Source organism: Pholis gunnellus (genome assembly GCF_910591455.1).
Source record: "Pholis gunnellus genome assembly, chromosome: 16".
NCBI classification, from domain to species: domain Eukaryota; kingdom Metazoa; phylum Chordata; class Actinopteri; order Perciformes; family Pholidae; genus Pholis; species Pholis gunnellus.
This window is the reverse complement of record NC_136543.1, coordinates 18251666-18388525: the sequence shown is the minus strand read 5'-3', so window position 1 is coordinate 18388525 and position 136860 is coordinate 18251666. Positions and strand designations below refer to the sequence as shown.

Genomic DNA, 136860 nt, shown 5'->3' with positions numbered 1-136860 from the left:
TTAAGAATGATTTACAATACAAGCTGTTTCTTTTGCCAAAGTCCAGCAGTTCTCAAAGGGATACACTTTATTCACTTAACTCATTTTTCATTCAAACAATCTGTACAATAATGTTTGTTCTCAGGTTTGAATGAATCACCTTTTTGCTTTTTATTTGCTCCTATGACAAACACAATCCCAGAAGTGCAAGCGCAATGGCCAACTACAATGTACATATCAAATCCTCATTTCCAAATAGTAGGGATGTTCTTAGAAATGTGACTGAGATGCATCATCTCACTGAGGCCTGTTCTGCGTCTGATGCAGATGTGTACACCAGGAGTCAGTTTGCATAAAAGATATACTTTGTGACAGGGCTGGAAAATATTTGGGCAATTCTTGATATTTCTTTTGATTATAGGTCTTTTTTTGAAGCCTAATGCTCATTTCCTGTCACAAATTATGCAAACTGTCAAAGACAAAAGTCCAGCGCAGGATTAAAGCGCTACACATGATTTCTAAAGGCCTTTTAAGCTGTAACTGTATATTTAAATATAAATGATTTGTTAAGACTGGAGTAAAGAGGAGTTTTTTTAAGTTACACAGGGCTGGGAGCTATTCCCTCGGGAAGTTCTATCCTTCAAAATCAATATTTCTGGAAACATACCAACCAACACCAAAACACCAAATTTCTGGACCTTGACTCTCAAGAAGCGTTGCCATCAGTATTCTTTGCTGCCTAGTGTTTAACAGGCTTATATTCATTTTCTGGGTAGCTGAGCATGCCTCTCAAGGTGAATGTCACTCTGTTTGGGTAAATGGTGAAACGCCATGGATCCTATTCAGTCGTGACAAACATAACCAGGCGTGAAGTCCGAGATAAGCCCTAAAAGCATTGTTTCATTATTGTAACTATACCGGCTTATCTGAATATCCTGTACAATATGTTTATAACAACCTTTGGAATAGAAACGCCTTTTCATGGCTGAGATGCATATGTATTTTTACACATTAGCATACGTGCCTTGAAGAAACAGTAGTCAGTGTTTCTGTTGAAGTGGGCACATTTAAATGTGGTGGATCTGTTTGTGCTTTAGCAAACCTAATGGAAGGTTATGGAGGTCTGAAGCGCGGATGTGGTTAATGTATCGACAGATCTAAGTTCTGACAAACAAGTTAATTATATGGAGATGAAAATCAACTTGTAATCTTAACAACTCATCCTCGCTCCCAACATGTCAACTGCCAGTTAGTGGTACGCGTGTAATTACCAACGTTAACCACGTGTTGAAGTCTGTCGGACTAGCCTGCACATTGAAAAATGCCATTAAATGGGTACCCAGTGCGTTAAAAAGGGACACCAAGGGGGTCCTGCCCAAGAATCCATATGTGACGAGTTGGGAGTGAGAACTTGTTAGATCTTACCTTCTATAACCACGTACACACCCAGCGCCAAATCAGGCTGAAACTCTTTACTTTTGAAAGACATAATCATCCTTTAGCAGCTTAAAAGATAATTCCAGTATATCGCAAATTGTTGTTGTTGTTTCCATAGTTTTGGCGGACACTCCTATCAGTAATAGTAATATTATACTGACAGTGATGGCTGAGATTTGGGAATGCCACAACATTGCTAAAAAGAAGCCAGATGGCGCAAGAGACACAAGCGGGCAGATGATTAGACAGGTTTAAAGTTAATGCGAGCAATATTCCCTCAAAAAATACCAATAAAATTCCAAAACTAAGAGTAAGTTGATCCTACAAACAGATATTGTCTGTTTGACCGAAACAATTTAAAACACAAGCCACAATTTTGCTGCTGTGAAAACTTGCTGGAACACCACATTACACACCTGATTGAAAATAAATCAAACAAATGTTCTTTTTTCTCCCGTTTGAGTAACATTTGCTAAACACTTTAGCAATTTTAGGGAATATCTTTGCCTATCTACCTGCCTATTCACCAGCTAGTCGCTAACTTTATCTGCCTGCTACAGCAGTGAGGGGTGGCATACAGTGAGATTATCTGTTTATCTTTACCTCAATAAACGTGGTTTAGAAATTCTGGCTAAACTATACTCTTGTTAACACCTGGTTGACGGGGTGGCTGTTCATTTCTTGCCTCACTGGACTTTGTTGTAGTTGTTCCCAGATCTCAGCTATTACTTTGTTGAATATAATGTTGTCATAACCGTTACGAATAATGGAAAATGTGCAAAAATAACTACCAAATTGTAATAAACTGGAATTAACCTTTAAACGAATCCAATATTGGTCGTGTTGAGCAAATATCTACCTATAAGAAGTGTCACTGACGGTTTTCAGTGTCGTCTACCTTCCATTCAGTTCACAGCCAAACTTTTCCATGCAGCATTTTGGGGAATGTATCAGCCATAATGGATCTTATTTTTTTTCTGAAAGGAAGCAGCAAACAAATGAACTCATTTGCTTTTCATGAGCTGCAAGTCAGATCGTTTTTCATACCCCTCCCAAACGCGCTCATATTACTCAGATTTGTCTGCCATCATGCCACATGTCATGTTGATGGTCCTCGACTGAATGTTACTCTATAACACAGATGGCACGGAGAAAACAGCCACACGCAACATCTCTCTCAAGTGCAACGTTTTGCTTTCTCGAGCGTTTTCCCTGCCTCGTGGCATCAAAACAACACAAAGGTGAATTGACTTAGTTTGATTCAGTTATTTGGTTGTTTCGTACGTAGCTTTGCTTGGCTTCCAGGCGTCATTTACTGCATGTGGCAGTATGTGCGGGCCATCGCTCTGTCAACAGTGCCATGTTTTTCCGACAGGGACAAAGAGACACAAATTGCACTACTACCTGTGTAATACAATATAATAGAAAGGCTGTGTTCCATAACTTCTATTTGTGAAATATCCTTTGCAATAGGTTCTTCTGTAGGTCTGATGAACAAATAATACCATGTACCATATTCCTTACAGGAGATTATATCCCATCCATGTGGTTTTGCGGTCATGTTGAACCGGCCGACGTCTTCTGTCACAATTTTGAAACTGATGTCTGTACAGTACACTCCAGTATGGGTCCCCCTCTCTTTTCGACACACTGAGAAGAGATTGTTGAGAATTGTGTAGAGTGAAATGAACATTTTACATAACATTTTACATTTGTATGTTTTCCTTTTTCTTTTCTTTTTTGGTGCGTGTGTGCATGATTTGGTGTGGATGACTTACTCGGTTACACAGCCTGAGTGAAGCCATAACACACTTGAATAAAAATGATGAGCCTCCTTCTGAAACCCTCTGTCTTGTTCTAACTGCCTAACATCTCCAACTGCTCGACTGAGAAGTTTAATTCGCACATGGCGTTTTACATTATTAGAAAAAAGCTACGGCATTATATATTTATTAAATCAACAGTTTCAATGATTTGTAAATGTGCCGTGGGCCAGTTTCTCTCAGTTTAAACTGATTCAAGATCAACTTTCAACTCACTCATACTCTACGAATTGATCTAAAGTACCTCTTGGGTTTATTTCATTCAAAAAGCAAAAACTAATATTATTCTCAAGATCACACCTCTTTGAAGTCATGGACTAGAGAAGTGTGGCCTTCTAGCATTTCAAGTGAGAGAAGCCTGGCCTCCAAGAGTGTCTGCTGATAAATACAATGAAACACTGTGAGCTAAACTGAATAGTCTGAATCTAAAATATTCAGACTTTCAGTCAATGATCTGATGAGAGAACACAAATATGAGCTGCAGGAGGAAAAAATAGATAATCCTTGATTAATCCTATAAACCCAATCACAATGCCTCTGTTTTTATTTTTTCACTTTTACTTTCTTTTCACAAGTCTCAAAGTAAAAGGAATCATTTGACATTTTGGGAAATATGCTTATTTACTTGAGACCACACAGGTCTGAACGGGAAACAACTCCCAGTAATCGGTTAGCCTAGCTTAGCATAAAGACTGCAACCAGGGGGAAACAGCTAGCATGGCTGTGTCCAAAGTTAACAACATCCGCTTACAAAAAACCTTTAAGGTTCACTTAATAACACATTTGTTAAACCTGTACAAAAATCGAAGTATAAAACAATGAAGGTAATAAAAACCTGTTATTTAGTTTTAGATGTGACCTTGCGTCGGACAGTGCCAGGCTAGCTGTTTCCCCTCGTTTTTAACTTGCAGCTAATTTGCAGTATGCTAAGCTAACTTGCTGCTTTATACTGAACAGACATATCAACACATTCTCACTCCCAACTTGGTCCGTGGCCATCCCGTTCTCATTACGTTAAACAAACAAACAACACTTTTAACCAGGAGGCTGGCGTTTGAACCCGGCATCTGATCCCAAAGAGTTATTGCGAAGTATTGTGTCTTCAGTACTTCAGTACTTCATGCTACGTTGTTTACGTTTTACTTCGTTTATGTACTTGTTTATTACCCAGTTTTTAGGTTTTCCTTGGCAACAAAACTATTTGGTATGGTTCAAGAAAAGATCTTGGTTTGGGTTGAATTAGGTATGTACATTAAATAGGTATGCTGTTACGTAGCCGCTGTTAGTTTAGTACGGACGTTATGCAACACAACTCATAAAATAAGTCAACATTGATCCTAGCTGAAAGTCTTGTCGTTTCTCACTCTTTATACCACGTCGGTTGCTCTGACTGTCTAATAACGACGCGGACAGGTTTGAATCAGAGTCAGTTGAAAGCCTGGACTAAACCCCACGTCAGAGCAACATTATGGCACAAAAATACTTTGTATCATGAATTCTGGCCAAATTTGACTGATAAAGGATTTCTGCTGTCCAGTCGCCGCCTTCTTCTAACCAAGTGGCTCATGCAGTGCAGCTGGATGTTCAGTAGGTGGGAGAATGAGCAGGCAACATCCCTTTTTATCTCTTCCCACACCGCAGTAATTATATGTCAGCCGTGGACGTCAGGCAACACAGAGTGCGACACAATAAGAACATGGCAGAGGGGCGTAAGGGCCATCTCTTGGCGTCAAGCCTGTAATTTTGCATCTTAAATGATCATGTAAGCATAGCCAAGTTGTTCTGCAGCGGGACCCTCTCCACCATACCAATGATATGATGTAGCTTTGCAATAAGCAGGTGCTGAAATGCTGCCTTTTCCGTTTTTTTCCGGGCCCGAGGCGAGAGAATGAGACAACGGAGAGCAGGAGATTTTCAACGATGATTGAGTCTGTCTGCCTGATGAAAAATAGGTCTACTGTAGGAGGCACAACTGCCCGCTAATACGAGTCTCATCCATCGCATGAAAGCTCTGCGACAGTCTTGCCTCTGAATATAAAAATGAGGCTGACGTAGAAGCGATGAAGCCAAATTTTAAAATAAGCTGCTGTCTTGAAGTGATTAAGATCTGCAGATATTCCTGCAGGCAGTACACACCACCTCATTGTCTTATCTAGCCTGTCTGAAGATGTTTATGCTGAAAACTATCACCAGAGCCAGGGCTTGGAAGAGAATTCGATCAAAGTTTAACTCCAGTGAATGCTGACAATATTACGGACATCTCTCTGATATTGAGTTTCAGCCCCTTTATCCACTATATTCAGTCTCTCCAAAGGTTACAAATCCATCTGTAACACTTGTACTTCTCTTTATATCTCATTCATGTGGCTGGTTTTGATGTAATAGGGGAGGGCAGTAAGATATAAATGTTTTTAAATCTGTGATTGTCACAACAGGTGATTTGCTGCTAAGAGAAAATTCCAGGCATGTATAGCATCAATCAGTGGTACCGAACATTTTTGTCTCGTAATGTTTTCTTGTGACCCCTCACAACAGCTCATGGCTTTTGTGTGTAGACATGAATTGTGGGCAGTTCAGCCAAAGGGATTTGTATAGGCCTGAAGAAGTGGATGTAATCAGTATTTTGCTTGTAAAAAAAAGAAAGAATTAGGGGAACTCATCAAGGAATAACATCATTATGTGATGCCCACAAAAAAAGTTCTGCTGATGTCCACCAGATCCATGACAGCTGGCTTTGTTCTACACATGATGATGATGATGATGAGGCCACCAAACTCCACCGTTGACGCCGACATGTAAAGGAGGTCTGTGGCACCATCTAGTGGTGCGTGAAATGCAAAAATATCTGCTACAATTTACTTCTTCATAATCAACTGAGCTGCAACTTGTCATTATTTCATGTCATTATAAAATTGCTCTGTGGACGATGAAAACAAACCGGCCTTGCCACGAGTGTGCACGCGGGCTGCCACTAAGCTGTGGATAATTAGAGATCACTGTGCTGCACTGTGACCCTAATCTGTTTAATTACATTAAGGCAGCTAAGACCTTTTCCAACCGCAGTGTCACTGCCTTTCGCTCATTTGGCACAAACCAAACAAACACACGGACAACAACAAGATTGTTCACCTCTGCTGAAAGATTCAACTCCTAAAAGAATTCAAGCGGGAGATGTCTGCCGAACCTGTGAGTATACTGTCGCACCTCATCAATACATGGTGATCTGGTTTGAAATGGTTTGTCGCTGCCTATGTTAGTTTGAGTGACATGTAGTGAAAGTGAGGGAACGTGCTTGTTATACGGTGTGCATACAGCAACCTCATCAACTGTATTATTAGACAATACAAACACAATATGCCTTGTGCTTGGTCCTGGTATTTCATTTCTGTATTTATCTAGTGGTAAATAGGAGTCATGGTATTTAAGGTACTGCTGGTCACTTTATACAATTGGAGTATTATGGAATCTTTAGTTGGGCATTAAATTAAATCAATGTACATGTGTAAATGTAATTGCCATCTTGCAGTATTTTCTGCCTGAAGAAATGTTTTGTTATCACTTCTGACCATGTTTACTTTATAAAGGGTTTATTAGTTGTAACTAATGGCTTTAGTAATGTTTAACGAATCATTTATAACTGCTTTTTAAAATAGTGATAAACGACTTGCAAGAGCAACTGGTTCTCTTTAGCTTGTGTCTGGCATACCTTGTTTTGCCTTTTTCGCTAGCTTATCACAAGCAGCACTCCAATAGACTGTTTAACCAGTTGTGTACCGTAGAACATTGGTCCCCAAACTATTAAGCTATTAAAAACAAAGCAGCTCTACGGATTTTTCAGTAGCTGGCACTGTTACAATTCATACAGTATGTCCTTTCAGGAGGTGGTACGCAAATTATTTATCCTGTGATGCACTTGTTACATTAGATAAGTACCATTATGCTTTCCAACCATGTGGTAAACAAAGACTTATAGGTAGAAACGGAGGCCACATTATGGTTTCATTGATATTGATATGATATGATCTCTTTTGTTCAGGGGGCTCCCCAGCGGGAAGAAATGTTGACCATCCAAGTTAAAAATACCATGTTGCATCTGAATGGTCAAAACCTCAGACTGGCAGCTAAAAATGGCCGCAATTCGAAAACACCTGGCATCCATATGTCAGCAACACATGGGAAGGACACAGTGGGTCAGCTTACGGCCTGCTCGCCGACCCAGGAGGGCACGGCACAGTTGGACTTGTTGCCGCTCAAGTCCCCCAGGCCTGAGTCGGGGAGGGAGGCCGAGAGCCAGCCACTCAGACGCCCTCCCAAGCTCGCCCCACTGGAGCTACCAGAGGAGGTGAGGGAGGCTCAGAGGCAAAAACTTAATTCCATCCAGCAAGAGGCCAAACCTGCTTCCTGTAAGCTGGATGAGATCCACACACGGAAGGTAAAATCCTGCGTGAGACAGAAACTGGTAAAAGCTGCAGGTTGCCCTATTGCTTCCACTGAGCCGCTCAAAGTCCAACAGCAACACACATCTTCAAGGCCCCAGCTGACACGCTTCATCCCCATAGAGCACGATGGAGACAAGCATCTGGAGGATGTGGTGTGTCGAGGTACCCCAGCTCCTCTGCGCTGCAAGCCTGCCCCTCCTTTGCTTTCCCAGCGAGTTAAAGCTCAAGCCGCACGTGGCCACGCAGAGGTGGCACGCGAAAACCCCTGCGCCCCCCAGCAGGAAGAGGGGAGGCGGCGGCTGAGGCTGAGGAGAGCACAATGCCTAGAAGAGGATCAGTGCAATTCAAACACGTCAACAGGGGGATTATCAGCGGATAAAGGCAAGCTGGCCGAAGGTGTCCAAGGCAAAGGGCAGAGAGGGGAGAGGGCTCCGAGAGTCCAGCTGCATGCTGGAAAAGGCATCAAAGAGCCTCCTGCAGTCCCCTGGGAGCATGGGAGCATCAGGAAAAGCCATCAAGAGGATTGCAGTCGGCAACCTGCAAGATGCACTCTGAATCGACAGACGGCCGAAACTGGAAGCGGTGAACACCCGCTTGATGGTGTGAAGCCAAGTGCCTGGAGATTAAAGAGGAAAAAACCCTTGATAACAAAGCACAACAGTGCAGTCCCTCTGGAACTTCTCCAAATGTAATTAAATTGGATCTTTCACTTTTGCAGCTCAGGACTTTATGAAATGATGTCATGCTTAGAGATGACCCACCAGAAACAGGCTTATATCCCAGTTTGGAAGCTGATTTATAGTCTACTGATTTACTCGGCAGATGGAAACATGTAGGAATCAGAAAGTGCTGTATTAAGCTGTGCCAATATAAACTGCTGTGCACACAACATCAGCAAAAAACGCAGATCTTTCAACAGTTTAGTCTGTAATCTTGAGATGAATTATTTGCACTAGATTGTACTTTCGACAATTGTCCATATATATACAAAGCCAGATCGATTTGAAGTTCGTTAATGGTCCGGCTGACTTTTCCCTTGTGTTCCCAAACATGTCATGACATTTTATGAAAGTCTATGCAAGGCAGCTCTAAGTTATAGATTTTCCCATTTCCAAAAGCTATTCCCCAGATCAGAGTATGCAACGATTCAATCAGGTGGAGCAAGCACAAAGCAAGGCTCCTGGCACATCACAGAGAGTTCAGTCATTATATAGAAAACAAGTTATGATGAGTTAAATAACAGTAGTCAATGACCATCTTTACTTTTATCAGTTGTAAATATGTATATATGTACATTTAGTTTATGTTACCATTCACTTCTTTTGAGGAATCTATATGTAGTGTTTCTCATTGTCATGTTCAAAATATGATATGCAACATCAGTGGTTGCTGAATATCTTGCTTTTAAAAGAACAGGAGCAGCCATGTTTTGTTGTTGTTTGATGTTCCTTCTCTCCCACAATGCTCTGCACTTAGGAAGATTTGACTAATACGCAAAGTCTCCCTTGACCGAGGCTTGATCTGACCTTTTGGTCATTAGCCAGGTAATGTTAACAACATAACTCAGCCTTAAGTAGGTGACCCTGGTTTTGTCATTAAACACTGCCTGGTTCATTCACCACTTATCTTTCTCTAATGTTTGCTCCAAACAAGTTTGAGAACTTTTATGGACCACTTTTCTTTTAGTCTTGTTGCTCAGAGTAAATTTTCTTCTTTGGTTTTCCCTCTACACTACCAGACTTCACTGAGGAAGATGAGCAAGTTCAAAGTGAGTTTCTCCTTTGTCTTTCACTCCGAGGCATTAGACCAGAACACCAGCGTTCCACGTGTGAGGTGCTCCAGAGACAAAGCTGGCAAGATGCGTGCAGCCTTAATTCCACCAGGCTTTGTTTCGCAGCTTACTGTTTCTTCATTGATTCTTCTTCTTCAATTACACAGGCTGCTAAAACGTGCTCTGTCTGATCAGGGCCTTAGCATTCATTTGGAGTCATGTTTCTGTTATTAATGTGGTCCCGACCAAATCCTGAGGGAACTATGTGTATCTTTAGATGCTAATTGTTCTACTATGTTCACCAGGTAGTTGCTAGCTCTTCTGTCTGCTGTTTAATGCTAAGCAGGTAGCTGATAGCGAATTTATCACTTTAATATTTTTAAAAATGAAGACAGCTACCTAACAATATATATTATAATAATATTAAATTATACAAATTGTCAATATTTGTGTTTTTGAACTATGGAATGTACCCAGTAATATGTGTAAAATATGATATCTACGCAATATATATGCTTTTCCTGCTCATCCTCTGCACGTCTCAGCAGCGCTGGGGCCATCGAGGATTGGCCCAAAAGAGGCGGGTCTATGAAGCAGTTTAACCAATTGCTGATTAAAGATATAAATGAGTGACATACAATTTAGCCAATCAGCGTCCTCAAATAGATTCAGCTTGGGGCCAAAGAGCTGATCCCAGATCAGCCTGACCTCACAATCAGACAGCAGAATAGCGGGAAAGGGAAGCAGAACATGCAAAGCTTCTCTACTAGCTTTTACCAGACAGGTTTGGCTAGCTGGATGCAGTCATGCTAATAACGTATTTAACTTTTTAAAACAACGGGGACAGATCCAGCACGGACAGTTACGGGAGTGAGGGACGAGGAGGTAAGGAAACATGAGAACACCAGGTAGGGAGTGAGGGATGAGGAGGTAAGGAAACATGAGAACACCGGGGTACACATGAGTCTGTTAAACCAGCCATATTAGGCAAAGTGAACATCTTTTCTTTTACATTGTCCTCAGTCTCATCTGCTTAACTTGGTCATGGAAGCATCAACGTTTAATTGAGATGGTAAATTAACAGTGAAAACTCATCATAGCTTATATCTATATATATATCTATATATGTATGTGTGTTTTATATTATACTGAATATTATTATATGATATATATTATACTGTATATATATATATATTATACTGAATTCCCTGTCAGGGTGACTAAAATAAGATGTCCTGACGTGTTATTTACTGCTTTTTTTTGTGTTGGTATTAATGTTAAATATTTAACTGCAAAGTAGTAATGCGTGTTTGATACCTTAATGTTTTTTACATTAAATCATTCTGGGATGTTTGCTGAAATTGATTGGATGGCCCTACCTAGAACATGTTCCACCAGCCGCCACCGCCAGCAAGTTGAAGGTTGCCAATCGAAAGGCAACTTGGCACTTTTTTTGAATCTGTCATCAAAACTCCGGTACTGGAAGAACAGCGCCCTCTTGCTGTCCGTATTGTAAAGCAGTGCCGCAGATTCCCCACCGAGTTGAGTGGGAGGCATTCCAAGGCTCAACGCGGCATCTCCAGCATAATTTCGCTTTTAATTATTGTGGTTGTTACTGTTGCATGGTGAAAGTGCTAATTTAAAATGCTGATGTAATTCACACACGGAATGTTTTAACATATTTTTTCTGACGTGGGAGGTAGAAAAGCTGGCTGTCAATCAGACGACAGATGGCTTTCTCCACGACGACATGGTGCTCACAGCTTCTCGTTCAGCCTACATGCGGGCCACTTCTTCAGCCCGCTCACATAAGGCGACAGACGGTTGCTTAGACTGACACCGTCGCTCATGACGTGCATCTGCCCCGAATCGTCAGCACACTTCCCATCCACTTCAGCCTGAGCCTATACATAGCCTGCCCTGCGCTCACTTTCCTTGGCTACAAAGGCACTGTAAATAGGCCTGGATGTGATGGCTAACTTGTTTTGTTGTCCATGACTTTCAAATATTGACACTGTTTCAGAGAGTTGTGGTGCCTCACCAGCTCCACTGCAATTTGGATGCGTTTTCTAACACAGCAAAAGCATGAAGTGACAGCTGTAAGAGCACTTTAAAGAGGATAGTTCAAACTGCCGACACGAGACTTGTGATGCAGAGGACTTTAGAGAAGCACAGAATGTCTGCTGTGTTTCACTGCAGCTTCCTCTCCCGCCAGCGAGCATGACCGCACAGGATAAGGACATTAGTGTACACTGAAATGTGAATTACAGTCATCCTCTAAATGCTCATATATCGAATCAAAGCGTAGATTTGCAGGTTGGCAAACAGTACTGACTTTTCTATCAAGGGGAATAAGTTAGATATGTGACTATTCATCATTTTTTTGCTGTAAATAAATGATCAGTTCTACAAAGTGGATACTAATATTAGAATAAAAATGTCAGCGTCTTTGAGGAAATTGGGATATTGCAAAAGAAAACAAATTACAAAGTAAGATAAGTGCAAGAAAACTACTGAGGCAAATAAAGAAAGTAAATTAGAATATATATATTTCATGTTTTATGCATGAAAACATATGAGAAAACAAGAAAGATCTGTGGTCTTGACGCGATTGTAAACTCGTCAGAACAACACGACGTGAGTGATATAGATCACAGAGCTTTAAGTCAGAGCGAGGACAGACGTTTAACACAAAGCTGCAAGCACAAGTGTTCTATAATCATTTCCCCCAACTTAAATACAGCCCTGGTCCATAAGTGTGTGGCTGGTTGAAGCCAACGCGGCCCGGCCCACCACCAGGCCCCAGGGCGGCTCCGCTGTGGCTATCGCAGTGGCAAAGGCCGGACAGTTGACGCGGTTGCCTTTTCTTTGAGGGCAACACTTCAGATGGGCGCAGCCATAAAGGAGAGAAAATAAAGGATATAAATATCCAGAAAGTTGCGTCTATAATTGGCTGCGCCTCTCTGCCTTTTTTTTTATGTGAGCACAGCCCAGTCAAGAACAGTGGAAGCCACTTCATCCCCCAGTGAAACCCTACACTTCTCCCCTTTCACAGTTCCCTCCCACTCTGTCCACCCATCCACAAGGTTTCTGAAGCTCACCTCACTTTTTAACAACACAGTACCCTGGACTGTCACCCTGGATTAAATGGTGATTTCATTTTGATTTCTGGCGGAGTGGAGATATATCTCGGATTGTTGTCACTTGATAATGATGCCGCCTCGGTGCTGATTCAGGGTGTGACTGCTGGAGGCAGAGTGAGAGACACGCCTCAGAGTTGCTGACGAACAAGTGACAGGCCAGGTAAGAAAACCACAAAAACTGCATCATAAAATGACCCATCTGTCACTGCTATCTTCCTCTAAAAACTCACTGTAAAACACTTGTTTTTTATTCTTTATCAGTGTTGAATCCACATGCTGTTCAGGTGCACTGTCAGTCAACAGATTCCATTCTTCTTGGGTTCCACATGGAAAAAACCCACTGTTTCTGTTTTTGACATCTTGGGAATAACAAACGTGGTGCTTCTGTTATAGACATCTACATTGCAGTCCCAGGTCTACCATTGAGAGAGGAAGTGGAAACAGATCTGATGATACAGATACAGTTTGTAAGAAATCTGGCCTCGGGTTCAGATGTTGACAGAGTTGTTGGTTCAGCTTGTTTTTAGCTTTACCTCGGATACTCTATCTGCTAGTATTACTGCAGATTGATGCAGCACAGCACTGAGAGAGACATACAGTGCATTTAAATGTGATCAGAGATGAAAGGGAGACAAATTAGAAAATGTTAGACTTGTGCAAAGTTGGGTAAAGAGGATTAGGAGCATGAATCTAAATGATATTCATCAGTAATAAGTCTGTTGGTCTCGCTGGGCTGAATTTCTTCAATTTGAAATGCTCACTAATTGGGGCAATTAGAGTGTTTCAACTATAGCGTTCCTATTCTACTCATTAATAGCATCAGTAAAGTAGCAGAAATAGCCCAATTGAGAATCAGATAAGGAAACTTATATCTGGAGGCCAAAGCACTTTGCTTTGCCCACAGTGAACACAGCACAGTCTATTGGGTATATAGGCCACAGTCAACAGGCGGCTGTTTGAAAATTGACAATTTCCTGAATAATTATCTGCTCTTACTGCTCCAACATACTACTTCTACTTCATTTTAGGCCACTGTCCACTGACCTAAAAAGTCTAAAATACAACAACAGAGTTCTTAGCTGAGAAAAATTCGATGAGAAGATTGGTACCTGTTATTGGTTAAATATAAAACTTCAGAATGAAGACGGTTAGCTTAGTGTAGACTTGAAGCAAGGGGAAACATCTAGCCTTGCTCTCAAATTTTCTTTACTTAAACACACCTGAGCTCAATCATCGACCCCTTGTTATAAATTGAATTATAATTATTAGCATTATTATTATCTTCGCCAGGAAGATCATGCGATAGGTCGCGTGGTGTGCGTGCTTGTGTGCATCCATGACTAAGTGTGCGACTCCGTGTCTGTCCATCTCACATTCTGCTGCCTGCAAAAAGCACAACATTTTGAGTGGCCAGTTATTGCTTAAAATAGACAATGTGTAAAAATGAGAACATGCAATTTCATGGGAGATGTTGTGTTTAAGGTCTTTTCATGGTCGCAACTAGAGTCACTTAGGAGTGTATTAAGAAAAAAAATGGATACCTGATACAAAGATGGCGCCTCATTCATTCCTAGGGAAGTTGCTCACTCGGCGCATACAATGCTTTTATCTAATCTAATCGTACGGCTCCTCTAGACTTTCCAAATAAGTAGTCACCTTTTTATTATTGTGCATATCTCAGACTTTCCTCAACCTCCCCCAGTGACCCCACGCAATGAAACACTCTCCCAGTCAGGATGACTCCATGTTATGGCTACGGTCAGTCACACATCGGCCCCAAAAGCAGGCATCGCAACCACTGGTGTACAATAAGGGCAAGAATAGTTTGGTGTTTATATGACAGTTTTTTTTCAGTGCCACCCAGGCACAACAGCCTCATAAATGAATCCAACACAGACTGACTAATCGCTCCTTTGCAACATGCTAGTTGTTCAAAGCTGCACAAATTTCACTCTACCAGCTCCAAATGACAACTAGAGATACCTGTGCGAATTTCAAATTTTAAAACATATGTGTGGTGAAATAATCCAGTACATCAGCTCCCTCCTAACTTTGTTCTTATACTGTTTTGTGAGTGGAGATAGTAAAAAAAAAAAGTTCCAACAATCTTTGACAAGTCCAGTTTTCTCTGGCTGGAGTGTTCTCTTGCTGCTGTAGAGGGATGTGTGTTTCAGTCTAAGGTTTCAATCATCACGTCTTGAGAGTGGAGAACATCTCCTGTAAGCTTCTCTGCCATAAAGAAATTGAAACAAGGGACAATAGAAATACTGGACAATCGGGGGGATGAGATGAGATTTCTTCTTGTTGGAGCCCCAGATTTATACACATAAAGTGAAAAAAGCAATTTCAAATCAGCTTTCCACAAGTCCCTACTCAATATAGAGATGTGGCAGCAGCCATTGTAGGAGGCCTCTTTTTTTTCTTTTTTTTTTACAGCAATCTCCCTGCACTACAGGAAGTACATCACCCACTTTGGTTTCACTGTTGGAGAGAAATGATCACAAATCCTGTTTGCCAAGCTGTCCCTTGGCAAACAGAATTTAGATATTCAAATATCTGAAAGGTCTGTTGTATATATTCAAAATAACTGACTGCAGTATCTTTTAGAAGAATAGTGAATTGTTGATGTTTCCATAGACTGAACAGCTTGATGGTGGTAATAAGCTAAACAAAACAGAACCAAACCAAGGCCGAGATGGAATTACGACTGGGATCTAGGATCACCTTGGTCTCGGTCATCCTGGCTTTGACTCTTTCCGGCGAGAGAGTGGAAGCTCAGAGGGCAGGTAAAACAATTAGATTGGACATTCCATTATAAAGAGCTCATGTTGACTGTATGTGACTAAATCCTCCTGTATTTTCTCATGGCAGGATGTAAAAATGTCCACTATGACTTGGCGTTTATCCTGGATACTTCTTCCAGTGTTGGAAAGGAGAATTTTGAGAAAATCAGGCAATGGGTGGTCAACATTGTCGAGTCTTTCGACGTGGCACCAGAAAAGACAAGAATAGCCGTGGTTCGCTACAGTGACAGACCCACCACCGAGTTCACCCTGGGTAAACACAGGACCCTGGAGGATGTGAAACGAGCTGCCCGCAACATACGCTACCTGGGAGGAAATACAATGACCGGGGATGCTATCAGCTACACCACCACCAACATCTTCACGGAGCAAAACGGAGCCAGGCCGACAGCCAGAGGCATTCAGAGGGTGGCCATCCTTCTCACAGACGGCCGAAGCCAGGATTATGTTCTGGAGCCCTCCAAGGCGGCTGCCAAAGCTGGCATCAGGATGTTTGCTGTGGGCATCGGGGAGGCGCTGAAGGTGGAGCTGGAAGAGATCGCGGCCGAGCCAAAGAATGCCCACGTCTTCCATGTGACAGACTTCAATGCCATTGACAAGATCAGAGGCAGGCTGAGGAGGAGGCTGTGCGAGAGTAAGTCAGCCATCGGGCTCAGAGCCAACACATCACTCACACTGCATGCCACATGGCTTCCGTTTGAAGCCTCACTTTGAAGAACCTGCCTCACCCTGAACGTGCACTTGATCAAATTATTCTTATTTTAACCTATAAGCGCTATATGGAGGAAAGACCCTAACCACATAACCCCACCCCAAACCACAAAGAGCTGCGGCACATGCATACAGTGTTATCATAGTTTCTCTCTAACTGAATATGAAGCATGTGAGGGGGCTGTTGCAAACATTGGCTTGTAGATTACAGTTTTCTAACCAAGACATTTCTGGGGGTTAGCTTTCTATTTGACTGCTGCTTTTGTGCAGAGGTGTTTAGCACTGGAAAGCCTGTCTTAAGCTAACCTCATTGTTTTTTTTCCTCCTAGTTTGCCGAGACAATCTTTCAACACATGCACACAGGCTTAGAAAGTATCTTACATAGCCAAATGAATTGGCTAAAATAAGCTCATAAATAGAGCTTTATGTTGTCCGGTAGCTGTGAGGAGAAGTGGAGAAATGTCTGTGCATGAATGTTTTCACTGAGAAGATGGATGCTTTGCACTCCAACACTTAAATTCCTGCCTAAAGTTAGCCAGACAGGAAAGAAAAGGATGCCATAAGTCATACCCACAAACTAAATACAAAAGAACGGAAAGACATGATTACATGGTTTAGTGCACAGATGAGCAAAGACAAACTCACAAATCTGACTTTTAATCTGGCTCTAAATTGTCATGTTTGGCAAGTCAAACATGAGATTCTTCTAAAGGAAGTTTTGATTCAGACTCTGAAACTTCTTTATTCTTTTTTAAGGATGTATCATCCTCATTTTGAAGCCAATGGCCTTTGACTTTGCTCAATATTGAATCTGTCAACTAATAATGTAGGTTATATATTATAAAACATGCTGTGCAATGCACCTTTTTAGAGCTCTGTAGAACTAACCAAGGTCTAAATTTACACAGACAGAAAGTTCCAATGTTTTCTTTCTGTAATCTCTAAAATCACCACAAGTGAGTCTCTAAGTATGTCAGTGGTCAGCACAACTGGCTCAGCGAGCAATGCAAGTTATTTTCACCCCGAAAATTATAGCTCTAATGTTCCATGTGGGTCCAGTGCAGCCTCTCCGATGTCCATGTTGAATGTTTTCACCTTTTAATCCGTAGGTTTAAAAATGGACTCTACTTATTATGTTCAGCACTGATTCATTAGAGCGTGTGTGGCCTCGCTTACCAACGCATTCGCTCACACACTTGACCCCAGTGACAGAGAACTCTATTATCAAAGCTCCTGTCCAACACCTGCAGTGTGTTTTAAAATATACAGCAGCCGTTATGATGACAGGTAGCATGGGTAATGGTAAGAATACAACATGTATCAGATCCTGCCTGCAAAAGAAAGTGGTGGTTGTTAAGTGTGGAATGCTCCAGCTTTTGCTTATGAATCTGTCTGAGACATCCATTTCCAAAGGCAGGTTTTACATTGCTTCCATACTCACAGACAGATTCCTAAATTATAGCTCCAGGGCCACGAGTGCAGGGAGTCGCTCAGCTTTAGCATGCTACGTCGCACGGCTGTGCAACAACACCGTCTTAAAAAAAGAGTGACGCACTTCCATTCATTCACAGAACGGTCATTCTTGGTAGACTTGCTGGCTTTATGAACAATAAAGACCAAGTATCTTTTCTGAGATCTTCAATTATCACTTTAAAAAGACTTAAAGACAGAAGAAAGAAAAAAAGGCTCCTTTATTAATGTCACTGATAGCAAACTGAAGACAGACACAAACTCTACGGCTGGAATTAGAGATGAATGTGAAACGGAGATAACCCCACTTGTAGAATTAGAGTATGCAAGTGCTGACAGTTGACATTAGCTGCTTGGATTTTCCTTTTAGGCATGGTCTGGGATTTGCATGGAACAGAAAAACAAGACATGTCAACAGCTGTGCTCATAAAGAACACCGCAAAGGTTAAAAGCCACTCCGATAGGGTGATTTTTATAGCTGTGATTAAGAAAATTGCAGGGTTTGATAGTAGAAGTTTGACAGATACTCGATCTTTTAGGGAAGTTGGAGTGTCTCACTGTGATATTTTCGGCCTCAGATAATATTTAGGGCTGACAGTGATGACACAGACAAATTGTTGGGCTGACATTAGGTCTAATTAGAAGTTTCTCTGAACAGATTGATTGCAAGCTAATGACAGGATACTGCTGTCATGCCTAATCAACAATGTGAAAATGTATCTTCCTGTGTGGGGATGGGTGAGGAGGTTCTATTCAAGTTCACCTTGTCAGTTGTAAAATGAATGCAGGGGACCAGATCAAAGTTATTTTAAACCAGACTGATGAGATTTGTCTTTCATTTGTGCAAATTCACCAATTAATTAGTGGGGATCGGACATTTCTTTCTGTCTCAGTCCTTAATTTAGATTGATAAATGGGATGTATTCTCAGATAAAAGCCTTACATGATCGAGGCGTAAAGGGTAAAGCTGCAGATAGTTTCGGGTTTTTTTTACCCAGATTTCTCACGACACTCAAATGAAATGTAGTCAATAGAAATTGTGTTCATCGTTCTCCAATTGTGCTCAAAATGAAGAATTGCATTCAAACATGACTTAGGGTCAGTGATCATGCTAGAAGCTCTTTAGGTTGATGCTAAAAACATGCACGCTAACTTGCTCTCGATGACGATGCTAAGATGCTCATGTGGCCGGTATAATGTTTACCATGTTCACCTTCTAAATGTAGCATAATAGCATGCTAGCAGTTGGTTAGTAGCACTAAACATAAGGTACAGCTGAGGCAGATGGAATGCCATTTGTTTTGCAGGTGTTTGGTCATAAAACAAAGAATAGGACAGTTAAATGTGAAACTGATTATCGTGCTAGATGAAAACTGATAGTTGTTGAAATGTATCCCGGGGGAGAATATGGTTGTCTGTACCAAATTTCATGACAATCCCTGCAATAGTTTCTATCTGGACCATAGTGGTGAACCCACCAATTGACACTGCCACCCAGCCATGCTGCTAACGCGTCTAAGATTTCGGCAGCAACCTCGACTCACCACCTCCGAGTTTGTTGTTTTTGTGTAATTTAGGTGAACCGACCCTATTAAAATGTCAATCTCTCCAATGTTTACATCCAATAAACTGAACAGGATCCACATATGCGCTCTTGAGCAGGGAAGCTGGCATCTTGACACAGATAGAAAATACCCCTCCTGCCAATAAAAACGTAAACTGAGTGTATTGCCTTCCTCAATGTCATCACCATGACTGAAATATGTGTGTGTGTGGCAATATAAAACTGTTACTGCTCCCTGAGCCTATGGAGGTGCCTCATGCTCATGTAGAACCACACACTCTGCAGACTTCAAACAGGAGAGATTAAGGACAGTCTGTCTGCACTGGTGCTCCAAAGATCACATATCAGTCCAGAGACTGTGTTCCAATGAGATCACCATTTCCTAAAACAATCCAACAATCCACACCTTTTTCATCTGACGCCTCCATAAAGTATCAGAATGACTGCTTCCTGTCACGTGGTTAGATTTCGAAAAAAAGGATGGCTACCAATAAAAGTCACTTGCCTAACCTCCCAGAAGATCATTGTATCCTGATTCACAGCATGTCTAACTGAACTGTTGTCCTCTCTCCTCAGATGTCTTGTGTCCAAACATGAAGGTTCAACCTGATCGGTTTAAGCCCAACAGCACCAGTTATGGTCTTGAAGAGGTTCCAGGTATGTGCAAACTGCTGCTTTTTATAACGGCGACATGCAGCGCTGGCAATACTTGTCCACCACAAAGTCAGTTTCTCAAAGCATTTGGCAGACTTGAATTTACACACATTTTCCCCACTAGTCACAGCTTATCATTTTGCAAACTAATGCTGCTGTGTTTCAGATGTATTTTGTCTAAAGTATACAGCAGCCATTTCCATGATATGAAAATCATTCTGTTGGCCCTACAAACTTGCTTGAACTGTTTAATCAATCGCACCAACAAGTTGGTCCCAAAGTCCCATTTTGGGAAATAGGCCTTTCCGCTTTCTTGCTGAGAAAAGCTCACTCATTAACAGAGAAATATCTTGTTTTTTAAAGTTTCAAAAGTTTCGAAACATCGAGCTACTTAGCTCTGCTTCACATTTATTATGCAGACATGATCCTGTCAGCAAGGAAGCTAATAAGCCTATTTCCCAAAATGTCAAACTATTCCTTTTAGGTGGGAAAACTTGCAAAACACACCATGTTCCTTTAAATGCAGCTGTGATTTTCATGTTCAGCTGGTGAACTAGTCGTCTATCAAGTAAAGCGCATTACTAGTCCCCCACCATTTGATGTTTTGATTTCATAAATTCCAAACCGTTGTGGTAAAGGTTTCTGAGAACTCTTGCATAGTGTTTAACCAGAAAGGTCGGATGTTGTTATAAGAGTGTCTTTTGGGGGATCTGAGTTCCTGTCTGCGTCTCCCACCCACATCCATCACACTAAGAGAGAAAACAGATGCACTGGCATGACTGTTTGGACTCCTGCTATGTTGAACTTCATGCAAAGAGATGTCAGAGTAGTGTAAGCTGTGTTTTAGAAAGTTTGACTCAATTTGTCTGGCATTTACCTGATAATCTGTGAGAACTGATACGGCGTCTTTCATAGCAAATTGCCGACATTTTGTTGATGGACTCTTTTTGTGCCAGTATTCAGTTATTTTTTGTGTTTAAGAAACGTAGTGTTGTCTGGCTATAAAGGTCCCTATAAAACATTTAAACGGTCCGAAACCCGGACCGATGAAATTCTTGAAGCATCATTATATTATGATGGAAGTGGACATTCCTGTAACAAATACAATATAATATAATAAGGAATAATGAACATGTATCCACAAATCGAACAATCCATCCATTTGGTTTACCCACCCATCATTTTCAGTGTTGTTGGGGTTGGATCCTATCCCAGCATGCACTGGATGAGAGGCAGGGTACAGCCCGGACAAGTCACCTGCCCAAAACAAGCACATTCATTGCTGGTATTTCTAATGTATCTAACATGAACGTTTTCATTTTGAGGGAGGAAACAAGAGCACTTGGAGGAAATCCATTTAGACATAATATGCAAACTCCACACAGACGCGAGTTTGCTATAAGCCTGCTGTACCAACCACTGAGCCAAAACAAGCAAAACAAAACAAAAGATAATTTGGCAAGATAATGAATCGTCTTCTTATTGTATTGTGTCAATCTATTGCATAGCTATACATCTATACTGTATCAATGGAAGTTTAAAACAGAAGCAGTTTGGAGTAAAAGAAAAGAAAAAGCAGTCGTCCTAAAGTGTGGTAGAATGGTATGAAGTATCACGGAGCATATGATAGAAATACTCAAGTATATTACAAGTATATCACTGTCAGTGTTGCACCCGCTGGTAGAAAGCTTCAAGTCTGATGTCATAACCTGACACATTCAAAGCTAAATGTTGCTTCTTGTTAAAGTAGCTTGTTGGTCAAAGTTAAAGAACAGCTAATCCTGTGTGTTTTGGAAGAGACATTTTATCAGATGATTGCCATTGGGCAAGTGCTAATTATGCTAATTATGGCTGTTCCTCTAAACTGCACAGGAATTAGTACAAACTTTAGATAAATCACTAAAAAACCACTGTTTCCTGACACCGATGTACCACTTTGTCGCATGTGCTGTAAGCACTCTAATTGGAATAAATCATTCGGGCTGTATTTTGTTTGTCGTTCGGATCCAAGTCTTGTTCCACTGGGAAATTAGATGAGCAAATATTTTCTCATAACCAAAAGCTAACATAAATATAATGTACACTACACCGATTTATATTTATTTTACATTTATCTACCAGCACGACAAATGCACTGGTGCTGCCTAAGAGCTAATATAATCATTTAAAATCCTTAGCTACTGTCACGGTGTAACTTTAGACGTGGATTTCTATATTATAATGGTTCTCACAGAGAACCACCAAGAGAACATGAAGAGGCCACAGCAGGTCCCAGCAGCTAAAATATATATTTTCAGTTTACTATTGACAGTTGTGTCGTAGTCACATCTCAGAGCCTGAACCTGCATTGGGCCTTCACTCTGAGGCCTGAAGCTCCCTGACATGACAAAGATGTCCGGGGTTTTCCCAAAATGCTACAAGTCTGTAACTGTGGCCTCACTTAAAGACATACATTGTCAAACTTATTTGAGTAAAGTGCTCTTCTTTCAAATTGTGGGGAAGCACATAGAGAACCTGTCTACATACAGAGAAGTACAAGACAGTGTTTTTCTTTACAACAAGCTGAAAGCTCCCACTTATAATTACCCAACAATTGTCCTACTGTGGTGCAGAGAGTATAACTCTCCGTGAGGAATATCAAGACAATTTTGCCGCTGATTACGATTTGACAGCCAAGAGACCTGCGGTTTGAGTCAGACTTGTGTTTATCATGGGCTGTCTTGTCTGACCCCTCAGGGTACTGAGCGCACACAGGAGGCTGCACAGCGTCTTTGCGGCTCATGTGCTCACGATCTACTGCACAACCGCTGCCATCTGCTCTGATCAAAAGAATGCTGTGTGTATGCGTTTGCCTTTTCCCAGTCAGTGAACTCATCTGGCTTCTCCCGCAGAACACCCCCATTGGTCGTTTTTTTGGCCGTCCAAAATAACTTTTTGGGGGTTGATTATATGCTATCCACTGCCAGTCCAAATTACAGCCCTGTGCTGAGATGGCCCCGTGACAGCCACAGAAACGACGCGGTGAGCGACTGTGCACGACGCAAGCGTGGTGACAAAGAGAGTCGAGGCTCACAGCTGCACGGCTTCCTCGGAGCAAACCCTTCAGCGAGCACCGACGAGCAGCAAAACATCCCTTAGTATAGCATCACCAAGGCTCAAGTCGCTTGACCTGTTCGCTTCCCAAATTATTACCACCGGTCATTGTAGAAATGCTAGAATCCTGCTCTGTTTAAAAAAATAAGCCAATCCCTTTCAAACCAGGTTTCGTTTTAGCTGCATGTGTTTAGCCTGAGATGTGTTTTTACAAGTATAAGTGTGTCAATTGGTTTTTAACATAGTAAAACCTAAAGATCACACAGGTACCATAAGAGAACATAGCTACGATAATAGGTCTGACACACTCAGATCATGCTAGTTCTCCTTCGTGAGTTCATAGATTTAGTCTTCAAACAGGTGATAATGCTATACAAACAATGCTGCCGATAACATAAAAGAACATGAAATAAAAATAAAAGTAACTGCACTTTTATTTAATAAGGGACAAGATCCTAAAAGACAAAATTCACATTTATTCTTTAATCTTCAACGGGTTGTCGTGCATTTGAGACAAAGCAGAGACGGCACCATCTACTGACCAGATGTGGAAGCTGTCAAAGATGCAAGTGTATTAAATGGCATCTAAAATAAATGGAGGTGTATGAAAAATGTCCCCCAAAACAGGTTTTGTTCATGTACGAAAGTCTCCCTCCTGTGGTGAGTGCGTAATAATCTGTTATCTCTGACAGTTCATCTCAGACACTGCACTGACAAACTGTAGCTGAGACAGATGACTGACCCATTCAGTTATTCGGTCTGTTATGATGGCTCTTGTTTTTAAGGTTATTTTTTACTCTGTTGCTAATGACACACGGGCAGCCTGTGTGTCTTACCACCTGTTTCAGGGCTATTTCTAATGACTCCCGCTAAGCTTTTGCCAGACTCTCACATTACCACCTTAATGTTTCCGTTTCCTCTTCGGAAGATTAGCGCACTGGTGCTAATATTCCCAACGGAAACCTGACTTCTCATAGATTTCCTTTCATTACTGAGGCCATGCAGGAATATGTTGAGGCTGTTGTCCTCATCCTGTCTGCTCACTAATGGCACAGTCTGCTCGTCGCACACCAACATTTCAGCTTTCAGTGAGATCTGCTGGACAAACTGGCTGCATTAGTGCTGTACAAGCTATCGTCCTGCTGGCATTGCCATAGCTACAGCGCTTTGTTTGTTGTACAAGGGAGTGTCCTTTCCAAACCACCTAAATATGACCTGTGGTTACACCACTTCAAATCACACGCTGCAGGGCAACACACACACACACTCGAGAGACTCGTACGCAGACCTTAACAGAGAGCTTTTTCCTCTGGCAACAAATCAAACAAATGTTGAATTGCCAACAAATGGCTCTATTTTCCAGTTATTCAGTGATTTTGATCTTCCTCCAAAATAGTCACAAACACAGTGGCTGCAGGGTGTGGTGGGACTGACCCAATTAAACCCCAGCACCCAAGAAATCTGACAAAGTCCTAACTCAACCTCCAGACTTAAGAGCCCCATGTGTGCTTGTTTATTTGTGTCTTGAGTCCAACTGGGCTATTTTACTGTGTTGCTGCAGGGTTCAACCTCATGGAGCACTTCAACGTGAGAGATATTCTGGGAACCACAGATGACGAAGGTCAAAGTTCTTACGTTCGCCTTGGCACCATGCCCATTGTACAGCAAACAGAGTAAGTGACCACTCTGTTGTATTGCAAACAATAAGCTGTACATTGTCTTCTAAATATTTTCAAAGATGTGATTTAAAGTGATGGACTGAAAAACCTGTCAGGGAACACGAAACTGTATAGAAATATTTAGTTCTTTATAAGAACAAAGCCATGTCACTCTGCTTAGGAGAGACGGAACAGTATATATAGACACAAAGGTTACTAGGTGAAACATAGACACTATGTTTCATTATGAGTTTGTACATTAAAGTCTAAACTGTAACTCTGTGTCTAAGTAAAATAAAGCACCGTTTATACAAGCTATAACAATGTGCTTTTATTCTGCAGGGACGTGTTTCCTCAAGGGTTGCCAGATGAATATGCCTTTGTGACGACATTCAAATTCAGGAAAACCTCAAGACGTGAAGATTGGTACCTCTGGCAGGTCTTTGACAAATATGGAATCCCACAGGTGGGTCGGCCGAATGTAAATAGTAATAAATGTGACTATAACTGCCTGTGTGGCTGCATTTAACCAATTACAATGTCAACTCAGAATAGGCTGAGCTCACCGACTATCCAGATCCTTCTTAAAACATTGACCTTAAAACATGAACACATCGTATTAACTTCTGTCAAGACGGATTCACGGATTATTTACTTTCATAGTTGACTCCACAGACAACAAGTTTTCTTTCTGTCCTACATTCAAAATGATAAATATCAGTAATAGTACTCATTATGCAGATATATTATAATTATTGATGAATGAAGGGATACATTTTAATATTGCATCTGTTAACGGTGGGGCTAATTTTAATCACTTTATATGCTGCTGGGTAGCTTGTGAATTTCCCCATGGGGATCACTAAATACTTATCTTAAGCTATAATAATACATATAATCATCATAATGTATCGGTTTGGATTAAATGGAAATATTTAAATAAAGTACAAGTTCCTCAAAATGTCTTTAGTGGGTACCCTCCATCCCTGAACCTGTCTGCCTGTATCGTTCAGCTCCTGTCGTTAACATTGTCCTGCCTCTGTCCTGTCAGGTGTCCATCCGCCTGGACGGTGAGAACAAGGCGGTGGAGTACAATGCTGTCGGCCTGACAAAAGACGCTGTCAGAGCTGTGTTCAAGAACCCTGAAGTTGACAACCTGTTTGACCGCAACTGGCACAAGATTGCCCTCAGCGTGGAGGCCAAGTCTGTGTCTCTGTACCTGGACTGCAAACACATCCAGACTCTGCCCATTGAAGACAGGGAGGACATCGACATCCAGGGGAAGACAGTGATTGGGAAGAGGCTGTATGACAGTGTGCCAATTGATGTGAGTCTTTGCCCCCATATGTGTGCTTGTTTACGACACTCCTATAGTGAAATGAAGCTTTGTGAGAGGTTGTAATAGATTTTTAATTTCCCAATGACCTCCACGTTGATAATTTCATCAATTGTCTGTCTGTTTCTGGTGCAGTTTGACCTCCAGAGGATGATGATTTACTGTGATTCCAAGCATGCAGAGCTGGAAACCTGCTGTGATATACCCAATGGACCTGTGAGTATTTTCGTCAGTGTCTAAAAGTAGATGTAACTACAGGTTTAACAGAGGAAGCTGCCTTGTCTTTAGGTCAAGCTAGTTTCTAATTTAAAGCAGTTAGATTTTTAGCTGGAAAACAATTAGATAGGTTAACATGAACTTACTGTTTCTGGCTTTGTTACTTTCTATAGCTGACATACAACCAGGCTCATTCTGTACAGCAACGAAATACTACTATTGTATTTCACTACTTTAAGTCTTTATGCTAAGCTAAGCTAATGGCTACAGTAAAATAAGCTTAATGCTAATCCAAGCCCCTAAGAGGAGCACCGGGCTTTGTATTTACAACTTCCGGGTCCATCATGTGATGCCTAAAAAGACTTTCCCCATAGACTCACACTGGGAAAGAAATGATGGCCTTTCGGTCAAGCACGAGATCGAGGCTTGACCGAAGGCCGGGGTTAAAAGAAACGCTTGTGCGCTTGCTCTATAGGCCCATGGATGCCAGAAGATCTGAGAACTTTCAATGAACGCTGGCCCCATATCAAACTGCTTTAACTTTAAAAAAGCAATCAGCAACTTTAGTGACATCACCTGAAAGCCTATTGTTGTTATTGTTTAATGCTCATCACACAGTCCTGACACCACTTAATGCTATTTTTTGGTTTGACCATAACTTTTGCCATACGTTTAATAATTTCAGTGCCCGAAGAAAGTTGTTACGGAGGCCCCCCCGATTGAAATCCCGGCTCCAACACCGACTACTGGGGAGCAACAGAGAGGCCCTCAACTGAACTGTTCCACGTGCCCTGCAGGAGAAACGGTAAAGCCCCCTGATTCCACCAGACTTTATCCCTGTCTATTATGTTCACAGATGAGTGGGAATCCTTTCTTAAATGGCTTTCGAAAGACTTCTGTATTTTCATTTCTCACAGGGAGCGATCGGTGCGCCCGGCGTGGCAGGTCCTAAGGGTGGAAAGGTCATCTACAATTTAAGCTTTTAAGTTCTAGTTTGTGTGCAACAAAAGCTTCCAGTTTTCATTGCAGAGTGGTTTGTTTATTTTGTGAACTTACGTTTTTAGGGTGACACTGGCCTTAAGGGCGCCATCGGAGCTCAAGGAATCAGAGGAGAAAAAGGAGAAACTGTATGAAAAATTAAAGTGTGCACATTTACAAGCGTGATTTTCCATTTAATGGAGAGATGATAGCTAATTGATTTTCAGCACATCATGTTGTAATGACTTTCTGTAGATATACTATGATACACATTTCATTTATTTCAGATTGCATGCCTTCCAGCTATTATCTCTGCTTTTCTTCCCGCCTCGAGAATAATTAATCCTTATCGATTAATTATTTGCAGGGCAAAGTAGTCTCTGTCAGAGGTGACAGAGGTGAGAAGGTAAGTACACCTGCTCTTCCTGATGCTGCATGTTTGTCTCCGTGCATATTTTATATGCATGTACATCTTGGACACAATTTTGTAATTTCTCCCTCTATTTTCTATTTTACATCTTTCTTTTATCCTCTCTTTCACTTTATGTTTTTCTTCCATTTGGTAGTTTATATATATTTGTATTACTTTGACTCTTTTTTTTGTCAGGGAGCGTGTAGGAAAATGCTCAAACAGCTGTGATTGTCAGAATTAGAGGACAGGTTACCACAGAGGATATGTAGAAGAGAGGGCAGGCCTACGCAGATGCCCACCAAGTCTGTTAAAATCACAGCCTCTGTGCTGCCTGGCACTGCCAGCTGGAAGTCTCACCGTATAATTTATTCCTTGAGACAAAATCCTCAGTATGCATCATTCAAGCTGTCCAGAGAGGGACACTTAAAATGGCCCCAAGAGGTCTGGAAGCTGAGACGTGGTCTTCTCACTTGTGTTATCTACTTTGGTTGTGATAGTTGTAAAAATCTGTAATTATTTTGGATAATACAGGTTTATGTAAAGTGTTTTAAAAAGCCAGTGGGGAGCTGTTAAGCGTTATTTTAATGTCAGTAAAGCAGTCAGACAGACAGCAGTACTCATTTCGTGATAAATAGATTTTCATCTTGTTGTTCTTGCTGCTGGAAACCCTGCTGGTTTGATAAAACTGCATTAAATCAACCGTTTAATGCAGCATATCTCTGTTGCTTTTCCTATGTCTTACTTTCTGCATGAGCATCTGTCTTCCTTTCCTCCCGGAGAAGGCTGCAATTTGTTGTCGCAAAACTTTTCTAAAGCTGATGCGAAAACATGACGTAAGGCGACTCCGAGCAGCGGTTGAAAGCGGCTGCGTCGGTCATCGAGTCGCATCGGGTGAAAGTGAATTCATGCGGCTTTGATTGCTTCCAATTGCATCTTTAGCCGACAATAACGGGCAATTCCCCGCGTAGCGGTGTTGTTGTAGATAATCTTCTTCGTTATATGGGGCAGCGGAGCGGGGACCTTTCTCCTCGTCTCTGCGATGCATGAAATGACGTACGTTAAAATGATAAAAGCTCCTAAAATAATTAAAGGGCGACCTTCTGCGACTTGTAAAGTGGTTTATGAAGCAGAGGGAAGTCTTGCGGCGGGCAAGACCTCGTGCTTGCTGTGTAATTGAACTGCTATTACTTTTCACTCAGTCCAGCCTTCGAATTCCAAGGGAGCCCTTGACATAGCTTATGACATCAGTGTTCAAACCAAAAGTGCAACACTGTGAAGCCAATGGAAAGAGTCTTTGGTTGGACGTGTGACCAGACCATAGTGGGTCTTGGTGGAGGTGATGACAGCTGTTAGCACATTCCGGCTCCCAAACATTTACTCTAAAGTTTCTGTGTGTATCTTGTCGTGTGTAACTCTTTGTGTTCTGTGTGGTATTAACGCCCGTCTTTTGTCCAAATGTATGTATCACTGTTCAAATAATGAAATCCATTAATTCCTCTCGAACGTTTGTTCCACATTAACCCTCCGGCCATCATGCACTAAACCACGTTCTGCGATGCTACCAGGTTGATGTTCTGACAGCACGCCATCGTCTCCTGTGTTTACCGGCCATCCTGCATGCTTACGTTTGACAGAGCAGTCAAAGTAAATACTTGCCTTCTGTTCACAGGGTGATACAGGCAGGATAGGGTTGACAGGTGCTCCTGGACAAAAAGGAGAGAAGGTGTGGCACTTGTGAACCCGGACATGTGGCGGATTTCTTTAATATCTTCGAATCTAAAAAAGTTCACACACTCTTCTGGTATTCATTTTGTGTTTCCCATCGTCTGACAGGGACTTGGTGGTGTGCCAGGCATCGATGGCTTATCTGGAGACAAAGGAGACAAAGTAAGTCATAAATGTTTTGATATTTCAGTCAGGGTTTGCACAACTTGTGCTAATATGTGTGTTTTAATTTTCTCTCTCTGTATATAGGGTGTAGCAGGACTGGCTGGTGGTACAGGGCTGCCAGGTCAAGCTGGACAAAAGGTGTGTGAATGTGGTCTTCCCAGTTGATGCAGAGGGGAAAAAAAGGTTATGTTTAGTCATTCTGTTATTGGCACTGATCTCAGAGACACACTTGTTCTGTTTAATGGGCGTACTTTCATTTTTCTGGACAATTACCTCTCAGCCCGTTATGGATTTCCTGTGAAAGAGGGGGCAGTTTGGTTCACTGGGTTGACTAGGTTCCGAGTTCATCAGTTGCATTTCTTACATTGATTCACCTCTGACTCAGCAGTCTAAAGTATGTCACTGCAACACTGTTGGAAAGAGTGCCAAGTCTAAAAAAACTCCCGCTAACAGAATGTCGCTCAATTTATTTTAGGGAATTCAAGGGGATGAAGGAGCTTCTGGCACCCCAGGTCCAAAAGGTGTCTCTGTGAGTATGATCTGAACGCACCTCACCGAGTGAAGATCTGATATTGATAGATTATCAAATATATATTCTTTTATGAATGAATTATATTATAATGTTGCTGCATTTTGCTGTAGGGTGAATCGGGTGTAAAAGGAGAAAAGGGAACTTCGGGAACCCGGGTAAGTACTACTGCACTACGTTCTTTGATATAAATAAATCAAAAGTGACCGATCACACATACTGCAGCTGATAGGGCTTCAGCGTCTTGCTCAAAAGCACTTGAAAAAAAATAGTAGTTGCTGGATTACACATTTATTTGTACTGTCCATGTTTTACCAGCATGTCCCAGGATTTGAACCATGTATGTTAGCTTGAACCTGTACAGAATAAAAACCCTGACCACAGGGTTAACTTCTGAGAGAGACGATTCTTCTCAAGAGGAGCAGAGAACTGAGGGGAGTAATCGTGCAAACAGATGTGGCTTCCTTGATTCACTCTCCACACTTCCTGTCTGGGATCCTGTGGGGGCGTTTGGCTATAATGCAGCTCATTCAGGCCCACTGAAGCTTTGTTGATGTCTGAAGTTTCCTCCGAGCTGCTAACACCTCCCTTCTTTAGCCATCGCGATGACGTTAGAATGCGAGTCAGACTTCTAATACATCCGTGAAAGGGTTCTTTCCCAGCATCTCAATGATCTCCCGACGGAAGCTTTCAAGATGTTTTTGTGATCAATATTTCAGTGATACTAGGCTACAAGCAACGCATTGAGTATAAGGACATGAGAAACAGTTGAATTACTTTTGTGTCATGCTGAGATGCCAACTTTAACAAGGGGCCTGTATAACGCAGTAAACATGGACTAATTCCTTTGCCATATGGCACATGAGGATGTGCAGCAAGTTCTACGCATACTGAAGCTCCGTTCAAACATGCTGATGCCAGGTTTAGAGCCGTCTGTCAGCCAGCCAGCCAGTCAGTCAGTCAGTAAGCAATATCCTGTAGTTGACAACTGGAAAAGTACTTGTCTCAGTAAAGCGATTAAGGGAATAGGTGGCTGAGAGGAGGCACCTGGGGTTGAAGTCATGGCAATGTTTGATGACTGAAAACACAACTATCTTCCGGATGGTTATGCTGCTGGCCCGTCGCTCCACCACTTAGGACCAGACGGAAATATCTTAACTGAACGGATTACCGTGGAATTCCGTACGGATGTAATGGAGCCCCTTTGTGGTGGTGACTTTGGTGATCTGCTGACGTGCAACACCAGGAGGTCAAGGTTTTCACGTATCCGTTGGAACTGATATATATACTCAGGCAGCAACCCCCCATGTCTGAAAAGTGAGGCCAATGCGAAAGTATACTTAAACTTGCATTGTGTCTTCTGGCCAATAAGGGGGCGGCTCCTCTGGTTGCAAAAATAAGTCATATTGCATAGAAGTCTATGAGAAAATGACTCTACCTCTCACTTGATTTATTACCTCAGTAAACATTGTGAACATGAGTTTATGGTCTCAGTCTCCAGTCTTCTTCAACACAGCATGATGTTCATTTAGTAAATTATGGTCTCATTCACAAACTTCTTTGCAGGCATTGGGTGTTTGGATTAGCAAATATCAAAGTTGTAATTGCTGTGATTATAGATACTTAAAGACACTTGTTTAATATCAGAGGAGAATATAACTGGCATGTACCTATATAACCAGAATTAACTCTTATATCATCTTCAACAGTTAGCAGCACGTTATTAATGCTTTTCCTCTACTCTTTCATTTAAGGGTGAGCCAGGTCTCGATGGATTTCCCGGCAAACCTGGTGTTTCTGGGAAAGATGTAAGTCCTTATCCTCTATTTAAGATCCTGCAGTTACGAGCAGACCACAGATATTAATCTGCGACATATTTGGTGAGTCACCTTTGTATTAATGAAGCTTTTGTCTGAAATTGATAAGGGTCTGAGAGGACTGGTTGGTATACCCGGGCCCAGCGGAAATAATGGCATCAAGGTATGTTCGCCCTCCTTTGCTATATGCAAAAAAAAACACCAGCTTTTCAAGCTACTGTCTGTTCTCTCCAGACATTCCTCCGTCTCCTCTGTGCCCACTCGTTTGTCTGAGAAAATGCAATGCGTTGAGTTCATTTGTCTGTCTGTAATTACGGGCTTTGATGAATCTTCCAGCGGAGCACACGTGCTTACACCACACCCATGTGCGTGCACACGGACGCACGCATACACGTATATGCACAGCAAGTTTCCCATGGCTCCTTACCCACAAGTTTCACTTTCCTTTAGGCCTACAATAAGTACACACGTGTCATCTCATAAATTATGGTTGTTGCCGTATCATTACCATATTGCCGTAGGTGCCTTATCCTGAAAGTCTCTTGATTCTAATAACGGGGTTTTCATCTTTCTTGTGTGAACTACGTCACAGGGGGAGAGAGGCCTTCGCGGATTACCTGGGGATGTGGTAAGTACCAGAAATAGACCAAAAGGATAAAGAATTACAGGCTTGTTTAGAGATGAAGAACATAATGGAGGGATGGAGTTAGAAAGACACACGGCACATGATTATTACTGAAGTCTAACCAGGTGATCATGGGCGAGATGGACCTGCTGACCTTGTTCTTTAAGCACATCTAGAGGGAGCACTGACAGACAGAACAATTAGTTTAACTGATAAGTTGATTGACAGGCAGGTATTTTGATATTGGATCAGTCATTTATGTCATTATCAAGCAATTATGACAGAAATGTTCTGGTTGAAATGAGCTCCTTAAGGATGCTTTTCTTGGATGAATGATTGTAAACATAATTACTCGGATAAAACAACCAATTTGAATACTTCTTCTGTAAAGCGATGGGCTGTTTCTTCTTTTTTTTTTTTACTATTTTCTGATATTGTAAAGATAAAAACAATTCATCAAAAAATAGTGAGCAGATTATTTGATAATGAAATAAAATCATCAGTTGCAGCCCTATGAAGCACAGAGAAACCCGTCGCTCCAATATGTGCGTTTTCTTTAAAAGGGAAAATACTTTGACAGAAGAAGCAATTATCTTTTCTCCATGAAGCCACAGAGGATTTGTTTGTACAAATACCGTTAGTGGGAGATGAGGGTTGCCAGTTATACTCTCTATGGCCTCAACGCTTCAATCTGTCAATGATTTGATTCAAAAACTATTATTTGTTTATCTTATCTTTTAATTTCAGTTTCAAAAAGAAGGTCTACTGGGTGATAAGGTGAGTAATCGTTCAGTAATCAAATGATTTATCATGTTCTTTAACAGGAATGTAAAGATTCAAAGATAACTAAATACACCACTATGAACACAAATGAACACGCTACCATTGTGTACCATGCTGTGAAGGATTTGTCATCTGAAAACGTTCAACCATATAAACTGTAACTTTAATCTCAAATAGCAATAGAAGTGATATCATGTAACATGTGTATTGTGTTTGACCTGTTTCAGGGAGATTCTGGACCTTCTGGGCCTCCAGGGCCCGAGGGCCCCCAGGGGCCTCAAGTAAGGATCATGATTTATTACTTCCTCTTTCCTGCAGTTTGGTGCTTTGTTGCGGTGGAAAAGCCACCTGTTCAGTTGTAGTGCCGAGCAGTTCATGAAAATGCCAGTCGTGCTGTATGAGTTGTATCTGATCATCTCGTTCCTCAGGGGCCTCCGGGTCTACAGGGACTTCCTGGGGAACCTGGAGAGTTCGGCCAGAGGGTAAGAATCTCATTTTTTATGGAAGACTATCATTTCTTCTCCTCATTTCTTCATCATTTCGGTACTTAGTACGTGAAGATGCTCAACAAAGTACATCATGTTTAAATACCTACACATGTGTTTCTGGCTTCAGAGGACTGAGTTCATCTCTTTATTTCTCAGACGCAAAACTGCTCTGGAGGAAGAATGAATCTTATTGGTTGAGTTATATCACAGGGCAAAAGGAGTGCGAGTGGCAATCCATCCTCCTTCCTTTTTATTTATGCACCGTGCATTTACGATTTAAGCAAATTACGGCAAATCTGAACTTTGACGAAACCATTAACTTGAACCATGAACTTTGCAAGACTCCTTTTTAGGGACTTTTCGTGATGTGACTCAGTCTGCATGCAAATCACGCCCCGTTTCTAGGATGACAGACCTTCACACCAACCATGGCTCAGCCCCACATACTTGTGAAGCAGACAGAATCTGTCTGAAAACCTGACAGGAGGCTCAATTCCTTGCAAGAAAGTTCCCTACCCTACATTTAAAGTAGCTTCCTCCTCTTTTATCTCCTGCCTTTTTCTACATTTCCCCATGATTATGATGTAAAATGACACATTTATTTCATTATTTTATGATCACTGAATTAAACCTTTTCTCCTAAAATTACATTTATGTAAGACTGAATTATTACATTCCAAGACAACATTTAAAGAAGCATGTTTACCAACATAATAAATAAACGTTATTAATAAATGTCTTGAATATACAGACATTCAGTTGGATAAAGATATTTGTGTGGCTTAATAAAACTTAAAAACAAGACGTATCCCCGATCTGTCAGTAACCTTAAAGGTGTGTAGGATTTGGCGGCCTCTAGTGGTGAGAACTAAGGTGGACCACACGGAAATGTGGAACCGTGAATGGCCCTATTTTAGAGCGTTCTGGGATACTGTAGAAACATTGGGGGGTGCCTCCGTGAAGAGGACCCGCTACGTAGTTTTAAACATTCATTCTCAACACAACAATTCTTATTTCCAGGGTGATTATACACTAAAGAAAACATACTTATGTATAGTTTATTCCCTTTCAATACAACCTAAATGCTACACACTGTTCTTTAACCAAAAGGCCTTTGTTGTCTAAACTGAACCACAACCAGGACTCAGGATGCAATAATGTTTCCCATCAAAATATAACTAAACAAGCACAGTATACACACGCAATTTAATGGAGACGGGTTGGCATCAAAAGTGAATTTCTTTGTAATCTTGAGAAAATGTTAACTTTTTCTTGCAATACAATGACTATTTTTGTGATCACAAGAAACTAAACCTTATGATGTTTAACAAAACAATAAAGCTGTGATAAGGAGATAAACCAAAATGATCGAAATGTTGTCATGCATTGCATCTTATTAAGATCACGAGTTTGGACTAAAATGAGATGACTTTGCCTCCAGAGAAGCTCTTGTTACTCTAATCTACAGTAATTGGAAGTTTACACTGTGCTCCCATGACTGTATTTATCATATTATATTGTAATATTATTGGAAGTCCCGCTGAAGCATTTTCTCAGCCTCGTGGATGCTTTCCAAGTGAACCCTAAAGTAAAGAATACAGATAGTGATGAGCTTGACCTATTTTCTTCAGGTTTATGGTTGTTGCACCTCATCTGAAGCTGCACCGGTAGAGAGTGTGAGTGGGGGGGGTGGGGAGGCTGAGAGCGGTGATAATAGGGTGGTCTCCACTCCTGCCAGCACTGATAGAGTTGGCTGTATGGTTGAGTTGCTATAGATTGAGCCACTTTCACCTCCACTCTAGCAAAGCTCTCATCAGTCGTGTGTGTGTCACCGCTGCTGAGGCCTTTTTATATTCACCTCTATCCTGATACGACAGCTGAGGGCAGCCGGAGTCGGACTGTGAATGTGAAGGACGGCACCAAGGAACATTATACAGAAACACATACTAAACAGCAACTTCTGTGGACATTCATGTGGAAATGTGACAGGAATGCAAGTGAACAACTTCCACAGACAGAATTTGTTCATTTAGCTTTGTTGTCCACTTCAACTACATTGTTAAAAGAAAATAACCAATAACTATATATTTCTGATTAATATCCAGGGGACACTAAAAAGTGATGCACACGTCTAATTACATCGATTTGAATTTCCAGCTAAAAAACTAAAGGCTAACGATAGATCAACAGCAGATATTTACAAGAATCAAGAATCATGACGTCACGATGTTAAAATAAAGCAAAACAAAGTAACTAACGTGTGTCACGTTTTAGTGTCCCCTGGAAACGAGCGTTTCTGTATTTGTTTGTGTAACGCTATCTGTATTTGCAGCGTGTGAGCATGTGTTGTCATATTGGTGAAGATGTTTAGACGTGCTTGTGTTTTGTCAGTTAGTTTGCGTTTTCTTAATTTGCAGTGCATTGAGTGCTACCGTGTTAACCGTTAGCTTCATCAGGCGACTCTTTCTCCATTATGACTGAATTAACCTGCGACCACACTTATGAGGAATAACTTCATCAATATGAATATATATTTGTTTGTGTTTTTATCAACAGCTAGGGGGAAAAAAATCTGTTTTGTATGTCATGACATTTTTTATATATTAAAATGAATCCAGATATGTCAATCTAGTGTTAATTCATATTGACCATAGTTATTGTGTTTTGACTTTGCTGACAGCGTTAACTACACTTCAAACTAAATAACCATCTTATCATTTGTCTCTTAACATTCATGTATGTTCTGTGTACCAGCCTCGAGGTCTAAATGCTGCTTCAAAGCTCGCTCCTTCCTGCCAAACTGTTGGAGAAAGCCGGAATCTTAGTGGAGTAATGTTGGGTTTTAAAAATACAGCAATTGGCCAAAACACAATGAAACTATGGGAGTTTTATTTTTAAAACCCTTTTGTTGCTAAACCTCCCAACATGGAACAAAACAAACACATTGGTCATGACCCCAGCATCCACAGTCTTATTGGCCTTGGAAACAGATAATGTTTTGCATTGAATGTCTTTTTAATTTAGTTTTTAATATAATTTAAATGTTGTCTTTCAGGGAAAGAAAGGTGAAAGTGGATTGCCTGGAGTGGACGGCCTTCCTGGATCCCCTGTAAGGACAATTTCAGTTTCATGACCAGCACAATGTACATATGTGTAAGACTTTAATGACAATTGAGGAGATTTAATTTGGCATTTTAATTGTGTCGGCTGCTCAATGTTTTATGTGATTCACAATTTGCTCTCTCAAAGGTGTCCTCACTGTTTGTTTTGACAGCTGAAAGAAAAACAAGTTAGATCTAAACCAACATTTTACGTCGATTACTTTGCCAAACTTCTCCCTGGAGCGAAATAGAAACACAGTACACCTGTCTTCAAGTGCTGTTCAAGGTTGAATGAGCTGTAAACAGTGCTGTAATACCCCCCTCTAGTGGCTGCTCACTGGTACTGATGCACACTGGCTCTTGAAAGTACATATGAGTAGAATTCATGGGGGAAATGTTTGTTTTCAACTTACATGGCAAGAAAACAATCAAAATATATTGCTTGAAAAAAGTATAGATACCTTCAAAAGCCCACATTATTCTAGTATATGTATGAGATGATCATCAAGTGATATACATTTTCACTGATATCTTTCATTTTGCAGGGTCCTCTGGGTCCATCTGGACCACCAGGAAGCCAAGGACACACTGGACCTCCTGTAAGTCACCAGACGCACAAATCCGGACACAATAATTCTTAAAAATTATCATTTGTTTTGGCAAGAAATGAATGAATAGCCTGTTATTTCTTTATGAAGGGTCTACCTGGTGAAATTGGATTTTCAGGCAAACATGGAGAATCTGGAAAGGCTGTGAGTCGGCCTTTTATTCTCAAATAAACCCACACATGTTGTTAGTGGTATTTTCAGTCATAGGTGTTCAAAATCTGTTGTCGTTTCTCTGTTCACGTCACTAAATGTCAACCTTTCGTCACTTGATCTTCAAAGGGTCTTCCTGGTAAAGACGGTCTGGACGGTCTTCCTGGAAATGACGGCGCTTTGGTCAGTATATTTAGAATCGTCTTTCTTTTCTTTCTTTCTTTCTGTTTTAATTTTTTCAGTGACAAAACTTACCGTGACACTTTAATTAAAGCTGTGCCAAACAAAACTCTTATGTGAACAATGGCTCACATGCTATTTGTAATGTGAAAGGAGTCAAAACCACAGAGAATTATCTCCCAAATCTGCAGCTCTGTATGCTCTGTTGTGCTCTGTAGCGTCTTTTAGCTCATTGGTTTGGTTTACTCGTTGAAATGTTGTTTCCAGCTGCAGCAGGCAGACATTTTTAGTGAAAAAGATCTGAACTGTATGCTGTTAAATAGCAGACAAAGTTAGTAACTAGCAGCTTAAGTGAACACAAAAACAAAGCCGAAAGTAAATATTGGTCTTTCGTCCATCAGATGGCCAGAGACACAACTTCAAATATATATATATATATTTATATATATCTCTTAGATATATAAATAGGCAACTGTTTGCTAACATGTTAGCCATGTCAACTTTGCAAGGCCAGCATATGTAAAATGTGTGTCGTTCAGCTCACAAGGAAACAAAAAAATATGAAAACTGCTTTATGTTCAGTCACTGTGAGCACTGCACGGCTGTTGACTTTGAGGCTTATGACTTCCAAGTCTCTAAGCTACAAGTCGTAAGATGCAAATATGGCAAATAGCTGCATTACTTATACAATTTGTGAGGTATTTGAGTGGCACGTATACTTAGACATAGAGTGCAGAATGTTGAAGAAACTAAATTTGTAAGCAAAGAGAATTTTCCTGTGAAATTCCACGAAAAATGAGGAACTAAGTGTGTTTCCAGACCTCTGATTCACTGCAAACATCTGTTTTTTCAGAGATTCATGTACGAATCGAGTGAGACAAAATGTCTGATTATCAGGCTACAACAACTAACAGTACAAGCAAACAATGAAAACCCAGCTTGTGGAATATTTAATTGACACAATGACATTGATACAGTGTCTAAACTAAGTTGTGGTGGCTTTACCTTTACTACACACGGTACGCTTTTAGCAAACACAGGTTTTTAAACAGCAACATTTGGACATCTAAATGTAAATCTTGTGTCTCTGAAGGGGCCCAGGGGAGAGCGCGGAGCAGATGGTTTTGCGGGCAAGCCCGGACCTAAGGTACTACTGTGACTTCATTATAAACCCAGAAACACAACGGACATATGCAGCGTATGCTGTAGCATGCGTGTTTTCCATATGCAAATCTGACATTTTAACGGCCGCGTGTCTCCTCCCCAGGGTGACGATGGGCCTCCCGGACCAAGAGGACCTCCGGGGGATAGAGTGAGCTCACAGCTGTTGACCTTTGTGGGTTTGATATTTTGTAATGATGCATAGTTCATCATGTCACATGTATATCTGTTTTTTTACAGGGAGCACCTGGTTCCCCAGGTCAAGCAGGTGGTGATGGAGTTAGAGGAGACAGGGGTGTTCCGGTAGGTGTGGCTTTGCTTTTTATCTTGCAACACAATGTTCATTCACACACTGGTTCACAAGATCTCCCCGTCTTGTTGGTTTAGGGTTGAATTGTGTAATATCTACAAATTGCTTTGGGACCTCTGAAGGACACTTATTTTATTGTGCAACAGAAATAATTTCTGGTCAAATAAACTCTCGTGAAATGAACTGTGCCTAATTTAGCCGGTAACCGTCAGGTTGGGCTTGGTGTCCCCAAATAACACTTTCAGACTCACTGCTCTTGAGTTCCTACTTCCAATTAGTAAAGTTCCCATATTCCTGCATTAAAGTGTAAATAGGTTCTGTGATCTGTAGAAATGTATCATCAATAATCTTGATTTTCGGCCTCTCTTCCATAGGGAGAACGAGGACAGGATGGACCACTTGGACCAAAAGGTGAAAAGGGAGACAAGGTAAATAAGGAACCAGTGTCGCATGATGTACAAGGTCAAACAAACCAAAAAGACTTCTCGCTGTGTATCCCACCGTTTTACAGCAGGTACCCTGTAGTATTAGCTCTGATGAGGTCATTAGTATGCACACAATGTGACCGTGTTGTCTCTTGCCTCAGGGTGACGTGGGAGCCAAGGGAACACCCGGCATTCCAGGAAATGTAAGTACAATTTTAGCTTTTGCTACTTTGCACTTTAGCACACTGTAAAATCACAAGCCTGCTATAAATAGGATTGAAGACGTGGAGTAACTGATACTGCTTCAGAAAGTTTCTATCTAGTGTCTGATTTTTCTTCACAGGTGGCAAATGTCATCCCTGAGCCTGGTGAACCTGTGAGTCGACTTATTTTATCACACACACACCGAATCCTCTTGTGAGATTATTGCAGTTTTAGTCGATGCTTCAAAATTCTATTTTCGTTCCGTTTATGAGGCACCTAAAAGTTTACGAGTCAAAATATCTGTTCTTCCTCGTGTCTTCCTTCACATTAACGTTGTTCCTGCCTCTAGGGGGAACCTGGAGTGAAGGGAGAGAAGGGGGAGCAAGGGAACCCAGGAGCGATTGTGAGTTTTTCTCTCCAGCTTTTTATCTTTTGCTGTCTTGTCTTCTTTCTCTCTAAATGAACAAAACTACTTTTTTTGCAATGTGCAAAAGTGTCCACTAGATGTCAGCAGAGATCAGGTATCGGTATTAGGTATATGCATTAAATCAAACTATAAGAGACGGTAATGCACTGGCCTGATTCTCTATCCTCTGCAGTTTATAGATGGACAGAATATTAGGTGGACCAGAATAGCATAATATGTTGGTATGTTTACGTTGAAGTATCCCAGGATGCAACAATTAACACACACACTTGCAAATGCTCGTATATATCTCCATTATCTCTGACTATTCAGGTGATGACGTTTTGTCACAGAATATTGTAGTAACTCTTCATACATAGATGTTATTATCTACAATCTTCACTCCACAACCCCTCATTCATTTCATATCGTCATCTCATGAGAAACGTGACGTAATCATTTTGACAAGAATATGTGGCGGTGAAATATTATTGGCACCTATTCTTACACCACGACTGTGTAAATTTATGTGCCTTCTCCTGAAGGGTCAACGAGGGTTACCTGGTGAACAAGGCTTCAAGGGACCAGCTGGACTAGCGGTAAGACGCTAGGAATCTTGTACCTCCTAGTCAGTGTTTATTATTGTCTATTTTAAGTATGTCTAATTTGGCATTTTTATTCCAGGGTCCAAAAGGTGAAACCGGACTAACGGGAGAGACGGGACGTGTCGGAGACTCTGTACGTTGTCTGTTTTAATGCCTTACACCTTTTCTCACCAAATGGGAAGATGTACTGTAGTGTAACGGCTGATGTGTTTCTCCCAGGGTCCACCTGGCATTGTTGGTCCTCCAGGTGCTCGTGGATTACCAGGGAATGTGGTAAGTCCATTCTAAACTTCTTGAGAGGACTTTAACGTGAACGTCAGTGATGCCTGCTTGTGTTTTCTGTGACTATACAATGAAATGTGATCAGTAGCCACGAATCACTTCAGCATGGAACTACCTGTTGTCTTTCTTCTAGGGCATACCGGGGATCATCGGGCCTCCCGGTCCAGGCGGACAGAGAGGAGACAAGGTCAGCCTCCTATTTTTAAAAAGCTATCGGTATATTTGTGGAAGAGGTTCTTTTGAAAGTATTCAGACTATGTTCAGAGTGAAAATAAGTCTGCAGAGAGGAGAGTGTGACCCTGTATGTCCTCCGTTACTGTTTCAGCGGAGAAGCCTTTGAATTCATTTTTTATCTTGAAGCAGCAGCAGCAGCTACACGTAGCTGTGGAGTTTCAGAACACTCCCTGCTGTCCCTCGTGGCCCGTTCACTTTCTTTGTTCGCTCTCTTTGTTTCATTTCTTTGACTTATTCCACAAGTTACTGATTTAAAAAAAAGAACAAAAGTGTGATTTGTTTCTGTTCCCATCATGTCATTGCTGTGCAGTTCACCGTTAGGGTGACTAGTGGCGGATATTTCACCCATTCCTATACCAGTGATACATTTTTCTGTACAGTGCTGTGATTATAAATAACACAACTTCAATCACAATGTATCACACAGAGAATAACATAGAAACTAGCAGAACACAATAAAGGTTTCAGGAGTATATAAGCCACCTACAGGTGGAGCTGCTGTAGCCTTGAGAGACCATTAAGTTCTGTGTAACATTTATTTTTAGGGTGAACCAGGTAAACCAGGACAATCAGGTCCCACAGGCCCACCCGGAGATGGCGGTTTGACTGGACCCCCCGGACCTCCAGGAAAGGGGAAAGATGGACAAAGTGTAAGAACATATTATTTCTGTCACGTTGTATTTATAACTTCAGTTTATACTTCAAACATTCCAGAATAATGTTTGGACTACTTTGTCTACTACTGTCTACTACTACTAAGTCAAGTGGTGTCAGGGGCATTTAAAGGGAAAGAGCCAACAAATAGATTTATGAAAAATGTTTTTTTGATGGAAATGCATGATTGTCAGTTCACTTTCAACAGGAACCTCATTAATGTGCCTGTGAACAGTCTCTTGTATTCCACATGTGTTCTGCTTGTAGCTCCCTGCCTGTAACTGACACGATACGAGCGGCTGTAAGGCAGGAAAACGAGCCTGAGTAGCACATTCTACACGCTTCTTCATCATTTTTCACCCCAGACATGTGGCCGTCCTGCTGACGAGGCAGGAGCACACAGGGGGAAAAAACATTGTTAAGACATATCGCATTAAAGCAACACAGGAGCACAGCAGATCTGGCTCACAGCAGCTCTGCTTGTTTTTTTGTTTTTACAGCTGCCAGGTGTGGCCCCGAGGCCTCGCTACACTTATGTGCATGAAGAACAGCAACTCGTGCACACTTTCACCTCTGAATTACTTATTCAGAAGATAATAATTCCTGTCTTTGAGTGGCGAGCAATTTGATTGATGTCATTTGTGGTATTACAGGGGGATCCGGGACCAAAAGGAATTCAAGGACCCCCGGGGCTAAAGGTAACTCTAAAGTTAGCATGAAACGTATGTACGTGTGTGAGAGCTTTGCAGGTTGCCTGAGTTTTTTTTTTTAATGTGTTTTTCTGGCACGGATGAGGAGAACAATTCATTTTTGTTGAAAGCAGCAAAAGCAATTTCTATGTCCACTGCACTGTGACCATTGGCGTGATAATGACCGGCTCTTTGCCTTGAAGAGCTAGATGTCAGGGCCACAGACCGGGAGAGGCTGGACAGCGGCATTTGCTGGATTTATGGTGTCAAGTCGCTCACCCTCATCACCGACGCTGTTTTGTCTTCTGAGCACCAAAATGTCAGCTGCTGATTGTATTTTTCTTATTTTTTTTTTGATCACAGATTGAAAACAGGTGGTATTTCTGGGATCAGAGGGCATCGCCGAATGTGACACTTTCTTGGCTAAGAGAGGCTCTCAGCCAAACATTACCGCTGAGCTGACATTATCTAAAGGGGTGAAGTCAATTCATTTCATTGTTTTTCTCAGGGCCAAACCGGGTCGCGAGGAGAACCAGGGTCACCCGGGGACAGGGGTTCTGCAGGAGAAGGCAAAGTGGGACAACCGGTACGAGCGTCGATGCTAACCAGTGTCACATCATTTCCTCCATTGCATTTATTTACATATTTGGAAATGTGCCACGTTTCTTTTCTTTTTTTTTTGTAGGGGCCTCCGGGAAATAATGGGGACCTTGGAGCTGCGGTAAATAATTTTCTAAAGATTGATATTGAATCTGTTTGTATAAAAGGTGTTTCTCTAATATCTGTTTATCCGGGTTCCAGGGCATCAGGGGTCTGCCAGGAGTCGCCGGTCCTCAGGGCCCAGCAGGACATAATGTGAGTCCATCAATAAATAAATGAACGAATGAATAAATGGATAAATGGATACATCATTTTATACAGTTGCATTACTATGAGATCCATGCTTCCATAGCTATGGAGACCCAAAGTGACTGTTTGCTTACTCAGACTAAAACAGCCACACACATCACATGACTGGGTCTGATCTGCCGGCCTTGATAGTCAGAATATTTTTTTTCTGTCTGTATTTTATCATAATATGATTTTTTATTTCTCATTTATGTATTTGCATATGGAGCACTTTAGGGTTCTAAAATCGTCAGAGAATGTAATTTGTTTTGCCTTTGCACCAAACGCAGGGTTTACCAGGAAGGCCGGGAGACAAGGGATCACCAGGAGATCCTGTAAGTACAGAAATTGGCAGCGAACAATCAGTATTGTCTGAGATACTGGTTTGTAATGAATGTTCTTTAGGCTGCTGAAAATGACTGGCCTGGTTTTAACATCTGGCCCAATTGATTCAGTAATTGAAGCGCTCTGGATTAACTCTTTTATTCCCCGTCTCTCAGGGGAAGGCAGCAGACCTCTCTGACCTAGATCTGAAGGTAAGGAGCATTTCCGTCCCTCTTCAGTGAGAAAAAGTCTTTTATGCTTTGATCCTGAGAGGGATCACTTCATCACAAACATGTCTCTGCCATCTTATAGGATGTTTGCTCAGACTGCCCCGCAGGTCCAGCTGGACCACCCGGTCTCCCAGGAGTCCCAGGGGACAAAGGACAACTTGGACCTCCGGGGAAAAACGGTCAAGATGGTTACCAAGTAGGACAACAGTCATTAATATCCAAACATAACCTCACCTCTGCTGTACTGTAAAGACTATGGCTCATCTTTAAACGAGTATTATAAAGTGTGTGTCTCCACCATATTAGTCCTAAGTGAGGCACGAGGTCCGTGCTCCACGTTTATCATCATCAGCCACAGTTGGCGTGACGGATGGAGAGGCTCTGTCCGCATCATTAGCTGGGCGTTCTCTGGGGGCAGCAGTGAACGATTAGAACCTGGTGCCGGCGCTCGGCCCGGTCTGCCCGGACAGAGACTGATGCTCTGCTGTGTCGTTACAGGGCCCGCCGGGAACAGCCGGAGCTCAAGGGCCCTCTGGAACCGACGGAGGAAAGGCAAGTTAGCGCACTAACTGCGCCCTTATTGCTCCCAAAGGGCCAAATGCTAATTAGTTGCCTTTGTCAACATTTTTCTTTAACCTCACAAGGTTTAGGTTAGCGCCACTAAAACAAGGTATTGAATTGTGTTTCTGAAACAACATAGCTATTGCTACATTCTCCTCCTTTGTAATAATTTAAATATCTTTGACAAATAGTTTTTCAGATGGATGCTTTCCTCTTGAAATGTGACATTTCTTAAAGTCTTTCTTTCTTTCTTTCTCACCACAGGGTATTAAAGGTGATCGAGGACCCCCAGGAGGCCCCGGAGAAAAAGGAGACAAGGTATCTATGTCGTTATGACTCATGAGTCTCACTAATTTCCTCCACTCTCTCCTTGTTTAATAAAATGTTCAGCGAAATATTGTCTGCTGTGAATCAAATTATTATTTTCTGCATTTACAGGGTCACCCAGGACCCCCCGGTCATCCAGGTACCGCTGGCTTGATGGGCACACCTGTAAGTTATTTCTTTCCACTACATGCACTCGAAATGGTCTAAATACTTTAAGCGTTTTGTAAACAGGCCCATTCGTATTGGATTTTGTCCCACACTCATTCTTTCTATTTCGGTTGACCTCCACTGACTCTGCCTCTTTCCTCTTCAGGGTAACGATGGACAGCCCGGCCCCGTCGGCCCCCCGGGGTCCCCTGGAGAAAAGGTCAGGCTGCACTCTATGTACTTTTCCCCTAAGAAACTTATTACCCATGTGTCATTACTGTACAAACCTCCTCCCTCCACCATGTAGGTCAGCCAGCCCGTGTGGTAATAGTGGCCATTCATCATTTCTTTTTCCTCCGTGACATTGACCTGTTTGTGTTTGTTTGTTTTCTAGGGCAAAGAGGGCCTCAAAGGAATCCAGGGACCACCGGGTCTTCCCGGCTTGATCGTAAGAAAAATGATTGGATGTACAGCATCATGAATATGCACACAGTTCCTGTACTGTGGTGTAAATAGTCTTGAGTTGTAAATGCAATGGTAGGTCTTAACGGTTGCAGAAAGTAAATTAAAGATTTCATTGATCTGCAGGGTCAGCTTGGGAAAATGGGAAAAGACGGCAGACCAGGTGAACCAGGAGAGTCTGTAAGTAGATGAAGATGTTCGTCAGTGATCCAAAGAGTACATGGAGCGTGAGCCACAACACATCTTGTGATAGTAAAACATGGCCAGACAATGATGCTGTAACAATTTTTGTTTTCATCTCAGGGCAAGCAAGGTGAGCCTGGACCACAAGGAAACTCGGGGCTCAGGGGACTCCCGGTAAGTCACCAGCAGTAAACGGATCTGATGAAGCCGGCTGGCAGAGCAAATTGCTGTGACTGATTCACTGCGGTCTCTTTTCCTATGCAGGGCTTTAAGGGCCACAGAGGAGAACCTGGAGGTCCAGGACCTAAGGTTAGTGCTTTTCGTGCATTTGAACAGGTCAATTTGCAAAAACCACAATGTTTTCTTTCTGAAAAAAAGACTTATTCATCTTTGGCACTATTTTCCTGCCTAATGAGCATCACCACATGTAGATGTAGCATATATTAAATAGTAGCTTTTTTTCGGTGTGGTGTTGGACTGTTTATAAGACTTGGAACTTACTCTCTTTACCTCGTCAAAGTAAATTTCACATATTGGTGAAATTTGAATCAAATGTTTGCAATGCCATGATTAATAAAAAAACACAATACTTAGGATTTCAAGAGCAAAAAGCAGTAATTTCTATTTACTTTTCCTTTGACAAGACCAAGCAGTGAAAGCTTCTACTTTTTGTGACGGCAGTGTTCAATTTAAACATTTCACCCTGAGAATGTGAGTCTGTATGGAAGAGCAGAAAACCTTCCCCTGGTGCAGTTTAGTATATGATAGGCGACAGTGTTTTTGCTCTATTTTGATGACCAGACAACAAGTCAATGGTGCTGCATGCTGGGACAGTTATTGGGATCTGATTGAGTTCTAGACTCTCTACAGGTCTAATGCAGTCAGATGTCCTCCATGAAGGTTTGACAAATAAATTTTATCACACAATGTACCACACAATTGGAATTATGTCAATTATTTTCATCAAATGACACACAAAAATGGCACATAAAAAAACACAAGACAAGGAGACACCCATGTGATCAATTTGGCAGAACATTCTCTGCTCGTATCAGTATTCTTGGATTCGAAAACTGGCACCTTCACAAAAGAACAGAGGAACATAAAATTTTGGGAAGTATAGTATAAATTATGCATTTAGAAAGATAACTGCCTTTGCTCAAGAGCCATAACTGGAACTATTAACTGCAGTTGGAATAGCTCACAGTCAGCGTTTGGCATGCCGCACTGCGATTTCAAGATGCGTCTGACACTTTTGTCTTTTTTTTGTTGAAAACACCTTCTCCGAGAGAACCGCTGCACCTGCTGCTTTGTCTCTCGCTCGGCACACACCCACAGGAAAGGTTCTGCCACAGCACCGTGACCAATAGCACGGCTCATTACAGACGACGCTGACTGAGCCGCGGCGTGGCGGGCAGCCTCTCAGCTCTGCAGCCCGCGCTGCCACACGGACATTAGACGACTTATTAGAGGAGCCGTAAAGTGTTTCCATAGACGCACCGAAAATTGCCCTTCACTGCTCATAATTACCGTCACTAAATGTCAGTCATACGGAAATGATGGTCACTATTATTCAGGAAATTGAAAGTTGACACACTGTACACAATTAGAGGTACAGATTTAGCACTGCACCTCAGTACAATGTAGAGGTGTCATAGATTCTCATGACTAACTCTGTAGATCTAAAGTCTGCCCTAAATCTGTTATTTATTGTCCTATATGAAGCAATTACTACAATTAAAGAAGCACTTGTTGGCGAAGAAAATCTTCAATCTGCAGGCTCCCTCCAACGATCCTTGTAAAATAAAATAAAAATCACACAGTGACAAAAATAGTAATCTAAGACATAAAATAGTGCAAAGTTAAAATACAGGGATAAACATACATGCATGTAAGCATCCATACAGAGACTACTGTAAGTAGAATAAGTAGTAAAAAAAGACCAACTTATGGAGCGCTAAACTGAAAAAAAGCAGTATAGGGAAATATTTAGCTGAATAATTAAAATGGATCTCAAAAGGAAACATAAGCTTTTAATGCTTATATGATAATGAGACTGGACATTGTCCAGGAAATGTAGAGGACTGTGTGGCTGGCTGGCTTACATGGAACCATCGTAAGCCGAACATTGTCAGCAAGCTTACTTTAATGAAACTCCACCTGTAACATTACATATTCTGCAGGTAATGTTAACCATGCATGTGCTGCTGAAGTGACACTGTATAAGCTCTTGTAACAGCAGCTAATCAGCCGTCAGGTTTCTCTTATTTAGTGAACTTGTTTTTCTTCTGTGCCAAACAGGGAGAAGACGGAAAGCCTGGATCATCTGGGCGCGATGGCAAACCTGGGAAAGATGTAAGTTCAACATTACACACGTGTTAATTATTGGTTAGTGTTAGTGTGTAAGTATCTAATGAACAAGTGAAATTAATTCATGTGCACTCCATAATAACGGAATAATTAAATATATCTTATTATTATTAACATTCCTATTGTAACTCTACTTTAAATGTTTTTTGTTTCCTTCATACATACCTGATACTTTCTGAGAGCGCTGTGCGCCATACTCGTCAAAATTATGAATTCCTGAAGGAAAAATGCAATTTAGTATTTTCAATCTGCAGTTCCCTCAATATTTATCTCCTTTACACACACACACACACACACACACACACACACACACACACACACACACACACACACACACACACAGAAACAAATAGGTGCAATAAAGTGACTGCATTCAGTATACTACAATACAGAGAACTAACTTTAAAAACGCCTCTAGCTTTCACTCATGCATTTTCATTATAACAGTAATACACATGCCCCCACAGAAGATGTTTGTCTTCCCTATTAAAATCCGATCTGCCGTTCCTTTCTGTGCAGCGTCCCTTCCTGGCTGCGTCACAATGAGAATAATCTTTGTTGCTGCCTGGAACCAATCCTCCATTGATTGAGAGAATGCAGACAAAACTCCTGAGATTAAAAAAACGGTTTTGGACAGAACGCGAAGTTTCCAGCAGAATATTTAATCACGTCTCTATAATACGAGAGCTTCATTAGCAGCAGAGTACGTTTATGAGCCGCAGCAGCTTTTGATCCTTTGACACAATTTTATGCAATTCATCTTCACCAAATGACAAACTGAAATCCATTTCATGCACACAGTTAAAGGCTGCAGCTATTTTATTCCCCCATTTGTCTAGACGCAGGATGTAACACTTCACACACACACACACACACACACACACACACACTCACGCTTTTGAACTCATCCTCTAGCTGTGGGGCTTGGAGATGGATTATTCTCACAGTAGATCTTCTAAAGTAAGAATATTTTCCTCACCTACATACTCCTTCCACACAAAAAAGGAAGGACTTCAGATTTAGCTCGCTGCTACAGCAGAGGCTGTTTTCCAATAAGATGAAAGTGATCAAGCCTGCGGTTTCTTCTCAGCATGCCGTGGAGATGATACAGGGTTCTTTCTGTTCCCTCTTTTTCAGCATGTGAAAGCCATAATATAACGGGTCTATTTTGTTGTTATGGCAGGGCTCTATGGGACCTCCAGGCAGAGAAGGGCTTAGTGGACCAAGAGGAGAGGCGGTGAGTCATTTTCAATCACTCGCAGGGCCGTCTGACACAAACAGAAGAACGAAGCAGCCCGGTGTCAAGCAGACAGATAGATATGGACATGAAGAGGCACTCAAGTCGTTCCTCTCGCTGTCCTTCAACATCAATTTTCTCATCCTGTGTCCCCCCCCCCCCCCCCCCCCCCCTTTGCATCCCAGGGCAAGCCAGGTGAACCAGGGCCATCAGGAAAATCAGGTCTCCCTGGAACTCCGGTGAGTTATCTATTTAGTACATTATCTTTAAAACAACAATTGGATGACTAACGGTGCAAACAAACAATAGTGAAACAGCGAAACACTTCACCACAACACTCGGTACAAACAACGTTCTTTGTTACACAGAGTGAACACATTTAAAGGAGAAGGGCAGTGAATAGCATAGATAAGAGGAATTAGGAAAAAAGTAGCATTTTCATTGCTAAGTGTGCAAGCAGGGATGTAAATGAAGGCGAGAGGAGGGTGTTGAAGTATTTCTAGAAGAGATGATCTGTCAGATTGTGAAGGAAGATTTGAGTAAATGTTGCGCTGACCAGGGTGGGAACATCTCTTTCCCCTTGATGAGTTTAAGGGAGTTGACATATCAGAGCACAGATTGCAATTACGTTGATGGAAAAATGAACCAATTCCAAGGGTAAATATTTTCAAATATCAATAAATAAAATAAAGAGTTGCCATTGAACAGCAGATTTAGCACATTTTCTCCCAGTGTTGGTATAACATAAGAGCAAGGCAATCTGTATTTTGCTTGAGAAAATAGACATCTACTTTCCATATTCATAACAGAGTTTCCTTTTATTGATAAATGTAAATTTGAGCTTAATTATCATCCCAACTCTGTATACGTGACATCGGTTGTTAAAGGGGAACTCTACTACTACAGTATTCAAAGCCTTTTGTGTTTGGTTTTGACGAGGAATTGAAAAAGACGACATTTCTGCTGCATTGATTTAGGTCTGCGATGCTGAATCTGTAGAGTAGTTTTAGACAGAGGAGGAGTCGGTCCCTGTCTAACTCGCAGTGTTGTAGACATGTGTTAAAGCCCAAATTAAACTCTGTAACAAGCGAGGCCCATCACTTGCAATGGGTACGGATACAGTCTGAGGTAGAGATGGACCGATCGAAACCAGCCCGGAGCCTTTAACAGGAGAAATGGAAGAAACCTCAGGAAGAGCAATTAAAGACGGGATCCCTCTCCCAGGACGGACAGAATACACCAACAAAATAAAATCACAGTATAGACAATCCATATGACAAAATGAAATGTTCAAATGAACATATACCAAACAAAACTACAGTTTATATTTCTGAATCATATGAATTGTGTGTAAAAGGATAACATATAGAATTTGTACACTGACTTCAAGATGGTTGAAATTACTTTTTGGGACACTGGTAAAAAAAAAGTTATTCTGGAGCCTTGCTGCCAATTTTAGGTCTCGCAATCGGTGCATTTCTAGTCCTAGGTAAGAACCCAAAAGCAGACACAAGGAGTTGGCAGGTAGGATGGGTTTACCTTGGTTAAGATGAGGCTTAAAGTCAGCATCGATCAGGTGACTGGGTTCGGGAGCGAACCACAGATTCCCAGCCTACACGTACCGTGTGGTCCAGGTACGTCTGCGATGGTTCAGGACGGCTCTACTTTGAAACGAGCGAGTGTTTGAGTCCCCGTAGTTCATATTAAGCTAATGTTAGAATATTTTTATGCGACTCGTAAAAAATATGAAGCTTTGCACTTAACTGCCACGGTAAAATGTCATTTTAAAGAGCTGTCCCAGTCCTTATAAAGCTTTTGGAGCCCGTGTACTAATTTGGCTGAGCGCGAAGATGAGGCTAATTAAAGTCAGCGAGGGTTCGGTGATTACAGGGTTTATAGGCTAACACTGGCACTTGGGCCTGGAGATGAGGAGGCAGAGGTCACTATAACAGATATGTCACAGATATAAAATGTAGACGGAGATAGTGAGACCTGTGAGTGAGGAGAATTCTTAATTTGATGTCTTGCTATCATTCGCAAACAAAATGTGTTCTGGACAGAAATAGACGGAGCTGCACACTGGTCCGTGGGCTGGAGGACGGTTTCTTGGGAGAAGGAGTAACCGTTGCTAACTCGAGGGCAGACGATATGCAGCCGGCTATCAGAGAGGAGTGCATGATATCAGTCAGCAGGGGGAGCAGATTACCAGAAATAGCCTGGAGGAGGTGAGGAGGGCAGGAGCCAGATGCAGAAAGGGTCGGGAGAGGAGGAAGAGAGTGGTTTCAGTGCAGGGTGAAGCTGTGTAGAGGCAGGATCTGATATTTCCAAAAGTGTTATCAGACGGACAAATTTGCCACACAGAGAGAGGATGATGCAGTGAGTGGAAAAAGGCAGAAGAGATAGAGTGTGTGTGTGTGTGTGTGTGTGTGTGTTCAACAATAATAAGAAAAGTGGAGATAAAAAAAGAGAAAGTGAAACATTCTGCAAGCATTAATAAACTCCTTCCAACCAATGTAAGTCAAGTTTATATGTAAAGCAGCCCAAGATCACAAATTTGCCTTCGGGGGCTTTACAATCTGTACAGCTTACGTCACCATATGTCCTTTATGACGCCCCCCCCCCCCCTTCGGATAAGGAAACACTCTCTAAACAAACCCTCTAACAGGGAAAAATGGAAGAAACCTCAGGATTAGCAACTGAAGAGGGATCCCTCTCCCACGAGGGACAGACGCGCAACAGATGTCATGTACAAAAATAGACCAACATAATAATAAAATCACAGTATAGGCAATCCGTATGACAGGACGATACGTAGAATGTGAACAGATACAACAGATGAATCTCAGCTTTCAGGGGTCGCTCGTAGAGCAAGAGCCTGAGGCACAAGAGCTCCTCTCAACCATGAAACCTGGACAGAAGACAGGTTTTACAAACACACAAGAAGCTCAAAAAGAAGCATATTTATATTGTTCTTGTAGCTTTATGTTATACATTGAAACTGAGAACAACCCTGTGAGTCTGGGGAGCAATAGGAGCCCTCTATTTTGAGAGCAGAGCTTCCTGATTGGAGTATAAGGTTAAAGGAGACGAGACAGACAGGAAGTGGCGTGTTCATTTACAATATTCACAATCAATCACCTTAAAGTCTGATCTGACATGGACCGGTGACGTGAAGGGAAGCTGAAACTGTTGTAATATTGCCAAACTTTCTAGTTTTATTAGGCTAACTCTGCTTTAGTTCAAATCACTCTGTGGTTGCCATCACCTGCTGTTCTTCAGGCCTCCATGTGCCCTGTAAATATGGATATTAAACTGTTCAAGCTGGCATGTCTCACCGCAAGATTGCTTTATGAGATTTTTATCCGGGGCACTGCTGCATGTTGATAAGAAGCAAAATATTAATCCTGACTGAATCCACAGTAATGAGCGAGGCTTTTAGAGTACAAGTTCAGTATGCCATGTGTGTGCCGTGTGACGAGCGGCCATGTCTCTGCTGTCCCACAGGGTCTTAGAGGAGACAAGGGAGAGGCCGGCAACCCAGGATTACCAGGCTTTAGTGGGCCTAAAGGCCCCGCGGTGAGTGGTAGATTTGTAACATTTTTATTCCAAGATTATTTGCAGCTTACAAATATGACCGGCTGTGGGTAATGTTGACTTTTATCTGGATTTCCAGGGTCCACCTGGTCCGATCGGTCCAGAAGGTAAACAGGTAAGGACCTCATCGAACCAATGCTGACATACTATAATATAATACATACAGATTTCTTGCTCACATCCACTGTTTTTGGTGTTTTTTTAGGGGATGCCAGGCAGAGTTGGTGATCGTGGCCTCAAAGGAGAGAAGGCGAGTTCTAGAGAAGCAAAATGATAATGTGCTCCTAATAGATACAAACCTGTCACCGGATTGACACAACTGAGCAAATGATTCATAACACACAGACATCATAACTCACACTGCTACAAGTTGTGGAGTTCAAATCTCTGATCCATTCAGAAAAAATGTCCCTGATGGATGTTTGGAGAACAAAAAAAGTGCCTTTAGAATTTCACAATCATAATTATCAGATTCTGACTTTTTAAGAGAAGATGCTTAATGTATACAAATATATATATATGAGGAGTTTAAATGGCAGAAATTGTCTACATTGCTTCATTCTGTGATAAATGGTTAATTAACAGTAATTATTATAATTATAATCCAGTTATTTTGGAGGTTCTTCAAGTCTGAAAATGTACAATTGCTGTCATCTGATCCAGGGAGATTCAGGTGTGAAGGGAGATAAAGGACAATCAGGAGATCCAGGCATGCCTGGAAACCCTGGACCCCCCGGCAGAAAGGGCCACACGGGGATGATGGGCATGTCTGGACCACCAGGAGAATTAGGAGGTCCGGGGCCACAAGGAACTTCAGGAAATCCCGGCCTTCCAGGCCAAAGAGTGAGTCATAGCCCTGAAAGCTTTGTTGTTGATGCCACAAAAATATTCACAGATTATTTATATTCAGGCATCAATAATTGAGTTAATGATTTACCATATCTCATGTCTCAGGGAGAGTCGGTATCACTGGAGCAGATGAGACGACTCATCCAGGAGGAGCTGGCGAAACAATTAGATGGTGAGGAGGCGATTTCTCTTTGTCTGTCACCTTTCCATGTCGACCTCAAGATAACCTTAACAGAGTAGTTTGAAATTTAAGTAATAATAATAATAATTTGTGTAGCACATTGCATGCAAAGATGCAGCCAAAAGGGTTTCGCAAAACGGGTAAACAAAACAAAAACAATACATGAAAACCACCCACTGCATAGTTTTGAAAAATGCACAACAAAAAGTGGGCCTGAGCAGGGGTGAGGGGGGGGGTGAGGGGATGGGGAGTGCTGGATGTGTGAGGCAGGAGTTCCTCAGTGGGTGTCTTTCATGACATGGATAAATCCCGACCGTTTGAGTCTAAGTCAGCATTGTTCTGCAAAGTACAGCGTTGATCTGTAACAGTAGATGGCGCGTTGAGCCATTTTCAAACCCATGAAATACAGATTTTAATACATTTGTAAAAAAAATGTCAATATTAAGACCAGCGTTGATCATGTTATATTCAGTTTACAGCTCAAAAGGATGGTTTACGTGTGCCTCTTTATCATTAAAGTTAACCCACATTAAAAGCCAAATCAAAGAGAATAAGTCTAAGATCTAAAGGGAGAGAGTTCCACAGTTTTATTGTTGGAACATAAAATGAGATGCAGTCTCTGTTTTGTTTTTTTGTATCGATCATAATGATTCTGGTTGCGGTCTGAATTAATTGTGACCTTACGAGATGATTTTTGGTTTTCTGCTAATTTCTTAAAAAAGTGTATTCCTCAAAAGAGCTGTTGTGTTGAACAGAGATACACACTTGTGTGTCGTTAGCATAATAGTGATGTCTGACATTATGGTGACTAATGATGTTGCCCAGAGGGAAAAAAAGAATAGGACCAAAACGCTTCCTTGAGGAACTCCATATTCAACATCAAATGTCTGTGAGATTAAGTTACCTAAACTAACGAAACAAGTATGAGGGAAACCTGTCAAACTCTGTGCCAGAGCTACCCATTCCATGATCAACGGTATCAAATGCAGTGCTCAAATCGAGTACAAAGACTAGTTTGAATCACTCAATATTCCTAAATCATTTACTTCCTTTAATAACACCGTTCCAGCGCTATCGCTGCTCCCATAGTTAGCTGGAGTTTATCTGATATATTACTATTATTCAGATGATCATGTAGTTGCTGATATACAATCTTCTCTGTGTCTTCTAAAAAAAATGACTGTTTGAGATGTCTAGAAGGCTTCTTAAGCGGTTTAAGAGGTTTCACCAAAGCTGTTTTTAAAGCAGAGATATTGATTATTCCTGTGAGAGAGGAACAGGAAGCTGGACTGGAACAGTTTGGTAGGAATACTAAAGGATAGCATATGTAGAGCTTCACCCAACGGATAGGGCCTAAATAGTTGGTGAGACTATATTTCTGAAAGTAGATATAATGGTGTCATTTATGTTCCTAAAATGTATCTAAATTCATGAAAGTGTGAGCAAATAACTTTTGCTTTTGTGTCCAGCCAAAATGGCTTACCTCATGGCTCAGTTCCAGCCAGCCCATGTGAAGAGCACAGCTGGCCGTCCAGGAGCTCCAGGCCCTTCAGGTAAGGACGGCAGTTCTGGACGACCTGGCCCCCCCGGAGAGCCTGGTATGCCCGGACAAAATGGCGGAGAAGGATCCAGGGGACCCATGGGCCCTAAAGGTAGGACAGAGACTTTTGGCAGTATTATTACGTCCTGTGCATGTCCTTTTTGAATGTGTTTTTGTTCCTTTACTATTTCCACAGTGTTTACTACTTTCCAATTCTCAGATTGGTCCAACTTGATGCCTCCAAGACAGTTTTGTCAAAGAAATCACTTTCTGTATTGGCAGTGAAAAATACCATTTACTTCATATAAGGCCGTCTAACAAAGATCCAGAGATCAGAGAGGACATAAAGAACATTTGTATCTGACGGATGTAGTTTTACATTTTGGGAAAAACTAATTTGTCCAGAGAGTTAGATGTCTGTACACTGAATGCGCCAAGACTTTGTCTTGGCCTGCCACAGTGATTTATTTAAATCCTGTTGTGACTGTGAGGTTGCCAGACACCCAGCAGAGACTCCAGGAAGTGGCTGTGCCTGGCAAAGAAATGGTCCGGGACATAATCCCCGTAAAACTACAACATATTTCTATTACACTGCAGTTTTTGTACAGATTAGCCCAACAAGCCCTGTTTGTATTGCATCAATTCCATGTAAAATGCTATGGAGTCAAGCTTATTGAACTCAACTGGTGTCATTCAAGTCATTTTCACAGACTTGATAAGAACATGCCTGATATTCCAGTCCATTCATGTGTCATGAATGTCAACATACAGTAATGCTCAAGGCTGTTAAAATTGGTTGACTAATGAATATAACGGCTAATGTGGCTCCTGTTTTCTGAATTTCCAGGTGACAAAGGAACAAGAGGAGAAAAGGGAGAACCTGGTGTCGGCGAAAGAGGAGAGCAAGGACCCTCTGGCGCGATAGGTGACAACCAGTCCTCTTACTTACTGTATTCATTCTTCTCAGGTTGGTTTCACCAGATTTGGAGCCTCAAATTGTTCTTCTTCCTGCTTTAGGTCCAGCCGGTCTGCCCGGTTATGGTAAAGACGGAGGCCCAGGCCAAGCCGGAGCCCAGGGAGAGCCAGGAAACCCCGGCCCCCACGGTCAAAACGGACCTCCGGGTCCCACCGGCCAGTGTGACCCCACCCAGTGTGCCTACTACGCCAGCCTGGCACAAAGACCCCACACCAAGAATGTCAAGGGGACTTAAGAGAGAAGGGACACAACGAGCTTGAAGTCCAGCTGTATTTATGAACTTGGTCTGAATCAAGAACTTTTCTTTTTTTAAGATGACCTCAGTATGGAGGGCTGAAGCAACACGTGCTGCCGGTCAGATTCTTTGTTTTTTTGTTTATTTTTGGTAAGAAGCTTGGGAAGGATGGGGATTTTCACATTAAATACGGGGTAGAGAGGGCAGCTAAACAGTTTTTTTTCTCACTTGCATGCTTCCTGTAAAATATATAGGGAGATAACAAGGACGATGCAATTCCCTCCTCTTGAACCTCCCGTCGGTGGGGAAGATTTGGGAGTCTGATATTGTATCTTTTCATCAGTAATTATCTCAAAAGTTCAGCTAGGCGTTTTCTTGCAGGAATGTGTCTGCACCACAGGCTTTTATTTGTATTTGTTATGCCTCGCACCATTTTGCATCAGTTACCATTCACGGCCCACACTGTTCTATGTCGAGCAATAGATGTCAGTTACTGCTCACTCACTTCTTCTCTTGCTCAGGATCCTCTGCGAGGTAATGACTCAGTCAGGGGAATTATCTGTGTGATGGGAATTGGGGCGGACAGACGGTGTGAGGGACAATCTCAATTCTGTGCAGGAGGAGTGTTAATGAGTGAGTGTGTGGAGAGCGATGGATGACCACTGTCCTGCTCTTACTGCCTCTAAGCTGGTAGCAGTGTTCTCACGTAGCCTTGTTTCAGATCTTATTGGCACCCCAAAACAGGCGTCAAAATCAAATTCCCCCCTTAAACAAATCAATTTCTAAACCCGTCTGATTTATTTAGACATAAACGAAACAAGATTTTATTCTGGGAACAAAGCAGAGGCAGAAGATATTACCTCTCTGTCACAACTCGTACATTAGAGCCGGCCTCGGCAATGCTGTTTCAAGCTTTTGGAGCGATTTGCAGACTTTCATTCCAAAACATCTGTCCTAAACAGTAATAACATGACGTGTACGCGTAGTTCCTATATGCCATGATTTGTGCCAAGCTAACCCTCGGGATGATTATTAAACCTGAGTTTTAAAGGTGGAAGTTCGAGACAGGAAGAAATGTCATTGATAGATTTGTACTTTTGTGTTTGATGAAGTGGCTCTGCTCATTATCAAAGACTTGAGCAGTAAACGGCTTTGAGGAGGTGCTTTAATTGCAGCCTTTGTTTACCTTTCTTGAAAAGCTGCCTGTTTCGCACCGCTTTCTCTTAACGTGTCACTTCCCTTCTGTTCGGTGAGGCCTATTAAAGCGTCCGGGCAGCTCGGCCCCGCTCTGAAAAGACATCGCTTTTCTTATTCGTCCCCCTAGAAACTCAAATTGGAGAGTTGCTTCCTTGCATCCTGATGACCAGACCGTCGTGGTAACCTTTTGAAAGATGTGTTGCCTTTACGCCCCTCATGGACCAATCACACCTCTCCCAAAACCTCAGAGGTGCTGGTCATCTTGAACTTATTTAATAACCTCCACTAAAGGTATCACATTTGTCTTCCTTTCACAAACATGAAGAAACGCATCAATACACACTAAAAAGGGATGTGGGGGAGCAATCTTCAAGAAGAGAATATAGAAATGTTATGAGAGCTTGCCAGGACAAACACATTCATCACTATATGGATCAGTCATACTCCTCATCTTTTGCTCAGGTTACCTAATGGAAGTTCTTAGTATTGAAGATGTCGGTAAAGCTGAATGGAGTTTTTTTTTGTCTGATCGATGTTTCTTGGCTGCTGTGGAGGCAGGAGGCGTTTCATTTGTAGAGTTAAAGCAACACTATGTAATATGTTAAAAGAAGAAAAAGGACATTCTTCAAATGAAAAGTTGAATTCAGAAGCAATAAAATGCACCCTTGCTAAATTGATGTAACGACTATCTTCCATGTAAAGATATAGTGGAGAGTAATGTTTACCGGAGCAGAGAATGAAGTCGTAGTCCCTCCGTGTGTTGACATGGCCGGCGGTGCATGCGTTCAGTGCATAGGTCCCACAGGCTAGCTCAAGGCCACCGCTGCGCTGCACTCGTACAGCAGTTATAGCCGACGGTGTCGTAGCAGAGGCGTAGCACCCGCCCCCGGGTTGCCCCTCAGGGAAACGCTGATCACGGCACTTGCTGTTGTTTTCACCGATAGCGCTCTTAGCACCGTTAGCTGCGAGCTACCGGCTCAGCCGCCCCCCATGTTGATAGCCATCGAGAGGCAATAGACATGCTGCCAATCTCGTATATGGCACATCTAACAATCAACATTATCCTGCAACTTTCACTTTTTGCCGCTTGTGGACAGTGGCCTGTTAACATGGGCTGTACTCAAACTATAGTAATTGAATGTTGTTTTTTAATAAAGTTGGCTTTGTAGTGGTATATGCCAAAGGCAATGTGTCGTCTCAAAGTAAAAACCAAATAAATGGAAATGACTGAGGTTAAGGATTCAGCAGATTGGAGTTACTAGCTTGCACTATACCTAAAAATGGTTTAAAATAACTTGGCAAGCTAGGCTAACAAGCTGGTTTTCCAAAAACCAAACTACACAGTTGCAGTACGTCTGAGATTTAACTCAACCAATTACATGTTTCTTGCCTTCAAACCAGCTCTGCCTTTGAGAAATCATCATCATACTTTCGCAAATATTTGTAGCTGCATCACATTATGTCTCCTTTCATCAAATTGGTAAAGAGGAGCATGAAATGCAATGGTCAAATTTACAGTAAGTTTCAGAATAAAGTGTGGAATAAATGACCTGTTCTTTCAATGGTATCATACCATGTGAGATGTCTGTTTGCTGCTCCATTGTCAAAGGTTTATTATTGAACAATTGAACCATATCAGTAATGCCCTTAATGTTAATGTTTGCTACAGTCACCAATAAACGTTGTTATCGTGTGTGATAAGTTGCTGCGCACAGATCAAAAGTGTTGTAATGCATACAAGCAAACATACTGCTTATTATGTTTAGTTATACTGCTAAATTATTCATGATTTGAACCATTACAAATGCGTTTTAACCCATTAACTAAAATGTATTATTCTGTTTTCCCCCCTTTTTTATTTCTTCATGAATTGGTGCTAAGATATTTTAAAATAGTAGCATATTGTAAGTATTGCAAAGACACATGTACTGTACTGTATAATAAAGACGGGAAAGGATTCATTTTATAATACACATTTTGATTTGTTTTTTTAATAGTTAATGTCTCCTATCTGTAAGCTAAATATGTAAACCGATCGCCTGGCTTTTGCTGAATCGAATTGTACGACCCTTGCGTTCCCCTTTCACTTGTGCACACAACTTAAAATCCGCTGGCTCTACGCCGTGATGCGATCTGTTGAATCAAAGGGACGTCCTTGAGATGGCCGCTGTGCCAACTCCTCCCAGCAGCTTAGTAAAGGTCATATTTGATCTGTGACTGTATTTGTGCTGTGCAGACAGAGGTAGGGAGGATGTTGACTGTTCTTTGTAACCAGACAACAGTGATTTGCCCTCCTGAGTACAGATTATATCCATCACAACCCACGGACCTTTGTTTTAGAGGGGCTGTCATTCAACCTACCGATCGAGCTAATTGTTCTGTGTAATGTGACTTTTTGTCACTTACATATCTTTGAATCGTTAAGACTAATAGCTGCAGCGGCTCCAAGATGGATATTATGCTCCAATTAAATGTGAAACGTAATACAGTAATGTGCAACACTTCCAAAACACATCACTTTATTCCATTGTTTGAAAAAGAACAAATCAATATGACAAAATCAGACAAAACAAATGTGCGATCCGAGATGATAACGGCTCCACATTGTTGGAGATGTCACCTCGTGTCCGCACTTGTAGTGAATTGTAGACGTGATTAATATTTTTTTTAAAGTTTTGTCTTGGCAGCAAAGCCTCAAAACATAATTCATCTTTACCAAATTCGGTTTCTAACTGGCTCATGACTGCAGAGGAGAATCGGTGGTTCAAAATGGCACATCGTACGCTGTGGGCTTTACATGTGACTATAAAAGAGAAGAAGCAATGTTTTCAGGGAGCTTATTCAAAGAATGAAAAAGTACATGCATAAGAGAAATCAGAGAGATGTACGTTTTAAATTACTTTACAACCTGCTCATATTGGTTTTTCTGACGATAAGGGTTCAGCGGTTGTAGATTTGTACGGGACAAGTCGTAGGCATGCGCGCCTGTCGTCGGCTGGAAGAAGTGGCTTTGGCATCAGTAGCAGCTATCTTTGAACGTTAGATAAGCTCTCACTAAAATCGCATACAAGTTCAAATGTCTTTACAGTATTCTACAATTGTGCCTCGTCTCTGTTTCCCTTTGCGTCTCGTAGATCCGTGGTTCAGATGGAGACATTTGAGGACTCCCGCAGATCACGTCGTCCGGACTTCTGAGAAGCTCTGAAACCTGGTCACTGCACGATGCGATCTGGAGTGTGTTAATGAGCGCTGGTGTGTCATTCGTTTTTGTAGCTGGCAGACTTCTTTCCACTGACCATATAGAGAGGCGGAAGTCTGCCTATACAAGTCGATGGATCACAGAGGCCGGTCTGCCCTATAGGTCCCCGTGGACCAGCTGCTCCGGGGACACCGGGGCTTCCTGCCTCACCACGTTGTCCATCTTTGCCATCCTTTCCAATGCCAGCAGCACCTGGTGCACCTGAGATGGAGGTACAAAACATGCGTTTTACTTTTTTGTTAACATAATATACTACGGCTTTCTTTGACACACAATACGATGACTTTTTGTTAAACTATTTTTGACATGCTATACGATGACTTTTCTTTTTCTTTTTTCAATATACATACTATGACTTTTTTATACTTTTTATTCGACATGCTACACTATGAATTTTTTCACTTTTTTGACACTATCAAATGTTATTTTTTATGTTTGTGTTACTATAATATGACACTTTTCCAATTTTTTCATAATTCCATACTATCACGTTTTTTACATTTTTTTCGACCTGCTATATTATGAAGTTTTTACACTTTTTTGACATATGATTTTTTTTCGACAGCCTATAATATTACTTCTTTCACACTTATTTCACACATATTTTACAATGACTGTTTTCGACATACTACAGTATGTTATTTACTCATATTATGACTTTTTTACACTTTTTTTTAGATGCTATACCATGACTTTTACACTTCTTTCGACATGCTATTTCATGTTTTTTTCACATTTTTGACATACTATACCATTCATTTTTTCAATCTTCTTTTCGAAATGTTACACCATTACATACTATATTATGACTTTTTTTTAACTTTTTTCATAAAACATTTTTTTACGGGATACTATACTATGACGTCATTTTTTACATTTTCATGGCATACTATACTGTCTTATTTTGATGACATTTGAAAACCATACTACATGTGGATTCCACAATATGTCCAAAAACAGTGTTTCCTCCTGTCAGCAGTACCATAAAAGATTATATTTCCTTACACAAACAGTAAGGATAATTCAAATTTCTGTTACAACTGTTCACAAAGAGGAACGTTCTTAGCAGTGCTGTTATCATAATAGAATTGTTGGCTTACCTGGTGCACCTGGAGCTCCTGGGCTTCCTTTGATTCCTAAACCGTCCTCTCCCTTGTCTCCCTTATCTCCCTTTTCCCCAGCGTCACCTGCAGAACAGAAGAGTGCGTAAAGGACACACAAGTTAACGCTGAGATCAAATGGAGAGGCATGCTGTTTTCACAGTTACGGGGAATGTAATTAGGAAACTAAATGACCCAACTCTAATTCAGCCTTGTTTAGGGAATCGTTGAATGTATAATGTCATGCGTAACTTCTTTCAGTGTGCTGTGGCAGTGTGCAGACAAAGCTCACTGACCTTTTTTGCCTGGTCCGCCTGGAAGTCCATAAAAGCCCGGATGGCCTTTGACACCGTTCAGGCCTGGAGCCCCTGCTGCTCCTGCAACTCCTGCTGGTCCAGGGGGACCAGCAACTCCTGCCGGTCCAGGAATACCGGGGGAACCAATGGCTGCCGGCTTCTTCAGAAACTCTTTGATAAACTCTGCTAATTGTTCTACAAAAGGACAAAGAACAGATCAGCTTGAAACAGGAAGTAGCCATGACTAGTTGTATCATGGGTTAATTATAAGTGCAGATATGGATGTGACGATGTCAAATTAAAGTGAACAAACTGCACCTTCAACAACGGCTGAGCACATTTCCCGAAGCTTCTCGTCATTCACTTTTGGGCCCTGTGAATGAATGAATTACCATTAACACTGCAAAGTGACTGCTGGTTGCTGCATTGGCGGAACATAAATGTGAATGAAATCTTTAAATGAACAAGTCACACAGGGGCCCAATTTTGGAACTTGTATTTTTCATTTCGCTATCTTTAAGCAGGTATAATGTTTACCATGCTCACCATCTTTAGTTTAGCTTTTTATGGTAAATGGACTTACATTTGTAAAGCGCCTTTCTAGTCTTCGGACCACTAACTCAACAGTACATGTCATCAGTCACCGATACACACACACATTCATACACTGAGTTAAGTGTCTTAGAAAACATTGACATGGACTAGAGGAGCCTGGGATTGAACCCCTCTTTTCCTCTGAGCCCCACCATTTTAGCATGCTAACATTTGCTAGTTAGCACAAATTACATCTGAAGCTGAAGGAATTATCATTAGTTTTGATGGGATTTGCTCTTAAACCAACAACATACATACAGTACATTGGCGATGGTAGAACACTTACAGGTAGACCTCTGGGGCCTGTTGCTCCAGAATGGCCCGGTTCACCGTCCAGCCCTCGAGTTCCCATTGGACCGGCCAAACCCCCGTGGCCTGTTTGGCCTGGTCTGCCCTCATCTCCTGTAGCTCCTCGTATGCCCTTCTCACCACGCTTGAAACAAAAAAAGAAAAGTCAATACCATCCCATTCTGACAAGACTACAAACCGGTATGTCCCTTCATTTTTGAACTGCTACTTTTTAATTCCTTGTGTATTTTACATGTGTGGCAGTTAGAGTGAGTAGAACCAGTAATAGCAGGTGTCACAGCAGAGTGGTGGAACTATCAATTTCTATGTGATCTTAAGGCAGTACTTAAGTTTGTTTAAGTTTGGGAACAGAGGTGTTGTTTGAGAGCTGCAGTACAGACTTTAATACCTCTCCTTTGATTCCAGTAACACCAGGCGGGCCCTGAAAACACACCAGGATTAGTTGACTTCTTTCAAATCTACTCAAGACAGGTTATAGCATTTTCAACAGACATGAGTTATCAAAAAAAACATTTAGCTTTACATACCTGGTCTCCCTTGACCCCTGAATCTCCTGCTATACCTGTGTCCCCCTGTACGCAAAAGTAACAAGGCAAGTATGTTACTGTCTGACCAGTGAACTGGCTGCGAAAGTGTCAATACCAGAAACATTTGAAACAAATACTGAGATTAGAATAGTTCTTACCAGACTTCCTTTTGGTCCCATTGGTCCCATAGGGCCCTGAACAACACATGGGGAAGTTTAATTTGAGGATCTAAAGATTGTTATCATTAACGGTGGTGAAATGAGGTTTGTCTAACCTGATCCCCTTTGTACCCAGGATGACCCTTCAGTCCTTTGGCACCAGTATAACCTTTATCTCCTTTGTCACCCTGGAAGTAAAACATTTTATATACATGTATTCCATTTCGTATTTTGTAATTTTCTTTTTATAAATTCTCGTCATCATTCGCATGAACTGCTTTGTAAAGTAGGTTGGCTATTACGTGTGCTCTTTTAATGTGGTTTCTTATGGTTTAATCATCAAAGTACGAGTTTACAGAACTTTCTATCAATAATCAGTGAGTCTCACGTGGACGCCTGGAGGACCAGCAGCCCCCACTGGCCCCTGTTTCCCCGTTGCACCCTGGAAAGTGATTACAGATAGAGTTAACACAACATATGATGACATTACATATCAATTTAGTAATATTAATGTACCTGAAACCTTTAAGAAAAAGTCAAACTAAAATCCATTTAACACCCAAAAATCTGTAGATGTGTAACCTTAAAATGGCCCAAACACAACTAGAAAGCAAATATATACTCACGGTTCCTCCTTTATCTCCTTGTTCCCCATCTTCTCCATCTTTTCCAGGCTCACCCTGTATGCAAACAGATATTGGGTTTGATAATTTGAGGCACATGCATCAAACTAACAGATATACTGATATAGGAGGCTTTATGGGAGAATCTCACAGTCTTTCCGGGAAGTCCAACAGGCCCGACGGGTCCCTCACCACCAGTACCGCCCTAAATCCAAAACAGGGATTGTGTGAGTCTTCAAATTTAGATTTCTATTAGTTCAGCCTGGTTAAGTAGGTTCTGTTGGGGTATAATAGTGCATCCACATGTTATTGCAGCACCATTTGGACATGCCTCATTAAATCGGAAATAATTCCAATTACCTCTGGACCAGTGGGTCCAACTAGTCCCTGCTTCCCTGGCAGCCCCTGGGAACAGAAGATAATTTGTTATTAAAGAACTTGGAATGTATTCAGAAAAAAGGGTCAATGAAGTACAGCATTAAAAATATAGAACATGTTTTAAATTACTTTGAAACAAGACAACATGTCTACAGCCATATTAGTGGCTCTGAGTCTTTACTGATGTTGAGTTGATGCCAAATCAGAGTCATCGTACCCACACATGAACGCCAGCAAGTCCCATGTGAGTCTTTTCCATTTCTACAACCCATCCCGTATGACGTTAACGTGGCAGTATGAACTGCACTGCTTTGAGCTAAATATTCACAGCGTGCTAACACGCTGATATAAAGCAGGTGTAATGTTTTCCTTGTTAAGATTCCTGATAAGATAACGGTTAATATTCTTATACTTTCAAAGATATAATGGCAGCACGAAGAGACAAATATGTATTACTCACACATTTACAAATAACCTCCTTTTAAAATGGCGTTAGTGGAGGCTCTGAAACAATGCATTATTTTAAGGTGGCTTATAAATGATTTACTACAAAAAGGACCCCAGTGTGAAGTTCAAGATAATCCGTCTCCTCACACATTCACAGGTAAAGGTAGACGATCTCTTCCCGCTGGTTGTTTGACTTTAATGTTTGATTGATCTTGACTTAAAAAAAACGATTCAACTTAAAAATTACCAATATGAGAAATAACTGACTATAAAACCCCCAAAAGTTGTACTATAGTTTGTTAAAAAAATCCATAAAAAAGTGATAGTACTATATGTCCAAAGAAGTCATAGTATAGTATATAAAAAAGCGATAAAAAGTCATACCATAGTATGTATAACAAAATGTCATTGTATTGTATGTTGAAAGAAACATTGAAAGTCACAATACTATGTGCTGAAAGCATAAAATATTCAATAAAAATACATAAAAAGGTCATAGTATAGCAGGTCGGAAATATTTCGCACTATAGTAAGTAATAGTAAATAAGAAATTAATGAAAATGAAGATGGACTTACTGGAATACCCACAATCCCCCTGACACCAGCAGCTCCAGCAGTACCAGACTCTCCCTGTTGAATAGAAGATTATGCAAACAAATATTATAATGAATCAAGTTGTATCACAAGCTTTACATCTAAAAAAGAGAATGGAACTTGGGGGGAAAAACTCAATATGTCGATATTTTTGATAAAAAAAACAACAAGTAGAGACATTGAACAATATTTGCTTTTAAAAAAGAGAAGTCACCTTAGCTCCATCAGATCCAGGGAGTCCATCTAAGCCATCTTTACCAGCGTCTCCCTGTAATGTCACCAACACAGTTATAACCCAGTCACAGTAAAAAACGCTGTGCTAAAGAATAAAAATGTCCTCCAATCCCTTCCGCGTACTCACAGCGTCTCCTTTTTCCCCTGAAGAACCTTGCTCTCCTTGAGGTCCCACAGCTCCCTAATTTAAACAAAACAGTCTTTTCGATAATGCTTCTGCAAAATAATCCAGAAGTTGAATTGTGGAACTCACCTCTTCACCCTTCGGCCCCTCCAAACCTTGACGTCCACGGATTCCCTCCACACCCTGAGAGAAGATATCCGACGTACATCTGAGAGTTAGTTTACAGCTACACGCCGTCCTAGCGCTCATAGAGCAAACGTTAAAGACCAGAGGACACAAAGCTCATCAAACTAAGAGGGCTTACAGGAGCTCCAGGTGGGCCGGTCGGTCCAGGGACACCATTGAAACCAGGAGGACCCTGGGAACAGAGAGGAGGAAACAAATGTTTGTATCAGCATCACAGTAAACGTCACCTTTCTTTGTTGTAAGCATGCCTTGGAAGCAAAAAGTGTGATGAAACTTTGCTGTAACTTACTTTGTCTCCCTTTTCTCCCAGGGTTCCAGGGAATCCAATGGGCCCTCTTTGCCCCTGAAATGACAAAACAGCACATTCAATTATATATATATATATATATATATGTATATCACTTCCTCTCATTGAATCACATACACTTCTATCATAACAAACTATGTCTGATGAATAAGTTCCCTCACATCATCTCCCATGCGTCCTGGTGGCCCCTGAGCACCTTGCTCTCCAACGTCTCCCTGTGGTAAACAAGAACAAACTAATCAATTAGCGAGAACATAGATAATCACATTAAGCGGTCTACAGGCTGCAATCAAATCATGTATGTGCAATTTGTTCTCCATTTCTTTCCACACATATAACCTGTTACTGGAAATGGGAATTCACTCAGTAGTTTGTTAGTGCAGAGGAACCTTGTCAAGTGTCATAAATAAGGTATATTAAGAAAAGGAATGTCATTGTTGAACAGATATTTTGCGGTTTTCTCTCACATACAGTACCTTATCTCCTGCCACTCCATCTTTTCCAGGTTCACCAGCCAAACCTGCATGTCCCTGAAGGCAACACAACAATTTTATTCAACTTTATAAACACATTTCTTAGATTTAATCTTCTCACTGCCATAGCTTAAGCATATTCATGTATTTAAAGGTCTAATTGTGTCCCAGAGTTTCCTCTCCTAGTGAAGTGCATGCATAGCCTAAATTATGAAAATACATTTTTTTTTCACAAAGTTATTACAATGTATCTGCAGGGAACCATGAATGTGAGCACACGCTTTGATGACAATCCATTTATTGAAATATTTCAAGGCGAAAAATATTGTAAATTTTGAATTTTCAAAATTTGCATCATGCAATGGAATACAGAATCAGAAACGACTTTGTTGTTAAATTCACATGATCTTTTTTCGCATGATGTCCATGTTTGCTTAGTTATTTTTGTCTACACATTTTCCTGTTACTTTGAATTTAATGCTGTAAATCATCTGATCTGACTCTTGTGAGTCCCGCAGAGGGAACAGAAAAATGGTCTCACTCGCCACTGAATCTCTGACTAACTCAAGACTAAATAATACCAAATCTAAAGGGTAACAGTCCAAAAAAAGTTTTTTATTGACATTTCTTACCTTCATCCCTGGTAGCCCAGACATTCCCTGTCGGCCAGCGGGGCAGGCAGCAGGACACTACGAACGAGAGACGGGACAGACAAAACAGACTCAAACATCATAGCTGCTGCAGAGCCTCTTAACTTTTAATGACTCCATTTGATTAGAAATTCACCGCCACCAATCCAAATGCCATGCATCCAGGAAACTAACGTCGGAGTGTGAAAGACAGAAAAACACTCACAGGTTCCACACTTCCCTCATTGCTGGCACCAGACGGCCCCTAAAACACAGCAGAGTGAGATCTAAAACAGCGGCGGAGGGTTTAGACGTCCACCAGCAGAAAATCCCAAGAGAGGAAATGTCAAAAGAGACTGCAGCGTGCAATGACACGATGCACTCATGATTTCACATAGAATCTGAGCTTGAGGAGAAATGTACGAGTGTCCAAATAGAGATGACTAATTAGTATTTGGTTACACCTGTTCAGCAGTTGGTCAACTTACAGTATGTAGCTGAGATTGAGCTCAAATGAATATAGGCATGCAGATAATTCAGACAAACACATTGTAATATGTGTATTGGATAAAATGTATGGAAAATACACTTGTTGGTGTTAATAGAAACGGGTTAGTTCTGGTCCTTACCGCAGGCCCTGGTGGACCAGGAGGACCAGGAAGTCCTGAGGTGCCGGATGCCCCTCTAGGTCCAGGTTGACCCTGCAGCAGGAAATATTTTCATAACATTTGATATCAAACATTTAAAAGCAATAATTCATATATAACCATAACTTCAACATACTGTTGTATAGCGCTATAAAACTCGTCTACAGCTTGTCTACAGCTATTTTATGTGTTGGAAGAAGTACTCAGGTCCTTCAGTGAAACAATACAACAACGTAAAAATACTCCATTATAAGTAAGTGGTATCACTGAAAGTACTTAAGTATTATCAGTCAAATTTACATAAAGTATCCACAGAAAAAACATTTCCCATGTGACAGACTAATATAACATAATGACATCAGATTGTTGCTACTGAAGAGTGGAAGCAGCATCTTCCTGATGTTAGTGGCTGCAGTTAGTTTGAATTACAGTTCGGTATTTTAGTGTTTCCCAACCAAGTAGAGTGGGAACTGCCAATTTAATCTTTAATGATGTATCATATTTTATTAGCATATCTTTTTTTGTAAATGTAAAATCTTAACGGAAGTAGAAACTATAGCTTTAAATTATATATATTGGAGGAAAGAAGAACATTTCCCTCTGAAATGTAGTGAAGTATGAGTATAAAGTGTAGCATCAAATGGAAATACTTCAGTAAAGTACAATACCTTTACACAAGTACCTGAGTTTACTTTCCACCACTGACGATTTTCACATTGTTTTCACATCAAAACGTTTTCAAACTTAGAATATGTGTATTCTGACCTCAGGCCCGATGTTTCCTTCGTCTCCTGGGATTCCTGGTTTCCCTGGTGATCCCTGCAGGAGACAGTGAATACAGCAGCAGATCAGCTGGTACGTCATGTACGCGCATTTCAGCAAAGTGTCACAATTAAACAGAAGATGTTGCAAACACATACAGGGGGTCCTTCGCTTTCTGGGCCCTGTGAAACAATAGACAGAAGCTGTGTATTAGTATCACAGTGTGTTACAGTCATTTCCATGCATGTTGCTGTAATGAGAGACGGTTCCACTCACAGGAGGACCCGGGGGTCCAGGGAAGCCAGGAAGTCCCTGCAGTCAGGAGGAAAACACAACTTTATTATTTTACTATATGACACACTATAATAGGACTTATGACTTTTGACGTGGTGCTACACTATGACTTGTTATGACAAGGTATTCTATGACATTGTAATGACGTACTTTATGTATATTTTATTCAATACATACTGTGAATTTGTATGACATATCATTACTTTTATAATGACGTACTTTACTCTACTACTTTCATTTTAATGCCATTTATATAACATTAAATACATTTATACATATAATCTTCCTTTTTTCTGCCATTTTATGTCATTTTAGTGACAGAATATATAACGACTTTACTATTACTTTATTATGACATACTAGTATATGACTTTTAATGATATTTACGATTTATTTATGGCATACTATACTATTACTTTTAAAGATATATGTTATGACACAGTATATTGTGACTTTTGATGGCATTTTACCACATACTATACGATGGCATTCTTGACTTTATCATTGTGATTTCTACAGGTGTTTTTATAGCTATGTCTGTAAATAATTACAATTTGTTTAATTGAATGATTTTGGAATTACATAAACGGTTACTCACTCTCTCCCCTACGGACCCTCTGGGACCCATTGGACCAGAAGAACCCTGCAGACAGTAAATAAACCATTACACACAGACAGTACTGGCTGATATTAGTACGATTGTGTGTCAGTGCATGAGGTGATTTTTTCCTACACCAGATCCTTGAAGGCCGGGCAGGCCTCTCTGTCCAGGAAGACCGATCTCACCCTGCTCTCCTTTGGTGCCCTGGGAAACAGACACAACTAGAATAAAACAGCTTTATCTTCTTCCTGCATCGCTCTGCAATGTGAGACAACCAGAGGCAGTGACAATTCAACGCTTATTCAACAACAGGTAGACCGCTCTTGTTGTTCAACGACAACTCGAGCTTCTGTAAGGCAATGCAGATAAGTGGGTTGGAAGGGAAAAGGGCAACTATAAATGCCAGAGACACCAGCAAATATGTTGCCTGCACTGAACACTTAGTCCACTCACTAACACTTAGGTCCAATCACTAACACTTGTTAAAATGTGTCAGGTTTCTTATGTATCAGTGCAAATGCATTTTGTGGTGTTATGTTGTGTTATCTGTAAGTCGACTGACTTTCAAGAAAACTAAAGGGATAAAATTCATAATGTTTCCCAAAAACACAGAGAAAAATCAACCTTCAATTAGTTTTGCAGCTTAAAATGTTCATATTGATATTGTAGTGTTGCACAATAGCATCAATACTCAGTTTTGAATTATATTGTCAACAGAATCATGAAGTGTAATTTATGTAGCATTTTGAAATGCTAAATTGTAATGTGTATATTCCATTAGCGGAAAAAAATATTTTCGGATAACAGCAGATTTTTTGCACAAGACTCCTACGAACCACTCGTTAAATTATGTTCGTACCGAAGAGAAAATTCAAAATACAAAAACAATTGGGAGAATGCGGCAAGTTCTCTTAAAATCACGACTACAAGCAACATAAGAATGAATCTGTTTGTACGTATAAAATGTTAAACTTAGCTTTGTGTCAAGACGGGACGCATGATCTAACAATATGAACATTCACGCACACCTGTGTGGCTCAAAGGTGTGCTGCACGTATACATGTTTAACAAAAAAATAGAAATTAAATATTCTAAATGTATTTGGCAACCCAAATAAAATGTCATGCACTGAAAGACTGTACAATGATTGCCACGTTGCCATTGTACATTTTAAACACTTTAAACACTAAAACACTAAAAACTTTATTGTGGCTACAAAGTTCTGTAGCTTGCCTAAATAAAGTTAGAGAGTAGCTGACTTGTTTGCAATCATGGTCAAAATAAGCAGCCCTACTATGGCTTTCTCTGATCATTTCCATGGCTTTGTGTCACGACAGGGATATAATATATGAAAGAGGAATTCCAGAGACCAGAAACTACGATGATCTTCCTCTCCACAGACATGTTTCCACAGGAATCAAGAACTAACTTTGTGGCCCACCACTGCAACACTGTGGTGGGTCCAAGGGGTGCGGAGCAGCAGTCGCACCGGCCGATAGTGGAAATAATGGACAGCAATGAAATAAAATGAAGTGAAAAAAGGTTGCATCTACCTTCATTAACGCACCACCCGGCATTCACACTAAGTGACCCAAATCCAACACACCAACAATGTTTGTGATCTGTATGTAACTTAATATTATTGTTGCTCCCACCATGGAGTCCATAGCTACTTTATTCATTGTTAGTCATTTTTGTTTAATTGTCTGACTTTTGTCCTCTCGTCTGGTTAATTCTAGGGAGGCTACACTATGGAAAGCGGCCTTGAGGACGGTGGTTGTACATTTATAATTGATCTTGTGTCAAAAAGTGACATGTAGACAAATGAAATTTGGTTTGGACATAGCTTTATGTTGACCTTTGATGTAATTGAGTATGCAGTCTACAGACCCTGATTTAACTACAGCATCAATAGTATAGCAACATCCCTTTTCCCTTTTAAAAAGTCAAAGCAGTAACATTTACTCTAACTGACCTGCTTAAGACTTTTATAAATAAGAACTTCACTTTATGATTAGGAAATGTCCCTCCTTTGTCTGCCTAACCCTGGGCCTGTGTGTGTGTGTGTGTGTGTGTAATGTGTTCCTAATACAATGCCCAGAGGGAAGAAGGAAGAACATTCATTATTGGATGAGGTAAAGCAAATGAAAGGGCTTTGGTTATCTTTTTAGTTTTTCCTAAGAAAACAAAAAACGTTGGAATTTTCAAGTAAAAGTGTCTTGGTGCCATCTCTACAATTCATGATAGTATGTGATGCCAAGTCATCGGACAAATCTGTTTTAAGAGTCTTTAAATGCTTGATAACAGAAGTAAAGTGAAGCATATCCCTGAGGTGTCACACAAAAAGAGTGAGACTGGATCCACAGCCTGCAAAGTATTTTGTCAGAACAAACATTTCATACTCACAGGAGAGCCTGGACTGCCAGTAGAACCTGGAAGACCCTGGAGAGATGAATAAAACAACATAGTTAAAGAAAGCAGGGTTATACAAAGAAAATACTTGCGTATGTGTTAGTAGAAATGTTTCAGACAGTAAAAGGACTCCAGGAGAAAACACTCACATCTCTTCCATCCCTGCCGTTTTCTCCTGGGGGCCCTCTGGGGCCCTCGGGGCCAGGGACTCCTGGGGGGCCTTGGATTGATTTGTCAGGCTGAGAGTAAAGACAAACAGTCAGCAAATGACAGTGAAATGACTAAAATAAAAACTCTAAATATAGCTTTTAATGATACTCATGAATAAAATTATGAAACGTACACCTTCAGGGACTGGACTCATCAAATCATTCATCCGCAATAGTAAGATAAATTACATTACACCAAATGCTTATTATATATTCTGCTTTTAAATCAATACAACAGAAACATTTAACAAATGCTCGCTCTGAGCGGGTCCATTTAATTTGGTATCTTTATGTTTGTTTAATACTTTGTTAAAGTGCATGTGTCTTTTTACAGCCTGCAGGCCTGTTTCTAATTTGGTATATTTCAGATACAATTTATTTATATATATATATATATATATATATCTGTTCCCTAAAACAGAAACCAAGCAAAACAACCACCATCAATTAGGCTTAGAACAAAGGAATGAGGCAATTAGGCAACCGAAGCACTGAAGTAGATTATTGGCTTAAAAATGACAAAGCAAAAAGGAAGTAGAGTAGGTGGATAAATAAATACCTCAGCATTGGCATACATCTGAAGAAGCAAGAGAAATCAGATAAAGGGAGAGTTAGTGAAAGTAGTCACACCACCATCACCAAACATGTCAGCAGAAGCCTGTTCATGTTCTTAGTAGTGAGTATATCATGCTGTCATTTGAATACACAGCCCATAGTACCAACACTCCCCACGTACAGAACCACCTCACAGCTTGATGCAGGAATGTTAGCCTGAAATGTAATAGAGTGCACCAGGCCAGGAAATATGTCTGTCTACAGAGGAAAGGTAGATTTGCATTTTGATGCGCCGTATAAAAACGCTCCAGCTTATTTGCATTCACTTTCATTTTCATTATAGGCTAAAAAAGTATTTCTCTCAGGCCTTAATCTCATTAATTGTGCTGAAGCCACATGGAAATACGACGCGTTGGAATGTAGAACTATATCAAGTACGTTTGGGTGTCATAACTTGTTACGTTGAATATGGGATTTTTGTGTCAAGTTGACTGTCATAAAAACTTTACTTTCCCTGTCAGTTGACATGAAAGACATCGACAAGACAGAAACTGGTTAAACAAATTACATTAATGCAGAAGAATCAGGTTTTATAACGAAATGACAGAGGCTAGTTTTTATAGTTTTCAGACGGAAGGTGGCAGCGGTGCGATTGTGTACAATAGGCCCAGGGTTGTGCAAAGTCTTTACAATGTTTCAACCGGGCAACTGCATTTGAGCTAACGTCTACAATTGGTGTATTAGCTGTTGCATACAAACCTTTCAGAGGTCAAACTCACGAGAATAAGGCCAAAAGTTGCTTTGCTTTCCGTTTGAACTTACCTTGAGAATATCATGCCCGACTTTTAACTTTAATGTTGAAGCTAAATAACAGAAACCCTGAGGAAAAATGCTAAAACAAAAGATAAAACTAACTTATGAAGCCTGTTTGTCATCTTACTACCTTAAAAGGTGCATGCTAAGGTAAGCTATCTGCGTTAGCTACTTAAGCTGGCTGACTCTAAGGTGAGGGTAGTAATAACGGTGGTAGACCTACTGACCCTCCATCATAGCAAAAAAGAATGAAATTCAGCAGACGTTTTTTCTTAGAGTTCACTCTGTTTGGTGTTGCCAGGTTGCTCCACCCTTGTTTCTTGGCAACATGGGTGGAGAGAATCACTTTTAATGGTCTCAAACAGCAGGCGGCAGGTGTTATATTGCATTCCTGTCAGCTGATAATCAAGCAGCAGCAGGTAGTGTGCCTGTATTTGGAAAGTTATTTCAGGCAGGGCAACATGTGTAACCTGTTAAAGCATTTTCTATTATAGGCCGACGACATTTTATGTACCCATCACAACAATTTTATTTCATCTTGTCCCACTTTTCGTGAAAGCAAAGTCAGTAGTAATTGGAAACTTTTTCAGCCAACTATCGTTAACACAAGTGGCACATGTTGTAGTCTTTGCTGACCACAATAATCTTGCACTATGCACACTATGCAGGTTGGGTTTCTGATCTCACATTTCTTTTTATTTGATCAAACTTCCTCTTTGTTATTAAAGTTAGCTAAGGAGCCCAGCATTTGTGGTTTGGCTCCATGCATTGCGGTTTAACACAGCCAAGGAGATCATGTCAGCCTTTCCCCTGAACAGCTCTGCCTCCGAGAAATGTGTGTAGAGCGATAACTCCAATCTGCTGTTGTCCAACTTGCACATTTGTTTTGGATAAACTGCAAACTGTGGATGTACGAAAGGAAACTGCTTGTCAGTACGTTTGACACTTCTGCAACTTCCATCTCAGCATTTCTGCCCTTGTTTTCTGTCAGCATGCTGGAATCCCTATCAACCTGAATAAAACCACAAACCACAGCAGATGCTGCGCAGCTCCAAGTCCTTGTTACTGTACCTCGGTGGCAGGCAGCTCGTTGCAGCTCTCTCTCTGGGCCCTCTTTGGGTCACAGTGAATCAACATCCACTGGAGTTCAAACTGAAAAGAGATGTCAATGTTAGCGCAAATACAATACTCTGCATTCATTTTCAGACACTGTACAAAAATAATGTTGAACTGCTTCTTCATGGCGCAATTGTTTCTTTGTAGTTTTGAATCAGCTCCCTCCATTGGGTTGTTGAGCTGGATGTTCCATCAATGCTACTTTGTGCAGGGATTAAGTTTTTCTGTTTTTTTCCCACTGGAACCCAGCTGAGCAGCTTTGCTGTGACAGCAGCACTTAAGAATTATAGCAGAGCTCAGCACACATATAAACCTGAATGTGTTTGTTCACAGAGAGCACCATTTCACTGATAGAGCCTGTGAGTGGAAGTCAGTGAACATTATTAAATGCAGCGGGCAATTCTCCATCCTCGCTTACCACCACGGAGGCGTCGGGATCAGCATCCAGCCTGCCAATAAGTGTGTCTCCCTCCGTGTTGATGGGGCCTTTGCCCTTGATGGGTCTCTGATCCACCGGTTGGCAGTCCACGTACAGGGTGACCTGGTCGCGCTCCACGCCGATCATCACTTTGTGCCATTTGGTGTTGAAGAGCACTGAAAGGCCGGGGAAGGTGACGGTCTGCAGGTTGCCATCGGCGCCCATCAGGAAGTACTCCAGAGCCTGCTGGTCCCCGTTGAGCCTCAGTCCGGCTTGCTTGTAGCCGTCTTCGTCCACTATTTGCCAAACGTTCCACACCTTGTTCACTGTGTTTTTGATCATGCGGAAGGTCACCATGACGGAGTACTCGTCAGGGAAGCCGCGAGGAAAGTTCAGCCTCAAAGAGAAATTGAGCACAGGGGGTTCAAATTAGCCGAGGTATCATGGCAGAACTTGGCTTTTATTGAATGACACTCAAAGGAAAAACTCAATTGCATCCATCACCCAGCTTGGTTATGATGCTCAAAATATCTTGTATGTTCAAGTTAAACTCATGATCACAAAATAAACACCACTCAGCAAAACTATCATCGAATCAAGCACAAGATGTGGATAGAATTAACTTGAAAGCCTCACCATCACTGTCTTTGAGAGTCAGATAGAAATATATATAAATGACATACTGTGGAAGAGGCTGCCTGAGTACATAAATCACTGTTGGTTAGCATCCACAGTCTGATGCTTTCTGTGTTTTAACAAGCCAGATTCTCAGTAGGTGGTGCCTTCATAGATGGGCGCTGCAACCGGACTTTTACCATCTTGTAAACGATCAAGGTGAGGTAATAAAAAAAGAGTTTCCTGTTAGCCAATAAAACAAATGAAGACCACTCTCTAGCTTTGCCTGGGGTGAGAAAGTCTAAGTCCTGCAGAAAAAAGGGGAGGGGGTGAAGCATGAAGCCTGCTGGCAGGGACAGACTTCAAAGCACAGTCTGTGCCACGGGACTTGTGGGGGGGAAATAAACATGTATTTATATTCAGTGTGCGACAGGCCAGAGTGGCGTAGGTGCAGGGTGCCAGCAAGTTACATAACAGCTTAAGGAAAGCTGGCCTGCAGGAAAAGATTAGCCAAAGCAGACTGCAGCAGGCACACTGGGAAGCAGGAGACATCTCTATGTACAGGGGTAAAGCCATTAACCTGCACACTCGAAAACAGGTTTTGTAAAATAATGTCTTGAACACCATGCCCTTCACTTGCCAAATTATGTGCAAAAAAGCTCTCTATTTAGAAACTGCAGTTGCAACACAGTGCTGCATTATAGATAGGGCAAAGTGGGGAGCTGCCCCAGAACTAAGGACCTAAAAACAAACCCCCCAGTTCACTATTTGTCTTTAGGACGGGGGTTACTGGATTCATTGAATAGTAGCGGAACTCTACCAATTTTACACAGAATTACTCCCTTTGTCTCTCTGGGAAGCTTTCCAACGTTTGAATGAAATAACCCCGGTGATGTCATCTCAACAAATTTTCGTTTTTGACAGTCTGTCTTACAAACCAGTGGTGTAAAATTAAAAGAAACAAACTTGTGCATTTACCTGGCACTGAGGGTCTAATGAAAGACACTATGGGAAATGTAGGGTCCAACATTTTAAGAGCTTGACTTACACTAAAAGTTGCTGCTTCGATTTTTTGACCAAATATATCTTTTACAATAAAGTTCCCGAACTGTATCAATAGGGGCCCACATCAGACTTCTGCCTCAGGGTCCCCAAGCGGGTTAATCCGGCCATGTTGTTTCAACTAACCTTCAATTAAAAGCTAGCAAAAATCTTAACAGGAAGCCAGTGCTGTCTTTGTTCAGTCCAAACATTTGAATGAGTATGTACAGCAGAAGACAAATCATGGTGATATACTTTACTGTACATCTCCTGTACATACAAAGGCCTTCAAGTAGGGTTCAAAACATGCTTTTCCAATCTGTCACTCACTCACACACATAAACCAAAATGCCTCTCCTCTGCCTTTTTGTCTGCCAAATAGGTTCAGACATGTTTGTCTCTACCAATTATATGCTGCTCGCGATTCAGTAACATCTGTGGAGGACCTGTAATAATGCAACACCTGCATCAGGAGGACCACTGCTGCTTCTCAACACGTGTGTTTTTTTATCTGTTTTCCTTTAAACCCTCTTTACTGTACTTACATGGTTGGAATTTGGAAGTTGGCCTCCTTGTCAAGGCGGTAGGCCACCTGAAGGGTAGTGGAGCCGTCCACCTTCCTCACACCTTTCAGAGGGATCACATCCAGCTGGAACTGTGTGATCAGATCAAAACCTACGAAGGATAATGTGAGAAATAAAGTGTGTCGTTTGACTTCCTTCTGTTCCTATTACAGTCAGTAGCAGTAATGGCAGTAGCATCACTATTGTTAGGTGTAGAAGCAATAATATTAGTATGACTAGCATTGTACACAGCACTATTAGCATTTTGACTTCATGAGTGCCGGCATTACTGTAGATAAAACAAGATGATCATGAATCACATGTGAAATAAAGAACTTTTCTACACAGCAACACGTTACTTGTTCAAACCACAGAGCAGCATGAGTGCAGATGTGTTTGAAACGGGGCAGTGGTGAGCAATTACAATCTTGCTGAGTTCGGATTGTTCCAACGCAAATTCTGTAAAGCTCAAGTGGAACATTTTATTTGCCTCGTTTAAAATCCAGCGGTGTTTTGAGGCATTAGGCGGCCCACCCTGTTTAACTAATTAAAACTCACCACCGTCTTTGGATAGTCTATTTTCTTTCTCATGGATTTTCGAGGCGTAAGGGCTCGTGGTTTCGGCCGCTGCATTCACTTTTGTTTACCTGGAAGGTCATCTTGTCCATTTCTCATTGGTGGGCAGACGTTATCGCCATCCAATCGGTTGAGGTCAAGTTCTGATAGGACACAAAACAACAACAACAACAATCATCTTGTTATCCGGTGCTAAGCTGAATTTAATAAATGAAATGTATTACCGTTCAGTTTAATTCAGTTGGCTTTGCCAGGAGACAAATACAAGGGAAAAGTCTTTGACGTCAGAGGGGATTAACATCATAATGCACTGTGATGCATTTTTAATAAGAGTTTCTCTTACAACTACATTCACAGTATTTCACACATTCACACAGATCAACATAGTGTTTGGGATTTATAATGCAGAAAACCTTTGTGATCCAAATATGTCCCCAGAGATGGAAAACATAATCTTGATGAATATGGCAGCTGGTGATGCATGACTATGGCCAAAGCCATGTGTCATCAGAAACATCTGAGAAGGTCAATATGGCCGATCAGCCACTTTTCTTTTAGTTAATGTGTATGATTTATCAAGATGGAAGTCTCGTTTGGTGGAAACTGAAACCTGCAATCCATCAAACTGCCATTACATTTGAGCTTTTATCATGAAATCTAAACTTTCAGTTTTTCTTTTTGTTAATCTACAAAGTAAAATACCGGCCTAGTTTTTCAATGTGAATAATAAACTGTTAGAACATCTTTTTAATTGTTTGGCCCACATTCGGCAGATCCAAAGACACGTTTTTTAAAATGATTGGAAAATCAATTCCTTGGATGTGTCAGAAGAGGGGGCCATCCCTGAGTCACTACACTGCAGTTAGGAGGGGGGGGGGGGAGTCTCTAAAAGAACTCCATGAAACGAGAGGATGGTGACAGCCGGAGGGCCTCCACCTGAGTCAGCTCATTTACAGAGAGCAGAGTGAACACAGCACATCTGGAAGCCGTTCCCAGATCCCACATAACTGCTGAGATATGAGATAAAGTGGTGAGACGGTATTTATAATCCCATATTTACTACCGCTGAACACTTATCTGACTGCATCTGGGCCTCAAGTTGTTAAAGTTACTGCCTGCCGCAGCATTACGCTCAGAAAGCAAGTCATTAGTGCAATGAGCGGGAGACGAACCACAATTAAGATGTCACACGCAGTTGCGTGTGCGTGCACCGTAGTAATGAGGGCGAGTTTCAAACAGCAGTACACCTACTGTATCTGGCACTCACTGTGCGTCAACGTTAGATTTACTGTGTCCCCAAACAACTGCAGAGAATGGACTTGTTATGATTATCAGAGGGGACATTTAATCTGATTTAATCCTGCAACACAGACCAGCACAGTGTGCCTGCTATTTCTGGCCTCTGCTTTGTGAATTCTGATAAAGAGAATGACCTGGCAACAGTCAACATGCCGCCGATAACGTTAACCTGAGTCCTCTTTGTCTGTGTTTACCGGACAAACTGTTTCGCAGTATTATTGGCGTGCACGCAATATACGGTACGTGGATTTTGTGATGTGTGTAAATGATTGTGCAAGGAATTGTGGGCGACTTACGTCCAAACGCTGGAGCGAGGAGGAGGGACAGCAGAGCCACACAGACAGGTGAGCAGGCCGACATCGACGGATGCCGCGATTGCTTTCTGTTCAGGAATGATGGAGAAAATCAGTATTCAGTCGGGCATCTAATTCCCTTTGACAGTTTATTTGTGTCTGAATCAATACAACACTTCACATGAAGCACTTTGCTGGTGTCCTCTGTGCTCTTCCCGAGCACATAAATAGAAAATAGAAAGTTGACACAGCTTCAGCAAATTGTGTTTTGCTTTCCAGGGAAGATAAAACTATAATGGGACGAGACAGTAAATACATTTTGGAGAAATTCAAGCTGTTTATTGGAATTCTTATATCAGTTAGCTAAACTGGTCATCTTAAAGTATTAAAGCTGCTCAAAAATGTGATAATTTCACTATTAAATACTGGAGAAGGTGGATGATAGACGACAGGGAAAGTCCTGCAGGGGATTTTACACAGAAGTCTTTAAGCGGTGCAGAATTATCTCCACACTTTCACTCGCATTAGCACACTCTCCCTAAAGCGATCACAACACACACATAAATGTGTGTCTGGAGTTGTGACAGCTTTCCATAGCAATCCTGAATCCATCATCAACATGACTGACGGTGACACGAGGACTCTTTTCCCCGAAAGCAAAGGTTGAAACTCATCAATCTGAGAAAACAAACGAGGTAGGGTGGTGTTACCGAGGGCGTAACCCATCTCCGGTGTGTGAACTCTCTCGCAAATGTGTGTGTTTGCTTGAGGAGTTTGTGTGTGTGTGTGTGTGTGTGTGTATGTGTGAGAGTGCACTGTCAGAGAAATGACTAATGGCCAAGCAACCAAGGTCTGGGCTGGTCTAGCATTCTGCCCTTCACGTTAAAGGAGCATCTTCAGAGCCCCAGTGGGATTGGCTGTCTGCCTTCCACGCACATCCATCTACAGTCTAGACAGGTGCAACTACACGTCACTGATGAAATGTGACAAGAGGGAAGCTTTCAATGTTTCACCCTTCAAATGTATTAACTCAGAGTTATTTAGGAATAGTTTGACATTTTTGGGGGAAATACACTTGTTTGCTTTGAGAAGATTGATGGGCCTCAACAGTTAAATATAAAGAAGCAGCCAGGAGACAGTTAGCTTAGCTTAGCAGAAGTTAAACCACCTGTAAAGCCACAATTTTCTTTTTTTCTCTTAAGCTTTTCTACGTATTAAACCAATAAGATTTAAACGTGCTATTTAGTGAGTTTCAAAGGCACTGATTGGTATGTTTTTTCCTCAGCATTTAGCTAGCTTTTCGCTTTACACTAAGCTAAGCAAACCATTTCCTGGGGCCAGTTCCAGATATTCTAGCCTGCTCTGTAGCTCAAGGTCAACCTTAATTATGCTCTTGGATTAGCACATTTGAAGTTAGCCACACTACCCTATAATCAAAGTAACGATGAGTGATGACCAGTGGAAGAGGAAAACATGGCTCATCAGTTTTGGTTTGCTAACTTGTGCAGCAAGTGTTGGGAAAGGAAAAAGTTACAGACAGTGCATAAACCTTTAGGAAATATGCTGAAGTCAGGACGTCGTTAATCAATTTAAATTGGAGGCTTTCCTGAGCCTGTCTGAGGAGTTAGCAGTGCTTTAGGAAGCTACAGCCTCTCAGCTCTGCACTGTGTTGAGATTGTATGTTAAATGAAGAACTTTTGTTTTGTTACACTCTGCACTGAATTGTGAAATTACCTCATAATTCTTCCAGAAGGCAAACGCTTTCTGGACCTGAGTGGTTTGAAGCAGTTCCAGACATGTTTTTTTAGTTTGAAAAAGTTCTAATTTACCCAGAATTCATGGCAAATTATTCCTTATTTATCATAGCCAAAGTCACCGTTTACCAAAGTGAAAGCACTTTCCCTAAAGGATCTCGTCAAATAATCGTACAATAAGCTTCACACTTCTCATAATATTAAGTCACACTTGTAGTTCTGTGTAACAACTGGAAAGGAAAGAATGGAAATAAAAAATGTAATCAAAATCCACAGAAGCATTGCTTGTTCCTTTGATACACACTTTAAGGCTAATACAGCGACAAGCTTGCAAAAACAATTGCTGCTTGAAATTTGTTGCTTAGCAGGCGAAGCGATCGTCAGGGGGAAGTTTTCACTGTAAGTAATGACATGAAAGCCTTTTGAGGATTGAAGGATTTAGAGATTTGACAGCTGTCTTAATGTAGGCTTTAAGCTTTAAGCACGGCCTCTTACATCTTTACTATGCCACCACACTAACACGAAATGCTGTCAAACATGCACCTATATGACATTTGCTGTAATTGTAAATGTGTCTAATCTGCATCCTGCAAGATCAAAGGTTGTGTTTAACAATTTTGGTTTCACACAGTTGTGGTTTTATGTGCTGCCAGAGTTCAAAAGTGAAGAAAATCCCCAAAATATATTCCAGTAAATATCAGTCAAAGTCAATTAGGTAATGACATGTCATCTTCTTCAATACCGCACATTCATCAACATTTGATGGGACTTTCCCTACGCTGCCACCCATGCTGCGTTGTTCCTCAGGTGCTCCCAGAATCCTGAGAGTAAGCCGGCTCTCCTGGCATGATTTCTGCGCTCTCATTTGTCTTAATTACCCCCCAAAATGGATTGCTGTTGAGAATAAAGCAATCGGCTGTTGCAGGAAATGTGCAGACTAAGACTTTTGAGCACTATATGTGTGAAAGATGTCTTCCCTGGTGTTGATGTTGTAGGCGTTAATGAAATGTAAATTCAGTCATTCAAGTGAATTGAAACACTGAAGAGCTAAAGACCCTTTTACTGGGATGAAATGTTACACAGAGGAGGTTTATGTGCTGCATGTGTTCGTGTGTGGGTCAGATTAAAATGCAAATTTCCAATGTTTTTCAATCAATGCTAAACCACACATCTTTTCCAGTTGTCAGAGGGAAAATGTGGATGCATCCTCATTCTAACTTAAGGTTAGAAACAGATAATTAGTGAACACCCAGTCTGAAATGGGTCTTCCTTATCATGTAAATTACACAAAGAGCTCAAAGACATGATATTCAACATGTGATATTTACCTCTTCAAACCAGAGCTGGGGAAGGCCATGTTTCAGTCCCCTCCTTGATGGGAAGACAGTCAGGCTCAGCAACGAGGAAACAGTGGTGAGATGCAGGAGCAGAAGGAGCCACGGACATGAAATCCCAGAAGTCTGTTCTACCTGCGCATGTTAAAAGGACTGACGGAGAGAATTGGTGGAGGGGAAGCTCAAGCATATTCTGAGGACACATAAAAGTTAGTTCAATGGGTTCCCATTGGCCAGGAGTTCTTCAGGAGGTGGTGGCTACATTTTATTACCAACACTTAAAAAAGATGGAGAAGCCCACGGGCCTCTATGTGTAACCCCCCCCCCCCCCCCCCTCCCTGCTTCTTTTCTTTATGGTGCCTCCTAATGACACGTATGCCTGTATGCAATCCTCTTAATAATTATCGTCACGATAGGGAAGAAGCAGCCAGCGTGTGATGAAATGTGGATTTCATAATCTTGTGTATACTCATCATCAGTTCAGGTGAAGAATGCATGTTAGCCTGCAGTGTTGACATGAGGAAAGCCTTGTTATTAACAGAAGGGCCTCAGGCAGACATGCTGGTTGTATCCTGCGTGTTATGTAATTGATTCTATGGTGTTTGATCTGTGATTTTCGCTGCACTTTAGAAGATCTGAGAGCCCAAAAGGGACCCGGGACGGGCTGATTTCTTGCGAGAATATCACATAAACCCAAATAGGAAAACAGACTGTGGCATTCTTCATTTGCTACGACTTTATTTAACTTTGACATTTCTTACAGGTATGACTGTCTCATCCCAAAAAGATTCCTCAGCTCTGATAGTACACAACGTTTTTGATCTGACAGGAACCAATTTGCCTGTGGGTACGGAACTCTCTGAAGCAAATGTAATTTGTGCTTTAAAAGCATGAATGCGCTACAGATTTTTGCAACACCTGCTTTAAAGGAGAGGCAATTGTAATCTGAAAAAAAAGTGATAACCACTGCTGTCCAAGAGCATAAAGACCACTTTGACTTTGACTAACTTTTATGAGGGTGCATGCCACAGCGTAAAATGTAAGTATTTCTCCAATTTCTTCATTCCAAAAACTGTTTTCCTGTGTGTATATCTTGAATCATCGCTTTATTGATCCTGGCAGTTTGGATCAATAACCTCACAGTCATCTGATACTCTGCAATTTACGACAACCAATAATATAAAAAGGTTAAACATTTGTTACAGTATCATATTGCATTAATTGATTGTTTTCGTAGCTCCACCACGATGGTCGTCTGAGAGAGCTGTGAGGGAAACACGATACAGTGACTGGGCCTCCTCAGAGATCTGGCAGAGAGATCATGTGTCCGGTCCAAATAATTGAGAGCTCATGCTCTCCGTGAGAGAGCAAGGCACAGACAGCGCGGGCAGAGGGAAAGAGATGCAATTATCCTTCCACGCGGCAGGCCCCATGACTATCACACTGCTGACCTGGAGTCGCACAACGCTAAAGGCCCTCCAGTCAGAAGACAGGCTTGAATCTGCTGTGGAAATGTATAAACAAGAGTGTTGTGGTTACAAAGCCACAATATCAAGCTGTGGTCCACTTTTAGGCGATGTGGATGTGACACCTTTGCACCTGGTAAAAGCTTTGCAGTGTCCAGTATGGTGGGTGTAGATTTATTTTAGAGGTTATAAATAAAAGTTTGTAAGTGTCCTTAGCTCTTTCTGCTAGCTTTTTAAAGATCAGTTCAAGTGACCTGTAGAAACAGCTCGCTGACATTCTAGTTAGCTAGCCTGCAAGACATTAAGGTAATATAGCAACGCATGCAGTCCATGTAAATGCTAATACATTACTAACTAGTTACTGGAGTTTGAAAATACAAATTTTAAGTTGGAGCCCATTGTTGAATTATGGATTATGGCAGACTACTGAGCGTGTGCCAACACATTTTCAAACATACTTCTCTTTAAATTTTGCTTGCTGAACAGTGGCCACGGGTAACATTACTGGACAATGTCCATTGGAAAACGTATAGTTTTCTACAACAGGTAGAGAACAGTCACAACGTTGGCAAACTGACTCTTGCTTACAAAGCTATCTAGATTGCTTAGTTTAGGCAATCATAAGCTAAACCAGACCATACCAGAGTATGTATTGCATCAAGAGGTGATATATTAATATCAAAAGTGAACTTTTCTTTGTAAGAGGACTGTGCTTTTTTTGTCTTTTGAAAGTTATCCTCACTTTAAGTATAACATGGAGTCACAGTGTGTTTAGCTTAGCATCAAAACAGGAGGCAGAAGCATGGATTTATTATAAGATCTGGATTACCAAACCCCAAGATGCCACCGATTCAGTCCAATTTCTACTGCTGATATTGCCGCTTTAGGTGTTTTGATGATGGTGGTGGTGGATATCACTGTCGAACATGTCGCTCAAAAAATATTTTATAGGTGTTGAATTGGGTTGACAGTGACTGAGGATAGTGTTGATGATTCACTCGGATATTACATTACATTACAGTCATTTAGCAGGAAGGAGCTGTTCCTTTCACTGCCCTGTAGGCTAGCACCAGAGTCTTAAACTGGATGCGAGCTCTTACAGGGAGCCAGCGTAGAGAACGGAGAAGGGAAGTTGTGTGGGAGAACTTGGGGCGATTGAACACCAGACGAGCTGCAGCTTTCTGGACAAGCTCCAGAGGTCTGATGGCCGACGCCGGGGCTCCGGCAAGTAGAGAGTTGCAGTAGTCCAGGCCGAGATGACAAGAGCCTGGATTAGCACCTGCGCCGTCTCGCCAGTGAGGACGGGGCGAATCCTCGTGATGTTGTACAGCAGGAATCTCCAGGAGCGTGTAACCGATGCAATGTTTGCTGAGAACGACAGTTGGTCGTCCAGGGTCACACCCAGATTCCTCGCAGTCCGAGTTGGCGTCACCACGGTTCCATCAATGGTGATGGACAGGTCTCGGTGCGGGCAACCCTTCCCCCGGGAGGAACAGTAGCTCGGTTTTGTCCAGGTTCAGCTGCAGGTGGTGTGTCGCCATCCACTTCGAGAAGAGAAGGGGGCCCAGAACTAAACCTTGTGGAACCCCCGTAGTCAGCTTGCGTGGTTCTCACACGGCCCCCCCTCCATGTCACCTGGTAAGATCGACCTGTCAGGTAGGATGCAAACAAGGAGAGTGCAGAGCCTGAGACGCCCATCGCCTCTGAGGGTGGAGAGGAGGATCTCGTGGTTCACCGTGTCAAACGCCGCAGAGGAGAGAGAGTTCGCTATCAAACCATTCAGTGCCCTGCACCGAAGCAACTGCATTCATTTCCTCAGGTTTTTATGGTATTTGTCACCCGTCTGTACATTACTTTTTCACAGTTGACTAAATGAACAGAGTTAAGGATGAGGTTGGTGTGCTTGATCATCCACTCTTTACATTACATCACCGAAAGGCACTTTTCTGCCAGATCAAATTAAAAGCAAAATTCCACTATAATCGAGTACTACCGCAGCAATCACTGTTATCCTCTGTGGTCTTCCTTTAGTAAACCAGAAATAATCATATATTGGACTGTGTACAAATGAGAGTCCTTGATGTGTAACCTTTCTGAAATTCCCAGACTATGGTAATCTGGGCTCTGGCAACGGTCGGAAAAATAAAAAAAATCGATAGAGCTTCTGTCTTAATCAAGAGTGCTTTGAGCTTATGGCAGAACGCCATGAGAGAAAAGCAGCAATTGACTTTGGGTTGTTGTTTTTTTTAAAGAGGAAGGTGAAGCTGGGAATGGAAGAGGGAAACAGCCATGCGGCACGGCTTCACTTTGGGCATAAGAGACACAAAACACCCAAAGAAAACAATAGAGAAAAGTCATTTCCTATTGTTGACAACTGTCAAACACACAGTCACCAACAGCTTATGCGCAATGGACATTTTTATTAATTTGCAGTTACATAATCCTCCCCTCCCCCTTATCTTAAAGTTGTTTAACCAGGACAGATAGCATTTTAATTGCAGTACCTGATTGTCCGGAACAAACGAGAAAGCACTGGTTAGTGGTCGTCTATATCCTTTGTAACTTTGCTCACATGCGGTTTTCTCCAAGAATAATATAATGAGATACCAGTTTAACTCCTTAGATCCTTGAAATGGGGGAAACAAAAATGGATTCTTTAAATTAAAGATTTGATTTTTACAGTTTCCACTAGCTCCTGACTTACACACTCTGTACAGTGTTTATAATACTCTGTAACTGTTCAGTTGGCATGTAATTCACTTTTTCTAGTGCTCTTTTGTGCACATTTACCATAAATGTCTGCAAGAAAATAAATGGTTGACTTCATCCTGTGTTACTAAAAATACATTTTCACGGGTAACATACCAGTAGATTTCACTGCACTTTGGGCATGGTCAAAATAACCTGCCAAAGGGCCCTTGGGCGAAAAGGCCCCTATTAACTCCCTGTCTTCCCTGTGCAAAGTGTACAACTTCTATTCTGGAATACTAACTTCTTTCAGCTGATTGTTTCGGTGTTATGGCCGGCAACTTTACTGTTTACGTTCAGTCTCTCTGCTCTCATTGTTTCTAGCAGCTAGTTTCTGCGAAAAAGCTCAGATAAACCCAGTAGACCAACTACCCAGCACCAAAAGACAGATTACCTTATCTGGTAAACATAACTAGCTACTAAACAGCTAAAGAACATTTCACGGGCCATTGCTCCTCCCACTTTACGCCCCTGGCCTGATCCCATCGCAAGATGGCTTCAAATTTGTACAAACCAGTTTAGACGCAGACGTCTACAGCTTTTAGGGTCGCTGGAGTGCTGCTACGGGGACAGTTGCCCACTTTAAGGCCATTTCGGATTTAAAGTTTCACTGGTTCATTGATTCTATATTAGTAATTTTTGGGATATTTACATTTAGTGTAACTTGCAAAATCAACCTTTTCAGTTGGTGTTCCAACGTTCCAGCGTTACCATACGAATTGTATATCAGTTACACTTTGAAGCTGGGGTCTCAGAAATGAGCTTGTTTTCTGTTGGTCATCTATAAACCAATTGTAAAAAACATAATAAAAACGGGGTCACAGTTATTTAGTTGCTTCCTAATATGTATTGATTGATTTCTTCTCTGCAGAGAAAGTTTAATTTACTTCTACTAACCTGCCATGGCTTCCAAGTCACATGACCAACCGCATGCTTTTTATTAAATGTATGTTGCTGTTATTTTTTTGCACAACACTCATCCTTTGTTTCTCAGCATGTTAATTCCTCACAGCACGGTTCACTTCAGCTTTTAAAGGGGCAGACTGTGACGTCAGCTCGCCCGCTGGACGCATGCTATAGTGCAGTAGCAGGACACACACACACACACCGACTGGCTGCTGAGTATTAATATTCCCTTGGCTTTATGAAACTATCCTATGCATTTTCTGCAAAACGCAGGGGCAGACCGGGAGAATAAACACAAAGGCAGATTCCGCGACAGACGCTGCCGCACTTTCCCAAATTGAAATCCCCGTCAGACGTAGGGGGGGAAGTGAGAGAGAGAGATAGAGAGAGAGGGAGGGAAGGAGGGAGGAAGCGAAAGGGGACTGCAGAACATACAGGCTCTGGATGAATAACCATGGCAACAGCAGCAGCAGCAGTGGAAGCGGTGATATAAACATTGCAAACCGCGCGCATCCCTCCGCAAACAGCGGATCTCTCAGTCAAGGCTGGACGCGAAACCCTCTGCGGATATTACGCTTCATCACTGCTAAGGTGAGGCTGTCTCATCTACATGTGCCACCCTGCTGCTTCAGCGGGGTGGCTGTTGTCTGAATGTGTGTGGAACATGAGAGGAGCTCGTTGTGTTGCATTACAGTAGAGGAAGCTGCTATATGCTGCAGGTTGGTTAGAGTGCTGACAGGCTGAAAGGGGATGGATTTTGTTATACTTTATACTTCTATATGGCAGCTAAGGGTCTTTGTCTGACACATTGACGGCTGTGTCCTTGAATAAATATAAATAACACACCACACTGATCAGTAAATGAGCAAAAAGGACAATTTAAATCAAAGTAGCCTCTCAAAATAAAGGTATAAATAAAAAAAAAAGACTTATTCAAGCATCCTCGTGCTCAGAATGATCTAAATGAATGCACTATTGTTGAATTTAGATTGACAAACTACGCTGGCAAAACGTGTGCTTTTGCAGTTCTGCATCTTTATGGCAAACGAGGACGTTCGTCAACGATGCTGCACAGTACAGTACGTGCCGTTTATTATCAACAGTTCACAGATGCTGTAGTCTGTAATGGTCCCACACGCTGTCTGAAATGAACAAAGCAAAGGCTCCCACTTCAACATGACAACAATGCAGAGTTGTCCCAGCACGCTGCCAACACACGAGTAGAAGTAAACAACGGCGGGTTGAAAAGATCACAATTAATAAGGTTGTTCACGAAATGAAGATTGACTTCAGGCCCTCGCGTTATGTTGTAAACATTTCACTGGAGCAGAAACCAACAAGACCATGTACAAGTGCTAGACTGGGTCATTTCAAAGCAGTTAACAACCAAAGTACTGTCCCCCTTCCTACTTCTTCACATGTCTATACATGTAGATCAAACACATGCGCATAGTGACCAGCACTTGGTTATCGAATAGAAATAGTGAGTCTGCTTATGGTCTTGAGTACAGATTGCATGCTCCACAGCTCCCCAAACACTACAAAGGACTTCTAAGATATGAATGTAGGATTTTCCAGTTGGTTACTTTATCTACCCCCCCTTCTTCTTTTTTTTTTTTTTTTCGCAGAACAGCTCTTTGATCATAACAGAATTTCATTTGGAGACGGCAAGAATGACGGTCACATCCTCTCAAAGTCATACTCTGACTCATTTAACTTGATAATTCCTGGTGGTTTCTTTTTGGTTCTGCCTTTGCAGGGCTTTGGCTTTGTCATTTTGGAAAAACAAAGCCTAATACAGCATCACGGAGGGTTTAAGCAAATGCTGGATTATTCTCTCACATGATTGCTGGTTCAGTGAGTTCCTGCAGGGCACTCCACATTTCCAGTGTGCAGATTGCTATTCCTTAAAAAAAAAAAAAAATCAGACAGTTATAAAACATTGTTACAGTAACTTTAATTTGTTGATATACTCAAAATACTTCAAAACCTGGAGAGAAATTCAACAGGCATTCATTATTTTTATTTCATTGCTAAGGAGGTGCTGCAACCCATTGGCCCTCTGTCACACGTCCCTTTATTTGGCGTTTTCTGTCATTGTGCTCTGCAGAGAGAGGTGGACGTTAATGAATGGAACAATGCCGGAGATTAATTTCCGGCCCTTTTGAGCTGTGCACACATACAGCAGCTCCCATGCAGTCAAGGCACACAATGACTGTGTTACAATCACATTTACGCCTACGTAGCCTGCAAAATCTCCATCTCATTCCACATTCAGTCACCATGAACATGTTGAACTATATTTTCCCCAAATTGAGCTTGGAGATGTCAGTCAGCGTTTCCTACTGAGCTGACACCATCAGGTGTGGCGGGAAGAGGAGGAGGGCAGTTTAAGGCCAGCCAGGAGTTTTACTTTTTCTAAAAGGATGAAGATTTACTGCAAACTCCAGCTCTCCAAGTAAGCCAGCATGTGCATATGTGTGCATGTCTGTGGCCTGCATTAAATAGTAATCAGACAGCAGATGGCTGTTTTGTAATGATTAGTATTTAATGATTCGCCGCAAGGAGGAAATCAGAATGAGATAGTTTGTGAAAATGCGAAAAGCAGCAACTTGTGAGAATTGTCTCAGCTACGGGTCGTCTGTGTGGTGCACTGAGCACAACATGCATTTTAACCGGGATTTGTAAAACAATAGAAAGGTGAACGGCCTCAAGAAATCCCTAGTTAGGTAAACCATTGGAAAATGACTTTTATTGATCAATTGATTGATTCAAAGTGTTAACAGGCACATGTTTAGTATGTTATCTATTCGACTCCAATTGCTCAGCAGTCTTTCATGCCAACCACAGCCTGAAATATCAGAAGCAGGCCAGTAATCGCTATTTTCAAATAGATAATAGACTTAAAAAGGGTGCTATATTCAATATCCAGAGGATTAATATAGCATCAAACAACTACATGCTATGTAAAGATAAAGTGGAGCAATGTCTACCTGAGCAGCCCCACTGCCCACAGCCGCCAGTCTTCCTTATGCTCATGTGGCTGTTGTCAGCATTGACAGCGTCGTCTGATAGCGCCGTGAGCATCGTTAGCCACGTTGAGAGGCAACAGGAATGGACCCAATCTCGTATTCAGCACCTTTATAGTTAATTTAAAGTCTTTAAGATTTCAGATGAAGAATTATTTTACCTGTAGTTTGGCGTGGCGTCGTCAAGTGAAGTATAATACTACAGGTTCCAGAATTCTGGGGGCAGCAAAACACTCATTGAACAGCTACTTCAGATGTACATAAGAGCAACGGATGTGTGTGTTTACAGTGCAGCCAAAACTTTAAAAAGAAGGAAACAGAAAAACAAGGAAACAGAAACAATCTTTTTGGATTCATAGCTGTTCAAATTCTCTTAAAAATTTACAATGTATAATAAAATCAACTAACTAAACACTCCATCTCTATATGCTATTTAATTAATTAAATAGTTTTTTCCAAGAAATGTCCTACATTACAAGGAAATGAACATGAAATAACATGTCATTTCACATTGTATGGCTTTATACTATAGACCAACATAGAAGGTCTTAAGTTTCAAAGCCCTGTGAAATTGGGACCTGGATGAAACAGTCTAAAAATAGACCTGCTGGTATCAGCCCCAAAAAAAGGTTTTCATTCGTAAAATGCAGCCTGGAAAATGCTGCCGATAATCTAGATTATTTTTCTCTGTCAAATGTAATGAACCGACAAAGAATTTCTCTCTAACAAGTGTTGTTTGAGTAACCCCGAGCCTTAATTAAATATTACTGTGCATCTTTAGAAGGAGAGAATTAGCTGAGGGGGTTAGTGCTACAGACAGGCTTTAAACAGAGAGGAACAAATCCAGTTTTGGTCTTTTTATGGGATTTATTGACAATATGAAAATACCCTCTTAAGTCTTACGCTACAGTTGACGAGTTTTGTCATTATCATGATCATCATTGTCGTTAATGGAACCAGTAAATCCTACGTAGATGTACGACAGCTGTATGCCTTTGAAGCTGTCAGCGTGGGTGTTTTGATCCGTTTCTCGCTGATTTGATTAACTTATTGACGTGCACGGTGCCTGTGTGCTCGAGCCTTATACTGTAGATTGTTTTGGTGCGAACGAAAGTATATTAAGTCCCAAGTCCCCCCTGACCACTTAATCAAATACACAGTGTTCATTCTTCTCCTTACTGCCTAACACATCACTGGAGAATCTTGCAGCTCTTATTTTTTTTTGGAACCTCTGAGACAGCAGATAACCAAGACGCTGGCTTACAACCCCGTGCATTAGGGAAGCACTGATGCAGCTTCGGCTAGTTTGATCAACGCTGAAGAAATCACAAGCTGTACATACTCCAGCGTCTCACAGTCTCACATCAAATCACTTGGCTCACAGCATTATGGTTGACGACCACAGATGGTCACCCTGACGCACACAGAAAGCGAACCCTCTTGAGCTGCAAGTGTGTCAATGTGACAAGACGCGCAGAGTCAGCAAGAAGAGGCAACAAAAGTTGTCATTTCTAGTCTCTTCAGGCTTTTTGTAGCAGTGGCTCGGTAATGTGCTACGTTAGAGTAGGTAACCGTTTCTCAAGACTGCTTCACTGCTTGTTTTTTTTTTTGTACATGCGTCACCTTTTTATTCTCCTCTACACTGCTGGTTTTAGAAGGAAGATGAAGATTTACTGGCCCTTTCTTGGCAAGATTGTCATCTTACATCTTGGGTCATCAAGGTGGAGGAGAGTGTGTCGCTGCCAACTGAGAGGACACCTTTGACGCACAAATTAAATTCTGGTGCCGGAAAGACACACTGGAATTTATTTCTCTGGACGTGGCAAATAAAGCTCAGACAGAAAAATGACTAACGCCCTTTCCAAAAGGAAAACCAATCCTTCACTTGACACAACTGATTCAGAGCAAAATAAACAGTTGAGGTTGCAAATTTGAGACACAAACAATTGATTCTTCCTCGATCAGCTGTGTGCTGTTGGCTGGTAAGATGGCGTTGCGTTGTGTTGCTTAGGGGGAAAACGAAAACACGACAAGGAGCAGCAAAAAACTAAACAATAGCACAACAACAGAGGCTAAACAGCAGCAGGTGAACCACCTTTGATATGAGGAATTAACATGTGGAGTCAGTCATCGTAGGAACGACAACAACGGAGTTCTCAAACAATTTCGAGCCAACATGTCAGTAGTTCAAAGCTGTATAGTTCCAAAAGGTTGACATGCTCACTGATCATATTAAATACTACCTGTAACACCAACAATGCCTGCCCCCCCACCTAGACAGAGGACAGGGGCCAAGAAGAAAACAATGAGGCTGTGCCAACAGGTGTCTTTTATAATCTGGCTCTGATTGGGGAATTGGTTGGGGGAGGAGCCAGCATTAGGGCTACGTTCACAAAGACTACACCCTACGCTGCGTTCACTACTTGGGGGACATTCCCCACCACGCTGGCATGTTGAACAAGATGTGCACGTGTTTTACACTTACAGAATATGCTCACTGCCTTTGAATTGTCCCCTACTTGAGGTTAAATAACATGTAAATAACTTTGGATGCTGACTTGTGGCTTCAGTCTCAGTTTTGATGTCATATGTAGCCTTTGAGAACAATAGACACTCCTTTTACAGGATTCTCCTTTTAAATTGAGTTAGCTGAAAACATTAAAAGGTCACCCGGAGACTGTTTTTTTGGACAAATGAATGGCACTCTACCTTAATTAGCTAGCTAGCTAAAGGCCACAGTTGGAAGACGGGTGGTGGGGCTACTCACATAATATCTGCAAACTGGAGTTAACTGTAATTAGCAGTAACTTTTTGCTTTTTAGTTGCAGCCAATTAACTTCTCACAATACCCCAGTGTCTGAGCTCAGGTGAAATGAAATCAGCCTGTGTAGATAAATCTTCACGGCTTAAAGAAAGTGGACTGAAACAGCATTATGCTTTTAAGCCTGCTGAGCTGATGACTGGTCGCAATGCACAAGTGAAGTTGCACTTCAAAAAGGTGTTTCACAGCAATGTGTGCACCGTCCTCTCTCGAGATGACTCTCAGCAACTACAGAAACACTACCTCGATACAGCACACATGGTGGGGATTGTGTTTCAATGAGGGGTTATTTGAGACACTTCACAGTAAAGTAAAGCGTGTCAGTGTTTCATCTTCTGTTGTTTGGTGACAGCTCAGTTTTTTACTGCGTCTCAGTTTTCCAACTGTACTTTCTCTGAACGCTTGCAGAGTCCACACATCTTTGTTCGCACCGAATGTGGACGGGTCATGTTTGGACGTGCTGTGGATTCACTGAGCTTTAATCGCTGCTAATGGGAAACATCGCTCACTTGGGTGTTAATTGCCTGGAATATGTTGATCAGGTTCTTTAACACACATGCATTTTCAATGGTCTGATGCATTAGACGTATAGGCTATTTAGCTGCAGTTATCTCAATGAGCTAAATAATTAAACTTTTACTTTTATTCAAGGCTGCATATCTTAGGCCCTGAAATTAACAGTCATTTCAGTCATTGATAAATGAATGAAACTCTAAGCTGAACTCTTAATCATGAGGGCTAATAGGAACTGTATGTGTGCTTTCCTCAGCTGTTTAGTTCTGTGTCATGTGTTTAGATGTAGGTTCCTGTATAACAGGAGTTTCCTTGAACAAGATCAAGGGCTTCAGTGCTGTGTGATCACATGACGGGTTTTCGGTTAAACCCAACTGAAAGCACACAACAAGTAAACCAGCAACGGGCAGAAGACTTTGTATTCGACAAATCATTCTTTTTTATGTACAAGCAGATTGCATATCATCGGCATGTTTTGCAGGTATTTGATATCTGATAAAAGTGAAATATATTGAAGCAGCAGAACTATTCAGTGCATAGTTATAATCCTAATTATACATCTAATAATAAACAATGTAAGGGCTGGCATTGACAGTAATAACAGCTGACCTCAGATCATCTCAGAGCATCCCTTATTAGGACCGATACAACAAAGAGAGCAGCTGCACCTGCATTTACTCTGCGAAATGAACATCACCCTACCATTTCATGATTTCAAACATTTAACGGTGATAATATTCAGATGGTGTCTAGAGTCGGTTCTTCACACTGGAATGTATGAGTCACATCACCTCAGCAAACAGAAAATAACACCGTGAGCTAGTTTTAGAGATGTCCTCGTTTTGTGGTTTCTGTCTTGTGCTTATTGTGTTTCTTCTCTTTTGACAGGTGATGAGTGGGATTACATCATGTCTGAAGTACAGGGAACACTGGAGTTTTCTGTAGAGTTGCACAAGTTTCACAATGTGGATCTCTTTCAAAGAGGGTAAGCTATTTTTTATTTTTTCAGATATCACATTTCCAGAGTCGTGATATTTGTTTATATTACCTGGTTTATCTGCTGCCAACTCAGCAAACTCACGGAGCATATTAGTGTTGAATGCTGACAAAGGACACATTTTATTTATCCATCTGTTTTTTAAACATTTTTTATTCTTTTAATTTTTTCGACCTTAACTGATTAAAAAATAAATTAATTCAGAACTTCAATTTGTAATAATGTAAGTGGTTCAGTACAATGGTTACACTATGACGTTTTGCTCCCACAGCCATGAGTGGAAGGCATTACAAACTATATCTCTTGAATTCATCAGTTTATGAGCAAAATACACTTTGGTTAGTGATGGAATAATTGCAAGACGAACAGACGGCTTTGACTCTGTATAAAATACAGCATCTCTCCAACTGATTGAAACATATCTGCACACACTGCGATGAAGATGTACAAAACGACGGGTTAATACTAACGAAAATATGCCACATCTTGAAATGATACAATATAATGTATTCAGTAAATTAAAGTGCTGTACCAGTCTACCAAAGTCTGCTCTGTCAAATTGTCTCACTCCACTGAAAAAAACAAAAAAACTAATTAAACTACTTTTATCCGAGCTGGACGTGGTCAGACATGTCTGAGAAGTACCCATAATCCCCTGCAAATGTATGTCAGGACACCAGGGGGTCTAATGAGATGTGGGTTTACACATCAGCATGGGTCATTAACATTCAGACAACAGATTAACCTACTGTAAGGGCAAAACACGGTATATTTGGTCAAAATTGAGTCGGGACAAGAATCATCTTTTTTGGAATCTCCCTGACCACATAAAAACATTATACCATAAAAATGTATGATTTCTGTGGAAATGGCATGTAGCATACATTTTGCATTAACAGACAACTGTAACAGTTTCCTAGTAGGGGAAATGTGAGCTAGATGAGTGTTAGCTGAAGCTAAACGACTTGCTAAATGTTTCTTAGCTGTTATCTGTAATAAATAAAAATAAATTAAATAGGAATAACAATACGACACCAAGAAAAACAGAGACAACCGACATTTAATCTCTATAAAATATAGATAATCAGAAGAATATTTAAACAAATGATCTAAAGGAACTCTGTTAGATACTGTGTGTTGTGTGTTGTCTTCACATAACCTGAACATCACTGTAGCATCTGCATCTTCCTCACAATGCAGGTTTTAATTATTATTTAAGGTAAAATAATCAACCCCCAAAACTGGAGGCATTACAAGTTTTCCATCTGCTTTTGTAGGCCAGTACTCACCTGAGGATGGTAACACAATAAAAAAAACATTCACATGACAGAAACAACAAAGAATGGGCTCTACCAATGAGAATATGAATAATACGTGTAAATAAAATAAGTCAAATTAAAATGTGTACTTTTTCAGTTGAGTCTTTTTTTAATATTCTATGACTATAAAAAAGGGGCAATGTTGATCCTGCTGATGCTTCTGCAGGAAGATTAAAACCTCTCATCGGATGCCAGCTTTATCAAAATGATTTTCCAAAAAGGGACGGGCTAAAGCTTAATCATGGTAATCCCTCCAGCTCAATGCACTAATAGGTTTGTTTTTACCAGTTGCCATACCATTAAGTATACCAGAAAAATATTTATTATGTCCCCCATATGTATGTCGTATGTCGACTGCAGTATGCCGAAAATACCTGGATGTCCCACTGCATCCGTTCCCATTTCACGGTATGTAAGCCAGCCTACTGTTCTGACTCCTCCGACCCACAATCCTCTGTGCAGCTGATATAAGATCAAGAGGGTCAAAGGTTTAGGGTGCAATCGTATCACAAAGTAGTATGTGCAAATAGAATACTGCATGCAACAGTACTTACTGTCTAAGCTGTATGCAGCTTCAGTGAAAGTAAAAAGAAAAAGCGTGGGATTTAGAGAACAGAGCTGTGGACGCCACAAAGATTTGGATCCCTTTGTAAAGATGAAGCGCTGCGGAATAAGAATGGTTTAGTGACCCGTGCATCTCACCACGCATCAACGCAATTACTGAAATCAATACAAATTCCTGAACCAGACTGGGGGACCATGCAGCTGTACACTTTGATGGGCCCCGTTTTACACTGATTGCATTGAAAGAACTGATTCAATTTGATTCAAAAGAAGCCAATGACACTTTTACTTTTCACTAATGGAGGCAAAGTTAGAGACTTTGATTGCTTCAGATACTTGAATTACGAAACCAGCTGCATTTTTATTATTCTATTTAACTTTATCTTGCAAACAAAATGTAAAGGTTTGATTGTCCTCCAACATCTCTCTCTATCTCTTTATATATATATATATATATATATATATATATACCAAGAGTATTTGAGATCTGTTTCTTCTAACGTAAATAATAGTTTATTGAAAATTCAACATTTAGCACACAAGTCTATAAACCCTCCGCTTTAAGAGGTTTGCGGATTAGTTTCTGAGCAGTTACAGACCACTGAGTTGACCTATTTTGATCCATAAACACCACATATTTATCTATCAACCTTCAAACCCTTTGCCGTGCTCCTCTCCGTCAAGCTTCCATCTTTAAGGGGCGCTGTCACTAACACGCCGACGTGATGACTGTGTTCACAGCCACGCTCCGGTCTCTCGGATCGCCAATGTGTCCCCGGAGAGCTGAGATGTGCTTTTTACACGAAGCTGCTTTGACTTAAACTGTCAAAGTGACCTTTTCAAAGACATGTTTGCCATCGCTGCCTGGCCTGCCACGTAAATAATCCTTTTACAAGCCAGTGAGACCGTTCTATTCTGTTTTTCATTTCACTGCTCTGTTTTTCTTATGAATAGAATTACTTCTGAAGCTGTAATAACATCATTTCCTGGGATCAATACATTTTTGTCTCATCTTCAAGTGTTTGCTAGCACTGTAGAATTCTAACAACATCTGATACAATACCTTACAGCTTTTAAATAGCGGTACATTATTATGTCTTTTCCATTATTAATAACCATTTTGCCCATAATCCTTTAATAATTAAATAAAACATTTGTACAATTCAGGGCTGATTTTGTTTAACACGACATCGTTAGATTGTGGTCCATGACACGACGAGTACTTTTGAAGCTTGAAAGCTGCACGTTTTACATTTCTTTACATAAAACAGAGCATTTACATCACATTACAGCCATTTAGCTTTTATCCAAAGCGACTTACAATCAGTGTATTTAGGTATTCCAGAGAACTGCGAGTCACCAGAAGTCATAAGTGCATCTCCTTTTTTAAACGAGCATCTAAGAGCATAAACCAGAGCAAAAGTACAGTGCAGAAACAAACTAGCGTGAATACAATAAGTGCAACAAACTAATACAGAGCATCCTGTATTCCGTCTGGAGACACGTTTTACATTTGAACGAGACAACAAATAGATTTATTCCCTCAGTTATGAATCAGAATGCACCTTTTCACATGTAAAGCATATCTGAAAACAATAGGCTTTAAGTTTAAATGTGTAATATTTTAAGAAATACTAGTTCAACATTTTCTAAGTCAAGCCTCTGAGCCTGAGAATGAATTCACTGGAACACGAGCCCACTGGCACACATTCAATCCATCAGTGAGACGTCCCCACCCACAGCAGGTGACTCATCTTCAACCTGAAATGTTAAATATTTGTTAAATAGCATTGAGTGTAAATACCCTGCTATTAGAAAACTGGACTCAAGTGACCTTTTCCCTTTCTTTTGCCATGCTATGAGACATGAACACTGTTTACTGAGACATCAGTATGTACATTTATTTAGTGCAGTGTTAGGCTGACTGTTGTGTTTGTATCCTCTCTCACAGGTTCTACCAGGTACGTGCCGGGCTGAAGGTCTCACCTCGAGTGCCCCACAGGTTGATAGTGACAACACAAGACAATACAGGTACTGTGAGGGGAAGTGACGTTTACATCACACACACTCACACACTACATTACGAGGTATCACATAGATTTTACCAGTCAGACTACTCTATCCTTATTCTTATCTGCAGATACGATCTCAATTTCTTGTATTAGTTTTCAGTCATCAAACTTTGCTGCCCTGTTTGTATTTTTTTTTTTCTGCCTTTGTGGACATTTTCATCTTTTTGCAGTCGTTTTGTGTCTCTTTGTAGTTATTTTGTGTCTCTTTCTTGTCATTTTGCATCTCTTTGTGGCCATTTTTTTATCTTGTTGCAGTCATTTTGTGTTTTTTTGTGCTAGTTTAGCATATTTTTGCATTTTATTGAGGTTGTTTTGCGTCTTCTTGTGGTTATTTATTGTCTTTTTGCGTCATTTTGAGTCAAATAGTCGTTGTTTTGAATTTCTTTATTGACTTTCCAACAAGAAGTGTTTATGTAAACAGTTGTGTACAAGTCATAAAGGCAAAAAAAACAAGAAGACTTGTTGACAAGCTAGCTTAACTTAAGTTAAGATCCTGTTTGAACAGCCACAGTGATCCATATCCAAAGGGGACTGAGTGTGAGAAAACCTCACTTGACACAGGAGATCTTTTCATGACCACAGTTCACGTCTGCATTATTACACACACAGTGTTGTCTATGCTTGTCTTTGAAGTGTGTGTGTGAAAACAGTTGTTTTGAACACTGTGTTCTGTGTTAAAGTACACGGTAGCACAGGGAGTGCTCTTATCCGGCTCATGGAACTAGTGAGCGTCATTTTAAAGTATGTGGAATATTGACATTTTCTACCTTCTCTGGATTGTAGTAATCTCACAGATTCGTGCCTTCATATCTTGGCTGTGTTTTTTTAGATCTGTGGAATCAAAAGAACTTCAATTAGACATGACTGAGGCTTTTCTTAAAACAGGGCAATCCACAGATGACAGAAGAAAATAATAAAACAACCACATATTTCAACATCTGCTTATTGAGCTGTAATGAATTTACCTTGAAATGCACCAATTCATATTTATTGTGGGTAAAAGCCAAGAATAAAAAAAATAACCGAAGAGATTGCTTGACAATTAACTGTGAGCAGTAAGTGAAGCTGTGTTTATGCCATTGTCTGGTGTCTGGGAATTGTATGGCTTGTCTCAGTTAAGACATTTGACATGTCTTTGGGTTAAGACTGACTGACTCACTGCAGAAAATCTTGCGTCTCTCATATCTTCCAAAACCAAAATGTTGGCAAGACTATTTTTTGTCATTGTTTCAAACGTAATTGAATTTCAGGTTTTAAACCCAGAGTTATTTTCTTGATAAATAGTGTGTGGTCTTGATTTTGTTCCTGTGCCGTCTCAAGATATTTGCAGTTTGTAAAACAAATACAACTCTATTGGAATTTCTGTGCTAAGAGGAAGATTTTCCTTTTGTCTTTCAACGAGGGATTTAAGACTTAAGAAAATGACAGAACAGGCTAAACGCAGCGTGTTTTCAGTGCAACATAAAACACGATAGAACGGCTAATCTTAAAATGCTGTTCCTCAAAGAAAATGAATAACATATAAGTATACGTACATTTGTGGCAATAATATTTACACGCAACTAAATCTCATTTGCAAAGGTTCGTTTCTTAATTAAAATACTGTACACAACCAGTGACAAAACATGCAACCAACAAGATAAATGGGAACATAAACAGCACTTCACTTCATGCTCTGTGCATTCTACATACATTCATTCCTAAATACAACTACTTGCGGAGGGTTTCCATCATGAAATATTCCTCACTTGTTGTGCCCTCCTTTGTATTCACAGGTTGTGACGCAGCGCTTCTGAACGTACCAGAGCGTTAAAATCTGGATCTCTGGCAATGCAGAAAGCCGTTTCACTGGCAATACTGATTTGCTGTAATAGCGGCTATTTTTAGCTTGTCATGACTCGAGCGCTGTGTGTGTGTGTGTGTGTGTGTGTGTGTGTGTGTGTGTGTGTGCTTGATCTGGCTGTGCTTGTGAGGACCTATTCCTGACAGTATAGCCTACTATTCTTTTGAGGACATTTAGGATAGATATGATTTCAGGCCCAGTTCCAGGTTATATTGAGGATAAGACTTTGGTTTTAGGCATGTAGCTCCTATGGTTAAGGTAAAGGGAGATAACGCGTCAGTTTAAATGTTTTCACATCAGAACCAACGTGTGGTCTGTGTGTTTGTGTGTGTGTTTGGCAAGGACACGGCTGATCGTGAAGGCGATGTGTCCCAGTCTGAGATGTGCTAGTGATTTATGTAATTTCTAGTGTTTCTCCAGAAACACAGTGACAGGAATTTCCATTGCCTCATTAGTTAACGGATGGAGAGGAATCCTAAATAGACTAAATATTAATAGATTACAATGGGAATGATAAAAATAGCAGTTCAGCAAGCCTGCTCTGAGTAGTCTATTGTTAGGGTGCTATATCCTGAAGGTGCAGACTAACATGATTACAGGTGAGGAATAGAACGGACAGCATAGTCCAGCTGGAAGAGGCTTCGGTAAAACTGTTCAGGAATACATTAACAAACAAACCGGTTTCAGTTAACTTAATATACTCTTATTTATTGATTTTACCAGATTTTTTTAATTGTCCAGCCTAATGTGAAGGAAACTAACCTTGAGTGAGTCAGCAGCACAAGCAAATCTCCAGCATAAAGGTATTTAATAAACACTTTGTAACGTTATCTCTTCTTCTAAACGCAACCTAAGTAATTCAATATTTCATGAAATAAACTAATTGGCTTTCTTTGTGCTCTGATGCAACAGGGACTTTATGTCTAAATAAAAGGTCCATTAGTAAACTACCAGACAACTCATGTAGCCAGTGAGCATAGCGGAACATTTAACTGCTAAGAGTTATTTCTTTCCATTGCAAGTCGGTGGAGACCAACACAGAGCTGATAGCAGAATAAATATTGGACTCATCAGGAGGCCCGATACATGACCGGGCAGAAACTAATCAACTTCATCTTTTATTGACAACGTGAAAAAAAGGAACAGTTTACTAAAAAGTTCCCCATAAAGATGATAATGTTCCAGTGGTGTGGTTGCAGTTTTATTTTTGCTGCTAAAGAATCAATGAATGCAGGTTTAGATTTGTGCTGAAATCAGGGCATGTTTAGCCTAGCTTAGCATGAAGACTGGAAGCAGGTGGAACAGTGGACAGTGGAAAAAACACACCTCCCAACTGTATGTGGCAACATGTTAGTCAAAAGTTGTCTAATTAAGACATTGTACGTCTTTTTTTAAATTTCATACATAAACAGAAATGTAAAATTGTGGTTTTGTAGAGTTTCATGATCTGTAGTGCCCACCGGCAAAGGTGGAGTGACACTGTAACACAATACATCTTATATAAATGAGCTTTAGAGGTATAGGCATATTTCTTCATATTGGACAGTGCAAACCTAGCTATTTTCCTGTGCGCATCTTTATGCTAAGCTAGGCTCAACATGCCAGCTTTGTAGTTTACGCACACAAGTGAGCTTGAGATTGATCTTCTAATATCACACACGGAAATAAGCAAATAAGCCTTTCCAAAAATGTTTAACTATTTCTTAAGGACTTGAACCTGGGTAAATTGTAACTCAATCAGATTTACCTTCCACTACATTTATATGTACAATATTTATCACTATCCTCTTGCAGATTTTATAATCCTATCTTCCGCTGTTTGTCAACTCTATAAACAAGGTCACATATACCAAAACTGCTCCAAAGCATTGCAGCCTAGATCTAATCCACCGACTGCAATCCATATATTTTCCTATAGGGCAAAAGTACATTTGGCAAATAAGGAAAACTGCAGCATGTGTGCATTACAGGAGCATCATATTCGTATGGTAATCGGAAGGCTGCAGCCCTCCCCTCTGCAGCTCCTTCCACAAGGTCACGTACACCTCACAGACCGAATCCATGAGCATCAATGCAGCAGCAGCCAGCTCTCCGGTCAGCAAGAGGAAATACATTTATCACACACACACAGACACAGGAAATCATCATTCACTGTGTTCTCTGTAAAAGTGTAAGCTTGACATTTTAATTGTCTTTGCCCCTCAGACCAGATGCATTGTGTGAGAAGGATCCTGCCACACACTCATCTGAAGCATTTAATGACTCTGATTCACGCACAGAAACATGGCCAGTGTGAACAGGGAGAGTTGGATTGTTGTTTAAGGTGACTCCTACGCACGGACTAAGAGATTAAGATACTTCCTCATATTAGTATCATGAAGAGCAATCCTGCGTTGAGAGTTGTGTGTTTTTTTGGTTTATAGGATAGGGAGTGACGAGCAGACACACATACACGCAGCAGATGTAGAGCACCAGAGGCTGCAAGCTTATTACTGTCTGCACAGACTCACTGTGGCTAATGCTTGAGGGAATTTCAGCAGCTTTAAATGTGTGGGATGTGATAACTTCCCAAAACCTGTGAGAACTGCGGTATAAAATGTCAGAACTGTGTGGGTTTGATGTATTGTTTTTGGTCTATTTCACTGTAAACATGAATGGGACATAATATTAAACATTGCAAATATTTCCACGGCACTAGAAGATACACTAATCATACATTATGATGCTGCATATGTGTAGACCACACACAGTAAATGTTATGTTCATCAGATGATATTTGTCACATGGGGTTGACTTCCTGTTGCCAAGAGGTGACGCTGTGACTATGAGTCAACATGTGCATGTAGATGTTCTCAGGTCTGGGCTCTTATCAAGCACAAGACACGTGGGGCAGATTGGACAATGTAAAGTCGAGTTACAACATCTTTCTGTTTCATGGACAATCACACATCTGCTATGAAACTTGCAACTGAGACCATAAACTCATGTTTCAAATGTTAACTGAGGTAATAAATCAAGTAGGGTCATTTGACCTCTGCTGACTACTAGAGAGAAGAACAATCGATGGCACCTTTCAAACATCTTCATGAAATTTAAAGGCGGGGGCTTTTACTTTGAAAACTGTTAGGAGGGCTGAGCCAATGTGCCATACACAAGGCCAAGATATATATATATATAGATCAGATATATATTTTTTCTATGGCTGTTGTATTGGACTGCCTCATATAGTTCAGGTGCTGCTATCCCCTTCCATGCAACAGCATTGCCATCAATGTCAAAGCCGAGATCTCAGCACTGCAGCTTTCCTGTCAAGGTCTCATCCCTTCGACACACTTTGCACATGATTTAACGTTTAATCAATCTCGTAAAACAAACTGGCATTCAAAGGAAGTACAGTATGTGCGAGTGTGTGAAAGTAGCAAGGGCAAAATGCAGCAGCTACACTTCATTGATTTAATCACTTTGGCCACACTGAAGGGCCACCCAGCGCAGGAGCACCTGGGGGGAGATCACGAGTCCTTCACTGGTCAATTATTTATGTTAATTCCTGCGCAGTTTTACTGTCTCTAATCCACCAAACTTGTGTGTCTGTAGACAGTGGGTGTGAAACCCAAACACACACACACAAGGAAGACATGTGAAAAACAATAATATCAAAGTCACATTCTTCATACCCAGAGGGCTGCCGCTGTCTCTGTCACACACTCGCTGTGTCACGCTTCCACACATCCATCATCCTGGCTGGGGCTGCTGTATGCTGCAAGTAATATAGCAGCATTATCTGGGAGGAGGCCTGCCCGAGAGAGGGAGAGTAAGACCGAGACTGAAAAAGAGACACAACCTCAGCAGGGGATTTCAAAGACGTGTCACTGCTCGCAGCTGGACAAGCAGGAGAGCCAGGCTGCAACACGGGAGATGTTGGCAATCGCAACACACATCTGTTTCCCCCTGCTTCCAGGGCTTTATGCTAAGCTAAGTTAACTGGCTGTAGCTTTTTTATTTGACAGACGCATTTGAGACTGGAATCCACCACCTCATCTACTCCCAGCAAGAAAGGGAATGAGTGTACTTCCCAAAACGTTCAGGTTACTAGGACTCTGAACGGGACATGACTGACCATGCACAAGCAGTTAGGTGTATAATAGGTTATATGTATCATTGTTCAATGTATAGAACGTGTATGTCTGCATGTTTGATAACAGCCAACTTTCTTGTTTGCGCGGACATTTAGTATGCAAACAGTGATAACTTGTTCTATGTGGTGCTATGGTGTCTAGATGGTTCAGTGACTCTTCTTAATGATAGTATCTGTTCAATTGAAGCTGACTTGAGGGTGCAGGGACATTGAATTGAGTTAGTATCGTGAGCATATTCACAAATCTTAGCACATTTCCAGATCTGAATATACACGCTCAGATCCCTCAGCAATCACAGTAAACATTTGCAAATTGTCGGGTCACACATTCGCACGCCTCATTATGCAATCTGGGTACATATTCACAAATCTGAGCCCACACTGCATTCATCAGAGGAAGCATTTGCCAAACGAAAGGCCTACATTTATTTCGGTTTATGAAAAGCAGTGTATTTCCTTTTTTAACGTTTCAATGTCAGTGAAATCATATCACATACAGTTTTGCGTATTACATAATATGAATGAGTGAAACCTAAATAGAGAAACAAGTTAGGGTACGAAGATACAAACAAAAAAAAATCACGTTTGTTTTGTATTGTAAAATCTCTGCATGTTGTGACATAATCGACGGTTGCAGTGAACAAGTGATACTGTTGTAGCAACAAACTGATTGCCGTTTGTGTTAATTGTGCATGATGGTGTGTCCCACATCAGGAGAATGCAGCTTCAGCTCTGCGGGGGTTCACGACGGCACCGTGTTCAGCCGGATCTTTCAGATCCTTTACAGGAATGAGGAGATTACGGTGAATGACTGTATGATCTTCAAAGTCCATCTGCTATTAGACGGAGAAAGGGTGAGTCATGCTGGTGACATTTTCTGTACACACACACACACACACACACACACACACACACACACACACACACACTTCCTGTTGAGAAAGATAGAATGGGGAATGGCATTTGGCTGCCAGCATCAGTAGCTGCCAGCATCAGTAGCCTCGCTGTAAAGTGCAAAACAGATAATTACAGTAAAAACAGCTGTATGATAGTTGAATTGAATGCCCATTAATTAATGGGCTTTATCATCCACTGTTGGTCTCCACTACCATCTGACACAAACCACAGAGATTTAAGCATGTTAATTAAAGCAGGAATCTAACATAACGTTGTTATGAAGAAGTCATATAATCATGCTGAATAATGGAAGAGTAAGAACGCTGTCATTTGCTAAAAGTGGCGTGAAATGTCCGCAAGTGACCGCTTTTGATCAGGAGTCTTCCATTGTTGCAAGCTTGCTGAATCTCTTGTACATTGCTACGTATTTAGCAGAACAGATACACATCTATTTTACACAATGCAGCTGTTGACGAAGGCGGCTTAATTAATAACGCTTGGGGTCACGTTCATGTGCGTGTAAATATTTTGCTTCTATTCTCCTCAATTTTCTTTCAGTTTACACGTGTAACTACAGTGATTGTGTTCAACCTAAGAGTGATGTTTCCTCGGCATGGTTTTTAATATTTTAGAAGTCTGGAAAATATAGGATTACCAGGAAAAAAAACCAAGTTCTTGTCTCTCCTCTGTCCCGTTAATCATCTTGCAGCCCCGCTGATTTATCTTTCAAGCTTCTAGCGGGGGTTCAGAGTCTGACCCCCCAGACTGAAGCTATTGATTGTTGTGCCTCACAAACACTGCATAGCCCTTCCCTTAGGAAAGGGCAGAAACGGTATCAAATACAGACACAAGCAAATTGATGATCAGCTGTTGAGACTTTCACACCAGTGAATCCCTCCAGCCTGGAAGGGAAGAAACATGAATAACTAACATGGTGGGTGTAAAGGCCCTTGTAATGACTGGACCTGCCCATCCTTCCTCTGGCGTATCCAGTTGCATTTTAATTTTAACTTTAAACCAGAGATATCAGAGGTTTTGGAAAAATGGTAAAATGATTGGCTTGAGTTTTTACCCCTTAATACAAAATAGTGTTTAGGGCCCCAAGAGGGATAAGTCTGGCCCTAACAACCCAAAATACATTGGATTAATTCTCCAGCTCTGTCTCTAAAGCTACAAAGTTTAGATAAAGTTAATCTTCTTTTTGAAAAGAGTTCAGCCCGAACCATTCCAGACACAGAAACAGTATGAGGATTATTGAGGTCAACAACTTGCCTCTTGGAAATAATGTGCTTTAAATTGCCAGACAAATGTAAATTGCCTTTGCCCCCCAGACTGCTCCACATGTTCCGTTGCAATGATCAGGCGTGTAAACCTGCCAGACAGTTATTGATGTACTGTCCTTTACGGTTTCACCATGGGCGCGACCCCGAAAAGCCACTCTGCCTGTTTTATGTTGTTTGGGAGCCACCGGAGCTCAAATTGATCAGCTGTGACGGTCTGGAGGCCGGGATGTGGAGGAGTTAAGATGGCCCCCCAGCTCGTAGCTAATCATCCATATGATAGCCGTAGCTCAAACCATGACATTACCCTGCACCGTCGCTCAGCTGCTCTCTGACATGTCTACAGTATGGATGCCTCGATTACTGTGGCAAGATCCCCGCTCCAGTCTCACATGACTGCCCAATCCTAATTTTAGAAGATTTCATTATAGACTTCCAGGTGGAGGTGTGGAGACGGAGGAGCTTTAAAGGCATATCTCCCGAAGGCTCACGACTCATTAACCTTCCGGAGGTTATCTGCCGCTCACAGCTGCAGATAGCACAGACAAAAATAGCCCCTCATTTCCCCCTGTGGACACCCGCATGTACACTTGATTAATCAGAGCATCGATAAAGGAAGAGACTGCAAAGATTCGTATGTTTGCTGTACAGTGTGCGTGTACTTTTAAAAAACAAAACGCAAGGAGAACGAGAGGAAGAACGGTGCCGTTATTGTAATTAGCGACGCAGTTGTGCAATCTTCAAAAGACTCCATTCATGGCACCGCCTTTGTAGTTTGCTCATACCCTTTATGTTTCTACTTTGTTTTTCAAATTCAAATAGCTGCTCTGTATTTCCATAAACCATGGTATTCTATGGCTCTTTGATCATGAGAGCAATTCAATTTCTGTTCAACTTACATCAGGTTGAAGATCACACAGAGAACATAAAACGTCATTAAAAAGAACTAAATCTGCATCGCAAACAAGGCCGCTCACGTTAGGTTCTAAGCCAAATAGCAGTATTCATCTACACCATACTGTCTATAGTTGTATAGAGTTTAGAAACAAAAACTTCAGATGCTTCTGTGCAGGTTACAAAGGCCCATTGGATTGTTTGATGCGTATACAGATGGTATGAATCATATGCTACGGCCTTTCGCAGTCACCAGATCCCTCCCCAATGTACCACACGTGGGAGATTTTGGAATGACCGGTTGGTTGTTTGACACCACACCATATGGTCGTTTGAGGTACATGATCTTTTGATCAGTGCTTGTCTCGTTTTCATGAGGTTACTTGACAATTTAAGTATGTTTCCACGTGTTCTTTTCATGATTTTGTCATCCCCCCTCCATGTCACCTTGTTCCGATAATGTTCATGCATTAACAGCCGTACTGTTCTAATGTTTTGCAGGTGGAGGAAGCCTTAAGTGAGGTGGACTTTCAGCTGAAGCTGGACCTTCATTTCACCGACAATGAGCAACAGTAGGTTTTAAAGCAATTTGGAAATATGTGTTTGTGTGCAGAGGGAGAGAGAGAGAGGGAGAGGAAACTACACTTTTCCCTTGTGCAGCTTTTATGCAAGAGTGAGAATGCAAACTAGGCACGAATACGGGCTATTATGTCTTTTGGCTCGTAGCCATCTCTTTAAGCACCTGATCACAACTTCTGTGCTAGCAATACACGATTATTGTGATTTGTCTGTCTCCTTGGGACAAATAGAAGACTAAATGGTAAGTTTGTTTAAGCATATGGCAAAAAGGCACTATTTTTGTTGGGACACTGCCTTTTCATTGGCCTGCAGCTGCATATTAGTGATAAGTATTGTCAAGTTTTTAGTGTTCGAACTGTTAATTCAGCGTTTTTGTCATAGTTGTGTGAGTATAGTACTTGTCAATGCTAAACAGGACAGGAGTTATAGAGCCCCTTGTGTTATAGCATTAACACTAGCTGCTTTTTTGGAGTCTGTAGAAAGAGTCTGTCTACTAGGTCTCCATTACAATTCCAGTCAAGATTCAGACTCTTTCTCTCCGACTCTTTCTTTCATAGCTGCAGGGTCAATATAGGCTACAGGTCCTTAATAATAATGTGAGATTATTGGAGAGCAGCATTACTCGTTCTCAGACATCTTTTAAAGAGTCTGGCAAAAGGCAAAGAGCTGCTTCTTTGAGGAACAGACTCTTTGGGCTCAGAAGAAAAAGATAAAACCATTCACTTTTAGTATATGCAATACAATCAGCATTGTAATATAGATTAACTGATTTGTATTTTGTTATATTTGTCTTTACATATTGGTTAGTTTTACCAACTAATATTTAGTTGCTGTGTATTGTCAGACGTGTTGGACTGGAGGGGGCACTAAAGATGGGGAAAATACCCAAAACAAGAATTCTGCAGATTACCCCTTTTTAATTGTATGCAAAAAACATTTGTCATTTGTGTGCGAGTGTAACATTTGTCCCTCTCTTCCCATTCCTCAGGCTTGCAGAGATAGCGACTGTCCCCTTGATCAGCAGTCGGACCCTCAGCCTCCACTTCCACCCACGGAGAGGCCTCCACCACCACGTCCCAGTCATGTTTGACTACTTCCACTTGTCCGTCATTTCTGTCTCCATACATGCTTCACTGGTTGCCTTACATCAGCCGCTAATCAGGTAGAGTTCTCATTCGGCAAACATTTGCATTTAATGGTCCTTGAATTCGCACAAAGCAGAAAGACCCTTCTGGTATCTGATCTCAGGATTTCAAACCTAAATCATTGTTGCTATGCCTGTCAAGCTTTCCAATCTGACACGGCACATATCCAGTTTAGAGTGACGACAGCAACAGATTTACCACTTTAGATTTGTTGTTATCTTTAAAACATTGAATCCTTGATTTCAGACAGAGGTAGGCAAAAGCAGCTTTTCATTTCTAGACGACATCGGTCTATTTTGACGGCTGAAATGGCTCGCTGAGTTTATCAACTGTAGTTAGCGAGCTAATTAAGTTAGCGTTAGCTCCAGATCATTTCAGTGAATGGCCATTGGGAAATAAGTCTTTCTTGTCGATACAATATTGAATTGTAGAGCTGGTCACACTGGGAAAATAGAATTCTACAGTGAAAACTATAATTGCAACTGTGTCCATAATTTCAACAGAAGAACTCCAGTGAATGAACCGCTATAACATATTTTTCCGTGTATCCGTTAGCTGCTTGAACGGATAGATTTCCAAACACAAACACCGGATGAATTCAGCCGCCAATATCATAAACTCAGTTTTAAGCCATGCATTACATAGATTACTGCAGCACCTGATTGATTGGTAGAGTAGCAGCCCCCGCCTCTCAGCTTATCTGTATTCACACACACACTCACGGTTTGTCCCTGCATGTGTCCTCCCTGTTCTCTATGCAGCTTTGCACGTACAGGGAAGGGCTCTTGGCTGGGGAAGGGCTCGCCAGAGAGCCCGAGCGACCCATCTGCCATGTCGGTAGAGAACCTTGTGTTCGGAGCTGGCTACTGCAAGCCTGTCATCTCTGAGGTATGTTAACCTTTAGCGGTTCGGCTGCGTTCAAATAGAAAGTCACAGACAGTCAAAGCCCGTTCTGTCTCACAAAGCTGAAAACAGCGCGATAATGAGCCAGTCTCTGTTCTGCTGGATGTTCCCTTTTGTTTTTGTGAGCGAGTAGCTGAATGCCAAGCGATGACGTAACCATATAATAATGACGTGATCTCGGTTTAGGGACAGAAGCCGATGGATTTAGTTGTGATTTGTTTTGGCATGTCACCCAGAAGCAACAGGATTCAGCCCAAGAGCTGAGCAGGGAGTCATTCTGATCTGGATTACTAATCCTGAACCTGTCTGTCCCCCAGATTCTGTCATTTGTTGGGGCTCTGTGCAGTCCTAAAGCTGAAAGACCAGAGGCCAACACAGGGATTATTACTGCGCTGCACCGTGGCTTTTAATAATATCTGATTAACCCACCTGCCCAGGCATGCAGCCTCCAGGCTTAGCATCTGGAAGTGTTAGCAGCTCTCACTAGAAATGCCTTTGTGCCCATTTACAGTTAAGCTTCACAATTGCATGAGGACATACTTGATAACGGAATCACTGTTGTCGTAATCATTAATCATGATTATACAGTATATGTCTAACTTTATAGGAACTAAATTATTTCATGACCCTTTAAGCACCTGAAAATACAATATTAAGCTATATGCCGAATATGAAGGCAGAGCCAGACATGGTATTATCTCAGAATATCGAACTATTCTTTTACAATAAACTCCTGACTTACTTCCATAGAAGTGCTATCAGATGTTGAACTGCGGCTTTAGAACTGCTCCGTGTATTAACCCTTTTTTAATACAGTTTTCTGGGATAGTTTGACTATAGTTCTACAACTATCCTCAGTTTGTTTTATTTGTTTTTGCGGCTATGAGTAGCTCCTCCATTCGAATATGTGCATTGCGTTGCAGGAACATTTGACATGTCCCAAACCCATACTGCACACCAATTCTAAAAAAAGTTTTGAATACTTTATGTAATTTGTTCTCACAGAAAAATGTAATTTTGCAGAATTTTAATTTAATTTTCTTTATGTCGCCATTATCTCTAGTTCTCTTACGTTTGCCAATTATTCCAAGTTGTGTACAGTTGTAAAACAGTCGGTTCCATTTTTTCTGTCCTTTTATAACATGCATCTCTCAGGTCCCTGTGTCTACACTGTAAATCTTAATGAGCGCCATGGTCGCCCCCCCCCCCCCCCCCTCCCCAACACATCTCCTGGTTTTTACTCCCACCCCTAGCTGGGCACTTTAATAAGCTCTGCGTTTAGCCAAGCAGGGGGGCTTCGTTTGATCACAGTAATGAGTTCTGCTTGCAAGCGCCACGTACTTCATAGCTGCAGGTGAAATCTACAAAGCATGCCGCCTCCTCCTTCACCTTTATTTATTTAGAGCTCTTTACCTGCGGCTACACTACGTTTTCAGCACTTTCCCTCTTAACACCGCAGCGTTTCCCTTAAGTGTTATGTTATTTCTGAAAAACAAAATCACATGTTGTAGATATCCATTGATATATGCTGTTACATCTCTAAAGGAAGGACAAAGTTCCCTCTGTGGTAGGAAAGGATATTTTAAGAGAAACGTGGTGCTGTTAGAAGTGAGACGGCTGAGAATCTTGGGTGTTGTTGGTGTAAATAAATCATGTTTCTGAAGATAAACACACATAAATCATGTTCATATTCGACACATGGACACTGGTATCTATGTGTCTAAACAAACTGATGGCGAATTGGAAAAGTTGCATCAACAGCAGCAAAAAAAAGCAGAAATTCTCATGTGAGGTGACATACAACTAAAGCACATCCGAGACATTTCCAGCGCACAGAGAAACTATGATTTTAGGATAATTACTAGTTTGATACTGAAAAATAGCTATTTTTCACTGCCCCTCGCTCGCAGACTGATCCAGCAGACCTCTATAGAGGGTAAAAAGAATTATGAAAGTAAACATACAGATGTTCCTTCCTGGTTCGGCTGTACCGCACTGCTGCAATTACAGAGCGCACACAGGTATGATGATAGGGCCGGAGACTTTTCTTGCTAGGGGCAAATTGCAGTACATCCCCAGGTACTCAGGCATCACATGCCTTTCAAAGCTCTGAGCCGCACTGGCGCGGCGGAAACATCACAGCCATGAGGAGATGTCACCTTGGAGCAGACTGTGCCAGGTCATAGACCAGCAGACAAAGGGCAGTCACTGGTCACATCCAAGGCTCCCCGGCTCCATACTATGACGCCTGCATGTGTGCAATGATAGCTGTTTGGGTAGCAGACCATTAGATCTTTTAAAAGATAAATAAGAGATATGATTATAGTATTAAGGCCTTGGTGATTTGCAGCTGTTTGGACCGGTGTTACACTCAATGCATAATGAAAATTGCAATGTTGAAATTCACTTAATACTTCTACTGCGCTGTTAGAGAGCCATCTACTGGAAACACGGTCCTTATTGCAGCTCATATCAGCACTCAACAGGGGGGTTGTACTTGAGCTACAGAATTATTTTTCTTGTCTTTTGCATTAAATGTAACTCATCAAGCTGCTTGCTTCCTTCAGTTTTGTACCTCACTTGGCCTTGTTGAATGTTTTAATGTATGGTTTTCAGTTTTTATATGCATCATTTTGCATTCACTCGGCTATTTGTTTCTTTTATATCAAGCCCTGGACAAACATTGGCACCTTGAATTCTGTGTCAACTTCCTATACTTGTGATCTTTTAAAGGTTATAGCAGGGATGCGTTACATCCTCCCAAGGCCACGTGCATGTATTGATCTGCTTTTACAGCTCGCAGCAAGCTGTGTTTAGGGTCCATTTGTCCCTAACATTGTATTTGATCTTACAAGTAATTATCTTTTTCGTTCCCATTCAGAAACACGCTCCTTTTATCACAAGGTCAGAAAACAAGCCTGTGCAACTGTTGCAGCTGTATACTTGAACTATAAACGTCAAGTATGTGTACACGTCTATTATTAAGGCAGGCTGTTTTCTGAGAGTTTTCTGTGACCACTGACCTACATAGCATCTGACATTTCCTCTGTGTCTCCTTCTCTGCAGGGGAGCTTTTATTTGCCCAGTGAAAACAGCCTGCAGAGAGCTCATACGTGGCACCGGCGGCTCTGTCGCCTCCTGCTGGTCGCACACAAGGGCCTGCATACTTACCACTCCGCACTGATGAAGGAAATCCCACAGCTACAGCAGACGCCACTAGACTCAGGTGACCATATGCAAAGCTCAGTATTTCAACTTTTATTTCTGGTCTTCAAATTTAGAAACAAATACACGGTCTGTTGGGAATCATTGGGGAGCAGTATGGTTTGTTATAGTTCTTTTCAGAGTAGTGTCACATACTAAATAATATTAATAATTATTATTACGACTGACTAAGCAACATTTTAATGTTGTTACTTGTGTTGTACTTGAAGGTTGGTAGTGTAAGTGGGAAGAATGGAGCAGCATGCAGGCGTGACCGGCAACAAAAGGGAAAAGATGAACCACTTCATTAGGTTCATCACTTAGGGTCCTCTGCAGACAATTCATGAGAGCAACCCTCCCAGTACACCAAACACATGACCTTTTCCTGCCCAGTGAAAAACAGACTAACCAGTCTGCCGGCTTTCAGAACCTTTTATACCTTGTCAGCTGCTCTCTGTGGCTAATCAGGGTTGATCCTCTGGAATAAATGCCACTTCAACCCCAGCTGGCATCAATTTCCCTTCATTTGGAATCAATTACTCAAATGCACTTTGACAAAAGATATGAATCAAATGCGCCTTCGTAATAGGCATAAACAAAACAGAAATATTGTTAGTGAGGTAGTGAAACAAGTAAACATTCCCTTGTTTGGAACTGAGAAACATTAGAGCAGGAACATCTACCCACAAAGACGTTTTAAAGGGGAAATATATTCTCTTCTTCTTTAAGGGTCCGGCAGGTCAGGGAGTTAAAGCCCCCGATAGAAAACCTGTGTAAGCAGAAAGACTAAAGTGAACAAGCATCTCTCAAACATTACAAGTTCACGGCTCAAAAAGTGTTTAACAGATGAGTGAGAGGAATGTGCACCTTCCTCTCAGCATTGTCTCAAGAATATTATATGTTGGGAATGGAGATAATAGGCTCAATGACAACTTGTTGAGCTGATTTTAATCATTTTTCATATTGTTGAGTAGTTAAATCAATATTAGTGCATCATATGTTAGAAATGCATCATATATTTGGGATAAAAACTGTAATCTGAACTGTCAAATAGATACAGTGGAGTAAAGTAGCAACAACCAGAAAAGAACCCTCAGAATGACTTGAGTAAATGTACTGACTCATCGTTACCACGGCTTAAAGTCACAATTAGATTTCATGGCACTTAAAAATGATTTATAATCACTATTTTATAGTGGATTTGTATTAGTATTTTATTAGTTCTTATCTGTATTGAAAACATTTTTTGAATAAAATATATGACTTTCTGGTATTTAATCTGTAGTGACCCTGTTCTATCGCTCGGTACACACTGTGTGAAATCCTTTGCACTGAGCTCTGCAGATAACTTTCCAAAATCACTTTTCTTTCCACAGAGGTGCTGCCTGTTGACGAAACTCTAAATCAGCTCACAACAGAGTTACAGGTGTGTTCATTCCACACTCTATTGTTACTTTCACATTGTTATGATTTCTTTGTAGTTGTGATTCCTAATTTTTCGGAATATTTTGATGTTGTTATTTCAGATTTAGGCGTATAAAACAATCACTATTTAGCCCTACCTGCTGTACCAAAAGAGTTCATTATATGCACAGACAAATGTAACGGCTTAATCTTGATGTTTGGGGCTGAAGGATTACGATTCTTTTGTTGGAATGCAAACCGAAAAAAAAGTAGTGCATTTGTTTTTTTTAATATACTGTAGGGCAGTGGATTTGAACTTACGGTATTATTTCAAGGCGATTGATATAATTACAATATTTGATTTGGCGACTAAAATTCTCAAAGTCCTGTTAAGTCGTGAAGGGGATCATTGAGACATTAAACAATCATGACTTTCAAGTGTTAAAACAAGTCTCTGAATGCATTTATTTGTGGACGGATACGGTGGCCCAGCTGTTATCACCAGCCTCGGTTGATTGAGTTATTTTCTACAATGATCCAAAGACATATCAGGTCAGGCAGAAACACACCGTCGGTAAATATAAATGTCAGCAGGAAAACCAAGGATCCTAGAATAGAAGGCTGTATTTTAGGAAGACTGACTCAGTTTGATATTATAGGGATCTTTTTTTCTCTGACCCCTCTCTCTCTCCATCAGCTCCAGGAAGGCCACGAGAGGGTAGCGGAGCAGATCAGCAGGGACGTGAGCCAGCTCTGCTCCCAGCTGGCTGCTCTGTGGAGCCACTTCCTGGAGGCCGCTGTTCTCAACCCCCACATCCTCTCCTATCTTGCCCAGGAGCACCACACACTCAGGGTGAGAGTGGCACTCCATCAAAGGCATATATAATGCTCAAACGCCAGCATTTCCTGTGTGTTCTCTGAGCCACAGGCCAGATAGTCTCCATATTCGAGTGCAACGATGACGATCTGTGCTGATATCTTTAAATTGAGCTATTTATACCCTCAGCACCCAAACCAGAATACAGAAATACTACAGAACAATCAAAATGGTTTCATAACCGTTGACATGTTAGCTCTGTGAGCGTCTCCTTAAGGCATGTCGCGACCAATTTTCTTGAAACGTTTTAAAAGCCTTTGAATAGAATTCTCTCTTAACACACTTAGATGATGTAAAAATGAAAACGTAATCAGATGTAATGAGGAAGAAACCTCCATGTTTGATCAGGAAATGGTTAGATTTATGAGTTAAACTGACCAAACTCTGGACAGGGAATTAACAAAATAATAAAATGCCATTCTAGACGGTAGCTCAAACCCAGCTGAGCAAGTTAATGTGATTTCCAGTGCAATTTCTGTCCAATCACTGGGCTGTTGAATATGAATATGTGCTTCACAGTGGAGTAGCTCTCAAGGCCCTTTTATGTGGCATTGTTTGGTCTCAGTTGTCTGAAAAATAATGAACATGTTTGCTTTGGTATTTGATTACCCCAAGGGGATACTGTCATGCCTCCATCCACCAGTGGAGTTTGGATTTCAATTAACACTTGTTCTGTAATTATTGTGGGGTGAAAATACACCAGAAGTAGTGTTCCTGGTGATTTGCCTGTCACAGTGGCTGACTTTCAAGGATGATGCATTTCTAATTGGAGCTGGAGAAGGAGAAAGCTTTTTGGATCAAGCTTGTGTCACAGACTGGAAGCAGTGATATGAATCTCTCGCTCTCTCTTTGTGAGCAGAACTTGAATAAATTGACTCATTTCAGCTGACTGATGAAAACAGTTTTGTCTGTTTCTTCAAACACCAGGTCAGGAGGTTCTCAGAGGCGTACTTCTTCACCGAACACTCCAAAGATACATCTTTGACTTTTCAAGAGGAACTGTAAGTATTAGCCTTCTCAGGAAAAGAAGAGGTTTATTCTATGAATGGAGAGAAGTGTATGATATTATTCTGCTGATTCAGAATCAACAGACACGGCCAGATAGCTACAGAAGTGCGGAGCTCAGACTACCTGACCAAGATGCCTCCTTTACCTGTCGAGTGCCTGGATATCGATGGAGACTGGAACAGCCTGCCCATCATCTTTGAGGACAGATATGTGGAGTCTCCTCAAACAGGTAATATAAAAAAGTGGCTGAAAATATTCAGTTATATACACCAAATCACAAAAGGCTTACTGCAATGCCCTTGTTTTTCCAGAGTGGCTATCACATGTGCCAACCACTGATGGCCAGACCAACTCAGATACCAACATCTCTCATGTCAATGGGATTTTTGAAAGCAACCAGGGAGCCAGATCACCAGCAGTACACCAGGACCCCTTGGACAGTGATGATTGCATGGACCTACCTACATATGTCTCACTCATGGCAGAGCAGAGTAAGACCAGAACCAATATCAGAAGTACCCAGAACCTCATTCGTACCGAGGACATTGCTGAACCCTCTCGAGCAGCGGCAGAGCACTTGAAGGAACCAGAAGAAAAACAAGGCCAGGATAAAGAGAGCTGTAATCCGGGTCTGGGATACATCACAGATACGCCTTCTGATGTGGATCCATATAGAGAAGAAGCAGTCCTGGTTCTCTCCTCAAACCACAATTCCCTCACTGACTCTAATAACAGCAGCGATGAGTCTCCTGCTCATCGTGCAACGGAAGATACCATCCTACTTAGTGATGCCACAAATGACAGTGAAAATAACGAAGAAGAGTCTGATATTGCGATGCCATTAAATCACTCCATGGATGATGAGATTGAGGATTTTCCTCTCATCACTGCCAATGTGCATCCAGTTATAACTCCTTTTCCCGGTGATCTCAGAAAAGAGGTGACTCAACGCGGATGCCTGATGGGCTCCAAGATCATGAAGCGCTCGTCCTCAGTTATTTCGGACTCAGGTATTGAGAGCGAGCCCAGCTCGGTGGCCTGGCCCCTGGAGGCCGCACTGCGAGGCCGACCTCCTCTAGACTTTTCCAGCGAACGGGAGATCCCACAGCAAATAGTGTGTCGCCACCCGGTCCACCGCAGCTCTCTGGAAGGCCTGCAGATGGAGAGCAACGGCAGCGGAGGCATACAGGCCTCGCTCACTTCTATTAGCTCCCTGCCCTACGAGGAGGACCAGCAGCAGAGGAAGCTCAGTAAACTGACAAAGTCAGTTTCGGCACCACAGATAAGCAGCCCTGAAGACACTGAGGAGGACCCTGTGCTCCTCAACCAGGAAACAGATACTAAGAGTTTAGTGCAAAACCAGGAGTCATTGAAGATCAACGGCTCTTCTTTGAACAGCAACCTGGATTCGGAGCAATCCGAATCCTCTTTGTTAGATCTGACTTCAACGTCAAACTTTGGCCATATCCTCAAAGAGAATATTAGCTCTGAAAAGTCAAACACGTCACAGAACCTGTCAAAGACATATAGAACCAAGTCAGCGGTAAGTGGTGTGTCTGAAGTGCTGCTTTTACAAGAGTCTGAAAAGAGCCCTCATGTGAAGGAAAGCACTGTTATTGGCAGCCGGGGGGAGAATATGAACCATCAAACACACATCAGTGGAGTAAGCGCCTCAGAGGAGGATGTGCATCTCGTTGAAACAGAAGCAGTGCCCTGCAGCTGTGGAAACAAACCATGTGTGCATAAAAGTGCAGAAGCACAGGAGAGAATTAACACTGTAGATGATTGCCAAAGTTTCCATCAGAATGAACTGCTTAGTGTTGAGGACCAGAAGTGTCCGGATCCCTCCCGATCACCTCTAGGGCTTCAACGCACCAATGACCTCCCCAGCAGTACCATCACACAGAGGCCGAGTGATCTTACAGGGCTGATTGCCAACGATATTGCATCAGCCGTTGACCTCAGTGGGATGTCAGCCGGTGAAAAAGAGCCTCTGGACTGCCAAACTAAGCCCTCTAAGATCCCCAATTCAGGGCTGGCCTTCGTGAATAAGAAGATGGTGGAGGTGGTGAACATGTCAGTGTCCTGTGCCCCGACCTGCCTGCCATTTTCTTCAGCGCTAAGAGACTCTCCATCCATCAGTGGAATGTCCGCTCGCCAGGCTACCTCACCCATCACCCATCAGCCCCTGGGCTCCTTTGGTATCATCTCCTCGTCTTCGCTCAATCCCTTGAACATGGACGACGAGACCAACGAACGAATGCTCAAGTGAGTTTATGTTGGAGCTAATCTTAGTGTTAGCAAAGGATAAATTGTGCCCAATTCAAATTACATAGCATGTTATTTTCTGCTTACCACACAAGACTCCCTTGTAAATCTAATTTCCTGTGGTCCCTTGAAAAAAGTGAAGAAATGTATTGTCTCCCTTTTGTGTGTGCATGAACAGGCACAATTACATCTATGTGACACCGACTAACAACCAGACAGCAGCCTACTACAAAAAAAAGAGTCACACACTCTGTGCCAAAGTGCTAATGTTATCAGACTAGATAGCAAACAAATCTTAAACATCTTAAAGTTACTTGCACGTGTCAACATTGGTTGGTTTGGATCAATTGAGTTATTAGCTTTATAAGCTATATTTACTAGTGCAAGTTAATATACATTAAGTGTCCTTGTCCACTCAGCTTTCAATCAAACAGGTGTGCAGGCTAAAGGAGCATTTTGGACTGTTTAGACTTTCCATAATGCAAAAATATGAACCCAGAATTTGGAAAAAAGTCCCTTTTTAGTCAGATTTATGACCACAAAAAGGGCTGGCCCCTGTACTTTCAGTTGGACATGAAGGCTGCATTAGTTATTTGTGTTCAGGCAGGTGAGAATAATGCCTTTCTGACTTTTGTGTGTATCAGTAAATAATGTATCAGCAAATGCAGGCCGTCTTCCAAGAAAAACTTTGTAGGATCGAGATCATAATCCACACCAACTACAGGAAACAAGGCCAAAACACAAGGTTTTATGGGTATGTGGAGACGGCTGTTGGCATCTGGTGCGGTAGCTGGCAGTTACTCACGCTTGGAAAGCCAGGCATAACAAAATGAAGTGAGGGCAAATAGGAAGCGAGGAAGTCAAGACGAGGTGAAATGCCTCCTGATGCATTAAATCACATCAAAGGGTGCAGACAAATCCATCATGATTAGCTGAAAGTACAGGAGCTGGAATCGGATTTGTTTTGACTCCTCCACAGCTGAAATCTGTAACCTGGCGGGATGAAAGGGTAATACAACTTAGAGGAGCTACTTGTAAGTCTGTGGGACTTTTGTTTAAAAGCCTCGATTTGCTCGGAAGTGGGCAACATTAACTGATATTATACAAAAAATGCAAGGCAGGCAGAAAATACAATCTTAGATTTAGATAGCATACACATTACTGGAAAGGTCTTTGTGATGTATTGCTAATATACCAAATACAATGTTCAATTTTCTTTTTCTCCAGTTTCTACAAAGCCAAAGACGAGCTGCTCAAAGAGTTGAGCTTTCAAGCCAGCCTTTACAGCGACCTCCCTCTCCTGGCATCAGACCTGCCCTATTTCCCCCCCGAGGAGGATGATGAGGAGTTTGATGATGGCATACACCTCGTGGTGTGTGTCCACGGGCTTGACGGTAAGTCCTCGTACAGCTGAAGGTTATGGTTCACCGCTGTCCCAATTCCACAGCAAGAAAGTGATAGCTATTAAACGGACACACCTCCCGCATACTGTACATCCTGTTTTCTGCCCTATTAGCATTGCAAGTGTAATATAGTCTCTGAGAGAGTGTCCTACAAAATATCACTTCACACTATGTAGTCTGTGAATACTAATTCCAGGTGTCACTGAAATGATTAATGAGCCAGAAATCGTGAGTATCATTTCCTCTTTGCTTCCAGGAAACAGCGCAGACCTTCGGCTGGTGAAGACTTTTATTGAGTTGGGACTGCCAGGATCCAGACTGGACTTCCTCATGTCTGAAAGGAACCAGGTACATTTGTAGATGGGAGCCAATTGCTAAAATGTACAGTCACATTTTTGTGAAAGTGCTTTTAGGCACTTTGTAGAGCGCTGACGACCGTGCTTTTCACTGCCGTTTTCCCTGCAGACCGACACGTTTGCAGATTTCGACACCATGACGGACAGGTTGCTGGATGAGATCATTCAGCATATCCAGCTGTACAATCTCACCATAGGCCGGATAAGGTCAGTCGCTCAACTTTAATGCTGTGCAACATGCACATTACCGACAACTCACCTTTTGATTGATTTTGATCGATCATTTGAGGCAGAGTTAGAGCTGGGGCAATCATCAGCTTCAGCAGCATTCTGTTTGGACAGTAGATGGCAGCAGAGACTGCACATCGATATTTGGAACGCTTTGCTCATGTAAATTAACAGTTTCAGGATAATATATTGACTGTGCGAGTCCAAAATGGATAAGTAGCACAAAATGGATGAAAGGCTTTTATCATACACTGCCAATAAGTTCCTGACTTTCCCATGATGGACTGTACTCCCTTATGCAGCAGTGTGTCGCCTTGTTCCCATCAAATTAAGCTATTCATCTTCCCGCCTAATTGCCCTCAATATGGCAACACATTTTCTTTTTGAGTTTCTCCCCAAGTTTGTTAACTTTCTTTGTTGTGTATTCATTCTCTAGAGAGAAAGTATCACAGACAAAAGCAATCGACTGCCACAACAGCATCTGGTTCTTTCCACATTAGTTCTATATTTAGTTTGGTAAAAGATAGATGAGAAGGAGCCCACATGGCGATGAGGGATTTGGGTAAAGCTGTAACAGTACAGTAATTAAACTAAGTGACAGACATATAGCTTCACGGATCTGCTGGGAAGACTGTTCATTTGTGTGGCGCGTCCTCTATGTTAGTATCATTAAGTTGTCATTGCCTTTGAGAATGTTTAAACAAGTTAATGAATTTTCTGTAATTACCAATGTTGCAGCTTAAATCTCCAAACATCCTCAGCTGGAACTAGTTCCTACATACAGAATAGTCTATAATAAGATATCGCACGGTGTCGTAGGTCAGCAGTGTTGGAGGCACTGTTTTTCCAGCCACCCACTCAAGTTGCAAGTTTATCTCCCTGAAAGTTGTTTGTCTTCGACCAACAGCTTCATCGGCCACTCTCTGGGGAACGTCATCATCCGCTCCGTGCTGACGAGGCCCCGCTTCCGCTGCTATTTGCCCAAACTGCATACTTTCCTCTCGCTGTCTGGCCCACACTTGGGAACGCTGTACAACAACAGCACACTGGTCAGCACAGGTGAGGCCACCGCGCCGCAGCGGGAAAGAAAAAAAGATGCACACTGCAGATGTGCCGTGTTTACTATGCTGTACAGGCATGCATTTCAATGTTTTGTGCTCCTCAGCAGCATCTTTTATCCAAGAATATCATCCATACTGTGCTGCTTCAATGCAGGGGGGATGAAAAAGCAGGGGTCCCGATTGTCTTTGTGTGTGTGTGTGTGTGCTGCTTAGGTCTGTGGTTAATGCAGAAGCTGAAGAAATCAGGATCCTTGCTGCAGCTCACCTTCAGAGACCACGTTGATCCACGGAAAACATTCCTCTATCTCCTGAGTCAGAAACAAGGTACCGGCTGAAAGCGGATGAATTTGAAACACAGACAGTATATTGACTGCCTCACTTTACAGACTGTTACTTGAAAGACAGTCTATTCAAATATTCATGAAAATGTTGTCATCTTGTCTTTTTTGTCAAATTTCTGTACGCGTCAGCTCGCTAACACTCAAACCCCTGCCAGCGAGCTGCGAGAGGCCTGTGAGAGGCCTCCCCACTGTTTGAGTAGAACAAAGCAGTCGTTTGTCACACAGGCTTGAAGAAGATAAGCCTGAAAACACTATTTTACCCCTCCAGAGCTGTGGCAGGCTGACAAAATGATCCAAACCCTGTCATTGGAAACCCACCAGCGCACTCTCTTAAAAGCACACTGACAGGAGACTTGAGAAAAAACACAGTTTTATCGTATCAAGCCTGTCATTGTAGTTTGTGATTGTACTTTGTGTTTTACAACCAATTCACTCTTTTCTCCTCTCTCTCTCTCTCTCTCTCTCTCCCTCTCTCTCTCTGACACACACATGGACATACACTGCGGTATCATTTACTCGTTTGTTTTGTGTCCCTTTAGGGCTCCAGTTCTTCAAGAACGTGGTGTTGGTGGCGTCTCCACAGGACCGTTATGTTCCTTTCCACTCTGCCAGAATAGAGATGTGCAAAACCGCTCTCAAAGACAGGACCACAGGTTAGATGTGCATGTATTAATGCAAAAAAACTAAAAATATATATTTTCCAAGGTTTATATAAACTCCAACCAGCAGCTGGTTGGCTTAGCTTAGTTTAAAGATTAGAAGCAGGGGGATTTGGATGCAAAATTGTTTTAAGTAGTAGGACTAACCGTATCTTTCCTAATTTTTGCACTGAAGGGCCCGTTTACACTGAGATGATCAACAACCTTTTGCAGCCACTTGTGAAGGCTAAAGAGTGCCGGCTGATCCGCCAGAATGTGTTCCACGCTCTGCCCAACACAGCCAACACCTTGATTGGGCGCGCGGCCCACATTGCTGTCTTGGACTCTGAGCTTTTCCTGGAGAAGTTCTTCCTCGTGGCAGGGCTCAACTACTTCAAGTAAAGGTGCTAGTACTGCAGGCCTACAGGAAAGAACCTTTCAGTGACTGATGGAGCTGATTTGGAGGATAAGGTCCTACCTTCACCTTGTACAATATCTCAAATGTATATAATGGTATCCAGGTGGCAAGGCCTGTTTATCCCCTTTGCTAGCAGCTGTTATAAAAAGAAGACCAGTGTATTGTGACTGAAATACTAACTGAGAAGTCTGAGTATGTAGCCATGCAAAATAAGATATCTGACATCTATCACAGGATTAATTGTAGATGTTTTATGGCCTTATTAATAACCAGAGTCAGCCAAAACGCTAACAGATACTAATTGTGGTCAAAAGCATTTAACTACTTTCCCTTTATAGTTCAAGGCTTCCGAATGGCTGGTTGATTGAATTCTTCCTTAAGGGTTACACCTTTGATCTGAACAGTCTTAAACTGTACTTGGAGCCGAGGCAATAGATGGGTAGCATTTATCCCCTTGATTGTATATGAAGTATTTTGTTGTACAAATATGTTCCTTTATACAAAAATGAATATATTGTTTATAATTATTTATTTTGTATGTATGTATCTACAGTGTGAGTAGTCCATATAAATGTGATCTTTTGTGTGTTGTTATCATCAAATCTATCAAATGAAAGTATACAATGGAGGCAAAAGTGTTACTCCATGTAACCCCAATAATTCAGTATAGTGGATGTTTGTTTTTTCACGTGCATCAGTTCGATCTAACTCATTCATCCTGATTAGCTAAGTATGTCGTTTCAGCAAAACTGAGCATTACACAATCTTTGATACCAGATGGCTCTAGCTGCTGCGTTCGCCTTCACTTCTTAATTGATTGTTTGCACTAATTGATTGAAGGTTTGATTGAATAAGTTCATGAAAATGAGCATTTGCCAAGTCCCCCCCTTCCTTACTCCTTACGCCCTCTGCACGTTACTGTTGCCAGGCCTGCCAAGCTTACCAGACCAGTAATACGGAAGATTACCACTCAAAATTCATAGTCATTTTTGGAACAATAAGTCGTTGACAAAAGCAGACAAAAGCAAGAGTTATTCCTCTTGGTTCCGTTGTTTTAAATGACAACTTGTGCTGGTAGATTATAACAGCTATAGCTAGCTAGCTTTTGTTAGCTACATGAGTTGGTTGAACACACTTTTTCAGGCTGACTACACTAAATTACAGAAAGATGTAGGATCAGACAGTAATTTCGTTCTAAATGATTCAATACATGTTTGTATTTTCAAGCAGTATTTCCACCTTAACGTTAACAACAGTTTTGCAAATGTACCATATTGGCTTAGTGTTCTCTTTCGCCAATAAAGAGCTTCTAACGCATTCAGGACCAGCTTCACAAAAAAGAGAAATACTACACAGAGTACGTCGATCCAACATGTCTTGAAGTCCAAAACTTGACAGTCTTATTGCTACAATGGCTATTCAAGGGTGGGGTTTAGCAAACGGTCAATTTTCTTGATAAACTAACTGACAGTATTGAGGCAAATACCACTATAACACATTTAAGTCAGATGATTTCCATTTAGTTTTTTAAATCATGCGACAGGGAGACAGGCTTACCGATACAATTAACAGCAAATCTACTGTACATAAAGTGTGAAACTAATTATCCATGACTATACAGTACAATATTACGGTCTAATGACCATCGCTTTCCTAATGAGCCTTTTAAAATTGAAGATTAAAATTGTCTACAAAGAGGATAGATTTCATAAGGCACTCATTATTTTTTTAAATGGCTTAAATCAGGGTGTCATTGCTTTTGTTTTCTTGAAAACTGGATGCCTGTGCGTAATACGGACCCACTGCCAAGATTCTCCCTCACGCACTGTCATGTTCTATAAACCAACTTCAATATGATGCATGATGAAAGCAGGGAGGCTCTGTCGTAGCAGACACCGTCTCGTGTTCCTGAAACACAGCCGATGCCATATCTTGATCATCTCATCAGCTATCAAGCAAATGTATGATTGTTTTTCTCCACAACATTTGCTTGTCACATTCAAGCGTGACACGAGAGTTGTGTTTTTCCAGCAAACTGGGTGAGGACTGTTTCCCTAATCACTGAGCTGTCCATCAAATGTTGTTTACATTTAGACATTAGAAAAACTGTCATCATTGTGCTGCCACAGACGCTCATATCCAGCGATGGTAGCGCATCTGCTGCATATGTAGTTATGTACATACAGAGAGCTATATTTAACCTTTGCACTGGTTTGATGGCAAGTGCACTTTATTGACAACCTTGAATCAACCTCCACTAGCTTTAAAAAGTCAAAACAGCCTATGTTTCATGTGCTTATTTAGTTTTATACATGCCCTGCTTCTTCAGATCTGAAGGTCGCATCCTGCACTTGTTGTAAAAACACACCAGAGCTGTCCGTCTCGGCCATTCAAGCATTGTACCGAGAGTACAAAGAGTACAAAAGATGAATTCGCAAAGTGCTCTTTTTTTGTCCCAGAGCCATTGCTGTGGCGCTGCACAGTAAGCAGTGTGTCACCGTGATTGACTCTAATCAAATTGGCTCCTTCAGAAAGCAGCGATTGTTCTAAAAAAGCCACTAAGCAAAGCTGCGTAAGCGATCTGTGGGAGCTGCCATGCATCATGCATCATTTCTCAACCTCCCCCCACAAGACAAACGCATACTGTATATGGATGAGGCTTTGGCTTGTTTGCGTTTAGGGACATGCGTGTTTACCCAAAGGGGTCAGCTGGAATCGATGGAGGGAAAAAAGTGTTTGTGTTATTGAGATTGGCCCCTTCAAGGGCAAATACAGGTTTGAAATTGTTTCATGAGATGGATGGCTCTGCGTAGAAGGTTTCACTCGAAGGCACGGAATTAGATCAGAAAGAATTGTAGTTACATTTAGCTAAACTCCATTCTGTTCAGAAAATGTATTTTTTGTTTTTATTTTGTGTGACAAAATATGTGTCTGAGAGTGTTAACTGTACATTTATGCTGCTGTCATGCTACGGAGAGTGAATTCAGAGGTGATTCATAAATCCAATAGATCCTTGCAAGTGCTGTCAACCTTCAAAACTAGCTGACTTGAACCTTTTTTGTATTTGATTACCCTTTACTGAGAGTCCTGTTCATGTTTAGTGTGTGCGTGTGTATGTGTGTGAAGGCTGGAGGAAGCTGCATAGTATGCGAGTGAAAGGATACGTGCGATCATTGTCTGCTCATTGCTAGAACATCTTTCATTTATTTGAACTGAATGTTGAAAAACGTTTGACTTCACTGTGAGGATCCTGTATTTATTTCATTCTGCACTTTTTTTGCTGAATGTATAACATGTAAAGTATAGTAAATACTACATCTGTGCCAATACTACTAATATTTTTCTATGTTGCTGACTGTACTGTATGTATTCCTTAGTAGCTTGTGTTCTATGTAAAAATATAAATACAAATATATATATATATATATATATATATATATATATATATATATATATATATATATATATATAGTATAGTACTATTGTAAACAGATATGTTACAATAAAAATGTCCCTTTTCCATAATTATCTTATTCATTGTGTTGGTTTTGCCTGCTTTTAATTTCCTCTTTGCTAAAATTGTTTTCATTTTCTGATATCGGTCAGTATTCTTATCAATTCGGACATTTCTCTCTCACACCGCAAATGTGTGGTTTAACCTTTTCCATTTTCAGACGTAAAATATTTATTGTACTTTTAAAAGAATGTGACATTTCATCTAGAGACTAAGGAGACTGGATCATTTATATATATATTTACAATTATATCACATATATCAATATGTCTTTGGGAAAGCCCACATATGAAAACATTTTAACCAAAGAAACATTACATCATTGTGATACATGAGTCAAGTATTATATATAGAAATACCAAAAGGTGACATCAGTAATAAATATTGTTTTATTTACAAATTTACAATGAAATAAAGACATTTCCTTTGTTCCTGTACATTCAGCCTACATTGTGACCATAACAGATACTTTCTGTTTACATTATCTAACATGCTACTTCTAAAATAAATCTAGATTAATGTGTTAAAATTGACCCACTCGGGTAGTAAGCTTTGCATGAACCATCACTGCATTGCTGAATGGCTTTATATTTGGGGCTTGGAGCGAGTGCTTGTTCAAACTGGGTGCTTTTGCATGTTGAACAGATTTAAAATGTGGAAGTTTGTCTGGAGAACCAACAGTTTCAGAGATAATAGCTGCAGGCAATACGGAGAAACCTGTGAGCACTGTTAAGTATTTAGCCAGGTTTACTTCGTCCCTCATGAAATCAAAAACGATTCAAGATTAGTACACAAAACGCATGAAAATATATCATCCTTGTGGTCGGGCCAGGACAGGGCGAGGCTATAAAAAGCGGAACTGCAGCGCGGCGTGGTGCAGGTGAAATCAGCGGTTTACCCCAAATCCCCTCTCCCTGTGGAGTCTAGGGGCGGGGAGCAATCTCTTGCTGCATTCTTTTACATTTTGGACATCAGAGTTTTGCTTTTGTAAATTTCCGATCAGCCACAACCTTTTATATGAAGGCTATGAATTTTAAATCGGATTGTTCAACTGGGTTGGCAAGGCATCTTTTAAAGGAGGGCAGCTGCCACCTCCTGGAACCGCCAGAGATATTGTCTTCACTGTGGAGAGGATTTATTTTTTCAATGGACATAAGGTCTAGTGATGTTAAAATCCATGCAATTCTATAATACTGTATATGTTTTTATATTGCTTCAGGGATTATTGGTTATTGTCATAAGCCATTTACAACCATGTGCATTTAAGATACTTCCAAAAATGTGTACTTGTTTTCTATCTGTCTGATCATTTGGTTATGCTGCCCTATTGGCTTGAGTTGGTAAGCCTCATCTACCCGTGTGGCAACAAGGAGATAAGATGTTATCATAATCAATGGGATATGTTGCCAGAAACTACAAAAATAGATCGAACGCTGTGAAAGAAAAACAGAAATGTCCTTTGTTTAGCAAAATAAATGCTGAAATACGAAGGTTTATTGCAAAAATGTAAGATGTTGTTTGGTTAAAACTGTTAACATTTTATTTAGATTTTTCTCTTATAATAAGCCACGACTAACAATGTACTAGTCTGTCTCTAAATACTGTCCAACTTCCTCAGACTGTCTGCGGCTCACTGATTCTTAATGAAGATGTAAATCTTAAAACAAATATATACTTTCATTTAAAAAAAAAAGAAAAAAGTTCAGTAAGTTCCTTACAGCTGAGCACTGTGGTTTTTAGTAAATGTTACTCAAACGGGGTGAAATAGTGTGCTATTGGGAACATTCATGGATTAATACACATTTAGTGCTCCAGTGAGCGTATGACGGCACAGAGGAATAAGATATATCAGGTTTTGGAAACAGGCAATATTTGTTCGTAGCATGAATTCACCTTTTTTTTTTTTATGGGATTTGTCAAATATTAGAAACATATTGCCAGAACAAAATTATGGATACCAACACTGTCCATCAAAAATAAAAAGCACAATATAAAATGACTTGTTTTATGTTCTGTTCAAATGTCTTTTAGTGTATTGTATTAATCAATTTTGCACCAGATAGTCTATGTAATTACTCACATTTTATCAGCTCCATCTCACAACACACTGGTAACCTTTCCTGAAAGACCAATAGATCCACAACGCTACCTGCAGACCAATGTACCGGTCCCACCCAGGCTGTCACCCTGTCAGCGTCGGTGTCCCTGAGTGGTGCTTGAGCTGCGTGCAGGTATGTGGTTGTTTCCTGCCTCACTGAGCCACGGGGTCCACAGAGGCCGATTTGTCACGGCCTTTAACTTCTGTCTTGTGTATATTCTATTAACGAGCCCTGTTGTGGGACAACAATGACTCACCATTTGTATTGTCCGTCGATAACACGCGCAGTAAACGAATCATAGCAGCAATCCCCCACTGACGCCCCATTTCAACTGCATCAACTTATGACTTCCAGGTTTGGGATACCCCAGAGCTATAAATCTAGGCCACAACAATCCATACTCAATTTGATTTCAGGGTGTTCTTTCTCATTCCGCCCTCCATTTGTCACTGCATGTTGAACTCGTGATCCAACAGAGGCTAGTTGGAGTCCCTCCACTTGGCTTTTTCCCCGCCTTTCTCTTCCCTCCCTGAAATCAATAGAGCTCATTTTTCCACCCCGACCCTAAAGACATCACTCCGTCGGTGAAAAGGGATGAGGGAATTGCGCTCACACATAGTAATGCATTTCATTTGCTGCAAGTTAACAGCAATTGGTTGGTCACATTCACTTATCATCAAATGCAATGAAATCACAGCAAATAAAAGCAGCGCTCTTGTTTACAGCTCGGCTTTCGCACAAACACATCCCCTCCGAGACCTATCTTATTCTGCATGTGTCGCTCCTCCTCGCCCATAAAGTGGAGGGAAAATGATTTTGTCATTAAATCCATCACTCTGGGTTGATTGAAGCGGTGTTCATTCCATTGTTTGTCTTTTGAAGGAGGGAAACCATTAGTCCCAGAGTGATACTTTGGGCAGGCATCGTCAATAAGCAAGCCGCCAGTGGGAGTAATTATTGCTGCATGAAACTCTCGGTGCTGGGAGGTAATAAGATCTCACATGGTCTCATTATCTCCCATGACGCTGATGTGCAGGATTTCACACCTAAATATCAGGAAGATAAAGCGACACAAATACAGCAGAAGTGGACTTTCAGTGCTGTCTGAAATAAAGTCTTTCTGTTTTGATGATGTTTTCCTTCATCTGGAGGAGTAAAGGATGCTACAAAGGTAAACAAAGCGCCACAAATCTTCCTGCACAATCATGTTCGTGCAGTTTGTTAGGAGTTCTTTTTTGACTGAGAACAATACCCCCCTGGCACAAAGTAGGCTTCATGCTTTCAAAAGCAAGTGCAGTTCATTATTATGACCAGCAGACAGTGAAGACTAGACTTCTTTTTAATGTAAGGTACTGCTCCATAACACAAAGGGACCATAATGGGGGAGGCAGGGCTGTAAATCCTTTCTCACAGTTTTTTTGGCTTTTCTCAACTCACTTTCTGTAATGTATTCTGTCTTGTCATTTGAATATCATACTATATTGCAAAGAAAGTGTTTTAAGACTGAAATATTGAATCTATCATGATGCTAAGGAGAGAACTCTGGGTGTGATGTTGTTTGTAGATGGAGAATATTACAGAGAAATCAACCATTTTGGCTAGCCCTAGTTTTTGCCCATTATGTGTTACCATTATTCCAACTGCTACACAATGAAAAGAAGATCCACAGTGGGAGTGTCAAGTATTTGTTAACAAACCAAGGTATTTGATACATTAATTGAACTGCCGATGGCATTAGATGGACAGTCAAATGATCAGCAGACTCATTGCAATTCTTCCTGAGGGAAACATGAATGTTTTGTACCAAATCCATCCAATAGTTGTCGCAACATTCCCCTCAAAATTCCACAAATGTGAACCTCACACCAGCATCATTAGGATTCATTATTCGGGGATCCTAAAGATCTGTTCACACTACCATGGCAAGCCATTCCGTAGTTGTTGATACATTTCAGTCTGGACTATCAAAGTTGCGGATCGATGGATTGGGCATTCATCGCTGGCGACGCTCAGGTCGAATGGTTAGAAAGAATGGTTCAAAACCAGTGCAGCACAGGCCGAGATTTGCTGCCATTTAGTCCTTATGGGTCAAAAAACAAAAAAACACCTGATCCACTAATGACCGTGATGCATCTCGATGACGTCCTTACGTTATACCTTCCCCGACTGGGTTAATGTCCACATCGTTCAAACTCCACATGCCCCGTTTGTTTTCTAATCACTTTATTGAAATCACGAGGGTTATTCTCTCAGATTTGAATTGAAGTTCTTTCAAAGCCTCAGACGTTTTACACGTGTACACAGGCTGAGAAGTGACTGCTCAGTTTGAATTAAACTCTTTTACTTAAAAAACACAACAGATCACTCCACCTGTTTTGAACCAGATGTCCTGTCGCTTACATCAGTTTAAAACAGTGAACACCTTGCTTTCCTCCAGCCTGTTTCAGAGGGGACATCCATCTTCTTTAAATAAACTTATTACTATTAGTTTGAGATCTTCTCAGACAAAAGTCCATGTCTATTCCAAACTGTGTATGTATTCTCCAACAGGAAATGTACCGGTGCTTTCTTCAGAGAGAAGTCAAATTTAATGAGGGACTCTAATTGCCAGAGAAGTCATGTCTTCTATCAATCATTTATACCATGAATCAGTCAGACTAAAGTCCTTGTAAATGAGCATCCTCCATATGTAAGTATCACAGATACTGCAATATTAGGACATAGATATTCTTCTTTCTCTGTCTGATGAGGAGTCTCTCCAGCAGATGGTGCTACTACTCTCTGTTTTCACCTGTTATGTGGCACAGGCTGCGGCTAACAAAAGGTTCGGTAATGAAGCCATTTTGTCTATAATTTTGTCAGTAATATGTGACAAACATTCACACACAATGCCCTTTATATTGTGAAAGATTGTCTAATTGCATTGTGTTTAAGTAGATTGTTTTTTTTTGCACTTGTAGAGCTGATTGGTGAGCTGCAGAGGAAGGTAGATGTGCTGAAAGCAGGCTAACAGCTGTCTCTATTGGCTGCCAGGGTGCTGATGTAAGCCTAGAGGTCAGACACATGTCTAATGAGCAGAGCGGTGTGAGACACCCGGTGCAGTGAAGAGCTATAGGTAACGATATCGATCCAGAAGCATTTAACATTTACTGTAGCATCCTCACTGGCAGTAAAGTGTCAAGATGCCTCCTTATCTCTCCAGTAAGTAGTTACAGATCAAGGAAAACTTTCTGATGAACAAAAATGAGAAAATCAGGCCAAAAAAAAGAACCATCGCATGGCTTCAGAAGCCAGTGAGAGTCCATGAACTGAACTTTTGCTTTTACCTTTCCTCAAGGTGACCAACCTGGATAATAACAAGTCGACTTCCAAAAGGGATTCAGACAATACCCACCAATTTTGAAGCACTGCTGGTGAACACACTTCACCAGCCACATCCATATCATTTCTCTGTTGCTGTGTGCTGTGACTGTAGGTCAGTGAATCCTGAAACCAGATCTATGTGTGGGGGATGACAGGCTGTCAAGACAGAGAGACGCTAAGAGGCAGAGAGAGGGAAAGGATATGGTTGATGCTGTGTTGAACAATGCAGTTTCAAAGAAATGCTTCAGCATTTTGGGAAATATGCTTATTTGCCTTATTTCCAGAAGATGAGAAGATTGATGTCAATTTCATTGTCGTGTATTGCGCACAGAGCTAAGTCAGGGGGAAACAGGTCGCTCCACCGAAGTGCAAAAACCCGAGACCCACTACATAGTTGGTATTTAACCCCAAGGGTTGTGTGCCCGATGCACGTTTTCGTTGACTCGCTGGGTTGTCTGGTCCGCCAACACTAAGACCTCCTGTCTGATTGTAACGTCAAGCAGAGATGTTTTTCTTTTTGTGATCATTGATTTATGAAGACACACTTTTCTTGCTCCTTGTCCTGCTGGCACGGCTGAAACTGCAACTACTGTAGACTTCCCTGCAGTTTTTCAAATTTGCAGGGACATTTTTTCACAACGTTAACCCAAAGATTAACGTAGTGTCTGATCACACTGTGATTTTACTTGACCAACTCACAGACACATAACTCAAAACTCATACACTCACTTCCCAATTGTTGACCAACAGTTGACATTCGGGTTGTATAATTTAACATTAGGGCTAATCAATTAAACGATGACAATAGACATAGGCGAGTTAATTCTTTATCGCTCCATTGGACAAACGAATGTTACAAAGAGCTCTGCACATGAGGCTTATTTAAACTGGACACTTATTAATAACCTAAAGTTAGCTTATTAAAAGCTAGCTAAAGTTAGCTAGCCAGTAAATTTCATCCTATATTTTCATGGCCCATGCTAAAGGGCACATGACATTCTAGTGTGACTGGATAGTGCAAATAAATAGTAAAAATACTAAATACTAAAGTACTCATGTAGGAGAGAAGGGGCTGAGATGGTCACAGAGCTCGCAGAAGATGAGGACATGATTAGCCTAGCTTAGCATAACGACTTGAGTTTAAGTATGCCTACCAACACCTCTAAAGCTCACCAAGAAACATGGGGTGATTGTTTTCTGGTGTGAAGCCTTGTATGGTTTCCAGGTTTGGATTAAAACAATTAAAACAAAAGGAAGCAAACACAAGAAAGAAGGAACATTCTGTGTTTGCTTTATTTTATTTTTTTAAACCTGCATGGGTCTCATTCTCATAATTGTGGCCTTATATGTTCTTCATCCTTTCATGGTGTTGATATGTGGTTTTTCATTTAATACAGAGCCAAACTAGCTTTCCCCCCTGCAGCCAGCCTTTATTCTCACTCTGTGGGAAAATGCAAATAGTCATAATAATGTTTTATATTGCTTAAAGAAGCATATGATATACTATCTCATTTGGTTTCTCTTGGTTTATTTTTGCTTAACATGCATTTTGGTGACATGATTTTAATGCACCATTCATTCTCCTTATTTCATGTAATATGTCGATTCCATAATGACAATGTCATGAGAACATGACCTTGCCATTTGCCCGTTATAGCTCGCTGCATTGTTAATGTGTTGTTTCTCACACAGCACGGCTACTGTATGTTATTCAAAGCCTTAGGGACACAGAACAAGCCACGGCATTCCAGTCTCGGGGGAATTTAGAAGCTTGTTTGGTTAATTTCTTTTTTTTTAAATGGAAAAAATGAGACATATTACATGTATTTGGACTTATAAAAAAGGCTTTGAAATCATTGGAATGAAAAAAACATGCTCACAAATCACAGGATGTAGAAATGCATTATCCGAGAAGTGTTCAGGATGGTGGAGATTCAGCATCTTACCCAAAACTGCCGGATGGAAAAGATAAAGGCAGATATGGCACGGAGGTTTTAAAAAAAGTATGAACTAATCTCCCTGTAATCCCAAGAGATCCCTGCATGCAAAGAAATGGTAATCCCATGTAATGATAGATGATCCTTGCAAAGGTCCACTCTCTCATGCAAAAGAAAGACGGTGACAGAAAGGTGAAAGAGGATGTACTGTGCCGGAAAAAAATATCCATATCGGCTTTATGAGTGGACTCTCAAGTAAGTCATCATGACTTTCGTCCTTCAACAAAATGTGCTGCATTGGCAAAATCCCAAACATGCTGAGCGAGAGATATTGTGTCTTGATATGTTCTGAATCCATTTCATTTTTAACGACAGATTAACCTTGATCCTGCATATCTCGGGATTATCCACTCTGTGACAAGTGCATATGGTGTGCTTTTCTGAAATGCATCCAAATCCAACATCCCAGCCCCCCCCCCCATCAGGATCTGCCTCCCGATCTGGAGCACTGCTAGGACTCTCGGGAATCAACCACACGCACGTCTTTAGATGTCAGGGGGGCGCTGTGATCCTCCTCTGAACATCACACAACTCTTCCGAGGATCAGATTCTTCTCCCGTCCGACATTTGTCCTCCAGATTCATTCCCGTTAACTTGTGTTCCTCACTGTAGTCTCAACCTTTTTCTTGTGTGGAGGCAAACAATGTCTAAACTTTGCCTTTATAATTCCTGGGTGATGATTACGTGGATTACATAAGAGTTGTTGTGTTACTTACATGCGTAAATACGTACGTAAGTAACACTGACTTGGTTTCACACAGGTCTCCTTTTAACCCAACCATCCATCTCAGACCTCCTCTCTCAACAGAGTCTCCGTCTCCTCTCTTTCCACTACGTCAGTTGCTCAGCCTTTGACTGTCTAATACTGACACGATTGGATTTATGCTGGAGTAATTTGAAAACCGATGCTTCTCATACAGATGCTAATGGGTGCCTCTGTGAAGCAGAGGTCTACAGTGTTGGTATTTGACAAGTTGGGAGTGAGAACGGGGGTTGGTGCTGTAGCGCCCATGCCCTGAAGGCCAGCCTCCGGCTGCAGACACTGGTGAAGAGATAAAGGTGGAAGACTGAAAATGAGGATTTAAGTTGATAAATTGATA

The 136860-nt window shown here is 41.3% G+C and overlaps 3 protein-coding genes across 3 annotated transcripts; 2 read left to right on the top strand and 1 right to left on the bottom strand.

Moving 5' to 3' along the window:
- The first annotated feature begins 15248 nt into the window (after positions 1-15248).
- On the top strand, positions 15249-59868 carry col22a1 (collagen, type XXII, alpha 1). The gene is made up of 64 exons (XM_079175713.1): positions 15249-15378; positions 15464-16030; positions 19718-19798; positions 24450-24561; positions 24889-25012; positions 25598-25873; positions 26018-26098; positions 26784-26903; positions 27016-27060; positions 27163-27225; positions 27444-27482; positions 29158-29211; positions 29322-29375; positions 29463-29516; positions 29854-29907; positions 30021-30065; positions 31662-31715; positions 31834-31887; positions 32317-32352; positions 33097-33126; positions 33360-33413; positions 33561-33614; positions 36676-36729; positions 37267-37320; positions 37420-37473; positions 37609-37662; positions 38753-38806; positions 38927-38971; positions 39061-39123; positions 39505-39558; positions 39717-39758; positions 39899-39931; positions 40109-40162; positions 40711-40764; positions 40850-40903; positions 40990-41043; positions 41186-41239; positions 41832-41936; positions 42594-42638; positions 43138-43215; positions 43315-43350; positions 43431-43484; positions 43808-43852; positions 44018-44053; positions 44154-44267; positions 44570-44623; positions 44897-44950; positions 45071-45124; positions 45273-45326; positions 45501-45554; positions 45695-45748; positions 45872-45925; positions 46016-46060; positions 48053-48106; positions 49305-49358; positions 49544-49597; positions 52863-52934; positions 53032-53067; positions 53158-53202; positions 53616-53795; positions 53907-53973; positions 55452-55634; positions 56370-56447; positions 56540-59868. Exons 1-64 carry the CDS (start codon positions 15288-15290, stop codon positions 56731-56733), a joined length of 4872 nt encoding a protein of 1623 aa, XP_079031839.1. The 5' UTR covers positions 15249-15287; the 3' UTR covers positions 56734-59868.
- A 1319-nt stretch (positions 59869-61187) lies between these two features.
- col9a1c (collagen, type IX, alpha 1c) lies at positions 61188-80449 on the bottom strand (the record flags this gene model as incomplete). The annotated part of the gene is made up of 37 exons (XM_079176314.1): positions 61188-61390; positions 62290-62376; positions 62586-62780; positions 62904-62958; positions 63466-63612; positions 63877-63909; positions 64016-64060; positions 64174-64209; positions 64290-64361; positions 64562-64615; positions 64800-64853; positions 64948-65001; positions 65157-65201; positions 66198-66251; positions 66430-66483; positions 66577-66630; positions 66703-66756; positions 66878-66931; positions 67049-67102; positions 67228-67281; positions 67543-67596; positions 68172-68228; positions 68395-68433; positions 68798-68869; positions 69581-69634; positions 69736-69759; positions 69854-69889; positions 70470-70514; positions 70605-70676; positions 72879-72914; positions 73034-73123; positions 73653-73670; positions 75533-75613; positions 75996-76392; positions 78197-78326; positions 78862-78933; positions 80386-80449. 37 exons carry the CDS (start codon positions 80447-80449, stop codon positions 61188-61190), a joined length of 2799 nt encoding a protein of 932 aa, XP_079032440.1.
- A 15412-nt stretch (positions 80450-95861) lies between these two features.
- On the top strand, positions 95862-124771 carry fam135b (family with sequence similarity 135 member B; the record flags this gene model as incomplete). The annotated part of the gene is made up of 19 exons (XM_079175643.1): positions 95862-95938; positions 99785-99864; positions 106598-106737; positions 109456-109526; positions 110522-110695; positions 111440-111566; positions 114648-114807; positions 116162-116211; positions 116887-117042; positions 117994-118067; positions 118149-118303; positions 118386-120342; positions 121570-121736; positions 122002-122093; positions 122211-122308; positions 123237-123388; positions 123604-123714; positions 124271-124384; positions 124566-124771. 19 exons carry the CDS (start codon positions 95862-95864, stop codon positions 124769-124771), a joined length of 4161 nt encoding a protein of 1386 aa, XP_079031769.1.
- Between the last annotated feature and the right edge of the window lie 12089 nt (positions 124772-136860).

Bases quoted from the DNA above. Each gene is read 5' to 3' on its own strand.
- col22a1 (XM_079175713.1), top strand. From the start codon at position 15,288: ATGGAATTACGACTGGGATCTAGGATCACCTTGGTCTCGGTCATCCTG. The intron at 26,099-26,783 runs GTGAGTATTTTC...TAATAATTTCAG, and splicing joins GTGATATACCCAATGGACCT to TGCCCGAAGAAAGTTGTTAC. The intron at 53,796-53,906 runs GTGAGTCATAGC...CTCATGTCTCAG, and splicing joins CCGGCCTTCCAGGCCAAAGA to GGAGAGTCGGTATCACTGGA.